Source organism: Toxorhynchites rutilus, chromosome 3, assembly GCF_029784135.1.
Source record: "Toxorhynchites rutilus septentrionalis strain SRP chromosome 3, ASM2978413v1, whole genome shotgun sequence".
In the NCBI taxonomy this organism is placed as follows: Eukaryota; Metazoa; Arthropoda; class Insecta; order Diptera; family Culicidae; genus Toxorhynchites; species Toxorhynchites rutilus.
The window spans coordinates 287468715-287612893 of record NC_073746.1 but is presented as its reverse complement, the minus strand read 5'-3'; the positions used below and the strand labels follow the sequence as shown (position 1 = coordinate 287612893).

Sequence of the window (144179 nt, the reverse complement as noted above, 5' to 3'; positions counted from 1 at the left end):
AAATATTTCCCTGTCATCGGAGTTGTGCGACATTCGCGAGAAAGGAAGCGCCGGTAGAAACGGGTTTCAAGACCTTTTCAGGAAATTAATCAACGATGCGATAGCAGTTATCGGGGTACTCTATCAGCAACCACACCTTTCGCTGGCTTGAACTCTGACTTCGCATAATGGTGTTGGGATGAAGAGGGGCTGGGGTGTGTGTCCACGGTTTTCAACTGTTTCACTCCTCTGCGTGAAACTGTGTTGCAAGGCAAATGAATCAAACTCCAACGCAGACAAGATGAATCGTAGGTTGGCTCGGCATAGCAAAGCTTTTCAATGAGGGTGGCGTTGGTAGAGGCTTAATGGAATTAATTTCCCATTCCACTGGAACCCCTGGAAGTATAAAACGAGCAAACATTTTTAACCGCAATAGTTGTTTTGATGAATGGTACATATACTGTATAATTTATTTAACACGTTCGTCGCCCAACGTGACGTTTTTGAGTTTCTTGCGGGATCCAACTTGCGGATACATTAATAAATGAAGATCAAACTTAGTTTGTGAACAACTTTCACATGGTCTAGCAATATTTTTTTAATTTAAAGACGAATTGACAACAATAACATATGCCAAAGTAATGTTATATGGGTTTCGCAAAAAACTGCAGTACAAACCATCCATACATTAAATTAAAAAAAAACATAGTATAACATTATAGTAATATGGTTGATTTTATTATTTTTTTTACATATTCTAAAGTTATATTTAGGTGCCTATTCTATCCAATTACTTTTAAAAATTCTATTCAAATCGAACGAGGAAAGTGTCACCCATATCTGGGTGACGCACAGTTGTCCCTCAGAAACTCTAGGTGGCATTAAATAGAAAAATGAATGGAAATGCCTTGAAATTTGGTGTACGGGGCCATTCGAAAGTACTGAATCTATTTTTGAGTCATTTTTGTTATGAACTCCAAAACAAGGGCTGGTGGAGGGGGTAAAATTTGAAATTTTCGGAAAAAACACGTGTGGGGTGTCTTAATATGTGTTTTCAAACTTCCTGGAAACGTTTTCAATATTCTTTTCACCCAAAACCCAAAAGGGGGTGCAAGGGGAAGAGGTCTACTATTGTATAAATTCAATGTAGAAAATATACTTACCTTCAAACACTTATTTCATAGCTTCAAAATTTTTTAAACTGAAAACGGAATACAAATTCTAAGCATAAAATTCTCCATCCAGAACATCATCACATTATTTTTTAACGTATTTTGTAGCACTTGTGCAAAGTTTGCAAAACAAACATACTGGTTCACTGCATCAAACACTACGTTGCCACGTCATTATCGCAACGAAAATCGTCACGGACATTGTTGCCATATGTGATACTAGATGCCTTGAAGGTTATAGAACAAAACAAAACCATTAATTCGGTCGACATTGTTGTTCATTTTTCTATTTAATGCCACCTAGAGCTTCTGAGGGATCACTGTGTGACGGGGCGACGAAAGTGTTAAGCGGTAAGTTTAAAATTCAGAATCCAACCGAAGTGCCATTCCTACGCATGTATTGATTGATTATTATGTTGCTCTAAATGAAATACACAATTAAAAAATGATAGAGAGATTTTTTGGGTTTTAATGAAACTAGTCCAATCAATATTAATAAAAGTAAAGTGAGGGAGAAAAAAACACATTTGAAGTGTTGAATTAAGGCCGTACTAGATTAGATACCGTATCATTAAAATGGCTCTAACTCGGTAAGTAATGAGAATTTCGAAAAAATCCTTCCAATGGCATATTCTTGAATGTCTCTACTTCGGACTAAATTTCTAGACTAGAATACTCCTTTAACACTTTGAGCTCCGAATTTTTCTTGATGCCCTTTCCATTCAGCCCTCATTAGGAGCGTTTGCACAATATCAGTTTCAGTCCCAGCTCCCAAAGATAATTATTGTCAGTCAGCGCTTTCCTACCAAAAAGCTCAACGTCGGCCCCTAGGGACCTCGTGTTAAGCCCATAATAAATATAAAGGGTGTGTCACATCAAATTGTATCACGGAAAAAACGCTGTAGGAATTCGCCCAGTAGACCGATCCTTTTGAAAATTTTAGACAGTAAAATAAAAACTATTAAACAACTTTTGGCATTTTCTTTTTATTCATACTTCGAGCCCAAGCCCGTATGCTCGCACCTTCCTCTTTACCCCGTCCATAAGGTTCTGTACAACGTCAGGTTGTAGTTTTTTTTTAACAGAAATCCATTTTCTCTTGAAGTCCGCCTCCGATTTGACAACTTTTGGGTTCTTCCGGAGGGCCTGCTTCATAATCGCCCAATATTTCTCTATTGGGCGAAGCTCCGGCGCGTTGGGCGGGTTCATTTCCTTTGGCACGAAGGTGACCCCGATGACTTCGTACCACTCCAACACGTCCTCTGAATAGTGGCACGAAGCGAGATCCGGCCAGAAGATGGTCGGGCCCTCGTGCTGCTTCAATAGTGGTAGTAAGCGCTTCTGTAGGCACTCCTTAAGGTAAACCTGCCCGTTTACCGTGCCGGTCATCACGAAGGGGGCGCTCCCTTTCCGCAAGAGCAGATCGCTTGCCACACCATGTACTTTTTGGCAAACTTGGATAGTTTCTGCTTGCGAATCTCCTCCGGAACGCTGAATTTGTCCTCTGCGGAGAAGAACAACAGGCCCGGCAGCTGATGAAAGTCCGCTTTGACGTAGGTTTCGTCGTCCATTACCAGGCAATGTGGCTTCGTCAGCATTTCGGTGTACAGCTTCCCGGCTCGCGTCTTCTCCACCACGTTTTGCCTTTCGTCGCGGTTAGGAGCCTTCTGAACCTTGTATGTACGCAGGCCCTCCCGCTGCTTGGTCCGCTGGACGAATGAACTTGACAAATTCAGCTTATTGGCGTCATCCCGGACCGAACTTCTCGGATCACGTCTAAACTGCTTAACTACGCGCTTGTGATCTTTTTCACTGACGGAACATCCATTTTTGCCGTTCTTTACCTTCCGGTCGATGGTTAGGTTCTCGAAGTATCGTTTTAGTACTCTGCTGACCGTGGATTGGACGATTCCCAGCATCTTACCGATGTCCCGATGTGACAACTCCGGATTCTCGAAATGAGTGCGCAGGATTAATTCACGACGCTCTTTTTCGTTCGACGACATTTTTCCAAATTTACGAAAAATTGACAGTGAAGCATGGCCAACGTGATCTATACACTCTTATCTGATTATAAGCGAAAGCTGAAGATTTAATCCCCAAAAATTAAATTTCTACAACGTTTTTTCCGTGATGCAATTTGATGTGACACACCCTTTATTCAAACAACGGTCGTCTTCACCCACTTAAAATTTTACACTCTTTGATTTTATCAAGAAAACTATTGGATAATGAATTTTAATTTTTATTGCATTGCAGCCATTGATTGGAGGCTCGCAGTTTAAACTATATGGGGATTGTATATAAATGAAAAGGTGGTGCGAGCATTGTCCATTACAAAATTGCTAGAACCAGATCAAAAACATGATTTATCATATATTCATCGACCCTTCAATCAAGAAATACGCCAGGCAAACAAACTGTGGTACAAAGATATGCTAATCAGGAGATTGATATCCAAGATGTGGAAGCTTTGTCTGACCTTGTGAAATCTTGGAATGTTTCAGATGCTGTAACTAACTTATGGGGTTGCTAAACAATTTAGAAGTTTGACAGTTGAGAAATGTTTCGCTAATCACCTTGATCGAACGACACACACACACACACCCACACATACACACGCGAAGGGTCAATGCTAGAGATTAAGGGGGTATGAGAAATTGTGATGAAATATTTTAACAGTGAATAAAAAGTGAAAAGATTGCGTAAAGGTGAATGAATGTTCCACAGGATTTCCAGTATTTGGTATGTGAATTAATGAAAAACGGTGGACAGGCTTAGGTAGCTGATGATGAAGATAGCAAGCTAACGGAAGATCTAAAAATAAAACAAGCTCTAAAATATATTCAGTTGGGAAGGACAAATAACACGACAATTTTGTGATTCGTATTGAGTAATGGCGACGTAGGGCGACTTAAAAACTATATACATTGAATATGAGGGGCTTATAATGCAAGGGGTGTAAGTGACTTAATCGATTTCTCTTCATCAACTTTGTCTTTAGTGAATAACTCAACTGCGAAAACGTTCCAACTTAAGTTTGCTATAGAATACGATGGATGCGGTTCTGACCTATCTTCCGCATTGTCAAATACAGCTTGGAATGTTTTTGCATCTAAGTTATGACCAAAAGAGAGAGTCGATGTAGAGGAATCGATCAAATCACTTACACCCCTTTCATTCTAAGCCCCTCATATTAGATGTACAAGTAAGACTTAACGATTTTTTTTGATAAAGAAGTATTCGCTTGAAACATTAAACTTACTGCTTTCTTTCTTCAAAGTTATATTTTTTTTTCAAACTTTCGAAATACCAGAAAATCTATAAAATTTGTTTGTACTGTGTATAATTTTTTTTATTATTTTATTTTTATAATTAGATATTTGAAAAAAAATCAGCTTGAAGATATTTATCAATCTAGAAAAGCCGTAAGAGCACATTTAAATATGAATTAGAGTAGTACTGAATCTCTAAATCTCAAAAACAAAAATTTCAAAATTTCAATATTTTTTTTGATGCTAAAATTTTTGATGAAATTTTTTTTTGATATTTTTTTGATACACCGTAGTAAGATGCACAGAATGGCGTGAATTAATCGAAAAAGTACGTTTTTCACTATAGATCCTACGTCAAACCACATAGGGGTTCAAATAAACCACCAAAATTTCTTATTTAATATCCTTTACAATATTTGCCATACAACTAGTGATTTGGTTTGGGGGCACTTTTTACTTCCTTACCCGGCCAGGCCCTTTGTGGGTGAGTGGTAGGATCTTGTACTATTGTTTTGGTCATGGCTTTTGCATTATCTGATCACTAGTCATCAAGATTTCTGTACTGATGAAGTATGGTTTCCATGCTGAGATATATTTTTTTCCTGTTTGCCATTCATTTTTAGTCCTTTATAGCTTTATCCGCGGTCACTTTGCCACTCAATTCCGCGGAAAATCGGGGTTTTACTGTATACTACATCGAAGGCCGAACCTTGGCCTAATTTTTAGGTAAAACACGGATTCCACGCTGGTAGATGTCTGGTGGTTTTAAATCGATTCAATTAACAAGTTTTTGGTTTTTTTATAAGATTGGAGTCGATCTTCAGAGAAAGCCAACGCAATAAAACTTTCCGCAAATGAGGTTTTTTTTTGCTGAAAAAGGCGACATTTTCCATGCGGTAAAAATATTGATTGTTTATGCTTCAATGAAGCTTAAGTACACGCTATTCAAATACACTTGTTGGGTTTGATTCAGTTAAAATTGTTTTTGATATATGAGCTACGGCGAAATATCTTCAAGAAACTGAAAGTGCTCGGAGTGAACAACAGATTCACATTTATCACCAGTAACCAGTTCAAGGAGGCTCGTTCATGAAAGTTCAACCATCCGATCCGTCATCAACTCACATGAGGTTTAAACAGTTAAACAGCTGAATCAGTTTTGATATATGATGGTCAGGCAGCTTGGTATGTCTTAGTTCACCATGCAACGTATTTTGAAGAAGGGCCTTGCTCCTACGGATTACAGTTAATGCGTTCACGGTCTCACTGACGAGCAGAATGTAGCAGGTAGGTTTCGAGATCCTCTTTTTGGATGAGAAAATGTTTTTGCTACAAGATCAACATAACCTGCAGAATGATCGAGTGTATGCAGCACAAACAAGACTCTGCATCATCACATCCGGTTTATATTCATTGAAAATCTTTTTTACGTTATCGATTTCTCTCCTTGATTTTTGCTCCAACTCCAGCTCCTACTAATTGGATGCCAACTGGTTCTCGGTTGGAAAATAAAAACTAATCCACTTCACGTGTGATGCAAATATACACAAACGATCTCCACCAGACGGCATAAAAATCGACGAATATTTCATCGAGTTCCACCTTGATTTTAAAGAAAAGAGCAACTTTCTGTAATAGAATATGAACATCCTCTGCTTTTACGCTCTTGTTTGCCATCGGGCGGGTCTTAAATTGCAATATCTAATTTCTCCACAGTGTCCGTTCATATGTGGCAGAGTTTGTTCCCTAAATATGCATTCCGAGCCTGAGACGCCCAGCCCAGGAGGCTGAAAGTCTCAAAAAAAAAAATAAAATAAAATAAAAAAATCTGCATTCCGAGCAACTGTTCGTAATTTATTGGGTAGAAAATAAGAAAATCGCGTTACTTACACTCGTTCTACCAAGCGAGCAGTCTTTCGTGTTGTTGATTTCATACACATACATATACATATTTCGGCGCACAGCTTGAGATGTTTAAATTTTTTGTTTATTCGATTATCGACTAATCGTGGGGCCATTTTTAATATCTTTCTTTCAGTATTCTAATATTTATTTCTTGTAATCAAAATGAACAGATACTTATAATAACAAATATTTTGATGTCATAATTTTAAAAGTAACATTAAATATAATTTAAATATAAACATTGTGCAGAATAATGGTTTTTGAATGAAATGGTATTTCAGTATATTTAGAGTTCGGATTGAGCAGTGTTTATTTTGTTTATTTTATTTTGTTAGTGTACAAGAGCGGACGTGCGCATTTTCGCTTCTTATTAATATTATCCTTATGTTATCTAGACTTTGAAGTGTCCTAATTTGTAAAATTGGTGATGAAATGTTCTTCCTGTCTTGATGAAGTTGAAATCAGTCAAATCTTGTCAATGGTTTAAAAATATAGTAGCATAGTTATCGAATATGTAATGTTTTTGCATTTCAGTGGATCACTGAAAGGCTTTCGTTCAATATTTGTGTGCGTGTAAAACCTGGTGCTTAGGTTTGTGTCCGTATCCGTATCTACTTATCTGTGCCTGTAACAGCTATTTAATGTGTTGGGGAGAGTGATGCTGAATCGAACGGTGGAACTAAACCAATTCTCTATTGAAACACCTTCGAATCGCACCATCTAGTGGAGGGTATAGTGAGAGGATTTTGCTAAACAGTTCAATGTTGAAGTTGCTAAAACTAATATTTAAGGTACATAGTATAAAATGGTCTAATATACCTTTGCATTTCTCCTCCGTTCTCTCCTCTTTTTTATTCTTTAATTATTTATATATTTAGTTCTTTATTTAGTATTCTTGATTTTTAATTATTTAATTCTTTGAATACAGCATACGCGTCACGATTAACTGAATATGTTGGCGTTTCGAATGATTTTATGGGAGTTCTATAGGTTACCTTCTCAGGCTTCCCAATGATAACTCTTTGCCGTCGTGATTGAAGTTCTATCAATCGCGAATGGTGAATATGTAGACGGTTCGAATAGTTTTAGGGGAGTTTCCTTCAGGTTCCCTAATGATAATGATACCTCAGTGAATCCTGATTCTTACCTCTGCCCACTACCAACTATCCCTCCCATGATAAACGCTAGGGAACCGCGCTATAGAGGTGACCCTTCTGACCTTCGGGCGGTGAATATCATACTAACATTCCTTCCCTTCCCCTCGTGACTGTAAGGACGTGGCCGGCGTCGTTATTGACTATTTAAAGCTCGAATCGCCGAAACTTGTACAATGAGAATGATTTGCTACTCCCAAGCGTCATTCAGAGTGTTCTTTGTGCAATTTCGCAGGTTCAGATTAATCACGGAGAGCAACTACGAATTGTACAGTCTACCCAAGCTTGAGGTCAAGCTCAAGAAATGGTATTTCAGTTAATAAATTTACCATTTCATGATCTTTTGCGAACGATTGAAAAAAGAGCACATCATGAAAAAGATGCACTTGTTCAAAAGCAGTATGTACATAGAATCATTGACCACTAGTATGGTATATTTTCCTTGGCACTCTGAATTTGAATACTATCCCTTGAACCACCTCCTCCAATACCGCCTTTTACTCTTGCAGACGCTGAATTATTCTTCCCAGTCTCCTCCACCACCATGGAATATTCGAGCATATTCAATGAATTTCGACAAAACACCATGACGGTTAAACAAATTTTGCTCCGTATTAAAAAAAAGGTTCCCTTTTTCATTAATCGCGATTACTGTGATAATCATTCGATGTATTCATATTTTGTGTTACCATTATTCGATTCAAAATTACTTGAATAAAATTGCAGATATTCGATTATTTGAACGATTAACCGACGTCTCTACGCGCAACCGGTTTCTTGCTCGCATTTGTTTTGTTCGCCCCAAAGTAAATTGAAATAACCTCCAGGTATGCTACATTACTCGATACACAATTGTGAGTTGTTGATATTCAATGTTACCGTTTATTATATTTAATAAATATTTTACAGAAAAAAATACAAATATGGCAATTATATTGCAAGTAGATTGTGCGGTGGTTGGTCTCAGGTAGTCTCGTTTCAAATACACAGGTCCAGCAGTAAAACATATGCTTTCTATATTTGTTTATAGCAGGGGTTCTCAAACTGTTTTGGGCAATAGACCCCTTTTCCAGAATAACGTAATAACACTTCGTCATTAGTCTCTGAACGATGTCATTGCTCAAAGTTATTTTTAGTAGAAAGTACGTACCAAATATTTTGTAGCTTATTTTACTACGCATTTTTGTAAGTGTAAGAACTAGCTGTTTCAGGTATGTTCACGAGTCTACTCATTGATAAACTTGCATATAGTCACTATTGTATAGAAAATTTGCTTTAGACAACAATCAGCGTTCATTCGCTATCCAACTCTTGACGAGTAAAGTTCAGTGTCGTTATTGTGCGTTGCCACTTTTACTATTGTGCGATTGGTATAGTGTAAGAGTGAAGGTCATTGCTGTCCGCTTTCGAATTGACCTTTTGTGAAGTGGAACAAAGGAAGCAGCGCTCTTGCAGCTTGCAGCCCGTGGCGGCTGTTGAACATTGGCATAACGGGATCGCCATCGTGTGGCTGTCGTTAACGGGAATTATCATCACGTGACCGTGTGAGCTATTCTTGCGCTATTGTGTGGATCCATAGCGCGTAGCCTCTGTCTCTCCCTGGTTAGGGCAGTAGAGCGCGGTATCGGAACAACATTTATATTAAGGTACACATATTTAATATTAATATTATTGTTCAACTCATATGTTCATTGCTTAATATTATCATCATAATTTTTTGTTTGTTTGTTTTGTTATTTTTTATTTTGAGATTATTGTTAAAATCAATAATAGATTAGAAATAAGACAAAATTTTTTGTAAAATGGAGAATAGTGGATAATTTCCAGAGATGGAGATCTCCGATAATGAATCCCATACAAGATCTGGGAAAAAACATAAACGAGTCCCTCAAAAAGAAGATAATTCTTCTGGGGACGAATCTGCTCATCCTTCCAAGCCCCCCTCTAAGAAAATAGCAAGCCTCCCTTCTGAACCCACTGTTACTTCCACTCCCCCTCTCTCATCATCGATTTCGCTTCCCTCTTCTGATGTTTCCGATCCAACCCAATCCTCGTCCTCGTCCTCGTCCTCGTCTTCTCCCTCTGTTGTCTCCGCTCCACGTGTCAGAGTTTATCCAGAAGATGCACCTGGAACTGGCCCGTGGGTTGTTTTCCTCCGGCCAAAACCAAAAGGAAAAAGCCTTAACGTGATTCAGATCATGAAAGATCTGGCCAGATACACTTCTGTATCTGAAATTCGCAGGGTTAGACCGAACAAATTGCGGGTTGTCGTGAATGAACGGAAACACGCAAACGAGATTGTTGCTGACCAACACTTCACTCTCGAATATAGAACATTTATACCCTCCCATAACGTAGAAATTGGGGGGGTGATAACTGAAACGAGTCTGACGAGCGAACAAATAAAAAAAGAAGGAAAAGGCAAGTTCAAGAAGCTTCCCTCAAAGGAAGTAAAGATCTTGGACTGTCGCCAACTCGGGAAACTCTCCCATGACGGGGACCAAACTAAATTTACGCCGTCAGACTCGTTTCGAGTCACCTTTGCTGGTGCCGCCCTGCCTGACTACGTTATGGTGGACAAATTGAGACTACCTGTGCGACTCTTCGTGCCAAAGCCCATGACTTGCAACAAATGCAAGTCAGTTGGTCACACTTCAGATTATTGTGCCAACAAGGAGCGCTGTGCCACTTGCGGAGAGCAACATGAGGGGAAATCCTGCAGTGCGACTGAGCATAAGTGTCCATATTGCGGAGGATCCCCACACGCGCTCTCAGCTTGTGAAACTTACAAGAGTCGCTGGGAGAAACAGAAGCGCTCTTTAAAGGAACGCTCGAAGCGCACTTTTGCGGAAATTTTAAAGGGCGCTTCTCCACTGGTCCAACAACAACAACAACCAATCTCAACACACAATATCTTTTCCACGTTGCCAGTTGATGAAATGGAAGCGGACACAGCTAGCGGGGGCACACCGTTTATTTTCAAAGGGAATCCCCGGCGCAAAAATGTGACCACTCCCAAAGTTCAAGAACAAGTCCCCACGGTTATATCCTCTGTTAGCTTGCCTAAAAAATCGAGTGCAGCGGACAAGCAAAATCAGGTTCCTCCTGGCTTCCGTGGGAATAGTTCACCTTCGAACGACCCAGCACTCGAGGGGACATCAAAAACCCCAACTGTCCCTGTTTTTCCGTCCAGCTCAACTTCCCAATCGGGATTTATAAAGTTGTCTGACCTTTTGGATCAAATCTTCAAGTGTTTTAATGTTTCCGACTCCATCAGAACCCTTGTCATCTCAATGCTTCCAGTATTAAAGACAATTTTACAGCAATTGATGCAAACATGGCCCCTCCTTGCAATGATTATATCTCTTGATGTCTAATTTAGATAGAGAGGTCGGAGATATCACTGTTTTACAGTGGAATTGTCGTAGTCTTATCCCTAAATTGGATACATTCAAATTTCTAATTCATAAACTCAATTGTGATGTTTTTGCTCTATCCGAAACCTGGCTCTCTTCTCAAAATGATCTCTCTTTCCACGATTTTAATATAATACGCTTGGACCGCGATGACAGATACGGAGGGGTACTATTGGGGATCAATAAGTGTCACTCATTTTTTAGAATTGACCTTCCACCTATTGGAGGGATCGAAGCTGTTGCTTGTCATGCAAACATCAGAGGCAAAGACCTCTGTATAGTCAGCTTGTATTGGCCTCCGAGAGCTGCGGTTAGCCGCAAGCAACTTGTTGACATGTGCTCACTCCTTCCTGAGCCACGATTGATCTTGGGAGACTTCAACTCTCATGGAACTGCCTGGGGGGAACAGTACGACGACAATCGTTCATTGTTGATATATGACCTTTGTAACAACTTCAATATGACCGTTTTGAACACTGGGGAAACAACACGTGTGCCTAAACCTCCTGCTAACCCAAGTGCTCTTGACCTCTCGCTTTGCTCGAATTCACTATCGTTAGATTGCAAGTGGAATGTAATCCAGGACCCCAACGGTAGTGATCACTTGCCAATCAAAATTTCCATCACCATTGGGTCGAATTCTTCTGAATCTATAAACATGGCATATGACCTCACAAGACACATTGACTGGAAAAAATATACGGACGCGATTGCTCTAGCCATCAATTCCAGAGATGGTTTACCTCCATTGGAGGAGTACAACTTCCTCTCTCGTTTGATCTATGACAGCGCGGTTCGCGCTCAAACGAAACCCATCCCAGGTTCCACTTTTCGTCGAAGGCCTCCCAATCTATGGTGGGATAGCATATGTTCCAAGCTTTATGTAGAAAAATCGAATGCATTTAAAGCTTTTCGGAAACGTGGAACCCCTGAAAATTTTCAGACGTATTTGGACCTTGAAAATCAATTTAAAAACTTGATCAAAGGGAAAAAACGTGCTTATTGGCGAAATTTCGTGGGAGGTTTGTCACGAGAAACGTCAATGAAAAAATTATGGAAAGTGGCTCGAAACATGAGAAATCGCTCTTCAACGAATGAAAGCGAAGAATATTCACATCGATGGATTTTGAATTTTGCACGGAAGGTTTGTCCTGATTCCGCTCCTGTGCAAAAAATTGTTCGAGATATACCACAAGATAGGTGCGATCTTGATTCCGAGTTTTCGATGGTAGAATTCTCTCTTGCTCTCCTTTCATGTAACAATTCTACTCCGGGATCGGATAGAATTAAGTTCAACTTGCTGAAAAATCTCCCTGATGTGGCGAAACATCGCTTGTTGAACTTATTCAATCGGTTTCTGGAGCATAATATTGTTCCAGATGATTGGAGACAAGTACGAGTTATAGCTATTCAAAAACCCGGAAAACCCGCGTCCGACTTCAATTCGTACCGCCCAATAGCAATGCTGTCTTGTATACGGAAATTGTTGGAGAAAATGATCTTGTTTCGCCTTGATCGATGGGTTGAAACGAATGGCCTACTCTCAGATACACAATATGGGTTCCGCAGGGGCAAGGGGACGAATGATTGTCTTGCGTTGCTTTCTTCAGAAATTCAAATGGCTTACGCCGAAAAAAAACAAATGGCTTCAGTATTCTTGGACATAAAGGGGGCCTTTGATTCTGTTTCAATAGAGGTTTTGTCAGACAAATTACACTCTCGGGGTCTGCCGCCCCTATTGAATAATATGTTATATAACTTGCTTTGTGAGAAACATTTGAACTTTTCTCACGGAGATTCGGCAGTAAGTCGGGTCTCTTACATGGGCCTCCCCCAGGGCTCATGTTTAAGCCCCCTTTTGTACAACTTCTATGTAAGCGACATCGACAATTGCCTTACACAAAATTGCAGCCTAAGACAACTTGCAGATGATGGAGTGGTGTCTGTCGTAGGATCAAACGAATCCGACCTGCAAGGACCCTTACAAGATACTTTGAACAATTTTTCAACCTGGGCCATTGGGCTAGGGATCGAATTCTCCACGGAGAAAACAGAGATGGTGGTTTTTTCTAGGAAGCATAGACCAGCAAAACCAAAGCTTCAACTTTTGGGTAAACCGATCACTCATGCTATGTCATTCAAGTATCTTGGGGTCTGGTTCGACTCTAAATGTACTTGGGGGGCCCATATTAGGTATCTGAGTAAAAAATGTCAACAAAGCATAAACTTTCTCCGTACAATTACCGGCACCTGGTGGGGAGCCCATCCCGAAGATCTTATTATGTTGTATCGAACAACTATTCTCTCAGTGATGGAGTATGGCAGCTTCTGTTTTCAATCAGCTGCCAAAACACACCTCATTAAACTCGAGCGAATTCAGTATCTTTGTCTCCGTATTGCGTTGGGATGTATGCCCTCAACGCATACCATGAGTCTCGAGGTTTTGGCAGGCGTACTCCCACTAAAAGATCGCTTCAATTTATTATCTCTTCGGTTCCTCATCCGGTGTAAGGTTATGAATCCATTGGTGATCGGAAATTTTGAGCAATTGATCGAGCTAAATTTTCATTCTGGATTCATGAGTCCATATCATGAATTCACCTCTATGCAGGTTGTTCCTTCTTCGTATATTCCCAACCGTGTTTGTTTTCCTGACTACATCAATTCCTCTGTACATTTCGATCTGTTCATGAAGGAGAAAATCCATGAAAATCCAGATTATCTTAGATAGGGGTTCGTTCCTACAATCTTCAATGCAAAGTATGGGCGTATCAATTGTGATAATATATACTTTACTGATGGGTCCTCTATGAATGAGTCCACAGGATTTGGAGTGTTCAACGTATTTTTTAGCACCTCACACAGTCTTCAGAATCCTTGCTCGGTATATATTGCTGAATTAGCAGCGATATACTGGGCGCTGGACAGCGTCGCCTCACGACCTGTTGAACACTATTACATTGTAACGGATAGTCTTAGCTCTGTCGAAGCTATCCGTTCAGTGAGGCCGGAAAAGCACTCGCCGTACTTCCTTGAGAGAATACGAGAAATTTTGAGTGCTTTATCCAGACGCTGTTATGTCATTACCTTTGTCTGGGTCCCTTCACATTGCTCAATTCCGGGTAATGAGAGGGCTGACTCATTGGCGAAGGTAGGTGCAATTGAAGGCGATATTTATCAGCGTCAAATCGCCTTCAATGAATTTTATTCTTTAGTTCGCAAAAATACCATCGCTAACTGGCAACGCAAGTGGAATGAAGATGAATTGGGCCGGTGGTTTCACTCGATTATCCCTAAGGTTAGCCTCAAACCGTGGTTCAAAAGTCTAGACTTGAGTCGGGACATTATCCGCACCTTCTCCCGACTCATGTCCAATCACTGTTCGTTAGATGCGCTACTCTTTCGTTTCAATCTTGCCAGCAGCAATCTCTGCGTTTGTGGCCAAGGTTATCACGACATCGAGCACATTGTTTGGTCGTGCGAGGTGTATCTGGTCGCCAGATCGAATTTAGAAAACTCCCTTCGGGCCCGAGGAAGACAGCCCAATGTGCCGGTGAGAGATGTGTTGGCTCGGTTAGACCTTGATTACATGTCCCATATATATGTTTTCCTTAAAGCTATAGATCTTCGTGTGTGATTGTCCCTACATCCTTATACCCTCCTTTCCTTCCTTTGCGGGTAATTCGTCCCCTTGCTATAAATAGTAGAATAAGTTGAAATGTAAATAAACTATAGATATACGAATAGATTTAAGAATTGAGTGCTCATCAACATTGTTACAATTTCCTTATATCCCATCCTTCTCCTAAAAATATGTCACCCTTCTAAACTCGAGTACACCGCGAGTAATCGGTTTTCCACCTTACTAACCATAGATGTAAGAAAATTGTTTCTATATATATATAGTTTTAAAAATATATTTAAGAATTCGGCTCCTTTAAACTTAAGTAACTGAGCCTGTAAAAATAAACGAATTAAAAAAAAAACAATCAGCGTAAAATCCGAAAACAAAGAAAACCGAATATTCATAATATTCGGTGACAAGAGGTCGGTGTTAAGTCAGAGGGGACCAAGTCGCAAAATTAGAAATTTCGAGTTATTTATTGAATTAGGTTAAGCACGTTGTAAGGTACATTCCACATTTATCAGATCTGAAAAATCAAGCGTACAGCACTTATTTTGAATGATCAATGAAAATTCTTTATATCACCTAGCTTCAAGCTTCTCGAAATCATGGAAATGTCACTTGGACCGGTTTGACTGAACACCGACCAAGTATCCTGAAATAATAGAAAAAAAGCTACGCGTAACAACTTATACAGTATCAAGAAAGTTTCAAATAAGAACTTGTGTTCATTAATAGGGGTCAATTCTAGATCTCGCCGACCCCCAAAATCAATTTTCGTTTGTGTCGACCCCTTGGAAACCGAAATACCAATGCATACCAATCGAATTAGAAATTTTCTAAGATTTGTGCTATATATAATATTTGTATATATATATGCTATACATTAAAACCCCATAGTCTGTATATAGTTCAAATTGATGACAATTGGAAGCATTCCCATTTCCCCAAGCATTTGTTCTGTTCATTTGTGTGCTTTCCCGAACAGAGCTGTCAATAACGGGCAACTTATGCAGTCGTTAGAATAGAAACAACGAGGGGGGATAGCGAAAAGAGAATATTTGCAAAGTAAGCTTCACCCTTGCATAGTAAGTGAGCTGTCGCTAGCGTATAGGGGTAGTGGGGGCAAAGTGGTCACCTGCTTGTCTGGTAGTATAACTATTGACTTTAGATGCCGTATTGATAGTCACCTTATGTTTGATGAATTTAATGACTGTTGAGTCACCCTGTACTTCAGTAGAGCTGTCGCATGTCAAAATACAAATAGAAACGGAAATTACTCTCTCGATAGCCATTTGGCCATAGTTCTGTGCGCAAAGTATCTAAGGAATTTCTCGTGAAATTTAGTTCATTCAATCTGATATGTTGGACAAATCATTAGTTTGGACGACTGTTAACATATTCTAGGAGAGGTGAACAGATATTTTGTTTAATCTCAGAAATTAATTAGAATAGATTTTTTTTTCATGTTTGGGGGCAAAGTGGCCATAGGTTAATACCAACTTACAATGTTCTGTTTACTAAAACTGATATACCACATCACATTCTGCTCTTGAAGAAGATCCTTTTGTGGCTTTGACCCTGGATAAATATGCCACTCCAACTAAATCAAGTATCATTATGCGGAACATTTTGTGTTTCTTACTGCATTTTTGTATGCAAGAGAAAATTTAAATTGAGACTCTAGGTGAATAGGCCAAGCTTACTTCATACATGTACCTACTATCTCAAGTATGATTTGAACAAATTTAGCCGAAAGAAACGCACAAATCTATCCCATTTAACTTGATATGTGCGGGTGACCGCTTTGCCCCCACTAGGTAACCACTTTAACTCCAAGCAAAAAAAAAGTTCGATTTTTCACCTTTTTTCTGATAATGAACAGTGTACTATTTTGAATTTTTATAGTAAAATCCGTTTGATATCTTCAACAACAATGAGTTGACCTATAATATTCTTCGAGAAACGGGAATTAAATCGGTATGTGGACGCTGGAATTGGGCATCTTCCTTAGGGTGACCACTATGCCCCACTTCCCCTAAGTATTTCATCTCCTCTGAGGAAAATTCTCAGAATCTTCATGTGCCTGAAACAACAAAGGTCGCTTATTCTTCTCGTTTTGTGTTTTATGTTTCCCCTCGAGCTGTGAACGCTAGCGAATATTTCACTTGAAGTGTATGTGGCATTGCAATTAACACAACCATCCGAGCCATGGCAAAGCAGGCGAAAAAAGAGAAGAGTGCAAATGATTATAGGTCGCATCTAGCCATCAGTGTTTGGCTTTGTGTGTGTTACTTGTTTTCGTTGCGCGAAACTTAGAACTTGTTCATTTCCTGTACATGTGAATATCACACTTTCGATACTTTTAATTGCCATTCGTATTTGCTCTCGTGCGTATCAGCTCTGTTCTGATGCAACAAGCTCCTAGCTTTGTTGACGGTTTTGACCGAGAAACTTTTTCTCCTTCTATTTGGCTTTGAGAGGCCTCGAGCTTTTCAGTTCATTCCCCTCTACACAGAGTCGAGAAACGATTTTTCATAAACGGCCATTCTCGCGATGTTTCATTTTTATCGCTGCAACTGTGTGTATCTGTTAGACGCGTGTTTGATGCTTGTTGAATGGCGATGTACGGAAGATACCTTTCGTTGAATACTCAGTGCAATGCGTGCATTGATATAAAGAAACAAATTGTGACGTATGACCAATTAGTGTATTGTTCTCGCAAAGCCAAAAAAGAATCGTTGCTTCTCGAAATGATTCTACAAAACCACACAAGCCATTAAACCTTCTCAGGGTCCCCAGGAGTTTTTACTAAAGAGTTATTTATGAAATTTCGACGTATTCGCAAATAATATCCGAAATAATAAAAAAAACAAAAAAAAAAAAGATTGTGATTTTTTTTATTCTCTTCAAAATGAGCGTATAAAATTAGTTTTCCGCGATTTTAGTACTTTAGTGTTACTCTAGACAGAGAGCAATGCATGTTAATGCTGAGAGTTAAGGTGGAAACAGAATGCCGCGTTGTGCGTTGCTTCTTATCAGTAGTCATTGCTTGCGTTTTGTACTAAAACATTCGCCCGACACAGTCTGTTGATTTGCAGTCACAATCTATCATTCGCGTCACCACTTTTCATGTAAACAAAAACAAAATAAAATTCGTGTGAAAATCTTGTTGCGTCCACGGATCAGTTGAATGTATTTAACACTCCTATACTCGCGCATTGGTCTGTAAGACCGAGAAATCAATAATTCGTTCATTTCTCAGAAAATATCAACACTACGACTTTGCGATTCTCTCTAGCTTCGTTATTCGTCGTTCGTCATCGTTTAGCGTATCGCATGTGTTGGTACAAAGGGGACGTGTGTCACTTTTTTAACACCTTCGGTCTGACACACCGACGCGAGTATAGGAGTAACTTTTTTGGACAAGTGCCTTTTTTCATATTCTGGAATATTGTTGAATGAAATATATAAATTAATGTTAGTGGCGTGGAATATTTATTGAATATAATGCATAAGATCCTTACCGAACTATTCTTATTTGATTTCAATGCCTTTTGTAACTAGATTGAACGGATCCATATATTAACTATTCGTCGATATATTCGTCGTTAGATTCATACGTTCAAAAGCAAAATATGAATGTTTGACTTTTGTATAGTTATTCACTAAATATTATGGTCAAGAATTTCACTTGTGGAAGAATAGTATACAGTAAACTATAAACCAATCGGTAGCTTATGGTAATTTTTAACAGTTACAGTTTCGGGGATATTTTTGACGTAGGACTACGTCTAACCGAAAGATATAGGGGGTGAAATGAAAATCTAGGCACTGAACCAGTAGGAAAAAATGCTAGATTTGGATTAGCATTTCTCAATAGATCGCAAAGGTTTTTGCATCAATTGATAGGAAATATATCTACGCATCTATCATAACCAATAACATTTCATTTTTCTTGAGATAAATAATTGAACAATTGTGAAATATCAAGCATTGTCCAAATACACTATGTGCCCATTTTTGATTGGTCCATTTTGTGCTCCTCAAATCGTATCGACCAAAACGGGCAACCAGAGCAGCAGCGAAATACAATGAAGCACGATTGGAAAGGAAAAAGAAAAAATATGAACGAAACATTGGTCGCAGGCTCACACATGCGTAATTCTCGAGCCAGCCAGTCAGCTTAAAAATCCGTAACGATCATTCTCATCCAAACCGTACATCACATCGTTTCGTATCACAAACCATCAACAAACCAACACAAGCAGCCATGTCTGGACATGACAAAGGAGGAAAATGAAGGGAAAGGCAAAATCCCGCTCGAACCGTGTTGTTCTTCAGTTCCCCGTAGGTGTATCCGCCAATTGCTTCGCAAGGGTAGCTAGGCCGAGCGCGTGAATACCAGTGCACCAGTCCACCTAGTCGGCTCAATATATTTCCGGCCGCCGAAATGTTCGAGTTGGCTGGCAAAGCTGCTCGCGCTGATAAGAATACCCGCATTCAGAACATACCACATTCGATTCGGTGGCAACAACTAGTTTCAGCGAGTGGCAAACGCAATCGCAGAACGGCAGCAGAAGGAAAAAGTTTGTTTATACAGACTGCTTTGGTGGCAAAACCAGCCACCGTAAAACATGGCGCTTTTCAGAGCCATTAAACCTTTCAAAGAAGAGTTATTAAAAGTTTTTCACAATACCAATGCATTCTAAAGTGACGTAATATGACATATAATATAAACTGATTTATTTTGTTTATGCTTGTTCTTGAACTTATTGGTGGTTCGAGTCTTTTAAATTGATCATTCAGTTTTCACAAACCCATGCATGGTTTCCGAATTAAAAGTGGCTCCAAATTACACCACATTATATGCAGGATAGCATTAACGAATTTTCTCGGTAGCAAGAACTGCTTTCTTTTGTTGATAACTGATGTTGAAAATTGACTGACGTTACATCTGCATTGTATAGAAAAATAACTGAGGAGCAACATGATGAGCTATGTATTTCCAGCTGCCCTGTTCTTATTTTAAAAGACTTTAATCCGAAGGTCACCCGTCCCTGTATTTACTGTTGGTTTTTCAGAACGCTTATAGTTCGTTTATTTCCGTTTATTACCTTCAGGTACGGTAATTTGCTCAATAGTGAAATATATGATAGTGAATGAGCTGATGACCACCTATGCATTCCCTATCACAGCCATCATTTTGATTGTACGATATGTGCATACGCCGAAAGATGCCCGGCGTTGAACATTTAATAAGTACAAAGCCTTCAGAAAAAAAATCAAGAATCATGTTTGTAAAAAAAACGCAAAACACAACACTAAAGGTTCTTTTCAGAACCCCCAACATGTTCATAAAGAGTAAACAGTAAACTAATCCATTTTTCAGGTAGATAGGTAGGTAGGTATTCACGTAGGAGAAAAATAAAACAATATATTTAAAATATATATTTAGCAAAAGCTGTCCCCTTTGTATAGTCCTACGTCACTCCGATTATGTCCCCGACATTACCCACCGGTTTTTTTTTATAATGAACAATATCGAAAAGAAAACAAGAAAAAGAAAAGGAAGTTCCTAGAAATCCTTTTATATCATCTTTTCATGACCCATCTAAAAAAGGCATTCATTCTTAGTTCACCAAGAAAACAGAGCCAAAGAATATTAGAAATATGCAAACTTTATATTCCAGAACCTTTATCATCTGGTAATTATCTAAAAGGTCGTTATACATTCTTCTCTTCGAGAAAAGACTCGAAAAACACGCAAGAACTGCATGAAATGTAAAAAAAAAATTGTTTCGAGCATGCAGTTATGCTATGTTCTGATTTTTATTCCAATGAAACCACAATCGATTAATACTTTTTTATGTTATTTTCTGGCTCTTTATACTTCCATGAATTATATTCAGTTGATTACTTTTAATTAATAACAGTGAAAAATTCGAGTTTCGTTATTTGTGTTGGAGTATCAAAAACTATTCTATTTTGAGAAGGTTGAATTAGATGACTATTAAAACATAATAAAGGTGAAGAAAACATATTTTTTGGAGTTTTTTTCATTCAATCATACCCTCTTTAAAAAAATGCCAATAAAGCCTGAAAAATACACAATGGCAACATTACAGAGAAGTTCAATTTTCGGTCTGTGACACCGTGCGCGAGTACACGTGTTATGATTTTGCACGCGAGTACAGGAGGGTTAAAAACAACACATTGACATATCCGCGCTGGCGGCATTGAGCTTCGTTTACTAGTTTAGGGGAGCGTGAAAGAATAGCTGATTTTTAGTCGGAAAGAACACGTTTTCAACATTAAATTTATAAATGAAAATTAGCTTTTCCATATCAAAGTAGTATTCTATTGAAATGAAAAACATTTTTGTTTGCAGGTGGTGAAAAAGTCTCATACGAAAATTGTTTATGAAGACAACTCTATATTATGATGAAGAAATTCTGCAACAATGTTGGAATTGTTTAGTCATATGGTTGAATGAAAGTCAGAAACACGTGTTTCAAATAATCAAATAACATGATGTGAAAATTTTCATTCAAATTTTAAAATTTAAAAACCGGCTTCATGTCTTCTAATGTGATAGAGATTATACTAACGAGTTCCAAATATTTCTTTTCAAAACCTTGAATAAACCGTTTCCCTTATTATTTTTCACAGTGTTACGAAAAAAATATATTTGAAATTAAGAGAAAATAAACACTGGCGTTTGAACAAGAAAAGAGTTAAAGTATTTCCCGATATGTTTTAGTGGCACTAACGTCATCTGTTAGAAATCTTTTGAAACTTAATTGTACACCCAATCATTGAACTAATTTTTTGTATATCGTCTAAGACTTTCAGAATTTTTCAACAGTACTTCCTATGGTAACAAAGAACTCGGTATCCGAGTTGCATCAATATGCAACAACCCCACACACACACACACACACACTTCGCATTCACATACCGAAAGAAACAATTAGAGCAATGGAAACCGACAGTAGGACGGAACAATGGAACAAACCGTAGAAAACAGGTAGCCACTCCGCATTGTCGGTGAGTGACGGAAGTTGGTTTCTTTTTGTGGTTGAATTCAGTCTCACTCCCAGCTTTCCCGACAAATCTGGAACAGTTGCTGGTGGGTCGCACGCCACATCCACCACAAACCGGGACGCCGGGGATGCTCACGTGGTGCTGTGTGCATCATTTTCCCATTGTACTATTTATTATGATGATCATTCCGACGTACTTTCTTTCATCTTTTTGTATTGCGCTGAGAGCACATACGGCCGGCCGTGCGGTTGGAGGGTATGTACGCTATCCAGTTGGGTGGTACCGACTGCGGAGACGTCGGTTCCCAACTTAATGTGGCTCGGTGGAAGCGGTGTTTGGTAAGGTAAGGTAAGAGGTAAGGCGAAACAGATATGTTTACAAGCAGAGTAACTCGCCTTTTGTTGTTTGGGGAAATGTGAATAGATCCTTTTTTACCGTTTGTGTGTGTCTTGCGACAGAAAAAAGAAACTGAGCCAGATGAAACATGTGCGATTGTATGCTGTTGTTCCGAAGAATATGTCATAACAATAAACTGAAGCCGAGATTTTTCAGAATGGCTGGAAAAATGATATGTGGGCATACTCGCATTTATCCGTCAGAAAATCGCTCGTAATGGATTTATGAATTTTCTAAAAAGGAGGGTGATCATCTCTATTGAGATTTGGGATTTGTGTTCTGGTTCAAGAGTACGTAACACAAAAATTTATGCTCCCTCATCATATTTGAGGGAGACAGGAAAATGTATGGAAAACAGATAACTAGTGGTATAGTATACTCTTCGAGCAGGATATTGCTTCCGCCAGATTGGAAGATTTGTTGCGCTAGTGGGAATCGTTGCTTTATTGCCGTAAGCAATTGCTATATCAAAGCAGAGGTATTTTCGATTGAAGGAGAAATGACATAGTTTATACAGTTTAATTGGAATTGTGAAACGTTTTTCGATCCGGCTTGTTATACTATCCGCTTTTGAGAAAACTTTGGTTTCTGTGTTTGTTTCCAGCATCTAACAGAATTCAAGTACGGTTTCAATTCGGCATTACGCAGAATGTTCTCTTTGACATATCGTACATAATAAATCCTTCTCCCTCAAGCGACATAATCCATTTGTTTCTCGCGCAGCGTACGATGCACTCCCACGTTCAGTTCCATCAATGCGAAATGCAAACCAGCATTGCCAACCCTTTCGCGTCTCACGCAAATCCGTTCGAGCGAAACGCAATTCTAAAGTTTCGTGAGTACCACTGGTACCGCCTTTCCATAAATCATAGCGTGCAGAAGTTGTCAGTTTTTTTTTCCCTAGAAAAAAATCCATCTCCAGGATATTTTGGACGCTCACGAATGTCGGGAGCCCGTGGGGGAGAGAAATGCATGGATTTCGTTTCGCCATGCAGACGGCACCAAACAATGAACGAATGTTTGATTTCGGGGCCTTCCGTTAGTCTTGCAACTCTGAGATGTGTTGTTCCGCTTAAGAGGATCCAACTATTTTCCGATAGCTCTTGAGTGCTGAACCGATGGTAGGTGTTTCCCATAAAGCTGTGGCAGCCCTCCCACCTGCAGTTAGATTCATGTTACCACTGGAACTCATTTTATCAGTATTTCGCCAGCTCTATGTGATTTTTCAATTTCAAGATGTTTCTTTGCATGTGCTAGATTTCGCATACTTTTATTTACTGTGTATTCTCAACATAATTCGCAGCACCCGGAAGGTGGATTCCTCCCCCGGGTGTGTTTTCTTTTCATTATTTTTTCCATACATGTGTTCCTTCCGAAGACTGGCGTCTTCTTTATATCACTTCATTTTTCCCCATGAACACGTACGATGTATAACGCTATCGTCTGAAATGAAATGTAATTGCAATCTAATATATCATAATTTTCTTCCCTCTGGTTTGCAACAAAATCCTTTCGCTTTTTTGTTCAGAGCACGTATCTTAATCATCTCTAGGCAGGGGTGGGTCTCTCATTCCTCGTATGAGCAAGTTTTTCCCATTTTTGAGTTTTCTCTTTTTGTTTCTGCATCTATCATCACTGCAAACACTTCGAATCCAGAGGATAAGGTTTTTCGCCGTTAGTGGACGAAATAATTTTTCTAGCTCTTTGTTCTTCGTTGCGTTACCGAATGTATAGTTTCAGACGACTGATTTTTAGTTGACTCACTAGAAAGTGAAGTATGGGAGAAGTTAGTAATACGCACCCCTAAGCGAGAATGGATTTATCTCGACCGTGCTCCTAAGTAATTACTACGTCATTATATAGATTAGTTAACCCTTAGTCATCTGTCGTCGTACTTTATTTTAGATACTGAATAACAAAAGTGCTACGAATTTTATTTTTTTAAGCGTCAAATTCTAAATCTTCCAGTCATACGGTGTTAAACGACCAAGCAGAAGTATAATATGCTCAAAAACTGTTTCTCTCAGCGACTATGAAGCTCAGAGAAACAGAGGAGAGAGAATTATTATATTCCCAATCAAAACAAAGCAACAGTTTTGAGATTGTCTGAAGTCAGACAAAAGCAACAGTCAGTCAGTTAGTGGAGTCAGATAAAGGAAGTGTTAGAAACTAAGATCGTGTTAGATCGAAATGCCGATAGCAAAAGATCATAGAAAGCGGAAACGGAAACGGGAACGGGGCGTACCCTTCACGCTAAAGATCGCGAGTTCAATTCGCACTCCCGACATTCTTCCAAAAATGGAAGTGACAAGCCAGCCAAAAAGTGTTGAAAGTCATTATAGTACAGTATAAAAAAGAAAAAGAAACGGAAACGGAAACGGAACGCTCAAAGCCGTTCAACGCTAAACGTCGCTCTACCGCTCAACACCGCACAACGGTCAACGCTCACCGAAAGCTAATGTTGCTGATTCCTGGTCCTTCCTTTGTTTCTTAATATGGAAATCAAACACGTTTTCAATAGAATTACACTGCAAGCGATGAAGATCAACTTAACGTTCGTGATAATCACCTGAAATTATTGACAGTAATGGAAGTGCCTGAATGCAGGCTTTCCGAAATTCGTTCATGCTCTATTCGTTCAATATACCAGACAAAGTTCACGCGTCTCGCCTCTTGTGTTATACTTATTATGACAAATATGATGTTGAGTTTCAACAGAAGAGAATTCATCCGACACTGGGAAAAAGCTAATGTCTTCATTCGTGAACATATTTTGATAATTTCATGCACTGCTCAAAACACATCCAAATCCATAGAGTTTCAATCGGGCAGTCAAAATGTGCAGACGTGTTTTGTTTTTATTCCGCGCATGGTTTCGGTTTTGATTGCTTTTTTATATGACATAGCCGAAAATATTGTCGTTCCGTTCTCGTAGATTTTTTTAAGTAGAAAAGTAGAAGAATGAAGGGGAATACTTGCCTAGAGTATAAACAGTGGATCTCGCTGAGGCAAACTTTCATTCGGCATCGGACTGTTGAGCAATCCAATTCACTCTGCTTTCGCTGCGCTTCGATCTAAGATTAGATCCCACCAGTAGTAATCCAACTTGGATATCGTCGTTTGGTTTTTCTGTTCGCGTTATTCGTATCGTGTGTTTTTCTTTCCGCGTCATAAATTGGACGCTTCGCGTAGTGTGTGATGAGCAGGAAGAAGAGGAAGGCCGGCTCGAGCCCTGCAAAAAACGAACGCAATGCCAGGGGCAATGAAATTTCGAGGCAAGCGTCATCTAATGATGCACGCGATGTTGGTGCAGTGAAAAGCGCTCGCACTGAACCGAGCCTTCGCGAGTGTGACACTGCATCGAACAACAGCGAAGTAGGCGATTTCGGCGCGTCGATCGAAAATGTAAACGTCGTTACCCAGGCAGCAACCAAAATCAAGCTCCCCCCGCTGGTGGTGAAGGTGGTCGCTCTTGACAAACTCATCAGCGAATTCGCATCGATGGGTGTCACAGCAGAGTACAAGCTGTGTGGCATATTTCAGTTTTTTTCCAAGCAGTTAACATTGTTTGTTTTCCGTCATCATAAGGGCTTCGTGGGTACCTTTTACAATGCATCAATGCATTAAACTGACGTTATGGCGAAGCAGGCGTGAGGGTTGTGCACCAAAAAATTATTTGGAGAATACCAAGCATCTTGAATGTCTCACTGGAATGTTATAAGTTATTTGGGTTCGCGTGCCAGCCGCAAAACTGCCTTCAACTAGGATTGCATTTGCACTAATATTGATCATAATGAAGTATTGCTACTGTTTTCGAGGTTGTTATTAACAAAAAGAGTTTATTTCTCTTGTTTAGTCATCAAGAAAGCAAATGTCGTTCTGGAATTTTGTATGTGATTAGGTTACGCATACACTGTTGTGGCGATTGGTTTGCTTGCCTTCGTCTGATATATTTAGATATATGAACGTTAAGTGTTTGTTTCTGCACTTTTTAACGTGTGCCAAGTGTGAGTGTCGTGGTGAACGTATCACAGCCAAAGGAATCATTGGCATAGGTGGGTTGAGCGTCAGATAAGTTATTATTTTTATTTTTTCATACACACACTACATTGCATCACAGAGATTCCAACAGGAATCATAAAAATAATTTCATTTCCAACAGAAATCATCAACTGGTGGCTTTCGGGAAGAGAAAGATGATAGTGCTTGGAAGTGAAAAATGATCAATCAATATCTAAAATATATCAAAATTCCAAAAATTTGAATCTAATATCTGAGTTCCAAAATATAAAATTTGTAAAGCGTAAATCTGTAGGTCATCAATCATGAATCGTATGTTGTTGTAAATCGCAAACAATGCATCGTGAATCATATAGTTTCGTAGAAATCATTTGTTCTGAGATACTCGAGGATACCCTCCATCGCCGTAATGTCAAAGTTGTGAAATGTATTTTTTTTTTTTACTCGCTATGTAACCAATCAGGCAATATATCGTCGGTCCGTTTCAGTGTTGAAGTGTAGGCTTCTATATAATCTCAATTACTGTGTTCAAGAACAGTCGTGGATTCAATTCCACGACCCTCCATATACCGATTGGCTTTTTACAACGCTAGAAACGAGTGAACTTTGAAATTTGAAACATTTTCAATAGAGAAAATTAATCAAGTGCCGAACCTAAAGGCGATTGCGCGTGATTACTCATAATTCAGATAATTCAGAAATATAGCATTTGTCCGTTTATTGTGAAGGGGTCCTCCAAGTTACCTTCTAAGGTCACCCTCTGATATCTTTGATATTCTTCTCTCCCACCGTGTTCATACACTTGATTTTGGGCATTTCTTACTGACAAATGATTAAAAGTTCGCGTTTATAGAATCACATCACTTACCGCAGTGAATCCTGATTCTCGACCTTTCCCACTAACAACTATCCCTCCCTTGATAATCGCTAGGGAACCACGCTATAGAGGCGACCCTTCTGGCCTTCGGGCGGCGATTATCATACTAACATTCCTTCCCTTCCCCTGGTGACTGTATGGACGTGGCCGGCGTCGTTATTGACCTCGAATCACCGAAAATCGCACAACGAGAATGATTTGCTAGTCCCAAGCGTCATTCTGTGTGTTCTTTGTGCAATTTGGTTGATCCAGGTCAATCACGGAGAGCAACTACGAATTGTACAGTCTACCCGAGCTCAAGCACAAAACACATCCAAATCCATAATTAATCGTTTATCTTTGAATTTGTACTAAAATGGTAATTTTTATTCGTAATTTTCGTTTTGAAAATGTATTTATTATTCCCAAGATTCCATCAATCTATTCACTCCATGCTCTTCATTCCCTTCATTCAGTGAGCGTGTTTGTTCGTCCCTGGGTGAGCGTGTTCTCCCAGTATTCGTGCATTAATGCTCCAGTCCGCGCTCTTTTTTTCAACTTTCTCTGAGCACATAAGGGGTTATCCCCCTCCGTGGACAAGCGTGTACATTCCTTATACCCCTCCCCCTGTTGTCCACGTGGACATTCTTCCAGTTTTTGGAAAACAAATCAAGAAAATTCTATTCTTTCGCTTAAATTTCATTCCAAGTTTGTTTCTATTCCACGTTTTTATTGATAAAAATGATAGTCTTATTAATACCAAGACGGGTCTATGGTACTAGGTGAGGCCGTTTCGTCACTAAGTTGGTTAGGGGAGCGGTATATGAAAACAGTACGGAAGAAAGCAGAAGGGGAATTATTTGCTTGTAGCGTGAAAGAGACAGACTGATCACGAGCGAGCTTCGGCACTAGCGTATTGTGTTTTGTTTACAAACAAAGCACAGTAGACTTCCAAGATGGCTGAAGAGTGGTTTAAGCAAGTTGGCCCACCTTAGGATATACTTCTAGGCGCCTTGATTAATACCAGCGATTTGTTCCGAATTCTTCCATTTTTTTCAACACTGTCCGGGAAGCCCGTTATTTTCATTCGAATTCCATTTACGTTATCTTTTTTCCATATCAAAATATCACTTGTGAATCTACTTTCGAGTATTTTTTTTAAAGCTGACGGGTGTTACGTTAGACAGTGTCAATTACTGATGCTGTTCATTTAACTGATCCGCAGATTCATAACAACATTAGTTTACTATTCGCGTTAACTGCATTCAACTTTGTGCTCCGTTTTCGAGAAGGGACAATGACAATGGATCGAACACACTTTGGAAATAAAAATAATGAAATAAAATTTACTTTTGAGTATCAAATATGTATTCTATGTAATTGAGAATTATATTAATTTTCGAGTGGTGTAAAATCTTAAAGGAAAATTATGTCTTATAATGAGTTTTTATTATAATGATCAATTTTAGCGAGGATAGTTAAGTCGGAGTCTGGACTACGTGTTTCAAGTATTCAAATAATACCATGTCAAAATTTTCATTAATTTTTTTTTCATTTTAAATTGGCTTAAGTATTCCGTCTTAGAACCCGGATGCCGCGACTGGATATGGATATTGTACATTCGTGATCGTTGATTGCGAAAAAATTTTTCGTCAATAACTTCTATTAATGACTTTCGCTTTCACAGGATCCTGGCAGCTATAATGAACTTAGCCACAAAAAAAAACATCTGCAATATTATTGTGATGAATGATTTCGTTAACTTATAACCCTTAATTCTTAAATAATGCTAAATATTGTCCGGAAAATTTCGTGCCGATTCTAAGGAAGAAATCAAAAGCATAAGCTATAGACATACATCTATTCGATTATAGATGTATCATTTTGTTTCACAATATTTCAAAATCCTTTACGCAACTTGGGAACTCCATCCTCTCAGAACTTCTTTGTTTTCTCGTAAAAAAACTGAACAAGGCGCCTTTCATGCTATACAGTGAGTTGAAGTTCTTACCGGAATCTTAACAGTTTCGATAATCAGAAGATGCAATATCAAGTGATGTATTGTAATGTATTGTGGGCCTGGCAGATATTTTCTATTTCGCTGCCGGAGGAAATCGTTTTGTCGTTGATGTTCAACGTTGGGCCTGATTCTCGAATACACTACGAATACAGTTCACGGTGGAAACGGAATGAAACGTATTCGCGATGACAACGGTACGGTGTCGACATCTGGATACGAGATTAGTTTCCCACTAAATTTATCATTATTACATCAAATTATCTTCAGATGAAATTTTTATATGAGATTATTATATCACATGAAGAAAACAAAGTTTTCCACTCACATTGAATACCAGTTTGATACGAAGAAGTTAATTTTCATTTATGATTTTTTATTTGAAAAGTGCTCATTCTGCTTGAAAACTCATCATTATCTTCGAAACTTCACTAACCCGTAAAACGTAGTTCAATGGCGTGCCGTTTATTTCGTTTCCACCGTGAAGTGTATTCGAGGATCAGGCCCGTTATGATCATAGTTTCCAGTATTATTAACATAAGCAAATTTCCTTACTGTTAGGGCAATTTGCCCAACTTTTCAGGTCCACTTTTCATAGCATCTAGTGAAAAGATTTTGGAGTTTTGACGTGGGACTACGTCTAACCGGAGTATATGGGGGGTAAAATGAAAACCTAAACACGGAACATGCAGGAAAAAATGAAAGATGAGTTGAAAACCGTCTCAGTAAACTACACTCTACCACAACGTATTTGTATGCTTCATAAACTGCAATAGAATTGATAAAAAACGGCACTCAAAAATACAATTAAAAAACACACGGTTTGTTTACCATTTCCTCCTACAACCATGAAATCCTATAGACGGCGACACTGTACCTTCTATGTCCCGAATACGTTCAGTTGCGGCAGTACTTGTTGGAGTTCATCGAGATCAGTTGCTTGGTAGAAGCGCTTGATACTGATTTAATTCTAGTCTCACCAGACCCAGACCATGACTCGCTTCATGCGAAAACCTGCTTCAGGGTTCTATTCATTGCCCAAGATTTCTCAACATTATTGTGAATGATTTGCCCTTCACGTTGCGTTCATGAAACGAATCGCACATTGAGATACGTTCCTTCAAATGTTTTTCGGTAAATTTTCGGTTTTTCTGTCGGATTTGAAATTAGCACAATGTTACACTCTTTAATCTGATCGAGTCAAATCCTATCGGGTTGTGCAAATGTTGCAACCTTGTCAAATCCAATCGGACTCCAGAATATGGGTTAATATGTAGTCCATACATTGTAGCGTGTTTCGTACCCATGATTCTCCAGAAGTTCATGAACGGTGGTTTTAGACATCTTCTAATTCACGTGTTGTGTATCGAGGATTTATTGAGATTCTGTATCTCAATATGATTGTCATCAACTGCAGCATGACTTTCTAGACTACCGTATAGCAGCGTATTACAAAAATTACCTGATATCAATTAAGAAATACATCATTGCAAGAAATATATCTTCTCAGATACGGCCCGTGCACCCTTGGAGAAATTTGTTGCTCGTTTCAATTTTCTGAAAACTTTGAGAGTTCTCGAAAAATAAAAACGAAGCAATTTTGTCATCAAGAGCGATAGCTGAATTAAAACCTTCATCGAAGGTAGGTCGTACTGCCCGATGGTAAGCTGATGCGGAAATATCAAATTGAGAAGGAAATGAATTCTTTCATACCGTTTTCCTCATCTGGGAATTCCACTGGGAACTCAACTCAATAGATATGACTCACAGTTATCGCCTCTGAATCGGTTTCATGCAACATAAACCTTATAGAAATGATGTAGAAAATTACATCGAAAATCGCATCGAAAGAAAATTATTTTTCTTATTTTTCAAAGCATGTTACAGACGGCGCCAGTGGTTGTATGGTTAGCGTAACAGCCTCACAATCCGATCGGCCTGGGTTCAATCCCAGCTGGCGTCGTTGGGATTTTCTGAGGCGAAAAATCTCTGGTTACGTCTTCCTTCGGAGCGGAAGTAAAAGAAGTTGGCCCGGCTCATGAGTTGTTGAGTCTGATAGGTAGGAACAGGTGGAGTCGCCTCCCTGATGTCGGTGATTGGCACTAAAGTGGCGGAAATAGGCCGACGAAAAATAAGCGAAGATAAAAAAAAAAAAAAAAAAAGCATGTTACAAATGTAGAACTTGCCTGGTAGCATTCTATCACGATTGCCTATAACCATTGCATTTCTATTCATCCTGGTTTACGAGGAAATCAAGCGGATCAAATTGCCCGACAGGCGCGTTTTAGACACATCTCTTCTATTAATTCTAAATGATGTAAACTACTTGTGGCAATGGTTCTTTTCAGGCGGAATGCAGTGTGTGGGGTTTTATTCCTTTTAAATAAATTCATTTGAATTGTGGCGTTTTTCTGCGTGTAGTCGTATGGAAAATTGGAGCAGATCATCGAGTAGAGAACGTAATGCTTTCTAGATGTTCCCATTGACAAAAATCTCAGGCATCAAACATATTTATGCTTTTCCGAAAATAATTTCTTCATCAATGAATTTATTTTAACTTTCCCAGTTTTTGGCGTTTTTACTTCCGAAGGAACTTCCTGTACAACACCGTTTTCCATTTTCAGATAGTATCGGTCACGCTTCACAAATGATTTGACCTAATTGTTCAACGATCAAAGATCAACGTCACGTTCCGGATCGCTGAAAGATGGATATGTCGGAGGAAAGAGTACATTCCCTCCCATCGTGTAAATGAGTGAGATTGCCTCCCTTTCCGGTGCCGGAAACAATTCATCTCGCCAAACCCATCTGTCTTCTTCCAGTATAACCTAATTGCTGGTGGATGATAAAAATACTAATTATGAAACTCGATGAACTGGTCTGGCAGGGCGGCCCGTATCTCGCGTCGCACATAATTTGTAGAATTACTTCTAGTTTCTTTGACCGACGGTAATGAAGGGAGTATTGGATGGGAAATGCAGTACATTGCCAGGGGTCTTAATAGTAGCGATTAAATGCTGATTGGTCACGGAATTGGTACCTATTGCTATTAGGAAAGCATTTGTTGGTACGATTGCTAATTGCATCAAAGGAAACTCCATTTGTACATTGATACACGTCCGCGTTATGCATTGGCTTTCCGTTCAAGTACATAATAATCGATGGTTAATGTGCGATAACGAATTAATTTGCTTCAGTAGAAACGCTGAATAGAGCATGGGGTATGTGTGATCTTATTTATTTGATAAGCAAGCGAAATTATTCCGATTATTACACTGATTCGAAGCTATTCACTGAAGTTGTACTACAATTATTTCACACGATATGTAAATGAACGATCAACAGTAATGATGAGAAACCCAATGCTGAAACTTGATAATGGAACTGGAGTGAAATGACGCTGGGCCAAAGCTTGTGTGCATCTGATTTTAGAAAATAAAATGAGCTTCGATTCGCAAGTCAGCTTTCGTATATTCTTATCTTTATCATATCCCGCACATGCAACTTTTTTTTGAAACAAGCTGCCTGATAGCATACAGCCAGCGAGTGTTATAAGATGTTGAAGAAAATTTAAAATAGTTTCTAACATCCATTTAAAATAATAGTATTACGTGCTCAACTTAATTCTCGCAGTTTTTTTTAAATGAAAAATCCAAATTTATTGTGAAAAAAAAAGTATTGTTACAAATTAATCTTTTTATATAATTTATTTATGTTAAAAAATATTGCCTAGCCTAGCTACAATTTTTTCCTATATTTCTGGCAGAGCTAAAATACCATCACCGACTGATCAACCAGAATTGGACGGTGCAATATCTGGGGAATATGCCGGGTGGAGTACGATTTCCACTTGAGTGTTTCCAATTGGGTTCCAACTAGTCTCGCAAACGTAATGTCGAGCATTGTGATGCTTTGCAATCCCCTTTCCGTGTCTCAGCTCGTATTGTGGTCATTTATGCGCAGTGCTCTGAAGTTGCCTTCTAAATGGTAACAATTTTGCGAACAAAACGGCGCATATTTGACTTAAATTGGGTAATTTTAAGTATGTTAAATAAAGCGTCAAATTTCGATCAGAAATACGACATTTCTTTTTCCGCTATATTAATTTTTTTTCTCAAAAAAAATATATATATAAAGAGCCCGTATAATAACCAAGAAGTCATCTATACATTGAAATATATGCACTTTTACAGGGAAAATGTTTTTCTAGCATTAACTTTTCATTATTTCCTTTAAAAAACACCACTATTTCTCATTCTGTTTAAAGTCAAGATAGAGATATAGTGAATCTCACCCCTTAGAAGGTATATTGTTTTTTTTTTTAAGAATAATGTTTAGAAATCAATTGCTCAATAAGTTCAATATAATTTGACAACATGCAAGTGTCTTGAATGATTATTTAAGTTACGAAAATTGTATCAATCCACCTAGAAGTGCGATGGAAATTATTATAATTGAAATTTTTTCTTAACCTTTCCGTCGACGATGTCTTCTGCCGTGATCAGCGTTTGGATTTCGATCAAAATCGAACGATACACAATGTGTCATGCAAGTAACCTCTCACGAACATATAACCAAATATGAGAGGATCATTCAGATACTTGTATGAATGACAGTAATCACTTGTGTAACATTACATGATTAAACCAAGAGAGGAACGAAGACTGTTGTTTGCATATTTATTCGAGCTGTATCAAACATCGCAAACCATTTTCGAAGCCTGCATACAAGTTTGAACCGCATATATTCGCTTTGCGTAGTCCGTACGATCCTGCTGTTTCATAATGCATGGAGAGGTCGATATGCATATGTTAGAGGCAAAGAAGACAATAAACTTTCTGCACCGAAAGCGTGTATGATGGTTCTGCTTGCGTGTCGGTGTATCATGAAGTGCGAACCGATGCAATGTTGTATCGTTCTCTTTTGTATCGTGATTTGCAGCACGTAACAACAAAAGAATGCCGCTGGGGAAATGATTTGTGTATGATCATATTTGAACGAACGAAAGCGATTTTTTCAGTGAATGGATCATTTGGCAAACACCGGCCGTGATGCTGGTTTCTGGAGAGATATCCAATTTCTTTCGTCGCTTTCGTGTGCCACCGTCATCAACTATCTCTCGTTTCGAATTGAGAAATTCCTCGATTCATCTGTTTTCATTTTTTTATGGTGAATTTGGAACATGTGAGATACTCCTTGGTAGCGGCTTCACAGTAATCGGGTCAATTCCACATTTCTTGAATCTCGAAATCAAGTTGCTCTATAGATTGTCTTTAAGGCTTTCAATTAGCGGCTTCAGCAATTCTGGAACCGATTCTCATTCTCACTCAGCGTAAATTATTTGAAATTAGCGTAAAATGTTGAAATTTTCATGTGAAAACGTTTTTGATGTTCAGACAAGACATAAAAGAATCTTTCTATGAAATATTTAACCTTGTAGTAGTACTGTATAATGCTGGACATGAGATTTTTCGGAGGACAGTTATTCGATGGCTTTTTACACATAAAACTTTGATGAATTGATAAACAATAACTATTTGTACTACAGTTAAGTACAGTAGAATCCGTTTATATTGATCAACCGCTTATTATGAGGTAATTACAACGAAGTTTGATTTAATTCGAAATTCTTTGTGAAAAAGTCGAATATAATGACTTCCTTTACAGTGACATGTCGCTTATTATGATCCAATTTTAAAGAAATTTGTCCGGTTATAATGACCGACATTTTTTGCCAAAACGCTTTGTAAAATTTCTTACATTTGTTTTTTGACCGAAGTTTTTTATGTATTACTCGCTGACTCGGCAAGCGTTGTTCTGCCATTTAAATTATTTCTAGAGAATGTTTTGGGCGTTAATAATATACATAAAACATAACTAATGTATTTTAAGCGTTTTTGAATGTTTTAACGATCCACATAATTATTCGAATGTGATCGATAAAAAGAACGAATGAAACGATTTCAACGGAAGCTGGTGTGATGTTTCATGATGCAATGGATTTCAATAATGGAACTGATATTTTTGATCTCTCAATAGTTGAATGTAAAGAAAAAAAGTAATAGATTTTTGTCGTAAAATTAAAAAATTAAATAAAGAAAATCAATATTCATATCGTTGAAATGCTGTCTCGTTGAAGTAAAATATGCGCTTCTCTTTTTCAATATGCACGGCTAAATTGATAACTACTGGGTCTCGTTCATGAATTGGGAAATCAACGATACGCCAGACAACAATGGAGCTGATTTATCGTTATTATTTGGAACCGCATTACTTCGTTGATGTCATTCAATCGAGGAGTATTCACAGCGGCATTCTAATTTAGAATCACAGCCATATTGCCAGTTCCTTCATCTACGGATTTACAAATGTTTTAATTTCTCTTTGCTCAGCTGAGGTGAATATGGTACTACTCAACGATTTTCAATTTCAATGTCTGCGTGGTTGATATTTGTGAATGACATCAGTATTTATTCGTTGAAATATTAGATATTCGCCTACGCATGCGATCGTGTCGTTGGTGAAATCTCTAGGAAAACGCTTGGTTCATATTTCATCTACCATGCAAGGCGATAAAGGTTTCGATTCACCGCATGGACTATACACCATTATTGTGGTAACAGTATCGAACAGTTATTCATATTCCGGAATCCGATTGGTTGAAAACTCGATCGAATTTCACGATCACTCGATGTCGTTCAAATACATAGAAGACATAGTCCTAACCCTAACTCAACTTTTTTGTCTATAAATTTCCTTGCATTTCCAACAAACCTCTATACATAACATAGAATCATCGTCAGATACAATTTTCGTTCAAGATTGATCCCCCAATTGCTGAGAATGTGTTGCTTTTTCACGTCAAACACATTTTTGATGTGTAGAATTAACTTTCATTAAATAAAATGGTATAAAAGCGTGTTTATTCCTCCCGAATATCCATTTTGCTTTTTTGCCTAACAGGTATGGAACACATAGCTCAATGTTGTCTATGTCGAATTGCGTCGAAAGGTTGACACATTTGCACAATTCGAACGGATTTCAGAATGCAAAATTGCGATCCGTTCGGACAATTTTGAGTCTGACGCTGTTACGGCGTTGCTCATGATAGCGTTTCCCACATGAATGTATACTTCCTCAAGCCGCTTATGTTGATTGGGTCGTAGGAATCGCAGTCATTCGCTCTCTACCTTCGCGTACATGTCAACCATGATCTGTTGATACAGCTCATGACATCATACGATGCAAATAAAATCCATCGAGCGCGATCCTTTGTTTTATTCGTTTGATAAAGCTATTCATAAATATTATTTCAAAATGAGTCATGATGTTCATAATGAATGGAGTACCTGTGGCAGGATGTTGTCTAATGTTTGTGCAATATTTATCTTGTACTTTCAGAACGGTCGGGCATTTTTCGTCGAAGATATTTCTTCTTACTTGCATTGTGGCCACCCAGAATAACTCAAGACGTGTTGTTTGGTTTAGAAATCTCAACTAAGTACTACTAAAAATGATGCAAGTAACACTACAAAAAGAAGGCGAACGTTGGGAACGTTAGTGCTATTGAAAAAGAACATGGAGAGAGTCGTATGAACGATGTATGTCAACGATGAATTCCAGATTTTTTTTTTTCTCGTTTTTTTTTTGGTCTGAATAACAATTTTTCGCGTCATTGGGCAGACACCTTCTATGATTCTAGTAACGCTTTCGCACTGAATCTAGACATGTGCACGATTGTCATTTTATAAACCGAGCAAGTGTGATTTGCAGTATTTCAATAATTCGTTTTGCTCATTCATACTTCCAGCTCTCCGGCGTACACCTGGCTTTAGACGAAGTGATACTGTGTGTGAATTTGTGGCTATACGCATTGTTTGAAATAAAATTTAAGAAAAAAAAAATATTCAGATTTTTTTTCTGCATAGATGCAGTCTAATCAGTATTAAATATCGGAGGAGTTCGGTAACAAACATCGTGACACGAGATTTTTATATTATGTATTATAGTTTTGAGCTAGATTTTTTTGTAATTTTGGATTTTTTTTCTATCTTTTAAAAATAAATTCTAACTCAAATTATAAGATTTAAAAAAATACTCTAAGAATGAAATGCAGGATTTTTTTCAAGTTATTGTATGAAAATATAATTAAAAAAAAAATAAAATATTCTGAAAGCTAAGTTTTAATTTCCTCAAAAACGATTTTTTTAGTTCTTATATAAAATATATATGAATAACCTATATAACAAAAAAACTAGTCCCTCATGCTTTGGACTTTTACAGGAAAAAAGTTTTTCAAACAACAACTTTTTCATGTTTTCTTCGTTAAATTACTACTAATTACTAGTTTAATACTAGTTACGAGTAGAACGTAACTTTTTTGTGTGGAAATTCTCCCGATGTTCTGCAAACTATTTCCAATTAAGAAACATGTTAAAAATGTCCAATCCAAATTCTCACACACACAAAAATGTTACGATGTATAGGTGACTTGTGGGAAATTTCAATTTTTTGTGAATATAAAAAAATACGTTTTTGAGAAAAATTATGATAATTAAAAATTTTTTTTTTCAACATATATTTTTTTTTAAATGTTTTTTTCGCGCGACAATACAATGGATACGATGGCAATCGATGCGGAATAGATGGAAAATACGACAGAATTTTTTTTCCTAAAACTTTGACTTTGAACAAAATAAGGATTTTTTCAAAGTAAACATGAACAAATTGTTGTTTGAAAAACTTTCTCCCTGTAAAAATGCCCATCTTACGATGTATAGGTGACTTGTGGAAAATTTAATTTTTTTTTATAATTTAAAAAAATACGTTTTTGAGAAAGATTATGATAATTAAAAATATTTTTCTCAATGTAATTTTTCTTAGAAAATGAAAAACATTTTGAGCCTTTTCAAAAAGTAGTATAATTATTTTTAAAACATTTCATGTATGCAAATTTGCATAAATGACCAATATCTTTATAGCCACAACGTGTCACTACAATCTGAGACGGTTTTGCCAATGGCCAGTCGAGTTGGCATGAAATAAAAATATAATTTGTTTGCTACACTTTTCATTCATTCATAATTCGGATGATCATACAAATATTCTTATGGTATGATATTTGTCATCGTGGAATAGATCGATTCAGGTACTACTTTTCGCAGGAGTATGGTGAAAACATTATTTTTCCCCGATTATTTCTCTGATTACCTTCTAGCCGACAGTAAAAATTGGGTCCCATAGTAAACTCTACCGAATCGCTCTAAGCGACGAACGTGTTCAACAAGCTTCCAAAACTGGCTTATATTTTATTGAAATTCTATACAATTATTAGTGGGAATTAATCACTTTAAAAGTTGGAGGCGGTCTGGCGTAGTGGTAACATCCATACCGCTCACGCATAGATCACGAGTGCAATTCTCACTCCCGACATTCTTCCAAAAATGGAAATAAAAGTGACAAACCAACCGAAATGTGCCGAAAGTCACTATAATAGAGAAAAAAAAAATCACTTTAAAAAAAGGATTGACTGTCAGAACGGTTTTGCAGCACGCTTGGTGAGATTGTGAAAGTCACAGTCACACGAAAGCGGTCAGCTTTGGCTAATAGAATAAGAATTGATATCGGATTTTTTTTGACCCGAATCCGGTCACTATAATTATGCCAACTAAAGCCTTCTTTTTACTACACCTCGTATGATGATTTTGATATTGGAGACTAAGAAAAAATCGATAAGGATTTCAATTCCACGCTGTGTTAAAGATGAGACAGATTGATGGCTAGTAATGGACAATACTTTCAGTTAGATATTTATAAAAACCAGTGAAAACTTATTCAATGTCCCTATACTAAAATCAATAAGCGTGATCAAGTAGCTGGATCAATAGATTGATAGATTGATTCAATGGGAGATGATAAAATATACATACCATTGAAGATTCAGGTTAGATTGAAGCTTGAGGTGCCGTATATTGTTGTTTGAAGTTACTATTGGGTAGGTTATGAAGGATTCTATTTTGAAATTAACTGACCATTGTATTCACACGTGATAATATGGCTCGTTGAATCACTCGCAAACTTTTGGTTGGTTCCTCTTGAGACTGGTTCAATATCGCCTACAATTCATTGTCTTCAATCGTTGCATGTCTTCTTTCACGCTTTTTGGCGTTTGCGTCGAAATCTTCTTTTTTGAACTTCTAAACCAGTATTCACAGGCAGAAATTGATGAGCCACTGTTCTCTTATACATCGCACAACATCCGATACATTTTTACTACTTCTTTTTTCTTGATAACATTAGTATTATATGACCTTTTTTCTGCCGAACACTATTCATAATGGTAGATGACATATCATCTTTCAAAAGATTTCTATCTCAGTCCTGAATGATGAATACTTCGAGGAAGATTAGAATTTCAAAATACCTACATGTGGGATAAATTATAAGAAAGAACCATTGCAGAAGTACCATTACCCGCTATACAAAAATATCTTTACGAGCGACAAATAGTGTGACATAAATATAATGTTTTCTCAGCGCTATAATTTTCCTCGGAATAGATATGAAAGTTGCAGCAAGAGTTGGAGCATCGGGACTCATCTTGCGAATTGAAAAGTCTAATAATCCAAGTGAAAACGGGTTCCCTGGATAGGTGATTTGATTTGAGAGAACTGGGAAAATTCCACGGAGTAAACATTTTTGGATACGGTAAAAGGGTGATGGTGTTCGTTACGAGTTTGTTACATAATTCAACCGTTTGATGATTTTGTTAGACTATGTGTGGTCTAATTTTCTCGTTTAAATCCCTCATAATAATACATATAAGTTGTATTTTTCTATTGTATGTCGTTTCTATGAAAATTTCATTCCATTGCCTTGTTTTTTTTTTCAATTCAAATAAATATGAAGCATTTTTTTCATAGAAAACGTGTAAATTCATTCGCTCATGAATATAACTATAGCATTTCTGATGCAACGATGCGTAAACCGAACCAACGCGCTCACAATTATTCCGGAAGAATAGTTCCTATTTTATTTAAACTTTGATTCTGCCTCACAACCACTCATTGTTGCGAACAGTTTTTTTCTCAATGATTCTAATAATCCTGCGGTACATAATTCAACGCTGGTCATTCTTCCAATTTTCCATTCCATTCAATCGGCATTCCAACAACGATTTGAATTGTTGCGCCCAAATGCACCATAAACTGCCATTCTCTCCCCTCACACACCCCCGACCATTAACAAAAATAGCAACCCATCTTCTATTGTTACCGCAGCAGGACAATCGCATCGAGCCCGAAAGTGAAATATTGAAATCGCTCTCATTGTAACCTCGCCTCCAAAGCCCAAGTCCTGTCCCATCCGGGTCAACTGTTTCCAATTACGATGAACTTGTGAAGGTTTGTTCGTTTTTTTAAATATTTTTGTGATTTTACCCCCATTTTACCCAATCCATTCCGGCATTTCGACTGAAATCAGCGGACGGCGCTCCGGTCGCAGTTCGAGTGGTGAATACTTGTCAATACTTGAAATCGTTCCTCTCGTCGAGTCTGACGGAAAATTGAAATGAAAAACGGTGAGGTCACTGGGAATAGCGCAAACTGAACACAATTGCCATCCAAAAAAAAAAAAAAAAGATTGTTCCGTGAAATATCGCTGTGATGCTGCGAATAGAAATTTATCCTGATATTTAAAATAAATGTTTGCTGTTTCGGGATTTTTTCGCGCGATAATACAATGGATACGATGGCAATCGATGCGGAATAGATGGAAAACGCGATAAAAAAAAAATGGCGTGATGGAAATATTTTATAGAAAATAACCGAACCGGAAGCGGAATCGAGAGATATTAGTTAGTCGCTCGGTTGATCCTGTAGCTGAGTAGAAATATGTACACACCGACGAACGGGAGATATAATCAAATTGATTGGAGCCGATTGGAAGGTGTTAAAGGTTGTTTCAATTGGCGAAGAATTGGTTGTTGATATTGGTAATTACGATCTTCAAATGCGATCTTTGAACAAACTAAACGATGATAGTTGAAAACTAAAACAAAAAAAAGTATTCTGTTTCTTACTGTGTATTACAGCCAACAAACAAAAAAGAAGAACAAAAATAAAATCCATCGATTTTTTTCTCAGTCGCTTTGGATGCAGCATTTGGTCGAAATAAAAATCATAAAACTCTGCGAAGTATGATTGGAATGCATTAACCGCGATCTTTGCAAAGTGGTTAGGAATTCATTGATGGATAAAATCCATCCTTTAATGAATTCTCACCCGTTTCGATCAAATGCCGCCTTATATCCTCTCTCTTTCGTTTTCATTCCGTTTACCAAATGATGCTTCGAACTGTTTGAATGAATTAACATTTTTCATTTTGGCTACATTAATGTTTATTCTGCGCTCGACGAAGTGATATAGTTTTTCGTACGTATTCACTAGTATTTGCCACTGCTATCGTCTTTATTTTGTCTTTTTTCAATCTAATGATGGTTGTTTTGCATGTAGCGGAATTGGGAAGAATTTCATAACATTGATCTTATACCAGGTGTGCAAGTTGAAATTATCCGTTTTTCCGATGAAGAAAGCATATAATTTTCAGAAGAACCTTAAATATTTTTTCGATGTAATCTCCGTATGATTTTACACATTTCGCTCATCAAACATCGTCAGACAAATTGTGGATTCCTTCCCAATAAAGCTTTTTTTGTTACGACGAATAGTGTTCGTCAACCCATTTTACGACATTTTTATATTCGGCGGAGTGCAATTCAAGCAAAAAGGTGACAATTTGATGGGACCATATCTGAACAGTTTTATTGTGTTCTTCATAGCCTCAATGGTGTGCGCCGGTGCATTGTCACGCTGTGATATCATTTTACTCGGTTTTTGCTATCAATCTAAAGTTTAAATTTGTCATTTGTTGTCGGTAGCGATCTGTATTCACCGTTCCACCCGGTTCTAGTAGCTCATGGTACATCATACCCTCCTGGTCCCACCACAAATAGAGCATCCTCTTTCTGCCATAACGATTTGGCTTTTCAGTGGATGGGCCGGCTTCATAATGTGAAAGCCATGATTTTTTACGCCAAGTATTCTAGAAATAACGTTATAACAAGCAAATGATGTGCTTCGACCTTAAATTAAAAAAAAAACAAATTACCGAATGCTCAATACGTTGGACAACCAAGTTAGTTTTTTTTTTGCAGAATGACACTAACATATTTTTGAAGTTGATTGTCAAATGAAAAAAACGACATATACTGTCGATGGTGCTGAAAATGGGTCAAAAAAGTAGTTTTCGAACTTTTTCTTGAATAACTATCGTAAATGAAACTCGTAAGTGTTCAAGAAATTGTTGAATAATTTTAATTTTTCGCTGAACTACGATTAAATGAAAGTTGACCCTATCTCATCCCTTAGAGGGGGTGACAATGGGTCAAAGTAGTGAATATTACTTTCTATTAAGAATTGTGTGAAGAAATCAACTTCTCAATAATTTCGAGATAATTTAACAACATGAAGTGTCTTGAATGATTATTTGAGTTACGAAAATAGTGTCAATCCACCTAGAAGTGCGATGGAAATATTTATATACAGCCATTCCATGTCAAACCGATATAGTGGTTCTCATATTTTCGTGAATAGCGGTAGTTTTGCTCTTTATCGCAAAACATTAAACCCGTATTTTTTATCAATAGGGTGATCTTTTCCATTATAGGGGACCCCACAAAATCAATTTTTCCCATTTTTTCCAAATATGACTCTTTTTTTTCATTCATAACTTTTGAACTACTGTACCGATTCGGATGATCTACATATCAAATTAAACATGTGACAATTTCCATTTTAGGGTGGTCCGAAAGTTTATTTTTTCCCCATTTTATCCAAAAGTATTTTTTTATTATTCTTCTTCTTGAATGGCGTTAACGTTCCCTGTGGAACTTTTGCCGTCTCAACGTATTCATTAACTAGCGTCGTTCTTTGATACTTCGTTGAGATTTCTATGCCGAATAACACGCCTTGAATGTATCCTAGAGTGGCAAGCTCTAGAATACGCGTGACCACAGTGCAAGCCGGAAGAATTTTCTTTGACGAAAAATCCCCCAACCAGAACGGGAATCGAACCCGAACACCCGGCATGATAGTGTGGGACGCTAACCACTCGGCCACGGGTGCACATTTTTTATTATTCATAACCTTTTAAATCACCGGGCCGATTCAGATAATCGATATACTAATTTGAATCGACATGAAATACCACATATGCATAAAAATTGGATTCTAGTCGCATAGATATAGTCCAGTCGCATAGGAATATTGAACGAAAACTGAAAACATGTTAACTTTTAAAAATCACTCGAAAGCGAAAAAAACACCTCTCTGATATTCGGATATGTTATGTGAAAAACCTAGCGCTTTCATTTTTGGTATGTAAAAAAATCTCAGCTTCCTAGAAAAAATAAAAAAAATATATACAGCACCCTTGGTCCCGAAACCACGTAAACAATAAAAAACGGATACAATCAATAATTACGAAAACAAAATCCATTTCCTTCGCAAATGCAATATTTTTACAAAGGAGTCTAGCTCATTGGATTTAATTTGATATATCGATCATTTAAATCGGTCTAGTAGTTCAGAAGTTATGATTTTTTGAGAATAGGAAAAAGATGAAAAAATTGCTATTCCGAACTATCGGTTAACTTTAAAAAAAAACCATAAGAAAAGAACACATCTCTGATTTTGAGATATTTATGTCCATGAAAACTATAAAAAACAAATACAATCAATAATAACGGCCATTCCTCGCTAACAACTTGATGGAGCTGGATGTGCTATTCATCACTCCTCAAGCATTGTTCTCGAAGTTTTTTTTTCTCTTCTCCCCAACGAGTTGGTTTTTTTCTCTCGTGTGTTCTGTGGTGAATTAGTGCCCAAAGTGCCCAAAGCAGCCAGAACCGAGGAAGCAGCGCCTCTGCAGTGGTCTGGATCGGCGTCTGTAGTGGATCAATAACCATAACGGCATCGTCAACACGTGGTTGACGCTCAGTTGAGTACAACAATAACTTCTGCTATTGTGTTGTCTCCGTAGCGCGTGACTTTTGTGTCTCCCTTAATAGGGTAACAGAGCGCATATCGGAACAACAAATTTATGTGATTATTTTTATTTTATTTAAGTTTTTTTTTTATTTTTTTTTACAAGTGAGATAAAAAAATTGTAAAGCTAATAATCGTTCGTTCTAAGAATGGAGGAGGGTGGGGGTCTAGACATGGACATTTCAGACTCCCCCTCGCTTGCTCAAGCAGGGTGTAGTAAGTCCCTTAAACGGACTCCTATGCCCGAAGATTCTTCTTCTGGGGACGAGTCAACTCATACTACCAAGCCCCCCTCCAAAAAAAAGATTGCAAACCTTTCCCCTGATTCCTCCAATACTTCCACCCAATCATCGACATCCCTTCCCCCCTCTGATGTTACTGTCCCCACTCAAACCTTGTCCTCGAATTCCTCTCCTATTGTTTCCGCTCCCCGTGTCAGGGTTTATCCGGACGATGCGCCTGGCGCTGGTCCTTGGGTTGTTTTTTTCCGGCCCAAACCTAAAGGTAAAGCCTTGAGGGTCGTACAGATTATGACAGATCTGAAAAGATACACCTCTGTTTCGGAAATTTGCAAAGTAAGACCGAACAAACTGCGAGTTGTCGTGACTAACCGAAAGGACGCGAACGATATTGTTGCTGATAAGCATTTCATCCTCGAATATCGAGTTTTTATTCCCTCCCATAACGTAGAAATTGGGGGCGTTATATCTGAAACGGGTCTGACGTGCAAAACTATAGAAAGTATGGGAGTTGGCAGGTTCAAGAGGCTTCCTTCGATGGAAGTCAAAATCTTGGAATGTCGCCAACTTGGAAAAGTTACCCAGGAAGGAGTAGAAAAGAAATTTACGCCGTACGACTCGTTTCGAGTCACTTTTGCTGGTGCCGCCCTCCCTGACTACGTTATGGTGGACAAATTGAGGCTGCCGGTGCGACTCTTCGTGCCAAAGCCCATGACTTGCAACAAATGCAAGTCAGTTGGTCATACAGCAGCTTATTGCGCCAACAAGGAGCGCTGTGCCACTTGCGGAGAGCAACATGAGGGGAAATCCTGCAGTGCGACTGAGCATAAGTGTCCATATTGCGGGGGATCCCCACATGTGCTCTCAGCTTGTGAAACTTACAAGAGTCGCTGGGATAAACAAAAGCGCTCTTTGAAGGAACGCTCGAAACGCACTTTCGCGGATATCTTAAAGGGCGCTTCCCCACTGGCACAACAACAACCATTACCAACAAACAATGTCTTTGCTTCACTGCCAGTTGACGAATTGGAAGCGGATACAGCTAACGAGGGCACACCGTTTATTTTCAAAGGGAATCCCCGGCGCAAAAATGTGACCACTCCCAAAGTTCAACGACAAGTCCCATCGGTGGTACCCCATGTTAGCTTGCCAAAAATATCGAGTGCAGCGGACAAGCAAAGTCAGGTTCCTCCTGGCTTCCGTGGGAATAGTTCACCTTCGAACGACCCAGCACTCGAGGGGACATCAAAAACCCCAACTGTCCCTTTTTTTGTGTCCAGCTCAACTTCCCAATCGGGATTTATAAAGTTTACTGACCTTGTGGATCAAATCTTCACGTGTTTTAATGTTTTCGATTCCATCAGAACCATTGTCATCTCAATGCTTCCAGTACTAAAGACAATTTTGCAACAATTGATGCAAACATGGCCCCTCCTTGCAATGATCATCTCTCTTGATGTCTAATTCAAATAGAGAGGTCGGAGATATCACTGTTTTACAGTGGAATTGTCGTAGTCTTATCCCTAAATTGGATACATTCAAATTTTTAATTCATAAGTTCAATTGTGATGTTTTTGCTCTGTCCGAAACTTGGCTTTCTTCGCGAGATGATATCTCTTTCCACGATTTTAATATTATACGCTTGGACCGTGATGACAGATACGGAGGGGTGCTATTGGGGATCAATAAGTGCCACTCATTTTTTAGAATTGACCTTCCACCTATTGGAGGGATCGAAGCTGTTGCTTGTCATGCAAACATCAGAGGCAAAGACCTCTGTATTGTCAGCTTGTATTTGCCTCCGAGAGCTACAGTTAGCCGCAAGCAACTTATTGACATGTGCTCACTCCTTCCTGAGCAACGATTGATCTTGGGAGACTTCAACTCTCATGGAACTGCCTGGGGGGAACCGTACGATGACAATCGTTCATTGTTGATATATGACCATTGTAACAGCTTCAATATGACCGTTTTGAACACTGGGGAAACAACACGTGTGCCTAAACCTCCTGCTAACCCAAGTGCTCTTGACCTCTCGCTTTGCTCGAATTCACTATCGTTAGATTGCAAGTGGAATGTAATCCAGGATCCCAACGGTAGTGATCACTTGCCAATCAAAATTTCCATCACCATTGGGTCGAATTCTTCTGAATCTATAAACATGGCATATGACCTCACAAGACACATTGACTGGAAAAAATATGCGGACGCGATTACTCTAGCCATCAATTCCAGAGATGGTTTACCTCCATTGAAGGAGTTTAACTTCCTTTCTCGTTTGATCCATGACAGCGCGGTTCGCGCTCAAACGAAACCCATCCCAGGTTCCACCATTTCCCGAAGGCCTCCCAATCCATGGTGGGATAGCCAATGTTCAAAGCTTTATGTAGAAAAATCGAATGCATTTAAAGCTTTTCGGAAACGAGGAACCATTGACAATTTTCAAACGTATTTAGACCTTGAAAATCAATATAAAAACTTGATCAAAGGTAAAAAACGTGCTTATTGGCGAAATTTCGTGGGAGGTTTGTCACGAGAAACGTCAATGAAAAAATTATGGAAAGTGGCTCGAAACATGAGAAATCGCTCTTCATCGAATGAAAGCGAGGAACATTCACATCGATGGATTTTTAATTTTGCGCGAAAGGTTTGTCCCGATTTCGCTCCCGTGCAAAGAATTGTTCGAGATATACCACAAGATAGGTGCGATCTTGATTCCGAGTTTTCGATGGTAGAATTCTCTCTTGCTCTCCTTTCAAGTAACAATTCGGCTCCAGGATCGGATAGAATTAAATTCAACTTGTTGAAACCCTCCGATGTGGCCAAACATCGCTTGTTGAATTTATTCAATAAGTTTCTGGAGCATAATGTTGTTCCGGATGATTGGAGACAAGTACGAGTTATAGCTATTCAAAAACCCGGAAAACCCGCGTCCGACTTCAATTCGTACCGCCCAATAGCAATGCTGTCTTGTATACGGAAATTGTTGGAGAAAATGATCTTGTTTCGCCTTGATCGTTGGGTTGAAACGAATGCCTTACGCTCAGATACACAATATGGGTTCCGCAGGGGCAAGGGGACGAATGATTGTCTTGCGTTGCTTTCTTCAGAAATTCAAATGGCTTACGCCGAAAAAAAAACAAATGGCTTCAGTATTCTTGGACATAAAGGGGGCCTTTGATTCTGTTTCAATAGAGGTTTTTTTTATCCAAAATATATATTTTTATTAAGGCTCATATGGCGTCAACCTGACGGGACCGGGAGTTGAATATTTCGACAATGTTTGCCTTATAACTATGTTAGTAATATGTAACCGATTACTCGCGGTTGGCTCGAGGTTAGTATTACAAGTGTTTTCGTAATTGTGATGTTGCTGTCTTCAATGATCTGTACCTGTGCCCGACACGGGATACTTCCTATTGGGATGCAGCTGACCATTAATCAGCAACGCCCCCCTAGTCTGTACCCCATATCTAGCGTGGTGCGTCTTCTCGAGGAATCCTGGATAGAATGGTCACTAGCCGGCGCAATCATCAGCTCGTGTAGAGTTGTCATGAGCGGTACAACCTTTGGCTTTTGTTGAATCATCAGTGGACTGCACAACCTTTGGCCCGTGTATCTGTAAAGAGTGTGTGTATGTATTGCCGCGACTAAGTAAAAGTTTATCGATTGGATAGGAGGGATACGAAACAGGGACACAACGAAGGAAACATCATTAAACGTTGACATCGGCGTTTCTGAGGAACAGGTATAGATGAAGCAGAAGATCAGGATCACGGCTACCTAAGATATCCCGGACGGGGATATCCGATTGTCTGCCTTTCGCTCTCAGTGCTCTAGAGAGCTGAGAGGTTTTGTCAGACAAATTACACTCTCGGGGTCTGCCGCCTCTATTGAATAATATGTTATATAACTTGCTTTGTGAGAAACATTTGAACTTTTCTCACGGAGATTCGGCAGTAAGTCGGTTCTCTTACATGGGCCTCCCCCAGGGCTCATGTTTAAGCCCCCTTTTGTACAACTTCTATGTAAGCGACATCGACAATTGCCTTACACAAAATTGCAGCCTAAGACAACTTGCAGATGATGGAGTGGTCTCTGTCGTAGGATCAAACGAATCCGTCCAGCAAGGACCCTTACAAGATACTTTGAACAATTTTTCAACCTGGGCCATTGGGCTAGGGATCGAATTCTCCACGGAGAAAACAGAGATGGTGGTTTTTTCTAGGAAGCATAGACCAGCAAAACCAAAGCTTCAACTTTTGGGTAAACCGATCACTCATGCTATGTCATAAGTATCTTGGGGTCTGGTTCGACTCCAAATGTACTTGGGGGGCCCATATTAGGTATCTGAGTAAAAAATGTCAACAAAGAATAAACTTTCTCCGTACAATCACCGGCACATGGCGGGGAGCCAATCCCGAAGATCTTATAATGTTGTATCGAACAACTATTCTCTCAGTGATGGAGTATGGCAGTTTCTGTTTTCAATCAGCTGCCAAAACACATCTCATTAAACTCGAGCGAATTCAGTATCTTTGTCTCCGTATTGCGTTGGGATGTATGCCCTCAACGCATACCATGAGTCTCGAGGTTTTGGCAGGCCTACTCCCACTGAAAGATCGCTTCAATTTATTATCTCTTCGGTTCCTCATCCGGTGTAAGATTATGAACCCATTGGTGATCGTGAATTTTGAGCAGCTGTTCGAGCTAAATTTTCACTCCGGATTCATTAGTTCATATCATGAATTCATCTCCATGCAGGTGATCCTTCTTCGTATATTCCCAACCGTGTTTGTATTCCTGACTACATCAATTCCTCTGTGCATTTTAATCTGTCCATGAAACAGGATATCCATGGATATTCAGATTATCAACGATCGAGGATCGCTCCAACGATCTTCGATTCAAAGTATGGGGGTATCAATTGTGATAATATGTACTTTACTGATGGGTCCTCTATGAATGAGTCCACAGGATTTGGAGTGTTCAACGAAATTTTTAGCACCTCTCACAGTCTTCAGAATCCTTTCTCAGTGTATATTGCTGAATTGGCAGCGATATACTGGGCGCTGGACAGCGTCGCCTCACGACCTGTTGAACTCTATTACATTGTAACGGATAGTCTTAGCTCTGTCGAAGCTATCCGTTCAGTGAGGCCGGAAAAGCACTCGCCGTACTTCCTTGAGAGAATACGAGAAATTTTGAGTGCTTTATCCAGACGCTGTTATGTCATTACCTTTGTCTGGGTCCCTTCACATTGCTCAATTCCGGGTAATGAGCGGGCTGACTCATTAGCAAAGGTAGGTGCGATTGAAGGCGACATTTACCAGCGTCAAATCGCCTTCAATGAATTTTTTTCTTTAGTCCGTAAAAATACCATCGCTAACTGGAAACGCAAATGGAACGAAGATGAATTGGGCCGGTGGTTTCACTCGATTATCCCTAAGGTTAGCCTCAAACCGTGGTTCAAAAGTCTGGACTTAAGTCGGGACTTTATTCGCACCTTCTCCCGACTCATGTCCAATCACTGTTCGTTAGATGCGCTTCTCTTTCGTTTCAATCTTGCCAGCAACAATCTCTGCGTCTGTGGTCAAGGTTATCACGACATCGAGCATGTTGTTTGGTCGTGCGAGGTGTATCTTGTCGCCAGATCGAATTTCGAAAACTCCCTTCGGGCCCGAGGAAGACAGCCCAATGTGCCGGTGAGAGATGTGTTGGCTCGGTTAGACCTTGATTACATGACCCAAATATATGTTTTCCTTAAAGCTATCGATCTTCGTGTGTGATTGTACCTATGTCCTTATACCCTCCTTTTCATCCATTGCGAGCGATTGGCCCCCTTGGTATAAACAGTAAAATAAGTTGAAATGTAAATATACAGTAGATTTAAGAATCGAGTGTGATCATCAACATTGTAACAATTCCCTTATATCCCATCCCTTTCCTGAAAGATGTCACCCTCTAAACTCGAGTAAACCGCGAGTAATCGGTTTTCCACCTTACTAACCATAGTGTTAGGAAAATTATTTATGTATAGTTTTAAAACATATACTTAAGAATTCGGCTCCTTTAAACTAATGTAACTGAGCCTGTAAAAATAAACGATTTATACAAAAAAATAAAAAAATTAAAATAACGGAAACAAAATTAAACATTTCGGCAACTGAAGTATTTTTTCTAAAAAGACGAGGATTTTTGGATTAAATTTGATATGTCGATCACTAGATTTGGTCCAGTAGTTCAAAAGTCATGAATTTTCGAAAAAAAGTTATTTTTGGAAAAAAAGAGGGGAGAAATTAATTTTTTTGGACCACCCTAAAATGGATATGGTCACTCTAATGGAAAAAATAAAAAAAATATTCGTCTTATACTTTACACTGAGGAACAAAACTACCACTTTGCACGGAAAACCGAGAACCACCATATCGGTTTGGCATGGAATGACTGCACGTTTAGTCTTATGAAATTAAATCCACGGTTTTATTTATCATCGATTTCATAAAAATAAAAAAATGCAGACGATGCAAATAAGGAAAAAAAATAGTACGTTAAATTGTCGATACATTATGAGAAAAAATCATACATATGAAAAGAAAACGTACGAACACATTTCAAAGCGGTACTGTGTCTCAAAACTTAATGTAATAATTCCAAAAATATAAATTACCGAGGAATGTACCGCACAATGCTCTAAAATTCTGAAAAAAAACCACATATCAAGAACAGGAACATTTCAATGAAAATTATGTCGTGGATTTAAAAATAAAAAAAAAATCCAAAATTCAGAAGTACCAAAAAATAATTTTTTAATTTTATTTTTTATAAAATAAAATATCACTATAGTAGTCTTAAATTTTCATTTTCAAGTCTATTGAGGTAGATTTCAGGAAAATAAAAAAAATACTAGAAAATAAACAAAATAGAAATAAACTACCGATGTTGTTTTACATAATACTTAACTGTAGAACAAATAGTTATTATTTAATAATTCATCAAAGTTTGATGTGTAAATAGCCATCAAATAACACCTCAGAAAAAATCTTATGCCCAGCATTTAACAGAACTACTAATATTGGATAGAATGATTATTGAAAGTCTTGCCAAAATAAAAAAATGGATATTTTCAGACCGCGCAGTTTTCGAAATTTCCAAATTTAAAAAAAAAAAGTATTTCAAGATTGTGTTTTAGTAGTAAAATTTTTGATGAAAAATGTTTTGATAATATTTCTATATACAAATAAAGAAGCACTTTCAGTTTTTTTTTTTTCAAATTATTATCTTGAAGCTATTGAGAATGGCGTACAAAAAATTGAAAAGTACACACACAAACACTATACACCTAACGGTATGACTACTCAACTTCGTGTCGGGCAAAATTTCAGTATTTGTATGTTGTCTGAAACATACATCTGTCCATACTAATGAAACACAAATTACTGCATTATTCGAGAATTAAACAAGCAAATGAAACCAAATTTGGCATGTGGAGGTTTTGGGGTGCAATAAATGTTTTTATGGTGATTTGACACCAGTAGTGAGGAATTGGGGAGATTCCTGCCGTGAAGCACGTGACCGACTGTTGCTTATCGTTCCCCCCCAACAGCTCCTGCAGGTGAGTGTGGACACGATTCGGCCGACAGTGGTCTGGCTGACACAATGTAGTTATGAAGAAATCAAATGTGCTATATGAATCGTCCCATACCAGAAAAACAAAAAGAAGAAAAAACAAAGCAATGTACCAAAATAGAAACGATAAATATGAATAAAACTAACATTTAGTTCAGCGAATATGCTTAATGTGTAGGAGAAGATAATGAAAAATATCTATCAGTGTGTTAAAAATTTAAAATAGTTTATTTGGTCGAGTTTTTCAACTATCCACAACCATTGATGAAATGTACTGGATTTCTGACTGTCTGTCTGTCTGTCTGATTCTTATGAACTCGGAAACCACCTGACCGATCGACATGAAAATTGGTATGTAGGGGTTTTGTTCTACAATTACATAGTGACAAGTGCTGTTTGTCCATATGATGTTTGCGCTAGCGAAATTGATCTTTGTTCGAAACTCGAAATGGATTTTAATGTGATAAAACGCACTCCTATATCGTCTTCTATCTTTATAAACAAAAATCGATCGCCGAATATGTTGATAAGAGCAGAACTCGAGGAAGGAATTGTCCGATTTAGGGCTGTCTTTATTCTATTATATTTTCTGTATAAAACATTTATTCCATGCAACGGAGAAACATGTTATTTGCAAGTGGTTGAAAAATCTCGAACGAGAATTGTGTCGGAAAATAATCAAATATTATAATGATGAGTTTTGTTAGAAATACTAGGAATTTTACAGTAAAAGGTAAATTCAACGGGGTCGATTAGAAGATCAATCAATGAACAGTTCTGCGATTGCCCCATGAACTTGCTTATAGTAAGAAAGCGTGAATGTTTGAAGGTATTGATAACAAAAAACAAATTTTGGGCGGGACGAAGTTTGCCGAGTCAGCTAGTATCTATATAAATAAAAATGATTTGGTGTATTTATATAGATACTAGCTGACTCGGTATTTATATAGATACTAGTACTCACGATTTAACTCAAAAACGGAGCAACGGATTTGAACAGTCAGTATTAGGATTGATCTGTCTCAGTCTGCGTCAGGTGTATATGTCAAAAAGGAAATTATATACTGCGAATATATATGTCAAAAAGGAAATTATGTACTACGAATATAGATCGCGAACAAAGAAATACTTTCCGGGAACGTGAGTGTTCGGAATTATATTAATCATAAATGCAGTTGTGGGCGGGACGAAGTTGGCCGGGTCAGCTAGTTATTAATATTTATTATGAGCAATATTTATTTTCTGCTTTGCTACTGCGCGTCTATAAAAATTAAATCCGCAGAAGATCCGCTGTGGAATTAAACCAACTCAATCGCAGTCTATAAGAGGTAATTTGAGAATTTTAAAGTTTAATTTTAGCCTCAATGAATGCTGTTGATTGCTAGCCGGCTGGAACGAGACCATCACCGTGTTTGTAAACTTTTGCAGAAAATAACCCAACCGTTTGAAAAAGGAAATTGCTCTTTAGCACTTTAATTCCAATTTTATAACAATAGTGAAATTTAAAAAAAAAAATTGGTTCATGCGATAGTGAGATGTATAAAAACTTATCAACATCAAATTTGGAATAAATCGGTACAGTAGAACTTGAGATATCGTGTACGCCGGTGTGAAAAAAGCTAGTTTAAAACAAAGGCGTTTGACGTTTTGTGTCAAGGCAGTACTCAAATAGATACTGCATCACAAAATGGCTATAAATCGGTAAATAATGGGATTTACGAGAAGTCCTTGCTAGAGTATATTCTTGAACGTCTAAAACTCAGAAACATGAAGATTTTTTTCAAATTTCTAGATAGATCAGTGCTCGTCTGTGACGATTCTATTTGGGCAACACGGATTATTCGTAGCAAATGACTTATCAGAAGGTGGAATTTCCGATGTAAAATGGCTGACATTTTCAATTTTTCAATAGATTAAAAAATATATCAGAATTTGAGCCCTTTTCGTTTTAATTTTTTTGAATAATTTGATTTTTTTTTCGTCTGCCGTTTTTCCTAGAACCAAAATATCAAAAAAACTAAAAAGGGTTTTGCGTACCATTTAACAATGCATGGGATAAATCGGTGAAGAATTGCGTCTAAAACGGTGCTTGTGCGAAGTCAATTCTAGGGTGATTTTCATATACAAATACACTGTAGTTATCGCTATCCCCCGGCTCTGCTCAGTATCTTTGCTATGGAAAAGGTACCGTTTTGTCTCAAGTTCCGAACACTTGAGCTTATGTGGCCATTAAACAGTGTCTCATTACTCAAAATGGTACTTTTTCGCGAAATTAATGTGGTTTTTGGACACAACAGAGCCTTTTCTTTCATTTGGCTACTATAAAATTAAATTAAAAGTTCATATTCATAGTGAAAAACTAAAAATATGTTTGATTACATTTGTCTCAAATTCCCAAAATGCAATTTAAAAAAAAATCATAACTTTTAAGTTACTAGACCGATTTAGATGATCGGTATATCAAATCAAAGCGAATTAGCCATTCTTCTTTGGAAAAATAAAACGCTTCCAAAAATTTGGATATTGTGCTTCGAAACTTGATTTAAATTTCGAATTTGCTAACGCAAACATTTTTTCGCTGGTTTTGACAGTCACTTTTTTGCAAATGCTTAGTATTTTAAGTTATATACAGTATCGACACCTGTGAATGATATTAAAATGAAGCCTACACCACAAAGAATGTCAGGGTACTTATTATTCAATTATTGAAAATATTAAAGTTCAGTAAATTTACATTTCAAAATGAAGTGTTCGGAATTTGATACAAAACGGTATCTAAAAAGAATTACGAAAACCTTTCCATTTTTTTTGGACATGACACCAAGTGATTACCACCTGTTTCAGTCTATGTCGGGTGATTCTCTCAATTCTCTGTTTTTTTTCGCCAATATTTACAAAGGTTTCTATGAGCAGCCTCTAAAATGGCAATGAGTTCTCGAACAGAACGGTGCATAATTGAATCAAATCGGGTAATTTTCACTATGCTAAATATAGCCTTCAATTTCATGCAAAAATGATGTATTTCTCTTCACTACACCCACACTATAAAAGATTAATCAGAGCCCATAGCTACCAATATTTGGTAGTGCTTTAAACATTATGGTTTCATGAATAATTCATTTTTCCTTTCAAAGATATGTACTATTGCTATTGCGTTCAGCTGGATGCATAGACAATGCTTAATAGCGAATCCCTCTCCTAATTTAATCTTTTAGTAATGCACTTTCCAATCATCATCCCGTCTTGTTCAATTGTTCTTCGATGACTGGGGAGAATCCTTCGCATTGCAGTAATATGAATGTTGTATACCGGAAACGGTGCTGCCGAACAGCTAATCGTCGAGCCGTATATCTTCGATTGGATTATTCATTAGATTGCCTTGGAAGGGAAGTTCAATTGATCCAAATGTAAGAACTATGTTCCGTAGTCGTGCTTCGTTGGAAACGATGCTCGTTTTGTTCGATTCCACTTCAACTAAACGAATGAATAAATGCATTTTGGGCAGTGTAACCGATCATCTGACAAACCCAAACGTGAAAAAGAACAACTGCCACACTGTTGCCCATTCAATTTCAGTGATGTTTACCGTCGCGCTTGAAAAAATCATCTGATGTAAGAACAACACGCCAGAAGAGCACATTGTATTGTACTTCTGATGAATTTTCATCACGCCTACTAGCGCATACGAGTGGCAGTCCCCCACCCTTTTCCGGAAACCTCAAACGTTTAAAAGATGCCCTTTTACCCGACTGTTGGAAAGTAGACTCAACAGCCAACACATGGCTCATCGTTGTTGTTTCATTTGTTGTATGGCTTGGAGTGATATTTAGAAGAAGGTGTGGAACGAGCCACAGATTCACAGTTGGAGTGAAACGAAGCATTTCTACATCAATGCGATCTATTGACTGTATTCAATTCCTGTCATGCTAGTCAGCTTTCGAGGAGAGGTGGATATAGCTCTACATTATGTCTATTGGACCTGATTGATTCGATTGATTGCAGTACTTGTGTTTTACTTCATTGTTACACTTCTCAGATTCCAAATGTGGTGCAAGTGATAGAAGAAGGCTCTTCTGAATTCAATTATGACTATGTTAATGAGAGCCTTTCGATATATTGTATTCATTAAATTCACATAATTTTCAGTGTCCGATCATTCTGAGATAAGATGAGCAGATGAAGAATTCGCTTACGTTGGTCGTCTGGATGAAAACAAATTTCCGGGCCGTTGTTCCTCTTCGGTGTTCATGTTTTCAACTGTTTACAATGAGATATACTCAATAAAAATAGAAAATAAATTTGCATTTGCATTTGCATCATGACTCTGTCCAACTTCTATAAGACCACCAGTTAGAGTTTCAACAAGATCTTTTAATACATTGTTGGATGTATAGAATAAAGTATGTTTAACGTCAATTTCGTTCAAAAGAGCCGTTTGTTCATTTATTGGGCTTAAATATGACAATTTCAGCTGTCCAGTTTTCAAAATTCATAAGTATTCCAGAGAGGATTCCAGAACATGTATATAATTCTTGCTATTCATATTGAAGGTTGGTAAAGCTATCTTGAAGTTTCCGTTTGCAAAGAACCCACCCAAACCATAAACGAGCCTCCACTAAAGTTCCCCTTGCCGTAAATCACGTCAGTACCAGTTGCAACTATCAGCACCATCCAAATTGATCCTTTTTTTCACTGAAAATAACCTTGCAAAGTTAGAAGTAATGAAAAGGCCGTCTACATTGAAGAACTTTCCGCGCTTCAAAATGTAGTCTTTTGAAAACATTCTTTGCAATAACATACGGTGTCATACTGTCAGTTCATGTGAGCTTTGGAAAAACTCAGACGTCTTTCGATGTGAGATGGTGTCAGATTAGGGGCTTTAACCTTTTTAGCCCTCTTTATGTAAGGACTTTTTATCAAAACTTAACGAATTGTCTCCTGGGAAACATTTAAATTCAAAGATTGATTTACAGGCAAACTTTTGTTTTGTGCGAGTGATTGGGACCACACAAAATAAATCGCGTAAAACAATCGCGAAAAACTTCACCAGTAGCGCTATTAGAAATAATATCATGCGCAACATAGAGCATTCGATGAAAGAATGGGAATGATTTAAAAAGTGGATTATTCTGACGCAAATATGCTTTTTTCGCTCTGACATCTGACATCGAACAAAACTAAATGGACGATAACTTCGTCAAATATGCTTCTTTTCATATACCGCACGAAACAATTGCACAAGAATAGAAAATCACACAAAAAAGATCGCACAACGAAAAAAGGTTTGCCTGTATTCGGATAAGCGATTTTGCTAACTTTTGCTATCTAATTAACTGTATTTACAATCCCGGTCGGAGAGCTTCGATTAACGTGGAGCTCTGTTATTCTTACTGTATCTCTAAGGATTCGCCAAATAATTGAGCACTACTTGTTGGGTTCCGAAGAACGTTCCGGACCGCCAAAAAAGATTGAAGATGAAGAATTGTAGGCTTTACTTGATCAAGATTCGTCACAAACGCAACAAAAACTTGCAGATACACTTGAAGTAGCTCAGCAACCATATCCGATCGTTGCAATGGGAATGATCAGAAAGATAAGACATTGGGTGCCGTGTGAATTAAAGCCACGAGACGTCGAACGCCGTTTTTTCATCTGCGCATAACTGTTCTAACGGCATAAAAGATAGGGTTTTTTTTTGCATCGAGTCGTTACTGGCGATGAAAAGTGGGTCCATTACGACAATCCTAACAACGTTTGGATACCTCGGGCATGCATCACCATCGACGGCCGTTTGCAGGTGACCAGAACATTGACAAGTTCTGCCCGCAAAATGTTGGTCTTGATAAGCTCTAAAAGTCGTACGAAGACAGCTTTGATGTAGAATTCGAAATATAAAAGTTAGAGCAAAAAACCCTCTTTTTCATGGTCACTCTAATGCAAGTTAGGAAAAAAGTGCTAAATCGATTATATTAAAAGATAGAAAAAGCTTTGTTCTACAAAGTTGATTAAAATAATTTGGGCTACAATATTGTCTAGCTGTGTTTATCTCTATCTATAAAGATAAGAAAGTTAGATTTTTTATTTCATCGATAATTTTGGTCACCCTATTTTTGATAACAGATTTGATAAATGAGCGCTCTATCATATGTAAAAATTTTGTGGAAGACCGTTTTTGTCTAAAGAATAGATATCTCCCACATAGTTGTTTTTTAGTTGCAAGTTGCATTAGGGTAACCATGAAAAAACCGGTAATTTTAATCTAACTTTTATATTTAAAATACGACTTTTAGAGCTTATCCATTTTGCGATGCAGAATTTGTCAATGTTTTAATCTCAAAGTTATTATTGGGGTTTAACCCAAGAACTCATGATTCCAATTTTAATTTATTCAAATACAAAAAAATAACATATCTTTGAAAATCACATATTATATAAAGGGAAATTGGTTTTTTCAAATTCCGTTAACAAACATTTTTTATGTTTGTCCCAGAAAGAACGGCAAGCAACAACATGAAATGAAAATGAGCGCTCTATCATATGTAACATTGTCGAAGACAGTTTTTGTCTATAGAATAACTGTCGAGCTCTATATGCTAATTTCCACTTAAATGCATCTCCTGGACCGTTGTGCAGTGTTGTCACACGTACAGATTTATGAGTGTGTGTAATAACCATCAAACAAATGAGTAATTTGAGACTTGAGTACCATTTTTTCAACAGTTTTTCCTATATAACCAAAAATTTTGAATGGTACAGATTACGATACAGATTTACAGAAATAGTACAGATGAAAAGGGTTTCAGTAAAGTTTGATGAAAGTTGAACTGCTTGCAGAATACTGACTGCCCTCAAAAATTAAAAGACATAATCTTTCTTGCTTTTTTGGAGTATGTTTTGCTCCAGATTGAATTTTCTAGCATTCTTCGATGGAGTTTTGCAAGATCTGGAGAACGAATTACCAGCTCTAAAAGTAAAATTGCTCCGAAAGGAAATCACCGTTTCAGAAAACAAACATTTGCAGGATTGTTGGACAAAAAATTGATGCCTAAAAGATTGAACGGCTCGCTTTTTTTCTCACTTCACGCTCATCTTACCTTTTTTTTAAATATAATCAGAACAAGAATAAGCTTCAGAATCGGCGCTGCAGCGACTCGATGATCAAAAGATCTGATCGTGGCGGCAGATCGAAAATTCTATTGAATGATAGTTATCGGATGGCACTAACGTTCCCAGTGGAACTTTTCGCTTTCTCAACGTAGATGTTACTTGTGTCATTTTTATTAGTAGTACTTAGTTGAGATTTCTATGCCGAATAACACGCATAAATGTATTTTGGAGTAGCAAGCTCTAGAATACACGTGATCCCAGTGCAAGTCGAAAGAAATTTCTTTGACGAAAAATTGAACGATAGTATGCATTAAATTTTACGTCAATGAATATGAGAGCAATCTAAATTTAGAAAGACTACTTATAAGCATCATCAAACGCACGAGTGTTTCGAGGCTTGCAAATGTTAATGTACATTTGAAGCAAATGTAGTATTTCTAGTAAATGTTAATATGCAGTTAGTAAGTAAATGTTATATTTTATAGATAACAAGTGAGTATTTTTATGCTGATAAAACAGATTCTTCTTTGCATCGAATATTTTCGATGGAATAAATTTTTGGAACAGATTTTTGAAAGAAAAAAGTACAGATAAAAAAGATTTTTACCCCCTCCGGTACAGATGAAAATGTGGCAACACTGCAAGTGACACCAATGTGGCCCTTCTGACGCAGCTTGTCACAACGAACATCCATCGTCAGCTATAGCAAAATACTCAACAAACCCAAGAATCCATCGTCGCTGACGTTGATTACAGATATTCGCTCGGCTGCTGACTCCATCACTGTCATCTCCAAACGACCAGTGGCAGCGTAAATTTCGCTGAAACTGCTACATTAGTGCGTCAGCCTATCTCTTCCCAGAGAGTAATTTGAACTTGTCCATCTCCACCCCGGCCTCGGACAGACTCCCTTTGAAGTGGAGTGGCTAGTACTATTCCATGATAAAATTTTCATAGCTCTTCTTCCAAAGTTCTACGATTAAACGAAACTAAATAGAATTTTAATTCCTCCCGCGTAGAATTTGCCACAGTTTCGCAGCAGCTGCAACTTGGTTTATTTTTTTATCTCTACTCACTTACAGCTTCTTGCAGCGAGCAAACTAAAGCAAATCTCGAGGGGGGGGGGACAAAAAAACATCGAAAGTTGACACTCATTTGCTAGTTGCGCAATGCAATCGTTGCTAGCAGTTGATGAAGTGTTGCACAAGCTACGCTCTAACGAACTGATGAATTTAGAACGGATCGAAATGACAACTGTGTCCGTTTGTTGAGCGGGTTTCCCACCAAGAAAACTTGCCACCCGCTGGAAGAGTAAGTTGCAACGCGAATAAGTGATACTTTGGGAGATTTATTTTGGACAGAAAATTCGCTGCTAGAAGTTGTTCGATTGCAATCTACTTTGTTGGCAATATGAAGCTGTCCGATGAATTTGAATAGTGAGTGTAATAGTGTAACCCTTGGAATAATTGTTATAGTATTTTCAGGAAAATGTTCAAGATAATCGGTTTTCTATGCTGGTAATGTGAATATAGCACATATTGATCATAGGTAACAAAAGGGATTGAATAGGTTAGAGATATGTGATATAAATTGAAAAAAAGTGTTTACTTTGAACCCAAGGCTAGAACTTATTAATTTCCTATCTCATATAAAGTACGAAAATTAAGTTACTATGGTTACTATTATTTATACGTTTCGAACAATTGTGTACCACCGATTAAAACTTCATCTTCAGACCACGAGTACTGCCTATGGTACAAGCCACCAATACCGCAAGTGGTACTCGTGGCATAATAACATGATAACTGATGTAACAACTATTCTTAACCCTCCTGTACTCGCGTGCAAAATCATAACTCGTATACTCGCGCACGGTGTCACAGACCGAAAGTTGAACTTCTCTTTAAAATTACTATTGTGTATTTTTGAGGCTTTATTGGTGTTTGTTTGAAGAAGAGGGTATAATTGAATGAAAAATCTCCAGAAAATATGTTTTCTCCGTCTTCTATCAGTTTTATTAATCATCTAATTCAGCCTCCTCAAAATTCTTGTTATACTCTACTGATTTTTCTAATATTGAATTGTATCGAGTTCGAGATATACTTGAACTCTGATTGTGAGTAATATGAATTTGTTCCACCAATCTCGTACAACTTGTTTACGTTGTAAAAACGATAGTTTGACGGATTCTCATGATTTCGTAATTCATTGTGAATGACTTTAGCAAAAGCATTTCGCACCTGAAAATTCAGTTCAGATTGAGCGTATGTGCTGACCCAAAGTTAATTTTTAGCACATTTTCTGGTACCCCGATTTATTACATTAAAAGAGCTAAAAGATAACATAAAATGTTCTACTCCCCAATACATGTATATCATTTGTATAATATATATGCTAGAGCCAAAATGAGGGAGCGAAACAGGAGACACATTTAAATGAAAGCTTTTCGTATAGTTTGCCAAATACACGGCCCAGACAGAGAAAGCTATATTCTCGTTCATGTTCTTCTTTATCGGCTTAGAAAACACCTTCCAACTTCATTTTATGATGAGGTGTAATATTATCACGCTCCTTTATAATAGCGCTGGCAGCTATATGAATAGCGTGGTCGTGTAAAGTAACTTCGCATTCCAGCCGGCCTTGGTTCGATCCCCATTGACGTCGTATGGACTTTTTGTTTTTGCACAATCCCAAATGAAAAGAGAAAAGAAAACAGAAAGAGATGTCTGCTCGCATACATACAAACCATTTTTAAGCTTCAAAATAGCTCATTATTTGCGCATTTGACTCTCATGACCAGGAAATGGCATCTTTTCTGCCAAAGATGGCATGTTTTCTGCCAACACTAGTTTGGGTGTAGGCGTAAGGGTGTTACTCTCTTCAAACGTTCGAGTTTTTCGTCTTTCAGGCAGTAGTTACTGTATTAATTAGTTTAAAAAGTGTGCCTTCCTTCTTAGTGTACTCGAATCCAGCGGAATTCACTTAAAGTCTCTGGACAAATTTCGAAAAAGAAAGCATTATCATCCGGCGAAGAAAATGTTCTCTGGATGTGCTCCATTTTGTTTGGCCGATATTAATATGTTCGTATTCGTCACCCGCTCGATTTCTTATCGCGACATGTTTTTCCATTGCGTGTGTTATGGAATGAGGATAAAAACCCGTGCTATCAAAAGTTAAAATAGTGATATCTAGTTCTAGTGCTGTAATTTGTTTTCGCGATTAGCATTGATAAAATTGATTCGGAGGAAAATCATCTGGTGATCGATGAAACATTTGTGTATCTCTCTTGCCTGTGTTAGTGTACATTTTTATTGAGAGGCTTGAATGTGCTAGCTCGTGTCAGCTGAGTGCAATTGCACCCGTATTTGATTTGCGTAATGAAGTTATCACCACACAGCATCAAATGTGGAAAAAGTGTGTATGTATAAGTGAAACACTACGCTAAATTGAAACAACACAGCGCCAGCGCTAGCAGAAAAATATTCAACTGCAAGAAGCGCATTTGCATTAGTATTTGAAATGCGCAGTGATGCTATCACCACATTAGAACGTCGCCAGCAGCTGAACTATAAATTTAATAAATGAATGCATTTTTCTTCTGTTTCACTATTTTATTTTGCTCAATATTTGTGTGCATGTGAGTGCCTGTGTTGGTTTGGATGTTCCGGTTTGTTTTTGATACCATAGGGACTTTGTGTCGTATAATGGCTAGTTAGAGGCTGTCCACATACCACGTGGACAGAAAAAGCACGATTTTGGACACTCCACTACCCCTCCGTGGACAAGCGTGGACATTCCTTATATCTCTCCCCCTGTTATCCACGTGGACACTTCTTCAGTTTTCGGAAGAAAATCAAGAGAATTCTATATTTTTCGCTTAAATTTAATTTCAAGATTGTTTCAATTTTCTATTACATGTTTTTATTAATAGGCATAATAACCTTATTAATAGAAACGATTTGTTTTAAATTCACCGATGTTGATATCATCGCGCTGTTCAAATTGTCTAAATATTGTAATGTATTACTAGTTGCGGATCGTTCCACACTCGTCACATTCTCACTCAAACGAATAAACAGTATAGTGTCCAAATTCTGTTGCTGTTAATTTAACTGATCCGAAGATTTAGAATAACATTAGTTTACTATTCGCGTTTGCATTTGTATTGCCTGCATTAAACTTTGTGCTTCGTTTATGGGAAGGGATAATGACAATCGATTGGTGGATTGAACACTCTTTGAAAATAAAAATTATTTATCAAAATTTACTTCTCCGTATCAAATATGTTTGCTATGTAATTTAAAATTATATTAATTTTCGAGTGGTGAAAATTTTTAAAGAAAGGTTATGTCTAATGATGATTTTATATTATAATGATCAATTTTAGCCGTACTATCATAGTAGTTAAGTCGGGGTCAGGACTACGTGTTTCAAGTAATCAAATAACACCAAGTCAAAATTTCCATTCTAAATTGAAAGTAATATGTCTCAGAATCCGGATGTGTCAACTAGATGTTGACACTGTACATTCATGATCGCGGATTGCGAAATATTTTCTCGTCTTACGGAAATCTTAACAGTTGATAATCTGAAGATACCATATCTGGTGAATAAAGCGGGTGGAGTCTCGGAAGTGCCCTTGAAGCGTTCTAGATCGTTGATTTTAATACGTTCAGCTGCGAGCAGTACTTGATGGAATTCCTCGAGACTAGTTGCTTGGTAGAAGCTCAAAATGCAGATTTTCTTCCAGTCCTACCAGAGCCAGAGAACCTCCTTCGTGGTTATATTCAATTGCCCAATATTGTTTTAACTCAACATTGTTTTGAATGATTTGCTCTTCACAATTTGCTACAAATATGTATTTTTGTGCTCTCGTAGTCGAGTGGTTATCGTTACACATTATCATGCTAGGGATTCGAGTTCGATTCTCGTTCTGGTCGGGGGCTTTTTCGTCAAAGAAATTTCTTCCGACTTGCACGGAGGTCGCGTGTATTGTAGAGCTTTATACTGCTGAATACATTTAAGGCGTGTCATTCGGCAAAGATATCTCAACTAAGTACTACTAATAAAAATGACGCAAGTAATACTTACCTTGAGAAGCCCAAAGTTCCACTGAGAACGTTAAAGCCATCCGAATCAAGTCATGCATTTTTGTTGCGTTTATGAAACGAATCGTAGATTGAAATGCGTTCTTTCAAATGTTCTTCGATAAAATAAACCCTTATTCCAGAGTCCGGTTGGATTTGAAATTAGCACAATATTGCGTTCTTTCATCTGATCGAGTCAAATCCAATCGAGTTGTGCAAATGTTGCAACCTTGGATTGCAGTATGCAAAAGTTGATCTCGTTCGGATTGTGATCTGTCAAATCCGATCGGGCTCCGGAATATGGGTTAATATGTAGTTCATACATTGTAGCGTTTTTCGTATCCATGCTGCACTAGGTGCTCATGAGCGGTTTCAGACATCTGTAGCGAATTCATGAATTCATGTGTCGTGTACCGAGGATTACTCTTGATAAGTGTCTCAATTTGACTGACATCAATAGCAGCATTGTAATAAAATTCCGCTACGGATAAATGCTAATGAGCTTAAAATAAACAAACGGGGCAAAAACAATTGTTTTACAGACAACCCACTAGAAGCGTATTACAGAAATTACCAGATAGCAATAAAGAAAAACATCATTGAAAGAAACAGATCTCAACAGATACGGCCCGTGTACCCATGAAAGATTTTGTTGTTCGTTTCAATTTTCGGAAAAGCTCGGGATCTCTCGGAAAATAAATACGAAACCGTTTTATCATCAAGAGCAGCAGCTGAATCGAAACCTGCACATAAGTCGTGATTTTTCATACCACAAAAATTCCAACATTCTTTGTGTCTTTATCCTGACGGAATACATGGTCCTCTATCACCGATTGGAATAAATTAATCGATGCCAGTTCATGCGCGTTCCTTTCAGAATATACATCTCCTGGAAGAAACCCAGCCATATGAAAAATATGGATGTTTGACCGGGCAGCACACTCAGGCAACTCAGTCTTTTTATTGTTGAATACAGAGTACTCAGGGTGGGCGTAAAGTTAAAAATATCTTGTAAATATAGAGCAGATCTCATTAAATTTTGACTATAAATATGAATCTTTTACTTAAAAATATACTTTATGTGTCCACGTGGACATTATCTAAACCCCCTCCCCCCTCACCGTGGACAAACGTGGATATTTTCATAACCCCTACCCCCCGCTAAAGTTGTCCACGTGGTACGTGGACAGCCCCTTATGTGGATATGAATGCGTGCTTTTCTGCAGATCTTTGTATCTAATGATAAATCTACTAGCGATGGATCCCGATTTTTATTGCCGGTTAGTTCTATTATATGTTTTATAGCTAACTTGATTAGTGTTTCATCTCTGTCTTAGTTATATGTTGTATTTGTTAAAATGAATATGTTAAGTATTTGTGCATTTCTTCCGAAGGCTCATGAAACTAAGATTTTAGATTCAGTGTCTCAATTAAATCCCATAAAACCGTTCAATTTGGTTGCTTTGTAAGATAATGTACTCTATTTGTGTGTAGTTAGTATTTCATGCTTAACTTTTCAATGGGACCTTTTCGAACAGATGAGGAAACGCTATTATTGCTGAGTTGTAGAGAATGTCGATGAATAAAGTCGATCGTGACGGATGGGTCCTGTTGAAGGGTTAAGCGTGGTTTATATGAATCTGTGTGTTTCTATGCTATTGAAAGTTCTTAGATAGTTCGTTCATAACTTTCAGGTCCGCACTCTATATATTCAATATGGTACTATGCGCGAAAAAACACAGGACATTTCGATTCCAGCTATTATAGAGAACTTATGTCTGTTACCTTTTCAAGTAGCCCACAACTTCCGGTGTCGCGATTTAGGAATACAATAAAGTACTAGGTATTAAAAATCATAGAATATATCGCTGATTTGATTCATTATACAGGAGTTCATTCTGTTACCTTCTTAGGTAGCTCCCTAGTAATTTTCGGCGTAGCGATTTAAGAATACAATACAGTATTAGCATTAGTCACAGCATCAGTCGTCGATTCGAAACGTCATAGAGGAGTTCTTTCCGTTACCTTTTTAGGTAGCTCCCTAATAATCTTCGGAGTCCTGATTTGAGTACTCAATAGAGTACTACGCGTGGAATGTCACAGAATGCGAACCCTTATAGAGTAGTCTATCCCGTTACCTTCTAAGGTGCGTCGCAATTTGACATTAAAATAGTACGTGAAAAGTCATAGTATATATGAACGAAGCGATTTATTCTAGAGGAACTCTTTCGGTTACCTTGTTAGGCAGCTGAATAACTATCTCCTGCGTCACGATCAAAGATTGCAATAGAGTACTATATTTAACGTTCGCGTTTACATAATCACATCACTTACCGCAGTGAATCCTGATTCTTACCTTCTCCCACTAAAAACTATCCCTTCCTTGATAAACGCTGGGGAACCAGATGTTTTAATCAATTGATAGGAAATATTTCTACAAGTCTATCACAATTAATAAACAAATATTTTTCATTAGATGAACAATTGAATAACTGTAAAATGTCAAGCGTTTTCTAAAAGCCCTAACTGCCAAGTTTTGATTGGCCCGATTTACGATTTCCCCAACACAGACTTCAAAATCGATGTACATGTGGAAACCCGCTTTGCAAATATACATGCAAGTCAGGGGTATTTTTGTTCCCACCGAGCTGTGTTTGTCTAACAAGGACTTCAAAATCAATGTGCCTGGGAGAATCCGCTTTGTCAAAACATGCTAGTCGAATTCTAAAATAATATTCGAAGTGGTAAACAAGTGAATTGCACAATATAATTGCGTAGTTCTACGTCGAAAATATGCGGTCGTGTCCTATATACAACCCCTTACAATTTTTTATTATAAAATTTCAGTACTTCTACCAAAACTCGACATTATAATAAGTTTATTTTCAGAAACAATTCTCGTTCAAGATTTTTCATCCAATTTGCAAATAACATGTTTCTCCGTTACATGGAATAAATGTTTGATACAGAAAATATGATATAATGAAGACAGCCCTAAATCGGACAATTCTTTTCTCGAGTTTTGCTCTTATTAACACATTCGGCGATCCATTTTTATTTAGAAGATAGAAGATAGAAAATGGATTTAGAAGATAGAAGGCAATATAGGAGAGCGTTTTATCACATTAAAATCCATTTCCACTTTCGAGCTAAGATCCTCTATATGCTAAGTTTGATTTCATTTGTTTGATTAGTTCTCCAGTTGTTCAGCAACTTCCCCCACCCCTCTTTAGAGAGGGGAAAGGAGTATTAAATCACCATAAAAACAGCCCACCCTTAGAAATGTGGGAGTAGTATTGAGTCACCTTAGAAAAATTTATTGCCCCCTAGAACCTCCACATGCCAAATCTGGTTCCGTTTGCTTTATTAGTTCTTGAATTATGCAGAAATGTATGATTCATTTGTATGGCAGCATAGTTTGTTGATAATGACGGTTTGTTGATGACGAGAGTCAAGTCAACGGCTTATACGAGTCATTGATGGAAAGTGTCTGAGTGACCGTGTTGAATAATAACGGAGCAAAAACAGAGAATCGGTATAGGAACACCATTTTGAAAACCATTCTTCCAAAAAACGGCCTGCCGTGTACTACATGTAACAGATAAATTCAATTTATATAGCTTGTTTTGATGAGCAGAACTAAATCAATCGAAATTGCCTAGTTTTGTAATTTTTTGACATCTAAAAACATATCTGAAAACACAAAACGGCACCAAAACGCTACAATGTAGGTAATAGGAAAAAGGTCACCATACAACCAAATTGTCAACGTTGTGACACCTTTCATTTGACACCACCAACAATTCGGTAGGTAGATCCTTCCTCTATATGTTTTCATGCTTTGTTTTCGTTGAAACGGATCTTCTTATCTACATTTTGGACTCTACTTGAAATCTCCAATTCATGATTGCGTGCCACAGGCCATATCGCGTGTTACTGCAGGGGCTGAATAGTCCCGGGATTTATAATGAAAACAATCGTTTTTTGGGCAAAGCTGTATTTATTCCTCAACATAGTTTCCCTTCGAGGGTATAGCGAGTTTCTAACATTTCGATTCCCTTTCTGTAGTACGAAAAGTCTAAGTCCTCGAAATAAGTTTGTCAGCCACTCTGCAGACTATATATTGGACTCAGGAGTGTGGTAATGAATCTACGTTTCATCCATTGTCACAAAACGTCGAAAGAAGTCCACCCGATTACACTTCAAAAACCTTCCAGAGCGAGGTGCATCTGCGGTGCTTGTACGGCCCATTTTAAATTCACTACACCACCGATAAACTGTTGTTCTCGAAGGAGCAGAAGTGGAATAACATTTGGTCGGTGTTAAGTCAGAGGGGACCAAGTCGTCAAATTAAAAATTTAGAGTTATTGGTTGCATTTGGTAAGCTACGTAAGCTACATAATACACTTACTAGATTTGGGAAATCATGCGTATAGCAAGAATAACGTATCGAAATTGTTTTGAATGTTCAATGAAAATCCCTTATAGCGCCAAGCTTCAAGCTCGTTTTTCTCGAAATCAGAAAAATGTCACATGGTTCGGTCTGACATAACACTGACCATTTCGTCAACCAATGCATTGATTGTTCAGGAGCATCAAAGAAACAATGTTTGGTCAAAATACTTGTTGAACTTCGATCAACAGGACTGAAGATTTCCGAAATAATATCCTCCGAGACGGAAATAAAATTTCCACGATCCGATTTTATATAGAGAATATAACTTACCTATAAGTTAATTCATATTACAGTGATTTCGTTTACATTTTAATTCAATCGCTTACGTTTAGTTTCCTTTACAATTCTTCTAGCCCTTTGATTTCAGTTTCAACTGACTGACCAACTAGCGTGTAGTCCGTAGCCTATATCATTAAGATTCAGCTTTTTATTATTTTATTTTATTTTGCTGTAGGTTTTAGAATTAGACTCACCACTAGTATTAAGTAGGATAGTAGAATAATATAAATTTTAATTATATACTATAGATACTAAGTAGAATAATACAATTTTTAACTATATAAGACACGATCCTGTGACTCCAACTGTGATAATAGTTGAAATAGGCACTAACAAAAGACTCCTTCAACACGCAATGGTTTGTCCACTGATTGTGTCACATTTACCCGAAACCCACTCACCCGAATGACAGTTACCCGAAAGACATTCACCCGAATTCCACTCATCCGAATGTAACAAATACCCGAATTGACACTTACCCGAATGCGACATTCACCCGAATGCATCAATTACCCGAATGTAACATTTACCCGATTGTAACATTTGCCCGAATGCGACAGTTACCCTAATGTAACAATTACCCGAATGTAACATCTACCCGAAAGCGACACTTACCCAAAAGAAGGATATATTCAAATAATACACAAATTTTAATATATTTGTATTTGTATTTGTATATTTAATTTTGATCAGTGTTATATAAAGATCATGTTTGTCTCATACTTTCATTTCCATTCAAATAGTATTTTTCGTGGGAAGTACAATTCGAGAAATACTGGCATTGAATAAAATTCTTTTCAAAATAATGAAAAGTGAAAGAATGCAGTTTTATAACGTATTATTAAGTCCATCCATTCTTATGGATGACGCAGCCCGTTCACGAGCGTCGGACGCCATACGTTTATCTGGTGCATCACGTTTGCAACCAGGCAATCAAAATGCATGACATGCATAATTAACCGGGCAAACGTAATGCACCAGGTAAACGTATGCAGTCCGACCTGACTAAAGGATCGTCTCCTATGTTTCAAACAAACCGGGCAATCGGTGGAACACAGGTTTGCTTGCGAGAGGCCGCCGCTTCCGACGGCGGGTCGGCGGCCTATTCGGATTGCGTCACCTCGGCGGCTTGGTGCCGCCTCGATTCCTTATCCTCGTTAAATGGGAACTTCGCCCCCATTACATTGATGTCAAAATAAATTTCATCACGAAATAATAAACTCATGATAAAAATTGTGCTGCGGCGGCAAGTACGTATGTATCATTTTTTGTTATCTATTCTTTCACATTTTCATTAAAAAAATTTATGTTAAGGTTACCTGTTTAATTTTCGGAATATTTCATAACCCATGCTCATTTCTGAATGATCTCTTGGTATTAAAGAGCAATACGGAAAGGATAGAAGACAGTATGTCAATTGTGCCTACACTTATTTCTAAAAATAACACAGTGAAGGCTTCAACATCTTTTTCAAATTTCCTCATTACAATTTCTCAGTTTACTCCGTAACTTCCTAACAGCAGATTCGACAAAACTCATAAACTGATTTGTCGGAATTTTTCCTTCTTCATTTGGGTAAACATCCCATTCGGGTAAATGTCGCATCCGGGTAAACGTTGCATTCGGGTAAATTTTCATTCGGGTAAATGCCCATTCGGGTATATGTTGCATTCGGGTATTTGTTACATTCGGGTGAATGTAATTCGGGTATGCGTTATGTTCGGGTAAATGTGCTTCGGGTAAACGTGTTTCGGGTTAATGGGACACAACCTTGTCCACTAGGGGATGTGGGGGCATATTGGTCACCCTAAGGAATATGTCCATTTCCAGCGTCCACATACAGCTAAAATTTCCGTTTTTCTAAGATTATTATAATTCAACTCATTGTTGTTCAAGATAGCATACGGCTTTTACTATAAAAATTCAAAATAGTACATTTTCCATCATTAAAAAAAAGGAGAAAAATTGAACTTTCTTTGCTTGGAGGTAAAGTCACCTAGTGGGGGCAAGGTGGTTACTCGTACATATCAAGTTAAATGGGATAGATTTATGCGTTTTTTTCGTCCAAATTCGTTCAAATCAAATTCGATTCAGTAGGTAAAGGTATGAAATAAGCTTGATCTATTCACCTAGGGTCTCAATTCAAATTTTCTCTTGCATACAAAAACGTAGTAAGAAACACATAACGTTCCGCATAATGAGGCTTGATTTAGTTGGAGTGGCATATTTTTCCAGGGTCAAAGCCACAAAAGGAACCTCTTCAAGAGCAGAATGTGATGAGTTATATTAGCTTTAGTAAACAGAACATTGTAAGTCGTTATGCACATATGACCACTTTGCGCCCAAACATCAAAGTAATTTCTATGCAAATTAATCGCTGAGATTGAACAAAATATATGTTCACCTCTCCTAGAATATGTGAACAGTCGTCCAAACTGGTGATTTGTCCAACATATCAGATTGAATAAACTAAATTTCACGAGAAATTCCTTAGATACCATGCGCACAGAACTACGACCGAATGGCTATCGAGAGAGCAATTTCTGTTTTTTTTTGTATTTCGACATGCAACAGCTCTACTGAAGTACAGGGTGACTCAAAATTCATCAAATTATTCAAACATAATGTGCCTATCAATACGGTGTCATTAGTCAATAGGTATACTACAAAACAAGCTACCAACTACAAAACAACACTACCTCTACTTTATTCGGCTGTCATCGTTACTTCCGCTTTGCTGACAATTGTTACATCGTTGACGCTAGGTGCAATATCTTTGACGGTAAGTGCGTATACAACATTACGATATTCCTCTTTTTCCACTTTCTATACGAATGTTCAGGTAGTGACACCTAAGCAACTGCACTTTCTGAACAAATAAACGAAATGTCATGAAACTTCACACATAAGCTAGTGACAGATGACCCTCTCGAAATGAATCTTGTTCATTTTTAGTGGCGCCATCTGTTGAAAAATTCCGGGACTTTTCAGTCCATGTAGTAACTTCGAGATGTTTTCCATGGCTATATTTACGCCGCTATAGGCTATATTTTCATCGAAAAACATTTGTAGACGTAATTTGAAGGGCCCAACCTGCATTTTTACCGGTCATGTGACCTTATTAATTACCGGTAATCGAAGGCAAACTTTCTTCCAGCTGGCAGGTTTGTATTTCGGAAAATCACTCGCATATATTTGTCATTTCGTGATTATGCTGCATCGGAATGAAAACTGTCCAACGGAGCACAGAGATTTCCGGTTAGTGTAAATATTGTTCTGTTTGGTTACACGATAACGAACTTGGATGGTCGGCCGTCAATAAACCGTCAGAAACAGTCCTCCCATTATCTGCCGGGTGATGCAACTCTGGGAAAGGGGATTGATTCCGGAACGAACTTTGTTGTGGCTGGAGCATTGTTAAATAACGAGCGTACCAACGATGAACAAAAAAAAATGCAATTTATCGGTCGGGTCATCGAATGAGTGCGAAAAAATGGTTTGATTGGAAAAAAAAAATACTTCGAGAGAATTGATAATTGTGTCCCCTTGCCTTCGCTTGATTATGTTTGTTTGAAAGATCGTTTAAAACAGTTGAGATAGGTTAGAATTTTTCATTCATGTCTGCTGTTTGAAATGATGCACTAATGATGAGAACAGAAATTATCGATTTGCTTATTTCCGATACGCTGCAGATACCATCACAAGACAAGAGATCAAGCTTCAAGACTTTTTTGATATTAATGCGAAAAAGTAGAACGGATTATCCAAGAGAGGACCTCATTGTTGACGTGGGCATACGAAACAATTTTATTTAATTTGCAAGCTTATTACTTTTGTTACTCTCTCTCTTAGTTAGGTTAGCCAATAGGCTAATCTCAAAAAGCCCTCGATCCCTGGTCTAAGTCATGGGGACCATCGAGGGTGGGTTTATAACTGCCTCTTTTCGCTTGTCTAGCACGAGTTTGATACTCGGAGGCTCAAGGTCGGCTCACTCACTTTTGGGGGCGCAAATCAATGATTCAGTTCACGAATATTCCATATTCCACATATTCCCTTTTTCGTTTATTGACTTACATGTGGTCGTTGTTAAATCAGACTAATCGAGACCGGAAATATTAACCCATTTTAGGCCAAGCGTTCGAAAAATCGAACAGCAACTTTGATAATTTTTCATGTCTTTGGACAGGAACCATATGGTAATGTTTTTGCACAAAAAGATAGCTTAGTTTATTAGCTACCACTTATATCGAGTTCATTCAATTTTGAGTAACTTTACTGGATAATAAATTCAATTTAAAGCAAGTATGTTTGGAAGGTGTTTTAAATTTCAATTAAAACCCCAATAAAATACAAAAATATGTGAAGTTTTCTTCAGTATTGCTTTGATAAAAGAACATACATTGTGATATAGAGCGATAATCATTAGATTGAGCCGCATACAGGAAAATAACAGCCGGGGAAATTGAGTGTTCGAAAAATCGAACGTTGGCCATAACGAACTTTTTTTTTCTGCTGAATCAACACCAACACATCTAACCTCCGCTGCGAATTTTGATTTGTTTGCTTTAGAAGACGGAAGGTTTTGCATTTATTCCTGCATTTTCAGTTGTGAATGTTTGCAAATATCGATTAATTTAGCAAATATTATTGAAAACCTGTAGGGGAGCCGCGGGTAAGACGGACAGTGGGGGTATGATGGACAGGTGGTTGATTTGTATGGTTGCATTGTGAATTTCAAATTTCTGTTGATGGGAAACCCTTCTACATGCTATTCTATAATATTTAAACCATCCTATGACAATGAATACTGATCGAAAGTGGAATAGAGAAACAAAAACCGAAAATCGAACATGATTCCGCGTGTGGATGTAACTTTTGCGGCTTCGACATTAAGCATTTTGAGTGGTTTAATTGCAAAATTGAATTCGCTGATGGTTATATTTCGGTTTGTGAGTTGACAGAGAAGCGATATTAGGTATGTACGGAAAAGTAAATTCATTCGTAAGTGGTAAATTTAAATTATTGAAATAATTGCACAGGAGGGGGGGGGGTTGGTTGAAATGGACAGTCATATCCATAATCACATCCAATGCATGACGGAAAGTGAAGGGAAGAATATTGAACTCTTTTTTATATTGCTTTCTCTTTTTGTTCTATTTCAGTTACTGGACGCACAAACACTGAGAGAGAGCGAAATTATTCCTCTCGCGAGCCATATCCATATCCCCCCCCCACTACATGTCCATTATACCCGCACCGATAAAATTGTTGTACTTTTCGACTTGTTTTAATTCCAGTAAAAAACATGGAAAAACACATTTTTATAAAATATTTGGCCAGTTATTTCGAAAACCAGTATATTGAAATGTGAGAAACTGCTTTTAAATTTTTGAAAACATGAGTTTCCAAAGATACAGTTGAAGTTTTCCTTAACATGTCCGTCTTACCTCCATCTCCCCTATGATTTTTTGTCCGTAACAATCTTAGGTGATGGCGGCCCGTATAATTTCTTTTGTGGGGGAGCTGGAGGAAATGATCAGTACGTATAACGAGGATTCTAATGAGATTGTTTGTGTGAATATTCTTCCGCCGGATCGAATAATAACCCAACCCTCTAGGCCTTTGTTTTTTAGCAGTAATCTGGTACTTTGCAGGTTTTGGAAAATGTTCGATTTTTTCGGGAAATGGATAATTGGAGAGACTAGTTTTTAAGCATTGAAATTTCTCCACAGTTAACAATAAAAATAACAGCATATGCTTTCGTTTGAAAGAAAAAGCCTGTCAGTAATAAGTTTAAATTACATGAAATAATTTAATTACATGAAACATCTCACCTTAGGTGGATTAATTTGGATTTATACTTAGAGACCTCCATTCTCCTGTTCTTGTTCTTCCGGGAATCCAAAATTGATGCATTTATGAATACCGTATATTTGCTAATTGAAGTGACTTTTAGTTCGCAGTATGTTTGTACTTGCAAAAAAAGTGCGGGTTTCGGCCAATGTTCGATTTTTCGAACAGTCATTTCCCGGAAAATGATGGGAAAAATAATTCTTGAACATTGGAGTTCCTTTAGCGTCAATAATCGAAAATAAAACAATGGCTTTCGTCAAAAAAATAATTTTTACAGCTTGGTCGTTAATGGGTTAATAGAAAAGGCTTCTGTTGAGAAGAGCGCAAATCGAAGATAAGTTTGTGTCTGTAATATAATATCCAAAGTTATTAACAAGCGACTTGAACAAAATAACAGCATAGTTCTACGTCAACAAAGTGGTCGTGTCTTGGACACAACCTCCTATATTTTTTTCGTGTTTGAACCTAATTTTTAGTACTTTATTGTGTTATCCGCGATTTTCGTTATCTGCGCTGACGTTGCCAGACTATTTCGCGGATAATCAGGATTCTATTGTAGTGATTGTTTAAAGGTTCTGCATTGTGTGTGTGTGTAAGTGTGTTTTAAATAGTGTATGAAGCGTTTTCTTGTTTTTGGCAATTTTTGAGTTTTATTTAGATTTAAATACAGATCGAACTAATTTTTAAGGTGAAATTTAAGTGGCTATTAAATGTACAATGAGGTAAAAATCTGATTTTTGTAGATTTTGCTTGAATTTTCACCAGGAATTGTTTAAATCGATATTGCAGCCAAATTAAGAAGTGTAGAAGTTGGGTGTAAACAAAAAATTGTAGAACGGTTAAAGAGCTTTAATTTGAACGATAGAAACGATCAAGTTTAATAAAAATTTTTAGGATAGAATTAATAACAACACATTAGAAATTATTAACTTTTAAGATTTCCACTTCCAATATGTAATTTAGATGTTTCACTACTATATCCTGTACAAAATTTTCTCATTTTTCAAATGAAAGCAACAAAATCGTTTTCCGTAGCGTTCATTTTAATATAGAGCCAGTTTGAGGCAACATAATCAACAAAACAAACAAACAAAAAAAAGTTCTATAACTCTGTCATTGTTGAATTCGAACATATGCGTAGAAAGGTGTTTTCTGACTTTGAGGGGATGAATAAAAAAACAAATTGTTTTTTTTACATTCAATAAACGAAAAATACATGTATAAAAACGAATAAAAACAATTTTTTGACTCGATTATATATAGTCAAAAGAAATCCGAGACTGTATATAATCGAGTCCGCCCTGTAAAGTGTTGAACATAAAATTTGTGTTTCCTTTTCTATTTTGGCCGTGACAATGGATGTTTAAATTGATATTTTATCTTTGTATAATACTGATTGAATTACTAAAAAAATAAGATCATTAAAAAAACAAACTACACGCCTTTTTTTCAACCAAATTTTTGTCGTTCGACCCTTTAGCGTAAATGAAATATTTTTTAATATAAAACGTCACGGTATTGAACCCAACTATGTAAAAAATATTGAAAGGGTATTTATATCCTTTAAGTTAAAGAAATTAAAATGTCAATATTGTAGTCTATAATAATTGATAAAATAAATTAACGGAATTGAAATTAAATCAACAAAATTTGCTGCATTGTTGCTTTGAAGGATCACTCCAATTCAAGTGATTCAGTTGGTTTTGTGTTAGTAATGTACAAACATTGCGTTTTGCCACAAATGCCAAAGTTTTACGTTGGACAGAGAGCATAATATGTGAATTGGTATTCGGTAGTTGGGTAAAAAGTTAGTTAGTTTTATTCATTCCAAGAAAATGCGATTCTTTTCAGTTCGTGCTGCAAATTTCACGGCTACGCGTTTTCCACCAAGGTAAACCACTCTACTATTGACAGTTTCCATTTTTCTCTGCCATGGGCTTGAGTTGCAGTTATAACACATCGTACACCACCCATGGTTACGATTCGTGTTTCGTTCTGGATTATAATTTCCACACAGTTTGCGTGCGGAACCGGTCGCTGAAGATATTTTAATTGCTTTTCGCTTTATTTTTCTTAGCGCTGTACTTTTCACCCCATACCGGCCCAAAGTTCCTACTACACTTAGAATCCTTTTTACGGAAATGAAAATTTAATCACAAACGTAAGTAAAGCACACTGGAAAGTAAACGATGGATTTTTCATTCAGCTCGTGCATTTCCTCTTTCCCCCATTTTCGGTTTCACCTCGTTTGGCTGCCACAAAACGGTAGAATGTGAAAGTTTAAATAGAACTTGGATAATCGAATTGTAGTTCCTCGCCGGGAACATTTCCCATTTATTGGCACTGGACCGGAATGCAAGAAATGTGTGTATACGAACGTCCTGGTCTCACCTCTACGGGTTTTTTTGTCCCACTTTCTTCGAAGGCAACGCACAGCGGGAAGTTTTGTGGGATGTTTCCCTTGGAACTTAAGTCATATGTCAAGAAACTACTTGAAAACTTGCTCCGCAATTTGCACTTCCGGAATGGCAATGTGTGAGGGAATTTTCGTTAACATTATTTCCTCTTGTTAGCTTGTAAAATTTATCCACAATAGCTGTTTTGAATTTTAAGTCTGCCAGGAGCGCTGCATTGCTCTGGATTGAAGACTGTTTCCTCGCTGTTTTTTTTTGCTCACTGGAAAACATTACTATTAAATAATTCCCATGCGCTGGTTGTGTTGTAAGTATGTTCTTCCTTTATTCAGAGAATAAACTTCAATTAAATACGCACCTGTGTATACAGAAAAATATGTTTATTATAAATCCACGGATACTCTCACATTAATTTTATTTCACGGTAGCATATAACATCGAAACGGTGAACCTTGGCGCTTTTGCTTTCATGCTGGATGTTGGTGGCTTCAGTTGATTTCTGTTTCTCTGTTTTGCCCTAGGAGCATCTACCAATAAATGTATTGAGTTCGGGGAAAGCAGACTACATGGCATGCATTACGAGGGGTGAAACGGGAGCCTCGCCAAGCAACGAATAGGCACTAATCGAGATGAACATGATTATTGCTCGTGGGAAACACCACACATTTTGCATCGAGCTAATCTATGTTCCCGTGGAAACCGTCGCAGTGCCATTCACATTTACCAAATTCGGGAAGGATACGTCGAACTGGATTAGGATTATGAGATACGTTGCGGTCGCACCAATCATCTGCAAAAACAGAACATCGCATGCATTAGCTCTCGGACCAATTGTTTCGTATAGGACTCGCTAGAACTGGCTCAGCAAAGGACTCACCGTGTACAGAAGTGTCCAGTCGTAGACGAACAAACCGCATGTAATTACGGGACTGCGGTGCAATAATTGCTGGGAGAAAATGTTCAGCTGGAAAGGCAAGGAGAGAAAATAAGATAGTGGTAAATTGAGGATGACATTTCTGAAACAACGAGCTTACCTCATTTATAACCGCAGTAGAGGTGGAAAAGTTGATGGCCTTGTGGACGAGCACTCCGATTCGTTTACCCTGTTTGGCGAAACAAAAAAACAATTTTTTTTGCATATCCGGAACTATGTTTCATCAAATATTTAAAGCAAAAATAAAAGTTTTATTCGCGTTCGTGGCGAAATATTTCTGTCTCGAAGAAGTCATTTTTCATTTGTTAATGTTTCCTGCTTTATCATCAAAACGATTAGACCCTTCTGGAACCCACCGAATTGTCTCGTTTGCGCTACACCCATGTCAAATTAATTAACGCATGTTCGAGGTTTCATAACTGTCGACACAACTGCCGCCACTGGAATTCATCCTAATGATTTGTCTCGTGTAATAGGAGTGCCTATATTTCGCCCTTTCTCACCGAGCGGTCCAATCCTCTGCTGCTGGGCCAATTGTTGTCGTTGGAGATCCCTTTTGTCATATCCCGGGCTACCGTGGGACGGCGTGCAATTACAACTTGCCGTCAATCTTTGGTAGGAAATTACGTCAAGTTTTCAGCCTTACACAGTTGGCTTCAAGGAAGAGATTTGAATAGAGAAGGAAAGCATTCATACTCGGAGGACACATGATGGTAATTGTCCTCCTAGCGTCAGCCGAGAAAAACGAGCGCCACGATGATTTTAATTTTCTCCCAAGGGAACTGCTCAACCGTTCCGTCAAATGTAAACCGCGCCGAGCCAAGAGGCCTGCGTAGGGTACATGAATACATAGGTTGTGCGCAATCAAACCGTGCCCTGCCGTCACTGTTGACACGGGCTCCAGCGGAAACGACCATGATGACGACGATGATAATGGTGGTAACGAGTGTCATCTTCTCGGCACTAAACCGTACGTACCTCTCGAGTAATCTTGCTCCCGACGGCGATGAAGAAGAGCACAAAGAACAGGTAGTACATGTACCAGATGAAGTTCAGTACGCCCATGTAGAACAGCTCGTTCCGATAGATGAATGCCCGGAACAGACCGAACGAGCAAACGACGCCGATAACGAAGCACAGCCCCACGCAAAAGGTTATCTGTAATTGGTCACGAGAAGAGAGATGATAGTTAAGCGTATATATTCCACCGGGATAGGTGTTTTCATGATAAAATAAGGTAGACCATGGAATAAGTGAAATGTGATGAATTATTTTATAACATTGATTCCAATGACCGTCGTAAAGAACTTATGCAGTTATGATAGACCTTCAAAAGATAGTATGAATCTTATATTGACTGATGTGAACTTGGAAATACTGCGCATTACCTCATAGGAGAACTGAAGCATCTATTTATATTTGTAACTAATTATTAAATAATACTTGAACAACATAGGTGCTAGAATTAATACAATACATTAAAAATTGTGGATTGAACAAAAAACCAACTAATTTTTAGCAACTAAACTACATCTCCACGTATTTATATCGACGAAATATTTTCCTCAATTTTGAGTTTCGGTCTAAGTTGAATGAGTTTATCCTTAGGCTGATTGAATTGCTGCGTTTCTTGTTTCATTTATCGACTTTTTTTACGTACTTTATTGCAGAGGACCTATTAACTTAACAGATCGTTTCACGATTCTGTTGGTGGTGACCAGAAGTCCCTGATATACGAAGAAACCACGGTTGCAGATATTTCTGTATTTTCGTCCTTTAGCTCTTGGTGTGTTGGAATATTAGTGGCTTCCTAGCACTTGTAAGTCTCCATTCAGCATACATCACATTGTCGTTCGGTATTAGTAGCTATTGAAATGGTATCCGAATCCTTCGTCATCTGTAATGATTTTTCATCCACCTTTCGTATCGTTGAATCCCATGATTCCTTAACCCCTTATTATTCAATACGTCATATATCAAGTGATTTCACTACTCTGTTGAGCGTTCTAGCACCCTATGTTATGCAAGTACACCACGAGTGAGACTCAATGTTGTACGCGATAGGATTAATGATCGGTTGGTTATTAATAGCGTCAACGTCTTCAGTTATCTGTATAGTTGCTATCTACAAACTAAACCAAACTAAGACACATTGAAAGTGAATATAATGTTCTGCCTTAGACAACATATGCAGCGTACGTAGATAAGCTCCAATCAGATTTGAAGTTGAATCCTTCATATTTTTGGGCCTTTGTTAGGGCTCAAAAATTATCGAAACGCATTCCATACAAAGTTGAATATAAAGGACGCCGAGCAAGCACAGCCAAAGAAGCCGCCAACCTGTTTGATGAATGCTTTCAAAGTTTTCCGATCCACATCTCCGGCATCCAATACGGAAACATTCCGTCTCACATCCTTCATATGATATGCAACTTCCTCATTTCCGTTTTTCTACCAAAGACGTTATCAAAGCGCTGAACGATGTTTCCAAAAGACCTCGTGTGAATGGATTGACGCCATTCATTGTCCAGGGGTGCGCTGCCGAACTGGTTTCACCTATAACGTTGATTTTCAATCGTTCATTAGCCGAGCGTACGTTTCCGTTTATGTGGAAAAGTGCTAAAATTGTCCCAATCCATGAAGCAGGAAGCATGAATCACGTCGAAAACTACCGTGGAATATCAATACTTTGCTGTCTGGGCAAAGTTTTCGAAACAGTCGTCCATCGTTTTCTTAATAATGATGCTAAGCCTTTAATCAGCGAGTTTCAGCATGGTTTCGTTAAGCGTCGTTCAACGACGACCAATCTGATGGAATATAGTAACACATTGTTTCCTGCAGTAGAATCCCGATGCCAAAATAGATTCGATCTACGCGGACTTCTCAAAGGCTTTCGACGTGTTTCCACACATCCTCGTTGTCGACAAACTTTCAGATTTAGGCTTCCCAAGTTGGATAGTTGATCGGCTGAGGTTATATCTTACCGGGCGGATAGCTTTCGTACAAGTTGATCACGAAGTCTCGGCATCGTTTAACATTACATTTGGAGTTTCTCAAGGAAGCGTACTCCGGCCTCTTATCTTCATTCTATTCATAAACGATCTCGCCCACCATCTCAATATTCTTTGCCGACGACCTGAAAATCTTCCGGGTGATTGCATCTGTCCTGGATTGTAAAGCTTCGCAAACTGATATAGATCAACTTTTGTTTTGGTGCGATGAAAATTGTATGACCGTAAATATCAAAAATGCAAAGTTATCTCTTTTACACGTTGTCAAACTGCTGTTGAATTCAGTTACTATATTGATTCGACCGCTCTTGAGCGGGTCAATTCCATACGTGACCTAGGTGTGATCGTGGACAGTAAGCTGAGATTCAGTGAGTATGTTGTGTCAACTGCAGCCAAGGAATTCTCTGCACTGGGATTCATCCGTCGCCACACAGCATTCATCACTGCTCTTAAATCACTATACTGCTCCGTAGTACGCAGTATTATGGAATATGCAGCGCCAGTTTGGGCACCTTATCACGTCTCACAGGGTCTGAAACTTGAACGAGTACAGAAGCATTTCATCCGATTCGCTCTTCGTCAGCTTCCCTGGGCAAAGCATGCCGAGACATTATCAGCATTATCATTATTATTGGAGACATTATCAGCCAGACGTCTCAAGCTGCAGCGAGTGTTTATCTTCGACGTTCTCACAAATCGTATGGATTGCCCGACATTACTGCAGAGTATCTACATGAACGTCCCGTCTCGCACTCTTCGAAATCACAATGCTCTTCGACTACCAGCTAACAGGACAAACTACGGGTTCAACAATACTTTTAGTGCATGTATTCGTGCTTTTAACGCTCTTTATGAATATTTGGATTTTTGTATCAGCAAAGATGTGCTCGTTAACAGAATTAGAAGTTAGTTTAGTTTAAGTCACAGTCTGTACGATTTAACACCGAAGACGAAGAATAAATAAATAAATAAATAAATCCATTTGATGTTAAAATGAGATATCCCGGATTAAATTGATATCCGTGTGAAAGTTCAAATTAAAATTCGTCTCAAACTGCTGCTTCTGCTGTTGCAATTTCTCGTCAATGTCACGGGTAGATCCAGATAGCTCCACCGCAGATATGTTCAGTTGCGCATCAAATCATTAGGTCCAGTGTTGGTGATAGTTCTTTGATATTGAGTGCAGTAACCTATCTGTTCCATTATTCATTCAAAGTACAATGAATGTGCTTTGAATGATCCGAAAATTTTTTTATAGATTCATTAGCTCGGTTAGTTTAAAGTTCTCGATATTTTCTTGATGTAGTACAGATTTTTCAGTAAGGGTGCCAAATCAGAAAACAGATCACGTTTTTTTGAAATCATGTTTTTGCATTGAATGAATTTTGATGATTTGAGAATACTATACGATCTGTTTGTTATGCTGTATATTACGATTTTCTAAACCGTAGACGGTTTTAATAAATGAAAACTGGAATCAATCCAATTTCCCGTTCCATTTGTTCTGCCCATTTGTGTGCTCACTTACCAGTACCGCCAATAACGACCAGAGAAAGCATTCACTCGACGGACAATATGAAGAGAGGAAAAATCCGCTCCTTTTCAACATATTCGATAGAAATGAGAGATCCGTGATTCCAAATCGCCGTCTCAATGCAGCTAGCAAGCAGAAAATTTTTTCCCTTATGTTGTTATGATACACAGGGGTCTGGTCGTTGGCAGCAACTTTTCTTAACTTTTTTATAGAAAATTATAACTCTAAAACTGCAACACAATTTTTTTTTATCCCATTCGTTTATTTCAGGCTCATTAGCATTTCAGCTGTAACAGAGCCGAATTTTAATAGTGCACATGTCAAATGTTTATCATATCTATAAATAACACATTACACAGTTGCCATTTTTTTGGCGTTATAGTATTCCTTCTATACCATTGCATATGGTACATTACATTTCACAGTAGCCATTTAGGCGTAAGAGTATTCGTTCTGTTCTTCCATTGTCCAGTTAGACCGGACAGCGGAGACAGTTGATATGATCATTGTTGAGTTATTAATAGAATAGCAGCCCGATGTTTCTTGCAGAGCAGAGCAGTTGTATGGATGAATCGATCTTATTTCGACCGTGGATCGATCTCCATCGCTGATGATTGTTGCGTGGACGTAGTTATTCTGTAACAACACAAAGATGGTCAATGAGGGCCCTGAGTTTTGAACTCACGATCAACACAAATTTTTGGTCCAAGAACGAAATGTAGAATATTGTTCGAATTAAAATATATAAAAAAAAAATTAAATTAATTTATCTCAAAAATATATTTTTCTAAATTCTCAAAACAAATATATCAATAGGCCTTACGATTTCCAACAAGTCATTCATGCATCGGAAGATGGACACATTTACAGGAAAAACTTTTTCTAACAACAACTTTTTCATGTTTTTTTTTAAATTACAACTGATCCTAATGTTGCTTGAAGTTTAAAGTGTCTGAAGTGAACATTAACTTTTGATGAAGATGTCAACTTCTTTTATAGTTTCTGAAATATATGAAACTTTTGTGTGGAGACTCCCGAAAAAATATTGATTTACTCGTTACTTTTTTGTGTGTAAATTCTCGCGTTTGACATGTTTCTGAATAGAAAAAGCAGAACATAATTTATACATAAAAATGTCACGACTTAAACATTAATAGTATTTGAACATGAAAAAGTTGTTGCACCTTCTCCCGACTCATGTCCAATCACTGTTCTTTAGATGCACTACTCTTTCGTTTCAATCTTGCCAGCAGCAATCTCTGTGTTTGTGGCCAAGGTTATCACGACATCGAGCACGTTGTTTGGTCGTGCGAGGTGTATCTGGTCGCCAGATCGAATTTAGAAAACTTCCTTCGGGCCCGAGGAAGACAGCCCAATGTGCCGGTGAGAGATGTGTTGGCTCGGTTAGACCTTGATTACATGTCCCATATATATGTTTTCCTTAAAGCTATCGATCTTCGTGTGTGATTGTCCCTATGTCCTTATACCCTCCTTTCCTTCCTTTGCGGGTAATTCGTCCCCTTGCTATAAATATTAGAATAAGTTGAAATGTAAAAACACTATAGATATACGAACAGATTTAAGAATTGAGTGTTCATCAACATTGTTATAGTTTCCTTATACCCCATCCTTCTCCTAAAAATATGTCACCCTTCTAAACTCGAGTACACCGCGAGTCATCGGTTTTCCACCTTACCAACCATAGATGTAAGAAAATTGTTTATATATATAGTTTTAAAATTATATTTAAGAATTCGGCTCCTTTAAACTTAAGTTACTGAGCCTGCAAAAATAAACGAATTAATAAAAAAAAAAGTTGTTGTTCGACAAACTTTTTCCCAGTTTCTCCAGTCCTTGACAGTGTTTTGTTTGGTTAAGTCGTTCGTATGTTATAGTGTCGCAAATATGGAGCAAAATAAAGAGAAAATCCGACATATTTTACAGTACTACTATGACAAAGGCAAAAATGCATCTCAAGCTGCCAATAAAATTTGTGCAGTTTATGGACCCGATACAGTTTCCATTTCCACCGCACAACGATGGTTTCAACGTTTTCGTTCTGGTGTAGAGGTCGTCGAAGATGCGCCACGCTCCGGAAGGCCTGTCGTCGAAAATTGCGACAAAATCGCTGAATTAGCCGAGAAAGACCGGTATAGTAGCAGCCGTAGCATCGACCAAGAGCTGGGGATAAGTCATCAAACCGTTATTAACCATTTGAAGAAGCTTGGATTCACAAAGAAGCTCGATGTATGGGTGCCACACACGTTGACGCAAAAAAACATCTTTGACCGTATCGACGCATGTGAATCGCTGCTGAATGGCAACAAAATCGACCCGTTTCTGAAGCGGATGGTGACTGGCGATGAGAAGTGGGTCACTTACGACAACGTGGAGCGCAAACGGTCGTGTTCGAAGCGCGGTAAGCCGGCCCAAACCATCGCCAAGCCCTCATTAACGGCCAGGAAGGTTCTGCTGTGTGTTTGGTGGGATTGTCAAGGAATAATCTATTATGAGCTGCTTCCCTATGGCCAAACGCTCAATTCGGACCTGTACTGCCAACAACTGAACCGCTTGAAGGTAGCACTCATGAAGAAGAGGCCATCTTTGATAAACAGAGGCCGCATTGTCTTCCATCAGGACAACGCCAGGACACACACTTCTTTGGTGACGCTCCAGAAACCCCGGGAGCTCGGATGGGAGGATCTTTTGCATCCGCCGTATAGTCCGGACCTTGCACCAAATGACTACCACCTGTTTTTGTCCATGGCGAACGAGCTAGGTAGTCAGAAGTTAGCCACAAAAGAGGCCTGTGAAAATTGGCTATCTGAGTTTTTTGCCAATAAGGAAGCGAGCTTCTATAACAGGGGTACTATGAAGTTGGCATCTCGTTGGGAACAAGTCATCGAACAAAACGGCGCATATTTGACTTAAAACAGATGATTGTAACTAATTTTATGAACAAATGAAAATTTAAAAAAAATACCGCAGGACTTTTTTGACAGCCTAATATATAGATTTTATTTTGTTTTTTGAATTTAAAGAAGAATTTAATTTTTGATTCATCCTCTTAAAGTCTTCCTCATATAAAAAATACATATATTCGAAATAAAAAAAAGGTGATAGAAGATGAAATATTTGGGAAAAAATCCTTCAACGCATATGTTCGAATTTCAACAATGACAGTGTTAATGAATTTTTTTTCTGTTCCGAGTTCTATTTATCTTAACCTGGCTCTGCTTCTAAAAGTGATTTCAATTGAAAGATGAGAATATTAAGTATAGGATATTGTTGTGCAATTTCTAAATTAATGGATTCAAATAACATTTAGGAAGTGAAAAACATCAAAGCTAGTGGTTTATGAGGTGTTATTATTAATTTTATTCCAAAAATCCATAATAAATTCGATTATTTCTATCAATCAAATTAAAGCTCTCTAACCGCTCTACATCTATTTTTTCTTAGACACCCAAAATCTATCTTTCTTAATTTCGTTGCAATATCATTATAAACAATTCCTGGTGAGCCTTTAATCAAAATCGTCAAAAATCACGATTTTTACTCCACTGTACTTGAAATAGCCCGTTGCTGCATTCAATGTGCCAGGAAGAGGAGATGTATTGAATGGCAATAGGGACATAAATTTCGACATATTGCCAACTTGTTCTCGCGAGAACAAAGCTAAATTCTTTCCATGAAAATATTTCAGGGCTACCGAACCTTCCACTAAAGAATTATTTCAATACAATTCAATGCAATAGTTCGATGCATTCTAAAGAGATGACCGAAATAATAAAAAGCAAGTCATACTATACATTCCAATGCCGAAGAATTTTATGTCCTAAATGGCCGTAGCAATTTAGGGAGTCGGGTCAGAACCACCTTCCCTTAAATAGCCATAATTACATCATCGTTCTGGAAGACTTAAGTGCGATTCACATACAACATCCACGTCACGATCAAGTTGAATGCATTCTGAGTGGCAAGCTCTAGAATACGCGTGACCACAGTGCAAGTCGGAGGAAATTTCTTTGACGAAAAACTCCCCCTAGCAGAACGGTAATCAAACCCGAACCCCCGGCATGTTAGGTGTGACGCTAACCACTCGGAGCACTCGACGTAGCACTACGTCTTCGGAAATCCGATTGCAATGGAATTTGTTTGATATGCTATACATAATGTCTCCATGACATGGTGTAAATTAACGAAAATAGGAGGCACTCTCCTTTTCTCTTACATTTGTTTTATCCATTTGTGTACCTACCTATTCGTACCGTCAATAATGGTCAACTGATGCATCGGCTCGGCCCGCCGTTCCGTTTGGGTATAAATTCACGTTTTCAAATTACATTATTCTCAATCTTGCTATCAGACTGCATTCATGCTTAACGCTGATATCACACACAAAACTATTTTTTGATACAAAGGTAGAATGGGAGCTAGAACAGCGGTGCAATTTTGTTCTGTGGAACACCACGTCGATTTTCACGCCGTCTGGTGAAGAGGGCTTCTATATTATGGATTGTCAAAAGTAGATTAGTACGGAGCTTCGTAGTAACAGCGCGTAACGCGTTCGCTTACTAAGCGATCAATCGGGAGTTCAAAACTCAGGGCCTCCAGTTGACCTTCTTTGAGTTGGTATAGAATAACTGCGTCCTCTCAACAATCGTCAGTGATGGAGCAATCTCCTGGCCTCTCTCCATTCCATACAAGCTCTGCTTGCAACAAGAAACATCGGGTTGTTGTGTTATTAATAACACAAATATAATCATATACACTGTCTCCGTTGTCCGGTCTAACTGAACAATGGAACAGAGGGAATACTCTCACGCCTAAATGACTACTGTGTAATTTATCATATGTAAAGATACGATAAACATGTAACATGTGCACGATTAAATCCGGCTCAGCTACAGCTAAAAAGCTAATGAGGCTGAATAAACAAACAAGATATTGAAAAAGTAGATCAGAGTGTTTTCTATTCGATTTAAAGATCTTGATGATTTTCCCGTAGTGGGAAGCGGAAGAGGCGCTTAGACTGGAATATGTCTCAGTGTTTGTGTTTATTAACCGACTCTTTGAGCTTCCGCTGTTAAATGTGAAGTTATTTGGATCAGGGTGATCAGATTTTACAATCGCTGGTTTCTAGATCAATCGATGGATAAAGATCAGAGACCTTTTATGTAATCCTCACCCCCCAATAGCAGGTGTCAACCACAACATGTTATTGATATTTTTTGTTAAGCCAAACACGAAGGTGATTTTTTACAATCCCACTGCAGATGAAGAAAATGACAGGCTCGAAATGAGAATAAAAAATAGGAACTTCGTCGAAGAACTGATAAAAATATTTTGCTCTTGGGAAAGAAGACTGCTACGCATTGTTACAGCTCTCATCGGAGCTAGTAGTGGCGCAGAGGAGAAAATTTAAAGACACCGTCATTCATATTGCAGGAATAATCATGTTTTTCATCATGCGGTTTGGTGTTTTTGTGGTTTAGCGAACGTAAGAAAAAAAAATCTAATTTGAACTCACTTGCACGGAAAAGCAGTAATTGACCAGCTCCACCACATCGTTCAGTTTGTCGTGCAGTATTTTTATCTGTTTCAAAACGGCCAGCTGCTCCTTCTCACTGCACACGACGGTCTCCACATTGGCCGTGAGGAATCCACCAGCTGTCGGCGTTGTTGGGAAGTACATTCTGGAAGAGGAAAAGTGAAAAGTTACACATTGGTAAGATGATATTAGTTCTTTCTAATTCGAGGTATGAATTGGACGAGGTACAAATTTTACCTAAAAGTATCGTTCAAGATGTCGTATCTTTTGAGTATCAGTAGCAGCAGAACTGCTACATTTATGCACAGAACTGAATAATGCAAAGCGCTGAAGGTTAACCCGAATATGTATTCTACACTGTTAACAAGTGGATCTAATGTGGATATGATAATTATTATTGCCAGTGCTATGGTTGATGATACTATCCAACCAAAAACGAATTTGGCCTGCTCGCTGTAATTGATTTTTGTACCAAGAGCTAAAATCTACAACTAAATGATAGAGTCAGTGTGATAATTTGTTAAAATAAACAACCTTTCGGTCGACAGATTGTATCAATGTCGGGATTTGTGAGATACGCGTCGTCAAAAGACGGCAACAAATTATACAGCTAACAGGTTGCAAATAAAATAATGTGATACTGAGTGCACCGCTCTGATCCATCACCATCGATCCATTCTTGCGATTTAAATCCAACGGAAGGCAAATTAAGAAAATTCTTATCACAGCTCCGTGAAGGATCAGCACATACAACGAATTGAAGATTTTCTGCCATATCTTCTGTCCTTCGCCAACGAATAGAGGCACTAGACCTATAATCTTGGAAATAATTTCACATGGGAGTATAACACTGTGCACGTTTGGTAGAGTGTTCCACCACATTTCGCAAACCAACCAGCGTGAGCAATTAGCGGTGACTGAAAGACTCCCCGCCCGCATTCTGGGAAGATGAAAATGGTAGATGTGTATGTTATTCTAGTGATGTGCAATCAAAGGTGTGATAGACAACAATAAGTACACGGACTAATGGAGCTGAAATGAACAACAAAACAATGGGGTCGTGTATTGAATATGTGTTGGTATCAGATTTCACTGGGTTGGGACCAGGTGTTTCGTATATAATTACCTCATCGCTTTGTTTAAATTCCCGAAACGATTACAAACTAGCCGGACAGTGAAGAAGAATTGACCACTAATCGCGTACAAATTGGCTCCATGGTATACCATTGATATCAACATCGGCCATATTATACCACCCACCAGAAAATACTGAATGATCAATAAGCAGAGTGTAAATGTTGAGTAGAAGGCCAAGTATATCGTCATCTCGTTTCGATATCGGCGGTGGTCTGGGACTATTGAAGTAATTTCCATTAACTGTAACATATTGACGTTATTTTCAATCAACATTCACTTGGTTCATGTACTTTTCCATCGAATGTTTTTATTTCATCAAAAACATTTTTGATCCGCTTTCCAAAAGCAAGTCCCATTGTTCTGGTTATCATTGGATAGGTCAGAATTATGTAAAAACAAATGTAACTACTTTTCGCCACAACCAAACGATCCGTTACGAATTGACTTTTTTGATAATTCCAAGCAAAAACTATCATAAAACTATTGACAAGATAACTGACAACAAAATGCACTCGATTGGTAACCGTGTGCCATTTCTGATATCGTTGGTAATCACTATCCTTCCAAATAAGGGGTAATAATCCAAAAACTTTGAGAAGCACTTCCAACGGGACAAAACTGTCATACACGTTTATTGTTCCAGGCTGCATGTTGCACTGTGCGGCTAGAGTATCCCGTAGATGGTGATTGTATGCCTTATCGTGAATCATCAAATTAGCAAAAAAGCTTTTATGGGTGGCTCCGGTGTTGACAGATAGACTCAATATCGTATAACGCAGTCGTTGTATTCAACGTACCTGCAAATTAGCACGATGTTGAACAAACACGGTTCAAAGTCCGCCTATCGACTTTGGCATGGTGTTGTCGATTCCTAACTCTTCCCCCTTTTTTCAAACAACTAGTGTTGTAATCTTCAAACCGTATATAGTATTCCAGCCAGAAACGACTGTGCGGAATATGATAAACTCGATTAAGGAAAAGTTCGTGGCCTCGATCTGTAGAAATATATTCGCGTAGCACTCTATAATGGGAATATTAATAAAATAATGCAATACAAGTGATTGTTAGTATTTTCACATTATTACACGTAAAACACGTTTTTTCACGTTGTTATGTGTAAGTCACACGATTTTCCAAAAAGTAAACAATCTCAAAGTAAAATTGAGAAAATTTCCTACAAGAATCACCAGTTGGAAAATATTTTATAGTTGAATTGTTGCTTGTTGCCAGTCAAATACTTTTTGATGTGACAACATCTGACTTTTTTCGGTTTCCGACTCTTGAACATTATTGTTGTATTCTTAGCTCCCTTTCAAAACATACACACGAACTTTGTTTTATGATTCGACAACAATAGATGAACGTAAATTCCAGTTTATTCAGTTTTCAGAAAACTTGCAAAAACCTTGAATATATCGGTATCGGTATTTTGTGACGAGACAACACGCTTTGTGCGTAAAACAGGATTCACAAGCGTTGTCACGTCACAAAATCAAAAAAGTGTATCAAATATGAATTTTCCCATATTGTTGGATTATTTTTCTCGATGGATCTCCCGGTCAGAACGGGAATTGAAGCCTCCGGCATGACACTGCGTTTCACAACTATAGAACCACTCATTTTTTCTGAGTTTACAGAGATATGTAAGAAGTCAGTTGAATTGAAGTATATAGTAAAGGATACAATAACTATCTTCATTTAAAAGACTGGCCATTTGAACTTGATTGTTGTGTTCAGGCGCGAAACGATAAAAAAAACTAAAATTCCAATGTTTCATAACTATAGAACCATGTGGAAAAGCTCTTACTCCTTTACAAAATTAACGTCAATTTCGCATGAATTACAATAAGTTTCCAAATCGAAAGTCATCTTTAGTTCTCAATCAGTTCATACAACCCATTCGGGGTGGTTTGGACCAAGCTGTGCCATTTTGAAGTGTATATTTGTAGTGTGCTTCGTTGCACTTCAGAACCGTTTACATCTGGTTTTGGTTGGTTGATTGTTGATGTAAACAAAAACAGTGTGAGAGAGTGAGTAGTCAGTAGCTGTGATGTGTTTTTGTGTGCGCTTCTGCTTGTGTCTTGTGTGTGATACTGTGTGCGGTCGCATGTGTTCATGTGTTCGTTTGTGCATGCATGTACGTGTATGTGTTTGTGCGTGCGTTTTTCTTTTCTTTTTTTTTTGTAGTAGTAGTAGTAGTAGTAGTAGTAGTAGTAGTAGTAGTAGTAGTAGTAGTAGTAGTAGTAGTAGTAGTAGTAAAAGTATAGTTGTAGAAAAAGAGAGTAAAGAATAGAGATTAGAAAGAGAGAGTAGAGAGTAGAGAGTAGAGAGAGTAGAGAGAGTAGAGAGAGTAGAGAGAGTAGAGAGAGTAGAGAGAGTAGAGAGAAATCCTGCGAGGGTGACAGTGACGGGGCGCGCGTCAAGTTGGATGGCGCTTCCTAATCGGTACACGTCTCGACAGGTAACCGGATACTGCCGTGGAGAACAGCAAAAATGATTGCCTGGCAACGCCTGATCGTGGCCTGGATGGAGAAACACTGCGAACATTTCGAAGGAGCGAGCATCAAGGATGAAGCCATGATCAAAATGGTGCATACCCCACGAGAGTAGCTGTGACGGAGTGCGCGTCATGTTGGAGGGCACTACCTAATCGGCGCTCCGCTGGGAAGAGAAATCCTGCGAGGGTGACTGTGACGGGGCGCGCGTCAAGTTGGAGGGCAATTCCTAATCGGTACACGTCTCGACGGGTAAGCGGATGCCAGCGAAGAGGACGTAAGCGCAGCGAACTGAAAAGCGAATAGAGAGGAAAAAATATTGAGAAAAAGGGAAGGACAACGCTAGTCAGCGTTGAAAACTCGAAGAGTGCATGAGCACAGCCACCCCCTGAAGTAGTCGCCTAGATGTGGTCTCAGGGGGAATAAGGCAACGAGTAGAGGGCTTGGTTTTTGTGGGTGCGATCCCCACTCGACGTCTGGGTCAACCCTTCCCAGATAAGGATGGAAGAGCGTTCCTCACCCCTATAAAAAAAAAAAATTTTTTGGTTCTCAAATGGGGATCAACATAGGGTAGGAGCCTGCCTGTTGGTCTCAAATGTTCCTATCTCACGCCTCCACGAAGATCATATGACGACATTTTTAGATGAACTGGAAACACACACCTGGTCTTGGCTCCGAGAACGGGTGTCGAAAGTGGCTAAGTGAGGGGGTGCGAGCGAGTCAGAGCGCTATATCTCTCCCGGGGAAGGCCTCCCGGGTCATGGAGGCCTTGCCAACCCGCTGTCTTCCGGGCAAAGGAGATACACCCAGAAAATGGAGCTACGTTTACGAAGAATACTTAGAATGCGAGGTGCAAGAGCGGGCCACCAGCCGGGTTCAACCCGAAGAGCTACCGCCACACGGAAACAGCAGCCATCGACATCACCCAAGAAATGCTGCGCTTACGAGGCGTGTTGTGACTGCCAGACGGCAGTCGTCCACACTCGTGGGTACCACTAGGCGCCGGATCATGTGGACACACGAAATGAACGAATTCGTGATCCGCGCCTATTACATCCGCACTGCTTTGGAGACGGACATGAGCGGTCGCCCTCGAATACTAACAATGTTCGAGGAAGCGTATCCAGAGTTCGTCGGGAGGCTTGATCAGAACGCGATGAACGCGAGGCGTAGAGCGATAGTACGCAACAACATGCTCTCCCAAACGCAAATCGACGCGAATCAGCACCAGTGGAGGCCACAGTACAACAACCCCCTGAGCCGGAAGAGCCACAGTCAGATCAACAACTACTACGCGATCTGGTCTTCCACTACGACGAGGCGATCTCATAGTTCCGCGACACAGACCCATTGTCGCGCCCCAGGATCCCGAAGTTGCAGCATTCCCGCAGGCTGACAAGTGCAGTAAAGCTCATGAACGAGCACGTTTTTCCGCTGCACTTGGTTGATGCTGAGAACATGGAGGAGCTGCAACTGAAAGTTTACTGCGCTGCTGTGGCGACCGCCAAAAGCTTAGGATACCGTATTAGGCCAAGAGGCGGACTGCTCCAACATCTCCGTGAAAGGCGTGAGCCTCCATGGCGAAGGAGATTGGAGCAACGGATCCTAAACAAGCGCGCCGCAATTGGAAGACTGATGGCGTACAAAAGAGGCAGCAGATCGGCTGGTACAGCAATTGAGCGTCCAAACTAAACGGCTGAAACGTTACTCTGACTCTGCAAAGCGCCAGGAACAAAATCGGATGTTCAGAGATAACGAAAAAGCGTTCTACGACCACATTAGCGACGAGAAGCCCGACTACCGCGAAGGTTTGCCAGATATTAGCGATGTGACGAACTTCTGGGCTGGTATTTGGGAAACCCCAGTACAACATCGCGAAGGGCAAATGTGGTTAAGACGGGAGGAGGAGAGTTGTGGTGAAATTGGAGAGATGCCAGCTATCATCGTCGGAGAGAACGATGTCCGCGAAGCCTCGCGGTACCTGAGGAACTGGGCAGCACCGGGCCCCGATGGTGTTCAGAACTTCTGGCACAAGAAGCTGACCGTCGCACATCAAAAGATAGCTGAGTGCTTCAACAAGGTGCTACGTGACCCACACAACCTCCCTGAATTCACCACCCGTGGCGTCACATTCCTCCTCCCGAAAGACAGCAACACATTGAACCCATCAAAGTACAGACCGATAACGTGCCTATCGAGTCTGTACAAGATATTAAGCAGCATCATAACCGACAAAGTTTCTGCTCACTGCGAACAACATCACACCATCGCAGAAGAGCAGAAAGGATGCAGGAAGAATACGCATGGCTGCAAAGACCAGGCCATCATCGACGCAGCCATAGTCGGCCAGGCGGCTTATAACCAGCGGAACCTAAGCATGGCCTATATCGATTACAGGAAGGCTTATGACTCCATACCTCACTCGTTTCTCGTCCGGGTATTGGAGCTCTACAAAATTGATCCCGTCGTCTTTAGGTTCCTGCAGCATACGATGAGACAGTGGAGTACGTCTCTGCTCCTTAGTGATGGGGAAAATGTGTTGCAGTCTAGAACGCTGCAGATAAAGAGGGGGATATTCCAAGGCGACTCTTTCAGCCCGCTTTGGTTTTGTCTGGCACTAAACCCCCTCAGTAGGACGCTCAATAGAAACGGTCATGGCTATAAAATAAAGTATGGTGACGGCGCCCACGAAGAAGTGACCCATACCTTTTACATGGACGATCTCAAGGTCTACGCTGATTCACGTCAGCGTCTAGCTATAGCTATCCGGGTTGTCGAAGATATAAGCAGGGACATCTGCATGGATTTCGGCCTCGACAAGTGCCGCTGTGTCCACCTGCTGCAGGGACAACTTACCGAATCCGGAAATACCTACAAAAAAATACAAAAAAATACATACCTACAAATACCTTGGATTCCGACAGCTCACCGGGATTCGCCACTCCGACATCAAGACGGAGCTGCGAGACAAGTTCTTGAGTCGAGTGAACTGTGTCCTGAGGACTTTCCTCAACGCGGGGAACAAGGTACGCGCGATCAACACATTCGCGGTTCCCCTGCTGACCTTCAGTTTTGGTGCAGTCAAATGGAGCAATACTGACCTAGAGGACCTTGAGAGGAGGATGAGGAAAGCATTTAAAGAGGCCGGAATGCACCATCCTCAATCGGCACTGGAGAGAGTTTCACTGCCACGCAAAGAAGGGGGACTTGGAATAGTCGACATATCTGCACTGTGTGTTGCCTAGGTACAACAACTGCGCGAGTACTTCGCAGAACGCGCCAACCAAAACGCGCTATACCGGGCTGTCTGCGCCGCCGACAGAGGATACAGCGCTCTGCACTTGGCGCAAGCGGAGTACCAACTCAACTGCAATCTGCAGACAGTGGAGGAGAAGATTGCAGCTTGGAAGCATAAGGCAGTGCATGGTGCCCACCCCCATCAACTGGACCGGCCACACGTCTAATCTGTGGCTAACGCGTGGTGAACTCTCTTCAGTAGTAGAAGCAGACATGATAGCCATCCAGAACAGGATAATGCCGACGAGAAACTGCAGGCGGTACGTCTGGCATCAAGACGTTGATGACATTTGCCGGATGTGCCATCAACCAGGTGAAAACATAGAGCACATTATGGGAGGCTGTCCCGTTTTGGCCAACGCAGCCTACACCGAGCGCCACAACAACGTGGCCCGTATTGTTCATCGACAACTGGCGCTCCAATGTGCTTTACTGGAAGACAACGTACCAAACTACCGATACCTGCCTGCACCTGTCCTGGAAAATGACCGTTTCAAGCTGTACTGGGATCGCACTGTTCTGACCGACCTCTCGATCCACCACAACCGCCCAGATATAATGGTTTACGACAAGAGCGACCGCAAAGTCACCATCATCGATGTCGCTATTCCACTGAACCAGAATCTGGAGGAGACCCACGGTCGCAAAATCTGCAAGTACCGACCATTGGCCGCGGAGCTCAAGGAACTGTGGGGGCTAAGGGAGGTCCCAAGAATTGTTCCAGTCGTTCTCTCTGGAACTGGAATTATCCCGAATACACTTCTGGAAGCGCTAAAGGTGTTGAACATCGAGAAGGAATTGGCTGGCATCCAAAAGTCGGTCATCCTTAGCACCTGCGCGATTGTCCGACAATTCCTCGGTCAGGACTAAAACAGCACGAGCATGCAGATACGTGCATTTCGCAGAGCCTAGTCCCCCTTTGGCATTCAGAAGCCCGGGGGCAGGTGAAAATTCTGGCTAGGTTCGCCTAGTTAAGAAGTGAGATAAGTCTGCCAAAAAAAATTAAAAAATATAGGAAGTTGTTTCCGAGATACGACCGCATTGTTGACGTAGAACTACGCTGTTATTTTATATAAGTCGCTTGTTTATACCTTCGGATATTATTCTATAATGCTGTGAAATTTTAGAAACAACTGCTTAGTAGAATAATCTCTGAAATGATTTTTTCATTGTAGAATCAGTTGACGATAATTGATTGATGATTCATTCTTGCCCTCGCAAAACAATCGTATGTCGCAATTTTTTTCATGTCAATGCATTGAAAATTTACCTCGAAGGCTATCCCGGTGGCCTTTTTCGAAATTGACATAGACTCGGCTACAATCGATTATATACATGTTGCACCAGCACCATTATTCCATATCTCATAACTACATCAATATATCTTTGGCACCGCATGTAAACAACAACAATGACAACACTTGCAAGTATCAAATATCATGCCACATGTTATTTAGTATTGCCTTAAAGGAATCCCACCTCTAGATATCGTTCGTACAAACTAAGCGTAAACCAAGCGCCAAACAAGCGCTCACCATAGCATGCATACAGAGCCATACATTGGTGGCTTGAAACTACTAGCAATATAAACATTTCTTATCATTTTGCGCTATTCTCAAAAGAAACGCTTCTGTTAATATTACTGGCCTCGAAAAAAGTTGCATTACTTTCTCATGCTCGAGAGAAGCGCAGCTGAATGACTAAACAAGAGAAATAAACTCTTTTTGTTAATAACAACCTCGAAAACAGTAGCAATGCTTCATTATGATCAATATAAGCGCAAATGCAGTCCTAGTTGAAGGCAATTTTACGACTGGCACGCGAACCCAAATAACTTATAACATTCCAGTAAGACATTCAAGATGCTTGGTATTCCCAAATAATTTTTTTGTGCACAACCTTAACGCCTGCTTCGCCATAACGTCAGTTCAATGCATTGATGCATTCTCAAAGGCACCAACGAAGCCCTTATGATGACGGAAAACAAACTATGTTAACTGCTTGGAAAAAAGACTGAATTATGCCACACAGCTTGTATTCTGCCGTAACACCCATCGATGCGAATTCGCTGATGAGTTTGTCAAGAGCGACCGCCTTCACCACCTGCGGGGGGAGCTTGATTTTGGTTGCTGCCTGGGCGTTTACATTTTCGACCGACGCGCCGAAATCACCTACTTCGCTGTTGTTCGGTGCGGTGTCACATTTGCGAAGGCTCGGTTCAGTGCGAGCGCATTTCACTGCACCAACACCGCGTGCCTCATTAGATGACGCTTACCTCGAAATTTTATTGCCCCTGGCAATGCGTTCGTTTTTTGCAGGACTCGAGCCTGCCTTCCTCTTCTTCTTGCTCATCGCACACTACGCGAAGCGTCCAATTTATGACGCGGAAAGAAGAACACACGATACGAATAACGCGAAAAACGAACCGAAAAATCAAACGACGATTTCCAAGTTGGATTACCACTGGTGGGGTCCAATCTTATATCGAAGCGCAGCGAAAGCAAAGTGAACTGGATTACTCAACAGTTCGATGCCGAATGAAAGTTTGCCTCAGCGAGATCCACTGTTTATACTCTAGGCAAGTATTCCCCTTCATTCTTCTTTTTTTCTTTTGTTCACGGAGACTTTAAATCCTACGATTTCCCCTCCGTTGGTCGTCGATAAGTTGCTCGTTATTGATATCTCTGTTCGGGAAAGCACTCAAATGGACAGAACAAATGTATGGGAAAATAGAAACACTTAAAGTTTTCATGAATTTTAACCATTTACTAACCAGGGGATTCTATTGTATGGCATATTAAACAAATCTTACGGAATTTCCGATTCGTTTAGTATGTAAATCGCCAAAGTCCGTTCGCGGCAAAAATAGTTATTAACGTTAACTTTATTTCATAAAAACGTGACCTGTTTTCTGATTTGACACCCTTAATGAAAGACGTAGTTCTACGTCAAAAAAAGAGTAGAGAGTAGAGAGTAGAGAGTAGAGAGTAGAGAGTAGAGAGTAGAGAGTAGAGAGTAGAGAGTAGAGAGTAGAGAGTAGAGAGTAGAGAGTAGAGAGTAGAGAGTAGAGAGTAGAGAGTAGAGAGTAGAGAGTAGAGAGTAGAGAGTAGAGAGTAGAGAGTAGAGAGTAGAGAGTAGAGAGTAGAGAGTAGAGAGTAGAGAGTAGAGAGTAGAGAGTAGAGAGTAGAGAGTAGAGAGTAGAGAGAGTAGAGAGTAGAGAGTATTGAGAGTAGAGAAAGTGGAGAGTAGAGAGAGTAGAAAGTAGAGAGAATAGAGAGTAGAGAGATTACAGAGTAGAGAGTAGAAAAAAGGTGGAGGGAGTAGATAGTAGAGAGAGTAGAGAGTAGAGAGTAGAGAGTAGAGAGTAGAGAGTAGAGAGTAGAGAGTAGAGAGTAGAGAGTAGAGAGTAGAGAGTAGAGAGTAGAGAGTAGAGAGTAGAGAGTAGAGAGTAGAGAGTAGAGAGTAGAGAGTAGAGAGTAGAGAGTAGAGAGTAGAGAGTAGAGAGTAGAGAGTAGAGAGTAGAGTTATGCCGTGGAGCTGCCGGCCTAGAATAGCACTTCGGGTCGAGGTCCCCGTCCCTGTCGTAGAAGGCGACTAATCGGGTGACAACGCGAGTAAGGGCGCGGTAAAGCCTATTGAGAATGCACGGGGGAAATACCGTGTACAGGAGCAGCGAGAGGAGTGCCGAGCACATCAGGATCGACGCCAGTAAAATCCTGATTACGACACATTGGTATGACATGGAAACGGATATGACATGGAAACGGACAACATGCGACACTAAAGGCTGGCAGTCGTGATATTCTGCTCCCTGAGTAAGGAAGGGTGATACCTTCTTGAAACGGCGGGTGGGGTAATAGTGCGATTGCCCCCGTCCCGGTAACAACTTGGCTAGTCTTCGGGTACGTTCGATGCTCGTCTAGGCTCAGGCACTAGGTACTAGGCATCAGATGTCACATTCCTGACTTGCGCTGATCCGGCTCTGAACACGGCCCCCATGAAGGACCGTGTCAACCCCTGCATGGCCTCACTGCTTGCATAGATAACCATGGGATCACAAAAAGGCGACTATGTACAACGAGCGGAGATAGCGGCCCGGAGTTGGGACCCAACCAAAATGGAGACAACTAACAAAACAAACGAAGAACGAAGAAACAGTATGATGGATACAGGAGACCAAGCCAACGCGTTCGCTGGTAGTAAAAAGCTGCTGCGATCGCCAATACTGAAACAAGTGGTACCACCAGGTCCTAGTGGCAGTAATGGAGGAATACCCGAGACCCAGCAAAGTCGAGGGATCAATCCCCTGTTCCTGCCAAAGTCCAGCGGTAGTTTAACCCAGGAAGGAGGGTTGACTGGAGAAAGCATACTGAACACGATCATGATAAGGGTCAAAGAACTAGACACATTCTTGCAGGACAAACCCAACATGCATAAAGAGATCAAGACCAGGGTGTCGGGTATAAGATCTCTCTTGGGACGAGCTATGAAGGAGCACGATGGACTCGTCGAAAGGACGAAAACTGCCGAGAAAACACTCGCAGAAGCGTTGCAAAAAGCTGCAGCTGGACAGGTGACGCCAAAGATTCCTCGAAACCGTTCGGAAAAAAAGAAAAAAAGATTCACCAGCAGAAGAAGAAATGCTCAAAAAACGCAAGGACGACCACGACAACGACGATCAAGGCGATAGTGCCGCCCAGGGCGACAGCGAAGAGCTGGGTGACAGCGACGACCAGAGCGGCACCGATAGCAAAAGAAACGACTGGAGCACGGTCACGAGAAGAAACAAGAAAAAATTAGTGAACGAGCAAAAAGAGAGGGAGAGAGAAGAGAAAACGGTGAAAAAAAAGAAGAAAGAGGATGAAAAGAAACAGGGGCCAAATGACAAGAAGCCTAATCCTCGGCGGGCGAGAGGCAAAGGCGATGCACTCATCGTCGAAGCCAAGGGCGACGTATCATATGCTGACCTCTTCAAAAAAATGCGAGAGGACCCAGGCCTCAAGAAACTGGAGGAGAGCGTGGTGAAGTCTAGGCGCGCCCAGAATGGCCAAATGCTGTTCGAGCTGAAGAGAGACCCAGAAATCAGGAGCTCTGCATTTAAGGATCTTGTCGAAAGGGCTCTCGGTGACGGAGCGAACGTAAGGGCCTTATCCTCCGAGTCATCGATTGAATGCAGGATCCTCAGTCTGTTCACTACCGAGATGGACCTGCGTCAGAAGTTGGAGGAGGAAAACATCGTGGGCAAAGTTCCGATGAAAATCCGATTAAGAAATGCGTATCGCGGGACGCAAACCGCAACGATTCGTCTCCCAACGGACACAGCGAACAAGTTGCTGAAGCTAGAGAGTATAAACGTCTGCTGGGCTGTGGGTCGTTTTAGAATTGTTCCGCCTGTCCCAAAGCAATTGGAGCGATGTTTCAAGTGTTTAAACTTCGGCCATCTGGCGAAAGGCTGCTTGGGGCCAGATAGATCCAAACTGTGCAGGAAATGTGGAATAGAGGGACACTTTGCCAGCGACTGCAAGGGAAAGCCAAGGTGTATGCTCTGCGAGGACAGTAATGACCATACGACGGGAGGCTTTAATTGCCCTGTGTACAAACAGGCGAGGGCAAGCGAACAGTGATGGAGATAATCCAAATAAATCTCAACCATTGTGACACCGCACAGCAACTGTTGTGGCAGTCAACGACAGAAACATAATGTGATGTCGCAATTATCGCGGAGCCGTATCGCATTCCCCCCGGTAACGGTAATTGGGTGACGGATAAAGTGGGAATGGCCGCCATCCAGGTCATGGGCCGATATCCCATTCAGGAGGTAGTCTCGAGGACTCGCGAGGGTTTCGTGATCACAAAGATCAACGGAATTTTCATCTGCAGTTGCTACGCACCTCCCAGATGGACGATGGACCAGTTCCACTATATGCTGGATGTCCTCACCGAGGAGCTCGCCGAACGAAAACCAGTCGTTATAGGAGGGGATTTCAATGCCTGGGCAGTAGATTGGGGAAGCAGATGCACCAACGCGAGAGGGACTTGCTTACTAGAAGCTCTGGCCAAGCTGGATGTTACCCTGTGCAACGAGGGTACCACTAGTACCTTCCGTCGAGATGGCCGAGAGTCCATCATCGACTTGACTTTCTGCAGTCCGTCGTTAATGACAAAAATGAGATGGAGGGTATGCGAAGGATACACACACAGTGATCATCAAGCCATTCGTTATACCATTGGCCAACGACACTCCGTGGCAGTACGGATAACTAGGACATGCCCACGCAGGTGGAAGACAAAAATCTTTGACAAGGATTTTTTCATCGAAGCACTACGCGTGGAGAGTGGCGTCTTGAACATGAACGCAGATGAACTGACGGAAACGCTAGCCAAAGCATGCGATATAACAATGCCAAGAAAAAGGGAACCCAGGTATAAGCGACCTCCAGCCTACTGGTGGAGTGAGACACTTGGCGTGCTTCGGGCCAACTGCCTCAACGCCAGAAGACGCTTCCAACGGTCAAGCATAGACACCAGAGAAGAGCGGAGAGTGGAATTTAGAGAGGCTAGATCCACTCTTAAACGGGCGATTAAGCGGAGCAAATCTAATTGCTTCAGGGAGTTATGTCGGGACGTGGACGTCAATCCACGGGGCAATGCTTACCGAGTGGTGATGGCGAAGCTCAGGGGCCCAACAACACCTTCCGAAATGTGTCCCGAAAAATTAAAAACTATCGTGGAAGGGTTATTTCCGCAGCACGACCCAACGACCTGGCCACCCATGCCATATGGAGAGGATGAGGATAACATCGAACGCAGAGAGGTGACGAACGACGAGCTAGTTGCAGCTATGAAACGCCTCAAAACGAAGAAAGCGCCTGGCCCAGATGGAATCCCCAACGTAGCTTTAAAAGCGGCAGTCCTATCATTCCCTGATATGTTCAGGACAGCAATGCAGAAGTGTCTAGACGAATGCTACTTTCCGGATCGATGGAAGGTACAAAAGCTAGTACTACTGCCCAAACCAGGAAAGACGCCGGGTGATCCAGCATCGTATAGACCCATATGCCTGTTGGACACTCTGGGGAAACTTTTGGAGAGAATCATCCTCAATAGGCTGACGGAATGCACAGAGAGGTTCGTGGACTGTCCGATAGTCAATTCGGATTTCGGAAAGGGAGATCCACGGTAGATGCCATTCGCATAGTGGTCGAAAGAGCAAACAGAGCATCCAAACAGAAGCTTAGAGGAAATCGATACTGCGCAGTGATAACGATCGACGTTAAGAACGCGTTCAATAGTGCCAGCTGGGAAGCCATCGCGACTGCGCTCCACACGATGAGAGTCCCTGAATACCTGTGTAGAATACTGAGAAGCTACTTCGAGAACCGTGTGCTGGTGTACGAGACAAACACGGGCCAGGCGCAGATTAAAACTACGGCTGGAGTTCCGCAGGGCTCTATCCTGGGTCCATCGCTCTGGAACAGCATGTACGATGGCGTACTAAAACTGAATCTGCCCAGAGGTGTGGAGATCATTGGCTTCGCGGATGACATTGTTATTCTCGTGACCGGAGAATCCTTGGAACGGGTCGAAATGCTCGCGACCGAATCGATAGACATGATCGGAAGGTGGATGCAAAGTGTGAAACTGCAGATAGCCCACCACAAGACGGAAATGTTGATTGTCAGCAACCGCAGGGCGGTGCAACGTGCAGAAATCACCATCGGAGAGCACTTGATAACTTCGAAGCGAGATTTGAAATACCTGGGGGTGCAGATCGATGATCGACTGAACTTCAACAGTCACGTCGACTACGCTTGTAAAAAAGCAACGAAGACAATCAATGCACTGACACGAATCATGCCCAACAACTTTGGCCCAAGCAGCACCTTTTGGCTAGTGTCTCCTCATCGACATTACGATACGGGGGTCCAGCCTGGATCGCGGCGTTAGAAACTCAGCGGAACACGAGAAGGCTGAATAGTACGTACCGGCTCATGGCGATGCGAGTCGCGAGTGCGTACAGAACCATATCAACAGAAGCGGTCTGCGTCATAGCTAGGCTAGTCCCTATCAACATCATCTTGGTGGAAGACAGCGAGTGCTATATGAGGAGGGGAACCAGAGGAATCCGGAAGCTAATGAGGGCAGAGTCGATGGCTAGGTGGCAGCAAGAGTGGAGTGCGGCTCAAAACGGCAGATGGACGCACAGGCTCATACCGACACTAATGGGCTGGGTAAACAGGAAGCATGGAGAGGTGAATTTTCACCTAACACAGTTTCTATCTGGGCATGGCTGCTTCAGGCAGTATCTGCACCGGTTTGGACATGCAAGATCGCCTCTTTGTCCGGAGTGTGGAGATGTGGAGGAAACACCGGAACACGTCGTATTTGTATGTCCAAGATTCACCACAAGGCGCGAGGGGCTGCCTACCCTTCATGCTGGGAACATCGTAGAGGAAATGTGTCGTGACGAGGGCACCTGGAACGCAGTTAACAGTGCAATCGTCCACATCATGTCCGAGCTACAGCGGAAGTGGAGGGCCGACCAGCGTGCGGATAACGCCTGACTATAAAAGATGAACCACAGTGAGATCTGAAGCACCGGAGTACCCCACGAGAGCGACCGTGACGGAGTGCGCGTTATGTTGGAGGGCACTACCTAATCGGCGCTCCGCTGGGAAGAGAAATCCTGCGAGGGTGACTGTGACGGGGCGCGTGTTACGTTGGAGGGCGCTTCCTAATCGGTTCACATCTCGACAGGTGAGAAATCCCGCGAGGGTGGCTGTGACGGGTTGCACGTCAAGTTGGAGGGCAATTCCTAATCGGTACACGTCTCGACGGGTAAGCGGAATCTGGCAAGAAGGATTGACAAATTGCTGGCAATGCCTCATGGTGGATTGTAAAGAAGAATACTGCGAGGACTTCGACGAAGCGAGCGCCTAGGAAGGCGTCACCAAATCGGTTTGTGCCTCACGAGAGTTGCTGTGACGGAGTGCGCGTTATGTTGGAGGGCACTACCTAATCGGCGCTCCGTTGGGAAGCGAAATCCTGCGAGGGTGGCTGTGACGGGGCGCGCGTCAAGTTGGAGGGCGCTTCCTAATCGGTGCACGTCTCGACAGGTAAACGGATACTGTCGCGAAGAACAGAAAAATGCCTGCCTGTCAACGCCTTATCGTGGCCTGGATGGAGGAACACTGCGAACATTTCGAAGGAGCGAGCATCATGGAGGAAGCCATCGACAAACTGGTGCATACCCCACGAGAGTAGCTGTGACGGAGTGCGCGTCATGTTGGAGGGCACTACCTAATCGGCGCTCCGTTGGGAAGAGAAATCCTGCGAGGGTGACTGTGACGGGGCGCGCGTTAAGTTGGAGGGCGCTTCCTAATCGGTGCACGTCTCGACGGGTAAATGGATGCCTGCAAAATGGTCATAAGCGCAGTGGAGAGCAACGAATGGTGAATAAGAATATAGAGAAAAAGGGAAGGATCAACGCTAGCTTGCGTTGAAAACTCGTGAAGTGCATGAGCACAGCCGCCCCCTGAAGTAGTCGCCTAGATGTGGTCCCGGGGGGAATGAGGCTACGAGTAGAGGGCTTGGTTTTTGTGGGTGCGATCCCCACTCGACGTCTGGGTTATCCCTTCCCAGATAAGGCTAGAAGAGCGTTCCTCACCTCTATAAAAAAAAAAAAAAGAGAGTAGAGAGTAGAGAGTAGAGAGTAGAGAGTAGAGAGTAGAGAGTAGAGAGTAGAGAGTAGAGAGTAGAGAGTAGAGAGTAGAGAGGGTAGAGAGTAGAGAGTATAGAGTAGAGAGTAGAGAGTAGAGAGTAGAGAGTAGAGAGTAGAGAGTATAGAGTAGAGAGTAGAGAGTAGAGAGTAGAGAGTAGAGAGTAGAGAGTAGAGAGTAGAGAGTAGAGAGTAGAGAGTAGAGAGTAGAGAGTAGAGAGTAGAGAGTAGAGAGTAGAGAGTAGAGAGTAGAGAGTAGAGAGTAGAGAGTAGAGAGTAGAGAGTAGAGAGTAGAGAGTAGAGAGTAGAGAGTAGAGAGTAGAGAGTAGAGAGAGTAGAGAGTAGAGAGTAGTGAGAGTAGAGAAAGTGGAGAGTAGAGAGAGTATGAGAGTAGAGAATAGAGAGACTAGAGAGAGAGAGGAGAGTAGAGAGTAGAGAGAGTAGAGAGAGTAGTAGAGAGTAGAGAGAGTAGAGAGCAGAGAGAGTAGAAAGAGTGGAGAGTAGAGAATAGAGAGAGTAGAGAATAGAGAGAGTAGTGAGTAGAGAGAGTAGAGGAAGCAGAGATTAGAGAGTAAAGAGAGACGAGAGAGTAGAGAGAGTAAAGAGAGTAGAGAATAGAGAGAGTAAAGAATAGAGAGTAGAGAGAAGAGAGAACAAATTGTAGAGTAGATAGTAGGAAATGAAGAGCAGAGAGTTGATAGTTAAAGCCAAAATTGAAAGAGCAACAATTGATCGCAAAGAAAGAGTAGAAGTTTGAGACCTAGAGACATTTGGATTGAAAAAGAAACATTGAATAAAAGAAAAGAAAAAAAAAGTTGTGAGAGTCTGTTCGAGTGCAACAGCAAAGCTATTTCAATGACTTGGTGGTAAACGTTTTCAAACATAAAATTGTGCCGCTAGTTATATAATAAGAAGAAATTGTTTAATTTAATAGAATTTCTTCATACTGGAAGGACTTACGGAACGTGTCATGTAATTTTTCAACTCGTAACTTCGCAGGCGACTGTTGGTTTGAGGACACTATTTTTAAAACGGCCTGGTTCAGACAGCTTTCGATCAACACCAATGTACAGTTAGAAGTGCAATGAAGTACTTCAGAATCGTTTACTTCTGTTTTTGCATAACACACCGTGATATTTGGGTAATTTGGCATCAATTTGTAACATCTGGTAGGTCAAGGCATGGGCTTCAGATTCTGGATTGGTCAGCTTGTTTACAAGATCTAAGCCCTATCAAAAACTTATGAGGAGTGATCGTACGAATAGTAGATGCAGCTTACAAGCAGTATGAGTGATCTGAAGAGCTTGAACGAGCAGTATCCTTTGCGTAGATCGAGATACACACTACAACATGGCGCAACTTGGTCGAAACCACCCCGAATGGTTTATTTGATCTGATTGAGAACTGTAGATGACCTATGAATAAGAAACTTATTGTGATGCATATGAAACTGACATTAATTTTGTAAAGGAGTGAGAGTTTTTCCATTTAGTTCTATTGTTATGAAACATTGGAATTTTAGTTTTTTTTATCGTTACGCGCCTGAACACAACAATCAAGTTCAAATGGCCAGTCTTTTAAATGAAGATAGTTATTATATCCTACATTATATATTTCAGTTCATCCGACTTCTTACATATCTCTGTAAACTCAGAAAAAATGAGTGGTTCTATAGTCGTGGAACGCAGTGTATGTGTGACGCTAAATACTCGGCCACGGGAACCGGGGCGTTCTATATTTATTGAACAGGAATATTTAGATTCATCAAATTTGACTAGCACGGATATTTTTTTTTAAATGAAAAAAATCAACATTGAAGTAAACGTCAAATGAAAGTTCTTCTTCGTTATATGATAAGGTTAAAAGTCCCTCATACTGTTAGTCAAAGGTCCTCATATTATACGAGGGCGGTCCGATAAGTACTCAGCCTGATCGCCCGATAGTGTCAGTATCGCAAGAGAGATTACTATCGTGTAGTACATTATCGTAAACGGCTACTGTCAAAAGCCGAATCGGACTCGTAGTTTTGTTTTGGCCGTGCGTGGAAGCGGGTGTGTCCGCGGATTTTAGAAAAATGGAAATTCCGCCGTCGCCACTGCCAAATTGGTCGAATTGCACTACGAACTGCTGCCCCATCCACCGTATTCTCCAGATTTGGCCCCGTGCGACTTTTTTTTTTTGTTTCCAAACTTGATAAAGTCACTTGCTGGGCAGTAATTTGAGTCGAATGAGGAGGTCATCGCCGCCACGGAGGCCTACTTTACAGACCTCGAGAAAACGTATTTATCAGATGGATTAAAGAAGTTGGAGCATCGCTTCGCGTTTATAATCTCATTTGTATTATTTGTGAGTTCTGAAGGGTGTCCCACAACAAATTGCCTTTTCAATCTTTCAGACAATAAATATAACGCATCAGTAAGCTTTTGACATATTGCATTCGGTGAAGAACAGTAGCCCCGGAGGCTGCCGGAAGTCCGCCTTGACGTAAGTTTCATCATCCATGACGAGACAATGAGGCTTCATCAGCATCTGGGTGTACAGTTTCCGGGCCCGTGACTTTCCCACCGTATTTTGCCGTTCGTCACGACTTGGAGCCTTCTGCATTTTGTACGTTTCCCTCCCAGTCATTGGCTCTCTGTACGAAAGACTTGAACAGATTCAATTTTTTGGCCACATCCTTGACCGAAGCATTGGAATCTTACTTAAACGCTTCCACGACACTCTTATGATCCTGATCACTAATAGGCCATCCATTCTTACTGCATTTCTCCTTCCATTCGATGCTCAGAGTTTCGTAGTAACGTATAATCTCACGACTCACCATTGTCTGCACGATTCCGAGTTGTTTTCCGATGTCCCGATTAGAGAGTTGAGGATTTTCGAGGTACTTGCACAAACTCAATTAGCGACGTTGCGTTTCGGGTGACGCATTTTTTCCTATTTTTCGAAAACTTACAGCGATAAAAATGCAGCATAAACAATACACTCTAAACTACTTCTACCCACATTTTTGTAAAACTTTATTTGTAAAACAATCATAAATAATAATTTTTGATCATGAGGATTACTATCTTGACATAAAATTATAAGAGTGACGTCTTTTCTTTATTTGTTTCACTAACAATTCATACGTGTGATTCAACCATACACGAGCACTATTTACCTAACGATATGAAAAGATCGATGATATGCGTGCGAGAATAATGCACAAACTGACCATATGTCGTAATTTGTTTCCTTATGTCAATATACGCATTGCATTGCATACATATTCATCGCAAACGTTAAAGCGGTTATTTTTTTTTGCAGTTGATGCACATTCGGTCATAAGAGAATATGGTGTCTGACGGTGATTTTACGCTGCATTTGCATTTCAAACTAGCAATTCACCCATGCCTGATTTGCAATGGTATATCAATATTGTACCGCACCGATGTGTTAATTGCAAGTTATTGAAGGTACGGTAGATAGGCACACAAATGGGCTGAACAAATGTATGGGATAATGGATTGCTTCCAATTTTCGATAATTTGAACCTTTTACTGATTATGGAATGGTAATGTACATCATATCATACACATGTTAAAGAATTTTTGATTCAATTCGTATGCATATCATCAAAATTCGTTTGTAGAAAAAAAAGCTATCAATGTTAACAAATAAAGGGTGTCCACATCAAATTAAATCACGGAAAAAACGCTGTTGAAAATTATCCATTGGATATTTTTCTCTTGAAAATTAGGGTAGAAGTAGTTTAGAGTGTAGTGTTTGCACTGTATTTTTATCGCTATCAGTATTTCGAAAATTGTAAAAAAATTGAGTCACCCGAAAAGCAACAGTGCGAATTGATTTTGCGCAAGTATGTGGAAAATCCTCAGCTCTCTCATTGGCTCATCATGAATGATGAGACTTACGTCAAGGCGGACTTCCGTCAGCTTCCGGGGCTACTGTTCTTCACCGATTAGCACAAGTTTGATGTTCCGGAGGAAGTAAGGAAGCAGAAACTTTCAAAGTTTGTCAAGAAATACATGATTTGGCAAGCGATATGCTCATGTGGTAAACGGCGTGCGCTGTTCAGGACTATCGAGATAAAAATGCAAATCCAAAATGGCCGCCACAACAAAATGGCGATAATTTTTTTTCTCAAAACCCCATCAATATCAAATGTATGGACTTGAGTAGTAGAACACAGTAGATCATGAAAAATCCAAAAATCAAAAATCAAAAAAATCAAAGATGGCCGCAGTCATGAAATATCCAATTAGTAATTGGTAATTGGCAATTACTTTTTTTCATGCTCCCATATATGGGCATCAAATGAAAGATCCCCTTTGTCATATATTTACGTTGTGATCAAGCAAATCATTTGTCATGACAATTGTCATGCGAAAATGCGAAAACAGAATAGAAACTGAGAGAGGTTGGCGTCGATATCATGCCTCATACCGTATGTTTCTATTCTGTTTTCGCATTTAGGCATGACAATTGTCATGACAAATGGTTTGTTTGGTTGTGATTCCTGTGTATTCTAATTACCCTGATTGTAAACTTAACAAAAACATGAATACTGATTGTAATTCGTATCAATATTGTCAGAGAAGAAACACGCGAATTGAATTAAAGGGGACACAAAAGTATTCACAGTGGTTTCTGTTTTCCCGAAATAATAAATTCTCTCGGTCATAACACCCTTCCTTGACATTATTTGCTCCTAAATTAGTACATGCCTTTATCTATATGGCTCTAGAATCGTAGGGTTATCTAAATTCGTAGGGTAATTTGTGCACTACGCTTCATAAGTATGCGTATTCCATAAAAACGCCTTATTAGTAGGCGTATTCCATAAATGGCTGATTTCATATTTCCTCATAAAAAGTTGATTGGAATATGTGTATCAAATGAATGGACTTGACTTGGAGAACACGCTGCATTATGAACAACATACATTCAAACAGGTCGCCCTCACATAAAATGGTCGACTATATATTCCTTGTAACCCCCTCAATATCGGTATCAAATGAAATGATTTAACTAATAGACTACTGCACGTCACGGAAACATTCCGAGAAAAGCAAGCAAGAAATAAAAATTATAAAAAAAATAGTTTTGAATGGTTTCATTGTAAAGAAATATACTAAAGATACAGATAATGTACTAAAACTAGGAAATAAAATAAGTAAAAAAAACTTTTTAATTTAAACGGCTGTGGTTAGGCATAATAATAATACAGATAATGTACTAAAAGCTAAAAAAATAATCAGGTAAGTAAAAGCTAGCAGTTGTCATACCCATACCCCTTTATGAGACTGAAATGAAATCGTGGAACACGTTGGTTTTCCATTATCCACATAACATAAAAAAAATTCAAGAAAATAACGCTGAAAACAATATATAAAAAATATTTTTTTAGCAACGTATTTTTAAAACCCTAAAAATATATGAATAGCCCATAAAATTAACCAACATTTCAAGGCAAGTCAAGGTAAGACAAAAAGGAAGAGTACTTCTACAGGGAAAAAGTTTTCCTAATAACAACTTTTTCATGTTTTCTTCCAAAAACTAATTTTGTTTAAGGGGTGACCCCTGTCTCGAAATCGAATATCGAAAAATAATGAATTTTCTTGATTTTTTCGGACGTTAGGAATAAAGTGAAGTGTTCGGGTATTTTGGTTATTGTTTAAGGTACCGTTTTGTCTCATATTCCGAACAGTCTCAATTTCCGAACACTTCAGTTTAAAATAAATGTAAATTCACTAAACTTTTATGTTATAAATAATTGAATAATGAAAACACAGATATTCTTTGAGGTATAGGCTTCATTTTGACATCATCGACGTACCACAGGTATCGATAGAGCCTTTAATTTATAATTTATAATGATAAAATGTTTGCGTTAGCAAATTCCGTAAAAAACAAGCATTGTTCATTTTTCACTTTTTGTAGTTGTTTCAACTATTTTGTCTGTTGTTTTCATGTGAAATGCTAGAGAATGTATGAACCTACAATACATGGGTGAAAAAAAATGATATTTTATGCAGAAATCTTCATTAAAATTAATATTGAAGTAGTGTTCGGAATATGAATCAAATTTCTACGCATGATTCAAATTCCGAACACTTAATTCCCAAATGTAAATTTACTGAACTTTAATGCTATAAATATTTGAATAATCAAATCTTTGGGTTATAGCCTTCATTTTTACATCAGCCTATAATTTAAAATATTAAACATTTGCAAAAAAGTGACAGGTAAAACCAATGATAAAATGTTTGCGTTAGCAAATTCTGTAAAAAACAAGCATCGTTAATTTTTCAGTTTTTGTAGTTTTTTCAACTATTTTGTTTGTTATTTTCATGTTAAGTGCTAGAAATGGTTAGAATCTACAATAAATGGATGAAATAAAATGATACTTTATGCAGAAATCTATATTAAAATTATTGTTCGGAATATAAATCAAGTTTCTACGCATGATTCAAATTGCGAACACTTAATTTTTAAATGTGAATTTACTGAACTTTAATGTTATAAATAATTTAATATTCAAAACCTTGACATAGGTTATGTGGGTTATAGACTTCATTTCAACATCATTTACAGGTATCGATACCGATATAACGCCCTTGGTCCCGAAACCATGTAAACTATAAGAAACAAATACAATCAATAATTGCAAAAGCAAAATCCAATTTTTGCGAGCATAACATTTTTCCAAAAAAGACTAGCTAATTGACTTTAATTTGATATATCGATCATATGAATCGAACCAGCAGTTTAAAAGTTATGATTTTTTTTAAAATTGCATTTATGCTGTTCGGAATTTGAGACAAAGGTGTTCGGAATATGAGTCAGTGACAAAAATGGTGTTCGGAATTTGAGACAAAAACGATTAAACATATTTTCAGTTTTTCACCATGAATATGTATTTGTAAATCAATTTTATTGTTGTCAAATGGAAAAGAAGGCTCTATTGTATCCAACAATCAAATTAATTTCACGAAAGAGTACCATTTTGAGTATTGAGACACTGTTTGATGGCTATCAAAGCTTAAGTGTTCGGAATATGAGACATTTTTTGAGTGACCTCATACTTTTGGCTGGAAATTTTCAACGAAAGCAAATATCGAAAAATCCTTTTAGGACAACATTTCTGAGGGTATAAACAAAACAAAAAAAAACTATATTTCCGACCTTCCAGACCGAGGTTTCGCCTTAAAGTCTAGATAGCGATAAAATGTATTTGACGAAATTTTAGATATTTATTACTATAGACTTTTGTCGAAGACGCTAACTTTTTATCTCTCACAGCTTTCGAAAAATCGGACGGACTCGATTATATACTATTTTAAACTAGACTTTTTCTATATTTCAAATACGATTTGTTTTGAGGGAAAATGATATATTTCAACCTTAAAGTGAATTTGAATTGCCTATTATGAGTACAGTGAAGTAAAAATCTTGATTTTGGTAGATACTAGTTGAAGATTCACCAGGAATTGTTCACAATTATATTGCAGCGTAATTAGAAAAGATAGATGTTAGGTTTCAAAGAACGAATTGTAGAGCGGATAAAGAGCTTCAATTTGGTTGATAGAAACATTCAAGTTCATTATGTAGTTTTTGGATAGAATGAAGAATAACGCCTCAAAAACCATTAACTTTTTAGTTTTTTACTTCTAAAATGTTACTTGAATTCACTAATTTGGAATTTTCACAACTATATCCTGTTTAAAATTCTCTTATCTTTCAAATAGAAAGAACAGAATTGTCCTACGTAACGTATTTTTTAATTAGACCCAGCACAAAAATACAAAGGCACACAAGAGGCCCGAAACAGGGAAAAAGCTCAAGAACACTGTGATTGTTGAAATTAGAACATATGTACAGAAGGATTTTCTTCCATAAAAATGATCCTCTATCATCGACTGAAAGCATTCGGATTTTTTATATGAGAAAAGTATTTTATGACCTTAAGGGGATGAATCAAAAATTAACTTCTTCTTTTATATTTAAAAAACGAAAAACATAGGCATGAAGAACAAAAAAAAAATTTTTTTGACTTATATAGAGTCAAAAATGTTTTTTTCGTTTTTTAAATATAAAAGAAGAAATTATTAAAAATTCGATTATATACAGTACAAATAAATCGGAGACTGTATATAATCGAGTCCGCCCTGTTCATGGCATTTTTACATGGAGACTCCTGTAAAACTAATGTTCTACTCTTAACATTTTTAATCGCAAGAGTTTATACACAAAATGTTACGAGTAAAATATTAGTAGTATTTTATTCAAAGAAAACATGAAAAATGTGTTGTTAGAAAACTCTTTCCATTCAGAAGGGCCCTTCTTACAATGTATGGATGACTTGTTGGTTATTGTATGGGCTATCCTATAAATTGTTTTGAGAATTTAAAAAAAGTTTTTGAAAAACATCAACTTAATTTTAAAAATATTTGTTTTTTTTAGTATATTTTTTAATTTTTTTTGTAAAAATTTGAAGAAAAAAATTTGGCCCTTTTCAAACAGTACTCTAATTTTTTTCTCCAGATTTCCAGTATGAAAAGTTGCTAATAAATGGAATACAAAAACGAGATTGACAATGTATGAACCAACTCACCGCATCACTCGACCCAACGTCATGAAACTCCTTCGGAGCAACAGAAGCAGCACCGTTGGTTGCAGCCATAGCTGAACATATGTAACAAAATACACAGCCATGGTGATGCGAGGGAATATCCCAACGTGGATGCCGAGCGTCTTCCATTCTATCAATGCGAACACGGCAATCACACAGGTAAAAGGAGTTAGCAAAGACGTCCACTGGATGCATCGTACACACTTGAAGCACTGTATTGCTTGAAAGCCACTGCCAAGCTCCGCTATTGGGCCGCTAGTTTCATCGATTCGTTGAAGCATACGCTGCCTTTTATCCATGTTTAGGAGCGCAAAGACTGGTACCGCCACCGCCATAATGTAGCGCAAAACGTGGAAGATGTCCAGCATCCGCTGGATGATGACTGACCCGGTGTTGAGTTTGATAATTTCGGAAAGAAGCGCATAGTGCAGCAACATGTAACCATACACCATAGTGGAGAGGAGCAGGACTGTCCCATTTATAGTTTTATACAACAAGCGGTGACGTTTCTTCGTACTGGTTACCACGGGGTGCAATCCCAACACTTTCAGGACGAACGTAATTTGATGAAAGGCATCAAGTTCTATCCGCTGGTTAGGTCGATTGACCATGTTTCATTGCAAAATGGTTGATTGCAACTGGTCGGAAGGGAATGCTAAATCATTCAGTTTTCTGTTCGGCGTTCGGTTTGTGAATACATATGAATACATATATGGTGAATAAGTATATGGTGACTGGGAATGTTTATCAGGCGAGGCGTGTTTGTTTTTCAGTTGTTTGCGTTAGGATGTGGTTACCAGCTGTTCGATGGGTGGGATTAATTTATGGCGACAGGAAATTGCTGCTGTTATATAGCGATGGTATGTAAATTATGAATATCTGCTGGGAACGTGGTGTGTTATAAATGGCCGTGTTCATCATTTCGAATCAAGTTTAGAAAAATAACTATATGGGGAGGGTGGTTCTTGACCGGCTTACTGAATTGTAAATGCCATAGTGTACTTAAATGATTAGACATTTGGCGACGTCACCATTGAATTGATTAGTAAGAGTCTTCTACTATGTTTTCTACCAGTTGATGCGGTTTATGAGCGTAATGAAAAAGAAATACAGGGGCCAAATCGGGAGTACTTTTATCAACATGCTCCAAAAATGTGGTGCTGAATTGACACTGGCATAGCCTTTTATCTAACAACGACTTGTTGTGCTGTACATAAGTCGTTCACGATGATTATAAATATTCAATAATTAAGTAGTCAAGATGAAATGACGAACGCTAGAAATAAATGGTCAAAATAAAATCTCAAATTGAAATATTGTCAATGGTGGGTTCTAAAATTGACCCCACGTTCGCTTAGTATGATTATTTTACTTATATTAAATAATAAAATATAATAAAATAATAATAAAATAATAATAATAAATAATAAAATTAAAAAACAAAATAGAAGGTCGCCCATTGTGCTTTAAATTAACATAGATTAATTAATTAGCTTGGTCGCGTTAAAATTTGACTTTAATAATCTATGTTTCAGGGAATAATTACTGACCGACAAGCAATTTTGGGAAATGTGAAAAACATTCTATAATTATAATTATGACGAAAATTCTTTCTCTCAGCTAATACACACTCGATCACAGGCGATTATATATTTTTCCACTACCATCACAATAACAATACGGTGTTTTTAATAACCAGAACACAACGCAACCTATTCGCACGGTAGCAGAGTAATAACTGAATTGTGCCTCGTCGCTACATTATATACATGACAGTTCTCCGATTCGCACTTGTATATATCTTACATTAAGTTAATCTTTGCACTTTATGCGAGGATTTATATCATGCTTATCAATTCTTTTATATATCCGGTCTTCGCCCGAAGGAAGATATACTCTATTTCTTGTGAGAATTGGAATGGATTCTGTATAATGAACTACTACCAAGCTACCTGTTTCTCACATGTATGGCTCGCAGCAGTTTCCTCCGAGGAAGCAAACATGTGTTGGGATAGAATATTTAAGCTGTTTGAAAGTTGGCGAAAGATTGTGGAACAGAACTATGGATATAAAATTAAATTATAATGCTTTGATTGAAAATGATGTTTTTGTTTTCTCAAAAATCGACATTAACTTTTCGGACAACCCAATATGAGCTATCCTGATTCATCCTGAATTTTATTTTCAATCTTCCTGATTTTTTCAAATTATAGTTGGCAACCCTGTATACACGTTATTGATGGCGTTGGTAGGAAAACATACACAATTACAGAACGATCATTTGGAAGAATCGTCATTAGGTAATATTAACGGACTGGACTCTGATTTAACATCGAATATTTAATACTACATGGGCTCAAAAGTCCCGGGATTTTTAAGGTGAAGGTGGAAGGAAGCCACAAATGGCGCTCACTTCTTTCATCTCCCTCTCTTACCCCTCGCCCGATAGTCAATAATTTTGCGAAACAGTGTGTAGAAAATGATCGTTCGTCGCACACTTCCCATCAAGTAATATCAACCAAACACTAATCGATTACTCACAAGATATTAGGATATTAATCTGCCGTCGCAATGTATAATGAAAAACGTCGGAAAAAGCCCATCTCGAGCTAGTGCTCTGAAAGTTAAATTTCAATTTTTCAATTTTCTGCAATGGTTTTGTTCGTATTGGTAAAAGCGTCGTTATTTTTCCGACACTGATGCCAGACAACATCTTCGAAACAGCTATAAAAACCACTCAATAAAATGTTATTCCTGAGTCTTGCGTTTCATGTCATGAAAATCAATAAAATAAAACTGTGTTGATATCAATACAATTATTATTTTCACGTTTAATGGGTCTATGAGCAACTTTAACATCGGTTAAGAAAATTGTAATGCAGAGCTCGGAACACTGCCACGGCTGCCTTTGTTGTCGAAAAAAGTAATCGGAAAAGTATGACATCCAATCAAAATGCCTCGGTCAACGCAGAGAAGGATTAAAGTTCTCGAAAAAATACGATCAACGAAGGAAAATATTAAGGAATTATCAACATCGAGTTACTGTGCGGAATAACTTGTTAATACCAAAAGAGCCCCACTTCGCATGTGTTATAAATTTGCTCTTGTTATGCTCGTTTATGATCACAATTTTACTTCATATGCAAATACACCTTCTATATATATTCATATTTGCAATTGTTCATTGGAACACATCGTTCATACATTTTACTTCAGTATTGAATGGTTATTTTCTTCAAATATATTCTAAGACTTATGTCAGTGAAGCGCAAAACAGTCTGATAAATGAATTGATCTATTTACGTACAAAAATCAGAACAAACCGTGTGATTTGCTTTTCTCTCACAAACACTTTTACCCCATGAAAACACGTGCTTTACATATTTACTACAATGGCTTCCTTCCACCTTCACTTTAATGGAAACAATCGGGCAAAGCTGTATTTATTCTTCAAAATAGTTTCCTGCGATGGCAATACAATTGGTAAATCGAGTTTCCAACATTTCGATTTCCTTTCTGTATTACGAAACGTCTAAGTCTCCGGAACATGACTCAGTTTTGGCTAAAAAAAATATGTTTCAACGGCAAACAGGCTAGCGGGATTTTAAAAAAGAGTACAGGTCGGACTCGATTATATATAGACTCGATTATATTAGGCTGTCAAAAAAGTCCTGCGGTTTTTTTTTTAAATTTTCATTTGTTCATAAAATTAGTTACAATTATCTGTTTTAAGTCAAATATGCGCCGTTTTGTTCGATGACTTGTTCTCAACGAGATGCCAACTTCATAATACCCCTGTTATAGAAGCTCGATGAACACCTGAACGGCGCGCAGACAGGAGACCTAGACGGCGTTGAGGAGGACTACACCGGTGCAATGAACAACGACGACGTACCACCCCCGACGATGGGTGAAGTTAAGGAGGCCATTAATCAGCTCAAGAACCACAAAGCAGCTGGTAAGGATGGCCTCGTAGCGGAGCTCTTCAAGGGAGGTCCGAGAAAACTTGTAGAGTGTATGCACCGGTTGGTAGTCAGGATCTGTGACACAGAACAGCTACCGGAGGAGTGGAAGGACGGGGTAATCTGCCCCATCTATAAAAAAGGCGACAAGTTGGATTGTGGGAACTATCGTGCCATCACAATCCTGAATGGTGCCTACAAAATTTTGTCTCAGATCCTCTTCCGCCGCCTATCGCCAATAGTAAGTAGATTTGTGGGAAGTTATCAGGCCGGATTCATGCCCGGTTGCTCGACGACGGACCAGATTTTTACACTGCGTCAGATCCTCCAAAAGTGCCGCGAGTATCAGGTCCCTACACACCACATCTTCGTCGACTTCAATGCCGCATATGATACAATCGACCGACGACAGCTATGGAGGATCATGGACGAACACGGCTTTCCCCGAAAGCTGACAAGACTGATTCGGGCAACGATGAACGGTGTGCGGTGCAGTGTGCGGATCTCAGGTGAGCTGTCGGAATCAATTGAGACTCACAGGGGACTTCGACAAGGCGATGGAATCTCCTGTCTGCTCTTCAACGTGGCGCTGGAAGGTGTTATGCGGAGAGCGGGCTTCAACATGCGGGGCACGATTTTCAACAAGTCTAGTCAGTCTATCTGCTTCGCCGACGACGTGGACATAATCGGAAGAACACATGCGACGGTAGCCGACTTGTATACCCGACTGAAACACGAAGCAGGGCTGATTGGGCTTGGGATCAATGCGTCTAAGACTAAATACATGTTAGCTGGAGGGACTGATCGCAACAGAGTTCTTCTTGGTAGTAGTGTTGTGATCGACTGCGACGAGCTCGAGGTGGTAGAGGAATTTGTCTACCTTGGCTCGTTGATAACAACTGACAACAACAACAGCCGTGAAATTCGAAGACGCATTGTCAATGGAAGTCGTGCCTACTATGGGCTCCGCAAATCCTTGAGGTCCAACAAGCTCCGACCCCGTACGAAGTGTACCATGTACAAATCCCTAATTCGACCAGTTGTTCTCTATGGGCACGAAGCATGGACGATGCTTGAAGAGGACTCACAAGCGCTTGGAGTTTTCGAACGCCGAGTGCTCAGAACAATATACGGTGGTGTACAGGAAAGCGGAGTATGGAGAAGGAGAATGAACCACGAACTGGCGCAACTCTACGGCGAACCCAGCATTCAGAAAGTCGCCAAGGCTGGACGAGTGCGATGGGCAGGGCATGCTGCAAGATTGCCGGACAGCAGCCCTGCAAAGATGGTGTTCGCATCGAAGGAACAAGAAGGAGAGGAGCCCAGCGAGCGAGGTGGTTGGACCAGGTGGAGCAGGACTTGGCAAGAATCGGTGCAGCCGGGAGTTGGAGAACTGCAGCCATGGATCGGGACTATTGGCGAAAAATTGTGAAGAAGATCTAATCTCTCAATGGGATGAAGTATCATTATAAATAAATAAATAAATAGAAGCTCGCTTCCTTATTGGCAAAAAGCTCGGGTAGCCAATTTTCACAGGCCTCTTTTGTGGCTAACTTCTGACTACCTAGCTCGTTCGCCATGGACAAAAACAGGTGGTAGTCACTTGGTGCAAGGTCCGGACTATACGGCGGATGCAAAAGAACCTCCCATCCGAACTCCCGGAGCTTCTGGCGCGTCACCAAAGAAGTGTGTGGCCTGGCGTTGTCCTGATGGAAGACAATGCGGCCTCTGTTTATCAAAGATGGCCTCTTCTTCATGAGTGCTACATTCAAGCGGTCCAGTTGTTGGCAGTACAGGTCCGAATTGAGCGTTTGGCCATAGGGAAGCAGCTCATAATAGATTATTCCTTGACAATCCCACCAAACACACAGCAGAACCTTCCTGGCCGTTAATGAGGGCTTGGCCACCGTCTGAGCCGCTTCAGCGGGCTTCGACCACGACCGTTTGCGCTTCACGTTGTCGTAAGTGACCCACTTTTCATCGCCAGTCACCATCCGCTTCAGAAACGGGTCGATTTTGTTGCGATTCAGTAGCGATTCACATGCGTCGATACGGTCAAAGATGTTTTTTTTTGCGTCAACGTGTGTGGCACCCATACATCAAGCTTCTTTGTGAATCCAAGCTTCTTCAAATGGTTAATAATGGTTTGATGACTTATCCCCAGCTCTTGGCCGATGCTACGGCTGCTACTATGCCGGTCTTTCTCGGCTAATTCAGCGATTTTGTCGCAATTTTCGACGACAGGCCTTCCGGAGCGTGGTGCATCTTCGACGACCTCTAAACCAGAACGAAAACCTTGAAACCATCGTTGTGTGGTGGAAATGGAAACTGTATCGGGTCCATAAACTGCACAAATTTTATTGGCAGCTTGAGATGCATTTTTGCCTTTGTCATAGTAGTACTGTAAAATATGTCGGATTTTCTCTTTATTTTGCTCCATATTTGCGACACTATAACTCACGAACGACTCAACCAAACAAAACACTGTCAAGAACTATATTATAGCGCAAAATACCTTTCCAACAAGCTATAGTATGACTCGATACAATGAATACAACTAGAACTACGCGCTTACAACGACACCTCGCGGAAATACCGCAGGACTTTTTTGACAGCCTAATATATTCTAAGACTTGTGTTAGTTAAGCGCGACACAGTCTGATAAATGAATTGATCTATTTACATAAAAAAATCAAAACTAACTGTGTGATTTGCTCTTCCCTCACGAACACTATTACTTCATGAAAACACGTGCTTTTACATATACTACTACAATGGCTTCCTTCCACCTTCACCTTAATGAAAACAGTCGTTTTTTTTTGGGCAAAGCTGTATTTATTCCTCAAAATAGTTTCCCACGATGGCAATACACTTCGTATAGCGAGTTTCCAACATTTCGATTTCCTTTCTGTATTACGACACGTCTAAGTCTCCGGAACATGACTCAGTTTCGGCGATGACCTTCTCATTCGATGTGAATCTCTTTCCGTGGAGCCACCGCTTAAGATTTGGGAACATATATTAGTCGCTGGGGGCCATGTCTGGAGAATATGGTGGGAGAACAACCAATTGGAATCGTAATTGGTCCAATTTAGCCATCGCTTTCAAGGACGTATGCGACGGTGCGTTGTCTTGATGGTACAGAACTTTTTTTCTTCGCCATATAGCTCCTTTTTTCTTTATTTCGTCGTTCAGTTTGTCCAGTTTGTTCAGTTTGTTTATTTTTCCCTTCTGCAGGTGATCGACGAAGATAATGCCATGCGCTTCCCAAAAAACGGAGGATAAAACCTTCCCGGCCGACCGATGGTCTTTTGACCGGCTTTCGTGGCTTGTAAGCCATTTTGCAGACTGCTCATTGGACTCAGGAGTGTGGTAATGCATCCACGTTTCATTCATTGCCATAAAACGTCGAAAGAAGTCCACTCGCTTACGTTTCAACGACGCCAAACCGGCTGTTGAATCATTAATGCGCCGCTGTTTTTGATCGACGGTCAGCAAACGTGACACCCATCGCGCGGATAACTTTTTCACGTCCAAAATGTCGTGCAAAATGTATGCCGCTCGTTCTACCTACGGCCTCAGCTATCTCGCGTAACTATACTTTACGATCGTTTAAAACGAGTCGATGCACTTGTTTTACGATTTTTGGGACCTGATTTTCGAATACACTTCACGGTGGAAACGAAATGAAGTGTATCCACGATGACAAGGGTCGACATCTGGATACGAAATTAGTTTCCCATTAAAACTTACCATCTCTTATATATATAAAAATGTTCTGTTCGTTTGTGTACGCGTCAAAATTTCGAAAAGTACGGAACCGATTGAGCTCAAAGTTGGACACAATATACTATCCACTCCAAGGAGTGTTGTTACGGCATAAAAATTGGAAAATTGGAAGAATTTTATATATTACCAGAGTGCGTTTCTGAAATTGAGCTTCTAATGAAAATCGACTATTCAGTAATGAATATGTGTTCTATGTGAAGGAAACATCTTTTTTCCGCGTGTTTGGCAAAATCATGAACTGAAATTGTGTTTCGTAGTGATTTAAAATCTATCGATTCCCCTCATCCATCTCTATATATATAAAAGTTTTCTGTTCGTTTGTGTGCGCGTTAAAAACTCGAATAGTACGGAACCGATTGAGCTCAAACTATGATACAATATACAAAAAAAAACCAAACACATCTAGGATTGTTATTACAACATAAAAAAATTAAAAATTCAACTCAACCATGCAACCACAATGTGCCACAGCAAAGCGTGGCATGGTACATCTAGTTACTTAACTTTAGATAAAATTTTGGTGTTAGATTACTTTACCAAGTGAAGAAAACAAAGTTTTCCATTCACATTGAACACCAATTTGATACGGAGAAGTTAACTATCATTAATAATTTTTATTTGCAAAAGTGCTAATTCTGCTTGAGAACCCATTATTATTCTTTACGCTTCACTAACTCGTAAAATGTAGTTCAAGGGCGTGCCGTTCATTTATTTACACCATGAAGTGTATTCGATGATCAGGCCCCTGGATTTCCTTCCAGGGCGAGGTGCATCTGCGGAGCTTGTACGACCCATTTTAAATTCATTACACCACCGATAAACTGTTGTTCTCAAAGAAGCTATGCTTCAAGAAATTCAAGAATTCTATACTTCAAGAAATAAATATCGCACAACTGCTTCTTCTTCTTGGATGGCACTAACGTTCCAGTGGAACTTTTGCCTTCTCAACGTAGCATTACTTGCGTTATTTTTATTAGTAATACATGGTTGAGATTTCTATGCCGAATAACACACCTTGAATGTATTCTGGGATGGCAAGCTCTAGAATATGCGTGACCACAGTGCAAGCCGGAAGAACTTTCTTTGACGAAAATTCCCCCGGCCAGAACGGGAATCGAACCCGAACCCCCGGCATGATAGTGTGGGATGCTTACCACTCGGCCACGGGAGCACAACGGCCCTAACAGCAATTTTGGAAACTGGAGAAAAAATCTGCAGCTACAAAAATACACAAGTTAGTTGAAAAAAAGTACAAAGTTAGTGCAATAAAGCTAGTGTGTCTGGGACACGCCTTTATTTCCGACGAAGTACTATGAAATAACATTATTCTAACCGTTCGTTTATTACTTATTAAGAAAACACAATCGAAAGGTACGCAATCATAATATAAATAAATACTATACTTACCGGAGTAGACTGCAGAGCACTTTAATTTTTACTAGAGCCGCTATTACTGCGAGTATAGCTTTCAGATGAATGAGCACGAAGCTGGTCGGGGTCAGCAGTGAAAACATGAGTGCAAGTAATTGCTCTCTGTAATTCACAGGAAATTTCTGTTTGCAACAAATTACATATGCGAAATTACCTAGGTGACACCCGATCGGCGGAACCAAAGCGATACTGATTAAGATATATCCTATTTTTCTCAAATGTACTGCAGCATAAGATACGTCAGCTGGGTCCAAATGGTCGTCTATTTCATCTAACGTACTGAAAATATCCTTCTGCTTGTAATAGGATCCGTGATAGATTAATATCGATATGATCAGCAGCAAATAATAGACACAGTTCATATTTTCTACAATAGTCGAAATGAGTGTCGAGTTAAATACTTCGTCGCCAAGTAAGGGAACTCTAGAGCCCCACGTATAGAACGCTCAAAAGCCAAGACAAATGAAACAATTTATGGCTTTACAAATGTGTTTCCAGTGCGAATTTCCGGTAATAGTGAATACGGGTGCCATACCGCAGAATTTACACACTAAACTAATTCGGTTGAAACACTGAACAGCACTCATGGTTTTTTTTGAACACTGATTTAACGGATATAGTTTATTAGTACTTCGAAAACAGACGTAATGCCGGGTACTTGGGATTCCAAACATTTAAAACGTCTAACACAATCAATAAACCACCGTAAAATGGACTCAACAAATACTTAACAACTTGTTTATCAAAATGGCAGAGCAGGTAATATTCATTTAGCTGATTGTATGTTTAGTTATTCAGCCGACAGTGTCCCGACTGGCATTATTCAGGATTCTTTGGTACCCGTCAAATGTTTCATTCGTAGGAATGCACTTAACAAATAACGGAACGATGATTGATTGAATAATGGTAGCGGATGGTGATCCTGAACCAACCCTCTCTCTCAGGAAAGGCAGAGGTGACTTAATAATTATCACCATGCGATTGAAAAAAAAATCATTCGCGTTTGTTTAATCTGCATGTTGTCGTTTATAATCCTTCTCTTTTTCTGAAAAGGAAAGAAAATAAGGTTCTCATTGTTGTCGAGTAATTTTTTGTTACGTTTCAGTGTTTTACCATCACTTCTCTTCCAGTTTATCGATTCAGCGGTGAAGTTTTCTCATTTTTACTCCAGAAATATTGATGGAAATAAAATACTAATCAAGTCGGGTAAGACGGACACACCACCGAAGGGAAAGGCAAACATTTTGTTTTGAAAACAATTTGATTTTCTCCTCCTTCTTTCTTTAACAGATGCCCACTAACTACGTTTGCAAGTGCAACCAGATATCATGGACGAATCAGCAGAGCGGTTTTTAAAACTTAATTCGGAATTGTTATTCCGAATGCCGGAAGCTATTCTATACGTGAAAAAATGAGAAAAATTACAAGTCCTTCTAGGTGATTTTAGTGTAGCCTTTTTGTTCGATCATTTTTAATGCTTATTTGAAGACCTTCAAAACTTATCGAGTACATAAACTTAAATTTTTAGTTGTCAGTTGTCAGTTTACTCAATCTTATTTGTTTAAAGATGCCGGACATATTCGTTTTGCAAAATTTCTGCCTCATACACAAATTTTATTATAAAAAGGAGATCTAGACTATCAATTTGTGGTGTGAAAGCTGTATATTTTTTGTGAAATTAACGAAGAAAAAATCAACGTTTACTTAAGGTGTCCATCTTTACCACCAATCTCCTACATAACGATTCATTAAATCACGAGCAACTAATGCAGTGCCGCACACATTTTTATATACCACTGTGAATCAGTCGCTCGTGATTCGGTCGCACAAAATGCAAACAAAGTGAACAAGTGCTCCTACATATGAAGGGATACTGTGGAAAGAGGTAATGTTACAATTTAACTTCCTCCTGAGGATAACTTATTGAAACAGGTCTGAGCCTGAACGCAGAACACTTGCAATTTGCATTACACAGTTTCGCTTCTAGCAGCGAGCAGTAAACACTCTTTCTTAATGCAGATGTTACACACACAACGTATTTGCTTGATACGAAGTGTAAGAGCAAAATCGTTTCGGAGGGTCAATAGCGTGTTGTGAATCAAATCCCAGTTCGATTTTGTTCGCAATTTCGAATCTAAGGTTGTATTTGATGAAATGATACAAAGCGTCGGTTTTCGTGCCGTCTGGTAGAAAGTGCTTGTGCATTTTTGCATCATACGTATCCGTTGTTGTCCTTCACGCTGTTATAGCGAGAGTAAGAAGTTCACATTCGGGATGCATACTCAGTGCAGTTGGCGCATTGCCAAAATGGAACAAATTGCAACATATGGGTAACTCGCGAGAACAAGAATAAATCGTGAATCAACAAGCTCTGTCCAAATTTGCATTGTTGACATAAGCGCCAACATAACCAAAAACCACTTTTGTCACATATGTATACTCATTCGTTACCATATACGCTAGACATATATTCTTTATCATACTCTAGATGTAAGAACATAGTTTGTTTGTTCAGAAACTTTAAGAATTGTTGAAAAAATCATTTTGATGTAACAGCCGATTTTAATAGTTATAAGGATGCAAAAAGTCGCAGGAGGGTTGAGAAGAATTACATCGTTAAACTCTTTCATAATGATTTGGTGGCCTCCTGAAAAAGGCCGTTTTTTTGGTTATTGGGTATTGTTTGTTCACTTCACCAGTGTTTACCGAGTGATGATGACAGAAGGATGATGAACAGTCGTTGGATGGTGCGTATCAGATAAAAGATACCGAAGTGGAACGAGCTATGATGAAAACCGCCCTCTGTGAACCTAAACGAGATGCCTCCTATGTTATGTATGGGTGAAATAAAGAAAAAATAACTCATCAATGTAATATAAGATAATTACCCATACCGAACACAATTATCAATTTTTCTCATCAGTAAAAACATGTTAAATTAATATAGAGAAAACATATTTGAAATGGAAAAGGTAATTTTCTTTTATAATCTTTACTTTCGGAGTGTTTATTCAACCCAATGCGAGTTTTAATTTAATTAACAACACCTAATACCTAATATGTAAAGCAATCATTTTTTCTAATATTTGTCCATTCCTTTGGGTGAAAATGAACACAACAAAACAGACAGCTTAAATCAAACGACCCGTTCTCGAGCGGGAACACACCTTGGTTTTTATTTATGAAAATTGAAATGAATCGTTTCATATATTCAAAAGTTTCCCCTACTTTCATGTATTTACAATTTTCCCCAGGCAGCTTGGTTTTGATGTCTCTGTTAGGGAATACATTTCGGTAGGAACAAAAGTTCCCCCTACTTTCATGTATTTGCGATGCCGATTTCTGCAGTTTGGTTTCGATGGCTCTGTTAGGGACCCGCCGCATGTGTCGTCAATTTCTACAAATCAGAAGTGGGTATTTCTGTTAGGATAGGGGTTGAAATTTTTCAATTGTTCGATAATTAGTTTCATGACATTTATTATTTTCTTCAATATAAAAAATTGTTATGGAATGCCGAAATCGACTGATGCAAAAATTTCATCAATCCATCATGGACAATTTTCGCGATGTACTCGATTTTCGATTCTCAATTTGCCAATACGTTGCCGAAAGCCGTAATCCTACGCCAATACAAACTTGTTTTTCGTATCATACCCTGTTGTGAAAGCACAGCTTGCATACCTCTTTCATTTTCTAGCTGTACCGTCAATTGAATGACTTTTTTTTCCGTCACAGATAATCCCCAAAATCAAGAATTGATTAAATATTCGTATGTATTTAATAAAATGGATCAATTTTTAATGGCGATAAAGAAACATCAAAAGATAATTTAACGGACCAAATTTTCCTTAAATGCTACATTTCTTCAAAATGGATTCGCTCTGCCGGGCAGACTTACAGTAGTTGACCGGAACCTTAGTCATGATCGATGAAATGATAAATGTCAGCATGTTCTTCAAAACGTTCGCCGTTTCACGAACGGTCTTGGCGATCAGTTGATTCTCTGTTTGACCTCATCATTATTGGAGTAGATTCGCCCATCAGTTTTCTATCGATCGCAGCTGAGGGCTATGGGAAGATTGGTAGACTTCGGTACAACGTATATCTTCAGTTGCTCCTTTTGTAGTATTGCCTGCTGCTTAGACGCAACCAGTCTAGACTGACGCTTTCGCATGAAAATGTCCATTTTAGCCATGTACTTGTTCTCAGTTGGGTCGGTTTCTTCGGCTTTTGATCCAAGGCGCAGGACGATGAGACTATCTTGCTCTCAGTCTCCTTCTTCAGCATCTGCTGGACTTTACGGTTGCGCAGCACTGTCGGAAGATCAGAGCCAGGCTTACTTTCGACGCTCTCATCATTTTTCTGAAGAAAGAGGATCGACTATATCCTGAGGGCACGCAGTGCCTCACGATGTTTCATTTTTTCGTGCTCTGTGAAGAAACTGGCAGTACCAAAAAAGTATTGGACGTAGTTTTCACCAAGGCTGCTGCAAATCAATTGATAAGGACGTCAATTTATTTTTGTACAAAGCCCAATAAACGCAGGAGAAAAATTTTGTGAATTGAATTCTATTTTGTAGTTTTTTGTCGTCAACCGAAATTAGTCAATTTTTTTCAATGCATTCGATCTAGAAATTTTCTTCCAAATCGCTGGAACTATCGACAGTTTGATAAAATCTAACGTCTTGATCAGGAGAGTAAGAAAAAAGACCACGAACGTTATACGTCAAGTTATACGTCAACCATGCGAATAAACGTCCAACAAAACACATGTTTGTTCGCATAAATTGACGTAACATGTTTTCCAATTGGATTAAAATAACAAAAATTCATAAAACCGTCCCAGCCCACTTTTGACCGTTAATGTTTATTAAATAGGCAAGTTATTTTGTATAAATTGTTCATAGTCATTATTATCCAGCAATAGGGATGGGTGGGTAATGTCGGGGACATAACTGGAGTGACGTAGGACAGAGCTGTCTTTGTTAAATATATTTTCATTATTCGTAGTCCTACTTCAACAACGCGATCGTATCCTGGACACAACTTCCAATATTACTGATATGTTCTTCATATTATTATTGTGTTATAAGTAGAGGCATGAGGATTAAAAATAAAACACAATATAAGGCCGCTCCGATTATTGACTGATTGTAAAATAAAGAGCACTGTACATCATCACAGCCATTTTACAATGAAAAAAAACTAAGAATTAAAAAAAATTACATACAATCTGTCAAATATACCGGGAATTTGTGGTTTTAAAGAAAATGCTTTATTTATGGTCTAAATTAGTATTATGCCTTCAAAATAGGCCCCTTCTGAAGCAATACACATTTTTCAACGAAAAATCCAGTCATCAAAACACTTCAGGAATTACCTTCAGCTCACGCATCGCATTCGTTTTTATGTCTTCAATATTGTCAAAACGGTTACCACGAAGCGATAATTTGAGTTTCGGAAATAGGAAAAGGTCAAAAGTGGATGAACGTGGGATCAGAATTTTATCGTTCAAGCATGTCTTCAGTCACTTCATTGCGATGAAATTCTTGAAGAAAATTGAGCTTTTTTGACACTAGTCGTGCTGCGACTTTTCTCATGCCTAAAACATCAACCAAAATATGACGAACGGTTTCGTGAAAAATATTTAATTCACGGGCTAGCTCTCTCAAATTTAAATTACAATTTCCGAGCACTATTTATTTTATTTTGTCAATGTTTTCATCAGTGGAAGAGGATGATGGTGATCCTTGACGTGGCAAATCGTTCATCTCTTCTCGGCCGTATTTGAATGCGTTATACCATGCATACACCCTTGTTTTCGACATAGTTCAGTATCCAAATATATTCTGCAACATCAAAGTTTCGGCACAAGAAATTCTGTTTGCAACACAACATTTCATACAATATCTTTGACCCAGTGATTTATCCATATCAAAAAGAAGGCAACTTTTTCTTAATGACGCTGTAAGCAAACTAAATGACAGATCGCGCTCGAAATTGACATTAGGACCACTGATAGTTGTACCAACATACAAAAATAAAGGTTAATGTTCAGTGGGATGATTCAAAATTACAAATTTCCGGTATATATTTGCCAGAATAGAATATCTTTAAAGTATTTCAGTTTAAGTACAGTAATTGCACGAACCTGAATACGCCGTTAATCGCCACGAATCTCATCATGCACAGTATAACCATCGCAATCGTCTGTACGAACACCAGCAAATAACAATAAACTGCCAGATAGAAACTAATAGTCCCAGAATACTCCATCGTGAAACCGGAAACATGACGTTTCCAGTACCAGAAGCTGAATGCGACTATAGCCATCGAGGTGAGTGTGACACCGCATATCGTTGCAATCAACCGATCGTGGAACGACTGATGATCTATTCGAATCCTATACTTGGACAACGCGCTGTCGATCTCGCACAGACATGCCAGGAGTCTCCTGGTTTTGTTGCTAGCCAGGTGACCGAACACCAGGCAATATATAACCATCGCATAAATCATAGTTGCGTGTACGATTTCAAGTCCTCCAACGATCCACGATTGGTATATTTCGTGTAGCTTCTGAATGTATATGATCCCAAAGACGATTCCCGTGTGCAGAGTGATGAAGGCTAGTATGTAAACGGTCACTACCGGTAGCTTACCGACACTAGTCGATGAATTCCAAGAGTCACACCTTAATCCTAACACGTTCAGCATGAAAGCCAAAGGACCGATTGAATCGTAAATATTGCTTATCACAAACCAGCGCATCGTTTTTCATAGGTGTTTCAACTTGCTATTGAAGTAATTTTCGTGCGTTTTCCCCGAAAGCGGAGCTCAAACTGGACTATGCGATAGATTTGAGGGAACTAGAAGCTTTCGGCAATAGCTGTAATCAGTTCCGGCTCTGTTATAATGAGCTTTAGTGTGAGTCACCAACACCAACTCATGATTATCATCACATTCGGTGTAATCAACCGAAAACTCGACTTAATTTGAATGGATATAAATGTATCACTTACCGGATAATGACGTTAACTTTTTGGAATGTGATTAACAACACTATAGCTGCCAGTATGGCATTCGGATGAATGCACGCAAACGTAGTTTGAGTATACAGTGATAACATAAACACGAGAAATCGGTGGATTGATACTTTTTTGTAACCGATGACGAATGCGAATGTCACAAGCTGGAACCCAATTGGTGGAACAAAAGCGACGATTATCAAAAAATAACTAATATTTGCTAGTTTGGTGGAAGCAACAGTTACGGTGACTGGTGCCAAAATGTTGTCTATTCCATCCAGCGTGCTGAATATTTTTTCCTGCTTTCCATAAGACAGCTGGCAGATCAATATCGTTATCAGCAGGAGCAAATAGTACAAACAGTTCATATTATCCATGACAGTGAAAATAAGCATCGAATCGAATATTTCGTCAGTTTTCACGGGGATTCTACAGCAACATACATAGAATATCACAAATCCGTTTTTGATTTATGATTTTTCAAAGTTAACATGTTTTAACATGCGCCTACAATGATCTACAGCGTCTGTAACACGGTTACATTATCAATACTCATTAGAATTTTTAGCCCTAGACTGTTATGTTATATGTAGAGACTTGAATCAATTTCGACGATTGCTTTTGTATCTCATAAATTTTTTAGATTTAATTCAGGTAATACATCTTTCCCGGACTTTAAGCACATATTCCATGGAAAATGTCCGTGTGCCGCTTTAGGAGTCTTGAACCGGGTACTGCTAAAATTTACACGGGCATCACATTACAACTGCAAAAGAACTTTATATATGGGCTGAAAAAGGCCGATGGTGGTATTTTGTACATGAAATTTGAAAATAGCAATTTTGTTTTCGATGCCAACTGACATAAAACATGCATAAAACGTCGAGATCTGGTGTAATCTCTAAAAAAAATTGTTGGCCGAAAATCGACCTTTTGAGACATAGCTTGAGTGGCAATGGAGGTATGGAAAAATGGCAACACAGACCATCAAGGATGGATTTTCTTTGACCAAGCATCGAAAGTGTGTGAAAATGCTCGAACAACAGTGAAAGGATCCATGCAGAATTCTAAATGGTCTCAATGCAATTTTTCTGGTCTGGAATCTGGCCCAGACACCTGGTATCGATCCCAGAACATTGTTACTGATTGTAATATTATCGTGAATTATTTTACATAAACATTAGTATGTTTTTTTTTTCTTTCGATGAAACAAACACTGGACTAAATTACCCCACAAACGGTCCAAATCACCCCGCATCAATTTTCAATGCTCGATATAATGATTAAACATTATTGATTGAGAGAAAACAAGTGTAGCTCAGTGTGCAATGTGACATTTTTCATTTAGACCATATTGGTTTGGGAATATTAGGCGATTTGCTTAGGGGGTCCAAATTTCCCCCATTTCCCCTAAATGTACGCATTGGATTAAGTATTCACTATCGCTACCGCGGCAGTATTTTTGGGAAATCGAAATTTTGTTTTCGATGCCAAATGACTTTAAAATGCATAAAACGTCGAGATCTGGTGTCATCTCAGAAAAAAAAAAGTTTGGATGAAAATCAACCTTTTGTACAAAATTTTTGAAATTTGACATGACCATTTCCGCTGCCACCCTATCAACTACATTCCAAAGTGGGCTTTGGATTAGGACTTTGAATCGAGCAAAACCATGGTGTTTGACATCAACATTAGGAAAGACTGCTGACCAGTATCTCAGAATATCAACTAAAAGTCACGAGCAGTGTTGCCACATTTCAATCTGTACCAGAAGGGAAAGAAACTTTCTCATCTGTACTTTTTCTTAAAAAATCTGTACCATTGGAATTATTCATTGTAGAGAAAAATCATGAAATATGAAAAAATACACATTTGTTTATCAGAAAATTATATCTAGATTAACTAACTACAAATACTAGTGCTTACGCATTGACGCCGCCGGCAATTTTTATTATGAATTTATTTTACCGAAGGGGGGCGAAGTCTAACGAAGAGACGGCCCCAAGCCGTCGAAGTGAAGCAATCCGAGTCGAATTCAATGTACATTAACTCGAATCACTCGTGTGTTTGATGATGCTTATACATTCTTCTTCTTCTTCTTATATGGCACTAACGTTCCTAGAGGAACTCCGCCGTCTCAACGTAGCATTACTTGCGTCATTTTCATTAGTACTTAGTTGAGATTTCTATGCCAAATAACACGCCTTGAATGCATTCTGAGTGGCAAGCTCTAGAATACGCGTGACCACAGTGCAAGTCAGAGGAAATTTCTTTGAAGAAAAATTTCCCCGACCAGAACGGGAATCGAACCCGAACCCCCGGCATGTTAGGTATGACGCTAACCACTCGGCCACGGGAGCACAATGCTTATACATAGCCTTTCTAAATTTAGATTGCGTACTATCATTCAATAAAAAATTTGAGAGAAATTTTTCACGCGAAAAAAATCTGTACCAATCTGTACTTTTTGACGAAAATTTGTAATCTGTACCAAAAATAACGAAAACATCTGTACCCTTCCAGATGAACCTGTATGTGTGGCAACACTGGTCACGAGTAATGCATATTATTTTGTTTCAGTGTCAATTTACTTTTGTTTAGCTTGAAACTCACTTAAAAAAATTATATCGGAGATAATAACAATGGTGTTCATTTTATTCATATCGTTGTCGCATGAACAAATTTGCTGTATTTAATGCACACGGCATTGATAAGGCTCAAAACTTCGCTGTTATTTATGCTTTGAAAGTCGAAGGCAACATATTGAAATTCATCACAAACGATGTGAATATCGTTCCTGACATTGAGTTTTAATTAAGTCACAACACTTCAAAAACTGAGTCAGGCTTTTTACTTGATGTTATTTGATTACTTCAACACATCAGCCATTCCATGCCAAACCGATATAGTGGTTCTCAGATATTCGTGAAAAGGTGTATATTTGTTCTTTATCACAAAACATTAGACTCGTATTTTTCTATTTTTTTTATTAGGGCGCCCAATTTCATTTCAAATTCATTTTTTCGCTTTTTTCCCAAAAATTACTTTTTTCAAAATTAAATAAAATAAAAACATATTCAATTAAATACTAATAATAATTATAATTCTTAGAAAAATACTTTACTTGCAAAAAATCTGGATTTTGTTTTCCTAATTATTGATTGTATTTGTTTTTTGTTGTTTTAATGACTTTGAACTAGAGGGCGCTATATTTTTTTTATTTTTTCTTGAAAGCTGAGATTGTTTGACATATCATATCCAAAAATCAGAGACGTTATTTTTGTCGTTTGAGGTTATGATTTCTCAAAGTCAACCGATAGTCCGAAACATCAGTTTTTGCCCTTTCTTCCAAAAATGACTTTTTTTTAACTACTGGACCGATCCAGATGATCGACATATAAAAATGAAGCCAATGAGCTAGTCTTTTATGAAAAATATATGGAAAATATAAAATATTGCGCAACAATAAAATTCTAGTAGTATTAAATATTAAAAAATATAGCGCAGTCCAAAGCCATGAAATCAACAAAAAACCCATACAATCAATAATTACGAAAACAAAATCCAAACTTTTGACAAGTTCCATATTTCTGAATCGGTTCAGTAGTTCAAAAGTTATTAATTTTGAAAAAAAGTCATTTTCGGGAAAAAGATGAAAAAATGAATTTTCCGAACCAGGAGCCGATCTGGCGTAGTGGTAACATCCATACCTCTCACGCTGAAGATTACGAGTTCAATTCTCACTCCCAACATTCTTCCAAAATTGGAAGTAAAAAGTGACGAACCAGCCAAAAGTATTGAAAGTCACTATAATACAGATATAAAAAAAAAAAAAAAAAAATTCCGAACCACCCTAAAATGAAAATGGGCACCCTAATGAAAAAATAAAAATATACGTCTAATATTTTGCGATAAAGAACAAATTCACCACTTTTCACGAAAATCTGAGAAACACTATATCATTTCGTATGAAATGGCGGACATAGTACATAACCTTACCAAACCATTATCATACAAATTTACTGAGATTTATAACAGAACACATAATTATCACATAAAATCCTTATCCGACACAATTTTCGTTCAGGGTTTTTTTTCACCACTTGCAAATGAACACTTTACTCTAACGGGTGTTAAATAAAAAATGAGATTTTTATTCAATCACATGAAAAAAAAATTTTTTTTTCCATCGATTTCAGTATTTTTTTATTAATAACATAATGTATTTTCTTCAAAAAAATGTCAGTGAATGTTTGAGTAAGGGCCGTGGTCTGCTGTACGACGCAACTTTGTCGCGATGCTCTCACAAGAACGTTGTACGGCACTTACGTCCATTTTCCAGATACAATTCCGGATTCTTGTAGTCAGTTGCTTCGTGTCCTTGGCCCTCCAATTGTTTTTATACACTCGGGCACTGAGTGAGCCAAAGAAATTCTCTATTGGGCGGCACTGGGGCAAGTTTGTTGGGTTACGATCTTTCGGCACGAACTGTATCTTTTTCTCCTCAAGATACGCCAGCGTCTTCTTGGCGTAATGGGAAGGCGCTTTGTCCGGCCAGAAGACGTACTTCCCATCCGCGTGATGCTCGTTCAGGAACGGCAGCAGGATTTTATCGAGGCACTCTTCTCGATAGATTTGTTGGTTGATTGCCAGGCCGCTCGGCTTAAACCAAGGCTTTGAAATGCCCCGGTCGGAAATGGCGATGTACAACATAACCTTTTTTTCAAACTTGTGCTTGATCTTGTATTTCACTTCAGGCGGTGTGGATGACTTGTCGCTGGAGTAGTAAATATCATTTCCTGGAATATGCGTTTTGGACAGCGGAAAATAACTTTCGTCGTCCAGAACGAAAGACGTCCCGCGGTATTTTTTGGTCATCCACCGACACTGTGATTTAACCGTCTCAATCTGCTCCTCTGTGTACTCCGGCGACCTCGTCTTCTTCCTGCAGACGATTCCTTCCATCTTGAGGGTCCGATGGATCAATACGTGGGAGCAGCCATATTTCCGACCGGCGTCACGCAGGCTGGTTGCGTCCTTGTTGTCTAACAGCTTCTTTAACGATTTAACAATTCGTCATTATCGTCACCGGACGACCACTTCCGACCTTCCGATTCAGATCGTACGTGCTGTTTCGACGCCATCTTTGCTTTGACTAAATTCAAACTAGCAAAACCAAACACGCCTACTGTTTCTAGGGAGCCCAAAGAGCAATTTTCTCGGAGAAAGAAAATTTCACGCTCTTTATTTGAGTTACTGAAAGGTATTGAAAAAATTCTCATTTTTTATTTAACACCCGTTATTACATAGAGTACTCATTTGGTAAAACAAAGTTGATTTTGATTCATGAATTTTATTTTAAAAACGTGTTTTCCTATTGGCAAATCCTTGATCATTTTCGTTCCACAAATCGAACACATGAAGCTCAGCTTTCTCCAAAATGAAATTCATTTGACGTTTTCAATAATCAAGATGAATATGAAAGTGGGTGGTAAAACGAACTTCAAAACTTGTTGAAGAACAAAATCATCTGCTCATATTCAGTGGTTGTCTAGATTAGCCATTTTTATTTCACTTTGGATAATATAATATTCAGTCCAATGTAGTTCAAAAATCTTAGCGATGGAGCTTATTGAAAATGATTTTTTCTAACACTGCTGCTCATTAGCTGGAGCGAGACTGATTATTAGAGTAGTAAAAGTAGCTTCGAACTTTTGCAATTAATTCGCCTCTAGTTTAGAAAAAGATCACTTAGTTGAACTGAAACTGATTCTGGCCTTGAAAAAGGCTGGGAAAGCCTCGATTATCGTCGCTGTCTGGTTGCCTGCCAGCCAGGTTGTTGATGAATTGTGAATGCTGGCCAACAGACCATTAAAAATCGCAAATGGCTATTTATACCCAAAAAGTTCCACAGTGTATGTAGAACGCATACTGTATTTGCATTTCTAGCGAACGATTTACGCGCGCTTGGTTATCCACGGTTCATTAGTCAGTGGCCAGTGACCAGGCTTTCCAAATGGCCGTTCTCAAGGCCGAGTCTTATGGTTTTTCTAATTATCCTTTTTCATGGTTAGAGGCGAAGGTATTGTGAAAGTTTAAAGTCTTTATAATTCAACGCTACTATTGCTACTCTCTTATCTCCGCTAGTATTTAATGTTTTGTTTATGCTTGCTCAGTTTTGCTCAATCCCGTCAAAACAAGAAGCATTTCGCGAGCGCGTTGTGAACAGATTTCGATGCTGAAATCCCAATGCCGCTGGTTGATGAAACATTATTCCGGAAAATGTTTTGGAAATGGAAAACCGAACTTTTTTTTCTATTTTACCTCGAACCAGCGGGTTATAAATTTGCTTCCCGGAAATCGGATAAAAAACTGTCGTCCATAACCACGCAATAATATTTTGTTAACAAACTTTCGTACAGTTTCATCGAGCTCTTTTTGACGTGTGACTACGTCTAACCGGAATATATGGGGGGTAAAATGAAAACCTAAACACAGAAAATGCAGGAAACAATGAAAGATTTCGAATGCTTATAACATGAACATTTCTCAATAGATGGGAGGGATGTTTGCATCAATTGATAGGAATTATTTCTACACTTCTATCACAATGAATGAAATGTTACTTTTCATAAAATAGATAATTGAACATCTGTGAAATGTTGAGCGTTATCTAAATCCTCAGACCCACAACCCACCCAAACCCACAGACTTCAAAATCAATGTACCTGGGGGAATCTGCTTTGCAAATATATGCAAGTGGGGGAGGGGAATTTTAGTTTCAATCGAAGTATGTTCCCTAACACAGCCATCGAAACCAAGGTGCCTGTGGAAATTGGCATTGCAAATACGTGCAAGTGGGGGGATTTTCGTTCCCATCGAAGTATGCTCCCTAACACAGCCATCAAATCCAAGGTCACTTACATTACATGGCGTTTGTGCAAATTATTTACTTACATACTTTATGTTGAATTCAAAATTCATACAAATATGTTGAATTCAATCGTACTTTGAAGGTACAGTTGACGATTCTTGTTTGAATAAAAAAAATCGAATATTGTTTTAATTACTTTTCATTAATTTATATTTTTTATTACTATCGAAAATTTTTGAACAAAATATTAACCCAAAATAATTTTGTAAAAGTGTGAAATGAAAATAAGTATTTTTGGAATGAAGAATTATGTTTCGACTTAATATGAAAATCGTGAAAATAACTTTGTTCTCAACGCTTTCAGTTCAAACAGAAGAATATTTAGTACAGAAGAGATATACAGAGAAACAAAAAAGTAAAAGTCGATAAAAAGAGCTTAAAAGTTTCCTGTACGCGTCGTAGCTTTCTGCTCGTCTTATTGTGACTTCGTACCTACGGCAACATCAGTGATTACACTCTATAACATTATATGGTCGGTGTTAAGTCAGACCGGACCATGTGACATTTTCATGATTTCGAGAAAAACGAACTTGAAGTGCAGTGCTATGCAATTTTCAAAGCATTGTTCTCAGAAATGTTAGCTACTCTCTGGCAATACTTTGATGTATGGTAATTGTAAAAAACATCAAGTAAGGACCGTATCGTTATTTATGGGTACGCCTTAGAGTCTCCGTCTGAAAAAGACTATAGCTTGTTTTGACAGCTGTTTATTTTTCTCCTGTTGTTGACACAGTTAGCGTTCAGTTAGCATTGTTAAAAGATCGTTTTTTCCTAAAAGTGCAATCATGAGAGGGCTAACAGAAGAAAAACGAAAATCCATTGTGACCAGATACTGCTCCGAAACAGGAATATCAATGAGAAAATTGGCGAAGGCGGAAGGAGTAAGCGTCCATGCGGTCCAAAACGCTATCAAGCGATTTGGTATGTATAATACATTGAAGGATCTACCCGGTCGCGGCAGAAAACCTGGGCCATCCAAGCCAAACTTGGATAAAAAGATTTGCAGGCAATTTGAAAGAAAAAAGGAATTATCGATACGGGATTGCGCAAAAAAGTGTGGAACATCAATCGGTATGGTTCAACGTGCCAAAGAACGTAACTCACTGAAGGCATATAGAAAGCAAAAATGTCCCAAACGCAGCCAAATTCAGGCAAGTTCCGTGAAAACCCGTGCCCGTAAGCTTTACGATGGGATTTTAAGCAAACGCGAACTGTGCATCGTCATGGATGATGAAACCTACGTCAAACTGGACTACAAAACTCTTCCTGGGGCACAGTTTTACACTGTAAAGCAAGGAACAGATGTCCCGAACGCGGAGAAGTCAATTTTTTGCGAAAAATTCGGTAAGAAAGTGCTGGTTTGGCAAGCTGTTTGTCAATGTGGCATGATATCATCTCCTTTCTTCACTCTCGGGAATATGAATGGTGAAATTTACCGGAAAGAATGTCTCCAAAAGCGTGTGTTACCGCTCATCCGAAAGCACACTGGTCCGACACTATTTTGGCCTGATTTGGCATCATGCCACTATGCACGTTTGACCTTGGATTGGTATCGCGAGAATAATGTCGATTTTGTGGAAAAGGAGATGAATCCTCCAAATTGTCCGCAAATAAGACCTATTGAAAAATTTTGGGCTTTGATGAAGGGACGACTGCGGAAGAAGGACAAGGCAGCCGATGACCTTGAGCAGTTCAAAAAGGATTGGATAAATGTGAGCAAACAAGTCGATGAGACGGTTGTCCAGAACCTAATGAGGGACATCAAGAAGCAGGTGCGATCATTGGCGCGAAAATCAGAATCTTGATTATTTTTTACTGTTACTCCTTTCTTTCATTCATAAGATACAATATTTTGATATCAGAACTGAAAAATAAATGCAATATTTGAAATAAAGCTGTGTTTTGAGCGTACCCATAATTAACGATACGGTCCTTATCATGCTAAAAAGGCACTCATTTAGTTGCCTATACGTACATGGTTCTCTCTGACTGAACCGAATGAAGCATTTTTTAAGATTTGGTTCACTATGACTGAACAATTTAGAAATATTTCTCATTCAATTAACAGTTATGAGTCAAAGTGTGCCATTCTGTTATGAGAATTAGAGCGAGAAAGAGTATGATGCATAAATTGCATAACATATGGTAGTGTTCAGAATAATAGTCTCTGCCATCTATTACAGGCATGAATATGATTGCGCGACAAACATGTTAAAGCATAAACTTCCCATTTTCAATCATCTTAGACAGTATTCTTCTATAGAATCGTCAAATTCGAATTCATTGTCATCGCTACTGTCTAAATCGCACTCTGAAATAATACATTTTGTGATCATTCACACTGAAGACCAGCATTTTTCACTGATCTGTTCAGTCAGAGTGGACCAAATTTATGTTTTAATATATTCAGAATGTGCACATTTTACACTAACGGGTTCAAGCACATTTCAACAAGGTACCTATAGGCTTCAAGAAAAAGTCTTGTTGGCTCGGACTCGGCGCTTGAAAATGGTTTATAATCAATATAAAATTGATTGATATACGGTCCACTCTGTCTGCACATGATATAGAGCCATTTCACCATGGGAAATATTACATGGTCCGCTCTGACTGCATACTATGAGGGGTTTTCGTTGATCAATCCTAACAATTTCGTTCAATTATTCCTGCTTTACGCATGATTTTCGAAATCTGATAAATGTGGCTTACTTAATGCTTAACCAAATGTAATCAATAACTCGAAAATATGATCTTAGTCGAAAATATGATCTTAGTTTGTCCACTTTTTGAATGCTCTAGTTCAGCGCACCTGTGTCCTAAATCAGGTATTCGAATGTTTCCAAACATATAAATACTACTGTCTTTTTCATGACTAACAGTAGTTTTGTAGGATATTTTTACGGGTTCACATTTTTTAAAGTTCACCTTCTATTGGTGTCAATGCACCCCTCATTTGATCTAACGTTTAATCAACCACCAGATGATTATTTGGTACGTATTTAGACCTTTTCTGTATCACAACACTTACAAATATTGCACACATCATTCTTGCATACCATTTGTATTAGGTTTATATATCTAAATCATGTAATTAATGCATCTCGATGACCTCATGATCATGGTTTGTCCGATGCACTGATGTTGGTTTGTCCACATGATTACTATGGCAGCGGCTTGGCGGGCTGTAGTTTGTTTATGGAGTCTTTCGCGGGTAGAAGAAATAAAATTTCTCTGTGTTGAGTGCTGTTCTCTTTAAAAATGCCCAGAATAATATTCAATATTCTGAAGAAAGCCTAAATTATGAATGGATCAATATAATGACAGTAAACTCAAGCAACTCAAGCAATTTCAAAAATGGTGGCTTCTAAAAGCGGAGAAACCTTGATCATTTTTCGGACAAACCATGATCAGAGGTGAATAAACCATGATCATACTTTCTCTTTGAATAAAATCGTTAAAAACATAAACTTTTGGATAAAACGCCTTATGATATTATTCGCAACAAGAGAGTTGGTGCTTTTCAACAAAACCAAATTAGTCTTGATTTCGGGTGAAAAATAAAATTGAATTTACTAGTTGCGTGAGAATACCCTAAATGCATTGCACTTCCAACACTTTATGGTTTGTTATATCAATCAGAATCTCTCTAATTCGACACGGTTGATTACCTGGGAGAAAAGCGTTTCCCTTCAAACAAGAGTATTGCTTGTTATCCGCATCATTCCAACTACTTTAAAACATTCAAAACCCCTTTCTCAATTTGTTTTATGTTTTCGATCACAAGAGACAGATGACGGCTATGTCACCATATAGTAATGTAAAACTTTTCTTGCAAACGAAAGTCCAAACTAGTCGGTTGATTCTCGTTAATTAATTATTTTTGAACAATATACTGCTTTCATGTAGAGAAATGGTTTCATATTGTAAGAAATTTACCTCAGCATATGGTTCACTTTCCGTAATTTGATTAGCACCGCTATCATGGTAAATATTGCGCTCAGATAGATGAACGGATATGTTATCTGTGTGATTACGGAGAAAATTACCACATACTGCTGCTGATATTCTTTCTGGTTTTTGACAAGTGCGAGAGCCATGAAATTAATTATGTACTGAGGAACGAGACCCAGCACCAGTAGAATCCAGGAGATTTTATTCAGACTAGTCGATTGCTTGATCGTAACGGTTCGCTCCAAACAGTCGTCTATTTCATCTAGCATTTTGAAAATTTGTCTAACCTTGTGGTATGAAGTTTGACCGCCGATAATTGAAAACATCAGCACCCGGTAGAAGAAACGGCTCATGTTTTCCATAACAGCCGTTATAAGGATCGAATTGGTCTGTTCGGCGAGGATTTCTCGGTCGAAAATAATGCTTAAACACGCGTATAAAGCTACAAATCCACAACAAAACAGGCCATTGATGGTTTGACGGAGGTATTTCCATCTGACGTTCTCCAAATTGGTGAACAAGGGTGCAACACCGCATAGCTTGCACACAAAGCTTATTTTTCCAAAACTCCGACTAGCACTGGCGGCATTCCGAGAACATTGCCTCAGCGGGTATAGTTTATTGTTGTTCCTACAAGGAACGCGCGATTGGAAACTTTCGAAGATCCACATTTGAATGGTCACCCAGACGAGAGCACGAAACGTTCAAAACCAAACCAACGGTAAGCCACGAAGTTTTTGATACTATTTTTTCTGTCTAGCGATGGTAATTTATCGACCCATCTATCTGATTGCATGTCCTTCCATCTCCACTAACATTGGGAATAATTAATAATTCAGATGTGTCTATCAATTTTCCATATATACCGAGAAGGTTGATGTACAGTAACTCATAGTGAAAACTGATTGTTTTTTATTATCATACTAGCAGACCCGGCAAAAGTTGTTCTGCCACATAAATTAAAATTGAACGAATATGATCGATAATATAGAACGAATGAAACGATTCGAACGAAAGTGTGTTTGATGTCAATGTTGCCGGAAATGACGGTGCAAATTGTCATTCGATAAGTAAATGTGAAACGTTCGTGACTCTTGTGTTGATATTTGTGCTTGACAAACCGAGAAATAGAGCGCCAAGACGATGACGGCCGACAAAAAAAAAATTCAATTTTTAATTCAATGTATTTTATTCGCATAGCTGACGTGTTTGATCTCTTAAAAGTCAAATTTACAGTAATGTATTTTTGTCGTAAAATAGAAAAATGAAATAAAAAATATTAATATTAATTTCGTTCAATTGCCGTCTCGTTGGTAAAAATTTTACGCTTTCGTTTTCAAGATGGACGGCTAAATCTTCAACTGCTGGGTCCCGTTCATAAACTGGGAAACCAACGATACGCCAGACAACTTAAATTGAGCTGATGTACCGACCAACTTGGTAGCGCACTATTTCGTCGTCGTCATTCAATCGAGGAGTATTCTCATCGGATTTCTGAATATGGAGCATAGCCATATTGCTTCCTTCATTCAGGGACTTACAAATGTATTTATTCCTCTTCACCGAATTACAGAACTCAACATTGATATGAGAATTGAATGTTTTGCTCAGTTGTGGAAAATATGGCTCTATCCAAAGTTTGAAACATAGGAGACGATCATCAAGTCAGGGCATAGATTGATCTGGTGCATCACGTTTGCTACCAGGCAATCAAAATGCATGCCATGCATAATAAACCGGGCAAACGTAATGCAGCAGGTGAACGATCTGACTCCTATGTTTCAAACAAACCGGGCAATCGGTGGAACACAGGTTTGCTTGTGAGAAGCCGCCGCTTCCGACGGCGGGTCGGTGGCCGACTCCGATAGTGTTGAACGGGGACTTCGGCTCCATTGCATTGACCTCAGAATAAATTTCATCACTAAATAATAAATTCATGAGAACTGTGCTGCGGTGGTGCATACGTAATTATCTTTTTTTCTTATCATTTTCATTGAAACTTTTATTGTTAAAGTTACCTGCTTAATTTTCGGAATATTCCATAACCCATGCTAATTTCTGAATGATCTCTTGGCTTTAGAGAGCAATACGGAAAGGAAAGAAAACGGCATATCAAGTTTGCTTACACTAATTTCTAAAAATTACACGGCGAAGTTTTCAACATCTTTTTAGAATATCCTCATTATAATTTCTCACTTTACTTCGTTACTTCGTAACAGAAGATTCGACAAAACTCATAATCCGAGTTGTCGGAATTTTTCCTTCCTCATTCGGGTAAATGTTGCATTTGGGTGAATATCGTAATCTGGTATTTGTGACATTCGGGTAAACGTTGTATTCGGGTAAATGTCCATTCGGGTAAACGGCGGTTTATCTGGGAAAATGTTGCATTCGGGTGAATGTTATTCGGGTGCGTGTTACATTCGGGTTAATGTGTTTCGGGTAAACGTGTTTCGGGTAAACGTGTTTCGGGTAAACGTGTTTTGGGTAAACGTGTTTCTGGTGAATGGGACACAACCGTGAAAACATATATATCTAGGGATACCATCTGGTCGCAGTTGAAAATCAGGACACCTGTCACAGTTGTGATTATGAACAAACCATTGCGATTATTTGAGATATAAATAAATAGAAACACGTACATTTGATTCATTTAACATATTTCTTGGGCGAGATGATGGCTTCTGCCTTTTTACGAGCACATAAGATTTCTTGCCGGTGTCAGAGTCATCAAACATCAAGTCCATAGTACCGAAGTACAAGCCACAGGTATGAAACGCAAAAACTCCTTCTGCAACCCAAATTTTCTGAGCGGTTGGTATTCTACACCGCATAGTTCAGCATGGATTTGGAAGTGGATGCCAATCGAATATTCTGGCAATGTTTCGGTGTTTCGATATGCCTTTCCTAATCAGCTCTACCTGTAATGTTTCGTTGTTGACTTCAAACTTCTGTTCCAACAAAATGGCTAAGCCACCGACACTTATGAATCAAATATGTATCGTTGGCCTTATAATCCTTAAGTTCTTTTGTGAAAAGGGGGTACTTAAGGCGCAATTCGTCGGTAAAATGATACTTTCGTTTAGACGTTTTGAAATAAATTCACCTGGAATATCGAGACAAAACACAAACATAAAAAATATCACTCACTCAATGTCACTCTAAATGAAAATGGTTGAATGAGCTCGTGGAAGATTCAACTGCTACTCTTTATATGCTCACGAAACATTAGTATGCAATAAAAAAAACTAGAAGAGGGTTATATCTTTGATATAACCGTAAAGTTGACGTAGGACTAACGCTGACTTAGCAATAAATAAGTAACAAGCATATAAATCTTAGACATTTCATCTTTCGAATAAAGTGATTATCATACCACTTCGTTTAGCCAGAAAATAATTATTAACGCTAAAAGGGGGAATCGATTCCACCTCGGAAATACTCAATAACCCCCGATAACGACGAACGATTGCATCATTCGTAAACAAATATTGATATGTAATATAATATCCACTTCGATAATATCCGCTACACCATATCATATTGTGTTCTTCACTATCAAATCCATAGTCGATGGCACCTCCGTTATGGTTCGATTGCAGAGGAGAAATGGAATTGAAAAACGACAAACGGGAGAAAGAGATGTTGGAGGTTCAAAGGAGATTGGCAGAAAACATCTGCATTTTATCTTTCCAATAATGTGATTATCATACCACTTCGTTTTGCCAGAAAGAGATTATGAA

General features: G+C 38.9%; 1 protein-coding gene across 1 annotated transcript; it reads right to left on the bottom strand.

Annotated features, from left to right (window-relative positions):
- Positions 1-77391: 77391 nt before the first annotated feature.
- Positions 77392-129294, bottom strand: LOC129774288 (gustatory receptor for sugar taste 43a-like). Its single transcript, XM_055778005.1, has 7 exons — positions 128678-129294; positions 113328-113960; positions 88043-88208; positions 78943-79122; positions 78065-78133; positions 77908-77994; positions 77392-77820 (listed from the first exon to the last, which is right to left on the bottom strand). Exons 1-7 carry the CDS (start codon positions 129292-129294, stop codon positions 77713-77715), a joined length of 1860 nt encoding a protein of 619 aa, XP_055633980.1. The 3' UTR covers positions 77392-77712.
- Positions 129295-144179: the final 14885 nt, after the last annotated feature.

Excerpts from the sequence above, each read along its gene's own strand:
- LOC129774288 (XM_055778005.1), bottom strand. The coding sequence starts at position 129,294 with ATGCGCTGGTTTGTGATAAGCAATATTTACGATTCAATCGGTCCTTTG. Across the intron at positions 78,134-78,942 it reads GGAGCAAGATTACTCGAGAG|GGTAAACGAATCGGAGTGCT; the intron begins GTACGTACGGTT and ends TTCGCCAAACAG. Across the intron at positions 77,995-78,064 it reads CTACTGCGGTTATAAATGAG|CTGAACATTTTCTCCCAGCA; the intron begins GTAAGCTCGTTG and ends TTGCCTTTCCAG.